Source organism: Lygodium microphyllum, chromosome 21, assembly GCF_053477565.2.
Source record: "Lygodium microphyllum isolate KBCC chromosome 21, Lygodium_microphyllum_v1.1.10, whole genome shotgun sequence".
In the NCBI taxonomy this organism is placed as follows: Eukaryota; Viridiplantae; Streptophyta; class Polypodiopsida; order Schizaeales; family Lygodiaceae; genus Lygodium; species Lygodium microphyllum.
The window spans coordinates 99665013-99809191 of NC_141155.1; the positions used below are offsets into that span (position 1 = coordinate 99665013).

Consider the following 144179-nt stretch of genomic DNA (forward strand, 5'->3'; position numbering starts at 1 on the left):
TCTTACATTAGGTTATGTACTCGTGCAAAAGGAGCATCCCATCACCCATTCCTCATGGAAGTTGAAGAGTCATGAACGGAACTATGCTACTCATGACTTAGGAGTTGTTAGTCATAATCCATGCTCTCAAGCTATGGAGACATTATCTGCATGGTAAGAAATTCACCTTAGTTATAAATCATAAAAATCTCAAATGGATATTTATCTAGCAAGATCTAAACATGAGGCAATGAAGGTGGATTGAAGTCTTACAAGAATATGATTTTGAAATAAAATATAGGCCAGCAAAGAACATGTAGTTGTGGATGCTTTAAGCTACAAGGTGTTCCTTAATATTCTCATTACACAAGAATCCTCGAGTAGAATCATTAGGTGATATAATATCAATGCCAAGTAACCCCATCATTTAAATGGTAAAGAAAGAAGTTGTGAAGGATCCTAAGTATCAACAACTCAGGAAAAAAGTGCGCTTAATGGATCAAAATCCTAAATCACAACTCAAGTGCCAAGATTTCTATGTTCAGGAAGAACTTATATGCATTCCTTCTAGCCATGATCCAAAAAAGAAAATACTGTAGGAAGTGCATGATTCTTCATTTTCAGTATATCCTAGCTACAAAGACTCTCAATGTAGCAAGAAAGAGCTATCATTGGGAGAAATTAAGAGGTGATGTACTAAAGTATGTCACTAAATGCATGAGCTTTCAAAAAGTGAAAGCAACACATGTTAAAATGCGAGGTAAAATTCAACCTCTCGATATCTCTCAGATGATGTGGGAATTCATTAGTATGGATTTTATAGTAGGGTTACCCTCAATTCAATGAGGATACAACTCTAGCATGGTGATTGTAGACATACTAACAAAGGTTCTCACCTTATTCTAGTCAAGATAAACTATAAGGCTTGTGATTTTGCAAGGTTCTTTATCAAGGAAATATTTTGACTTCATGGTCTACCAAAAAGAATCGTCAGTGTGATCGAGATTCTCTCTTTTCTTCTCTTAATTAAAGCTATTAGCAAACAACTATGCTTTAGTATGGCATATCACCCACAAACTAATGGCCAAATAGAGTAAGTCAATCAAGTCATAAAGGATATTCTAAGGGCATATTGTTGCAAAGAACCTAAGAGATGGATGCAATATCTACCCCTAGTAAAATCTACCTACAATACCTCTTATCACTAAAGCATTAGGATGACTACATTCTAGGCCTTGTATAGACAAGTCTATCTTACTTTGCTCAACTTCTTTGATCTAACACGATAGATAAAACCCTCCAAGAATATGTTGGAGAAAATGGATGAGCAAGTTAAAGCCATAAGACAATATATCTAAGCTGCTAAGGATCTGTTGAGAGTGGAAAAAGACTGAATTTTTGGCTGACTTTTGTTGTTTTTGAGGTCTGAATGGTTGATTTTTAATGGATTTAGAGTGATGTATGGTCTTTAATGGAAATGTTTGAGTGTTTTGGATTATATTGATTATGTTTTGAAAGTTCATGATGATTTTTAGTGAAAATATGAAGCTCCGTGAGGTTCTGATTGGTTCTGATACCTTCTATATAGCTTCTATTTTATTCTGATTTTCTTTTGTATGAAGCATGGATTGATGATTGATGAAGGTTGAAATCTTTTGAAAGTTTATTGAATAGTTTTTTATAGTTTTGAATGTTTTTAGTATGAGTTATAAGGAGGGGGGACCCGACGACCTCAAATGCCCAAAAAAGCAGTGGAAAAGCCTTGAAGAGTTTATCTGTAGAATATAGAGTGCTTTACTCGCACACCAAATCTCACAACAATCTCAGATTTTCACTCTATCGTCTTGCTTCCAGTGTTTCCATAGGCATTATCCAAGAAAAAGAGTGGAAGAATGGGAGAGCTTCTTACCAGTTGCTTGCTTGCTCAAATCTTTGCTTCTTCTCCTTCGCTTCAGCCTTCAAAACCAATCTCTCTTAGTGGCACCGCTCTAATACCATGTCAAGAATCGTGTGGTGGGGGAACTTGCTTGAGTTGCTATGCCAAACACACACCATACACATGAGAGGAAGCTCACTCAAGAACACAAGAAGAGAGATGGATGCCAAAATGTTTTTTTATTGGTTTTTTCTTCTTCTCTCACACATAATACAATGTACACAAAGTGTAGATAAGATACAATATAAAGAAAAGTGGCCTACTAAGTCAAATAATGTATAATTGACTATACTAATTGATTGGTACTATAACTATTCCAACTGTAAGTAGATGCAACAATCTAAATATAATAAGTGTGATAAGTTAGTGGCATGTGAGAATCATAATGACCACATATATACTAAGTGTAGACATGCAGATCCATCTAGTTAGACATTCCATCATCAATGTCCACATGTGTTAAGCTTGCCATCTCAAGATAAAGCCCACACATATGGCCTACAATCAAAACCTCCTCAGCTCCAAAAATTAGCTTCTGGCTTGAAGAGTCAAGTGTATCTCTTCCAAACAAGCCAAGTTTTTTTCATAATCACTAATATGGTCTACAAAAAACTATCTACACCCATGAGCATCCAACTCATCATTCCTCTCATCCACTAAATATCCCTTTATCGAAATATCATCCAAGAAGGACATAGTAAGCTCTACAAAATAAAATCCCTAAGCATCTTGTTCATAGCATTCATCATGTGTATAACTTAGTTTGTTACACCTTATGGAAGAGTACACATCCATATTAATCATAAGTGTATCTTCATTGTCATGATAACTTTGCTTTCAATAGCTAGATGAAATTGATCATAACCAAAGTATAAGTCACCCAAAGAATAAATTGCTCTACCTATAAATGCCTCTATAAATTCCTCTGCTATAAGATCTACACCCACATTTCTTATTGTCACTTTATTGATATGTTGCATATCTTGAATGAACATCAACACTTCATTTTTATTGGATACTATAAACTAGCAAAATAAGAGTATAATGCTAAAGATGGTTCCAACATCTTTATGCATATATTTCCATTCAAGGGTTCCATCAATTTAGGCAAATGAGCTCTAGGTACCAAAATGGGACTTAGATTCCATGGCACATGTGGCACTATGAAAATCACCATTGAAGACACTATATTTAAGTCCACATAGTCTATTTTAGTCAACTCAAATGCAAATGCTTTCCCATATTTAGCTAACATTTGTATGAAACATTCCCTTTCAACAAGAAAAGAAAAAAAGAAATAATGATCTATGAGATAGTATACCCTTGTTTTTTATCCACAAAGAAAAATTATTTTTAATCTCCAAAAATTTTATGATATTTAATTTCAATGAAGATAATACATTTTCTATTTTATTTTTTAGAATTTTACACTAATTTGTATTCATCACATAGTAGTGACTTGTTAAACGTGTATATATGTAACACTCATTGGGTCGAGTATATAAGCAATGAATAAATGTGTTTCGTGTTTATAAATGAGCAAACTATAACTAGTCGAAGTGATTAAAAATGCAATCATTTTCATATATACCAATGGAGCACCTTTGGTACATGGGAAGATTTTTTTTTGCTATTATTAATGGATTTATTTGTGTGCTTATACCAAGATTATTTATTATTGTTGAACCTTTATATGATGGACTTAGAACAAGAAAATTATTTTTGTAGAATTAGAAATATGTTTTACATCTTAGAAATAATTAGATATGCGTTAGAAACTATTAATAAACATAAGTCATTCAAGCAAGGAAAACAAAATATGCAAAAGAATAGTCTTCATGATTTTTTAACATAAAAAGCAAAAAAAAAAAAAACAAATCATTAGATACACTCATGAGAGAGGTGCTCACTCATGCACGAGAGGAGATTGTACCCATTCTCTTCTTGTGCACTATTGTCTCAATTTTTTTATTGCTCTTTTGTATTGTCTTGATTTGTGGTTACTTGTTTATTAAAGTAAAGTGAAGGTGGATAAGATGTATGGATCATCTAGCAGTAGTGACAAACCCTATCACCTCCAAGAATCATTAACATTGGTTTTTATCTTTATTTATTCAATATTGTTTTAGCTTTTACCTATTCAATCGTATCCATATATATCTAATGCGTGTTGCACGGTAATGCTCAATGATACCTTCCATACAACATGCAATGTTTTCAATGGCCTTTTGCTTTTTTTAATGATGTGTTTAAACTCGTACTATTTTAGTTTCCTTCTCTAATCTTTTTCTACTTTAACTATCTAGTTTTTCTTTTTATTTACCTTCCTTTCTATCCTCCAAAGATGAATCTTTGATGCTTACTTGACTTAAGGTATAAAGCTTTGGAAGCTCCTCTTTCTTTTAGATGTCATTGATTTGTCCTCCCATGCTCCTATGAGTGAAAGAGATAGAACAATAGAACATGGAAGGCTCATGCTATGTACAATTATCATATCCATGGGAAAGTGATAAGGTGTTAGTTACATTGGTTTAGCCTCAAAATGTAGTTGCAAGAAATAATGAATGAAATAAGATAAGAGAGAGAAGACCCTTTGACTTAGAGCAATCACAATGTTTCTAAACTTATTGGTGATCATATTTCATACTAAAAACCATTGCATTCTCTACTTAGTCTTCTATAAAGGGCAAGCAATAAAAACACAACCTCTAGAAGTATATCTAGTGGATTGAGACCTCCAGAAGCAAGACAATAGTTCTCTCTCTGGAGTTGGAAGGTGAAGATACGAGACTATAAGTTCATAAAGCTTTCACACATAAGAATGAGCTATTCCATTCATCTTTAACTTTTATTTATAAGGTTATATAAGTGGATGAACTCAACACTTTTCTTTCGTGTCCTACCCATTACAGTGCCTGTAGGACTTCACTAGCTTGTCTATATCGGATTCAAATTAGAGTGTATAATTGTACCAAAATTAGGAGACTTAGCCACAAGTTTAGACAAAGTATACAAACTTGTATTTTAAACACAATTGATTTTACGCAAAGATTTATACAATTTACATGGGACTAAGTATGGTGCTTTATTTTACATAGGATATTATATGCATACTACAATAGATTTTAAAAGAACTATCGACGAGGTTTACTTAGTATTGCAATTGCCTACTGTTAGCAAAACTTTTTAATGCATTTGGCCTATACATACTTATTCAACAAATGGAGTTACAATTGCACATGCATTCAATATTGAGGTTATTGCTACAACATCAAGTTCTATCACAAGAGCTCCATTAAATCTCCCTACTTTGAAAGAAATTAATGATTGATGGTTGTGCTTACAATGAGGATATGTAAGTTGAAACCCCAATGATTTTCTTAGTCTTCAAATCTTTGAAAGATATTGAAGATCAACAGGTGTACTTGTTATATATCAAGGGAGCTTTAATGGAGCTCTTGTGATAGAGCTTGATGCAACAACAACAACCTCAATACATTTCTTAATTGTGAGGAAGTGTTAGTAGAGTTCTTTTGGTGTAGCTTGATGTAGTATTAATGATGTTTGACAAAGTGCACCTCGATAGCAGTCCTTTCACTTTTCATTCCGCATCATTTGATGATGGGTGCATTGATATAAGAGAGGGATTTCCTTGATCAAGAGATGGGAGGTATTAATGATTAAACTCAACATTTTAGGAAAAAGAAAGAAACCTTAAATAAGACGGGGGGCGGGGGGGGGGGGGGGGGGGGGGGGGGGGGGGGGGAAAGGTGCAATGTTAAAAATCTAGAGACAATTGAAATCATGAGCTCAAATAACATACTATTAGGCAATAAAAACTCCTTAATGTTGATAACTATGAGAATTTGGCATACACAGAAAATTGTCCTATAGAACTTGGCCCATACTTTTGGTCAAGAAGACGGTCATTTTAGCTTGTATAATGAAAATTTGTTTTATGAAAGATTTGCATTTAGAATTGTGTCTGGGCCGTTGAAGCATAACTACACTCATTGTCTTTTCTTGGTACTGAGTGGCATAGATATCTTGCTTTATTAGTACATATCTTACTTTATGAATACATGAAAATATTCTTTTTTGTCCATGTGAATCAAGGCCTTCAATGAACACCATCTCTACCTAAAATAAGTTTATGGGGCAAGGCATGATAAGTTGTTACAATATCTTCTTGTTCAAGGTGGTGTAATTAAGTATATCCCCAATATATAGTTAGTAGATGCTGACACATTTTCCTCCCAAAAGCCCCTAGAGCTAGCAATTGTACATAGGCAAGTTGTACGATTGAAATTAGAATGGGCCAAAAATAGGGAATGGACTAATAGGGTATGAGCTAAACCACATAATGGTAGAGAGAGTTAGTCAATTTGTTGGTGTGCTTTTCATAAGATTAAGAAGTTGTTATCATGGGTAGACCAATACGGTAAATATTTTAAGGGTAAAATTATTGATCAAACATTTAACCTATTCTTGTATGTGTGTGTGTGTGTGTGTGTGTGTGTGTGTGTGAGGAAACGATATGATATTTAATGTTTACAAAAGGCCAAAATAACCTATGAGACCAATGAGTTACAACCATCTATGTGATGACACAACTATTTGGAACGAAATGAATAGTAGAAGAAAGTTATAAGCTATAAGCTAATGATAAAAGAAAGAAACCCTAGCTAATAAAGTCCATACCTAATGTACAAAATCTTAGACTAGGAGTATCACGAAGGTGTGTAAGGTCTAGCTCTAGTCCAAGAAATGATCTCATGTATCTGCATATGCATGTGCCATTGACATCTATGTCAAAGTCTAGGATGTCTAGATCGACCAAGCTAGAAGGCTCGAACAATCAATGTCCCTCCTATAAATATAGATTGTGGTAGTGTCAAGGTCCCCTCAATGACCCTCCCATGTGTAGACTAAGAGTGGGACTGCTTTGGGGTCTCTTGAATCTCCCTAGTAAAGAAATCTATAAGCTGCCTCTAGATAGGCCCTCAGTGTCCTAGGGTTGTACTCTTGAGGAGCGCCTCTCTAAGCCATCCTATCTTAAGGAGGAAGAGGCCAAGGTATCACTCATCAATTAATCCATGACTCTTAGTAGTGCCCAAACCCGTCTTTGAACATACAATGAAAAGGGTCTTAAATCTCACAATGGCAAATGTAATGCTCCTTTGTCTCTAGCTCTAGCCAATATATCTAACAAATCTAGACATCTAGTGGTACGGATCTATATCTGCTAGTCTCAATCTCTAATTGATGTGAGGAGGTGCACAGTTGGCCAATAACACATTGAATCCCATGTGAAAGATGGGCATCCATGTATCTCAAGCAAAATCTCTTAGCAACTCAAAGTAAGGATGGCACCATCAAGGGAGTACTAAAAAAGGGGTAGTCTATCCGTGTTAAAGCCATGCAACTCAAACCAAGCTGACATCTATGCAAACTGACATGAGGCATCCCCCTCTAGGCTCTCTTGTCGGGAGGACTCAAGAGCCAGCAGTCATGCGGATCTATGTCAAAGTAGATCGCATAAGTCATGTATCTATGCATTGATTGGCTAATGGCCTCTACTACAATCGATGTAGTCTCTCATGCGAATTGAGGCCTTACATCTGATCATCCTAGAGATCATGGAAACAAAGGGTCTCTCCATCAATCTCCATCCATCATAAGTGCAACCTAAACAGCTGTGGTGATCAAGGCTTGGCCCCCATATTTGCACTCCAAAGGGTAATGTGGATGTGACAAGCGTATCAAAGAGGCACAACTTAGTGCAGTCCTAGAACAGTACCTATAAGAACATCCTCTCCAAAACCTAGTGTTGCGTGAGTCCTCATGTCAATCTGGTGTATGCTGCCTCTCTCATAGAGAAAGTGGGGCATGTAAATAAGACCCCCACATGTATAAGAATCCACATACTCCATCTCCTCCTGCCCATAGGTGAACTTAGGTGTTGATCTCTTAGCCCACTATGGTGTGATATTAAACACCATGACCTTGGTTTTACCAAGATTCAGTGAAAGCCCACAGTCCAATGCACAGGGGTGTAATGCATCCAAACATCTTTGTAGTCCCAATGGAGAATCAGCTATCAATTACAATGTCATATGTATATAGTAAGAGGGGTTAAGTACCATCTAGTGGAGCCCCTCTATCTCCTCCTTGAAAGATAGCGTCATAGATCCAATCAATGTATAGGCCATATGGTATCGGAGAAAGGAAATGCCCTTGCTTCACCCCCACAGTGGAGTAAATGGGCGCTGAAAGGCCTTCACATGACCATACTCTGCCAACGACCTTCTCATATAGTGCCAAAATCCCCCAAATACGTTTTTTAGGCACTCCCATATCATATAGTCTGTGCAGCAGCCTGCCTCTCAACAATGTATCAAAGGCTTTGCAGAAATCCACAAAGCAACATTAGATCCATCAGCCATGAGCTCTGCCCTCCTCAATAATGCTTTGAGTGTTGAGATGTGATTCAATGTAAAAGAGCCTCTCCGAAACCATGTGTATCCCTGTGCTCTGAGGCCCCATCTCTCTACCCAACTACTCAGCTCATGCTTAAGAATGGAGGCATATAGCTTGGTAAATATGTGTGGGGATAACATGTGAAGGCACCTAATAGGGGGTATCTAACTAAGCCATTGAATATGGCTAGTCCATGTGTTGAGGCCATCAACACAAGATACCTCCCATACTCCGTGAATTCCCACATGCCCTGTGAGGTCCTCTCCATCTATAGCTCTGACACATCCTTCTCCTGTAACATCTCGTCAAATGCATCAAAGGAAGACATCTGATGGCAGGCTGTTAGATTGACATCCCCCTCCATCCAAAACTCCCATATATCCTCAAAGCTATGTATGGTGATTGCCCACCCTACACTCTCAACCACGTATACTTGGCCTACTCAAGAAAGAGAGTAGTCCCACAACTTTTGTTATTACTCAAGTTAGTTGCGTAAGCTAAAAATGTATCCAGAAGACAGGAAACTTTGGGTTTCACACCATCATCCAGATTAGTTCAGTCCTGACAGGCTCAAAGAATCACATGAGCTTGAAGGGCTCATGTCTACTGATTAACAAGTTCCTGAAGAACTAAAAGCGTGCATTTCTAGAGGTGCTTAAAGTAAGAGAGCTGCAGTGGGGTCTGGCTAGGTTTAATTTTCCTTTTTAGTTTATAGCAGCTCAGGAGTTATTCATTTTAAAAGAAGATTGTTCCTTCTATTTAGCTTCTGTTCTCAAGCCAGACACATCATAATGCATCTAACAATGAATGATTGCTGTGTTCTTCAGAATGACTAATGAGCTAGCTACACAGGTTTCAGTCTTGGGTGCACCTGTTAGCACATGGACCTGCAAAATGTGTTACTGCAAACCTGGCCAACTGAGAACCTCAAACTATAAAGTTGGGACCACTTCACTCCATGGTGGACTTTGAGCAGCAAAATAAGGAAGTTGTTGTTAGTCAGCACCAATGCAAGTCACCTGCTTGTTGAACAAGCAAAGACTATCGAAATGAATGGAATCGATCAGGAGCTCAAGGCATCAGCCACGACAAAATTGTTTTGTACATTTACAGCCTGTACCTGCTACATTTACTGTGGACCTGCTATTTAAATCTTGGCTGGATGCATGTGCTTCCCACTACATCAACAGGTCCTGTTTTATTTGCCCAAGGTTAAGCTCAAACTAGTCAAAAACTATGTCAATTTTATAGTCACGCTGAATCTGTATCAGCAGATATACTTACAAATCAAAGGAGGAGCCTCAAACAAGTTTCTTGCAAGGCCCTACAATCGGATTGCATAAATGATCCATGCCCTTCACCATATAACCTGCAGAGTGCTAGGGAACAGCAACATCACAAAATTTCCTTGTTTCATTCTGCATATCGTGCGTATGGGCTGGCAGCTTCAATTTCTGGTCTATGAACATTTTCACCAGAGCCATCTGCAGAAAATTTTAGAAAACATGACTTCATCAAAGTATTGGATTCTTTGATCATTCTTTTCAGCTGCATATGAAAGAATTAATTACATAAACTGCAGCTCACCACTACTGGGAGCTTCTATTGCCCGCCTCACTCGAACCCTGATGTTTTTTCCTTTGAAGTTGTAGTACTTCCATCTGGGAGGGTACTTCTTACTGATCTCCTCTTGCTTTTCTGGCATGCCTAAGAATGTATATGCTTCGATAATCAGACGCAGTGTGTCTGGATCTGGCCTCACATTTAACGTCTCCATCTGATCAAAGACCTTTCACATAAAATATATAAATTTATTAAGTTGGACAAATGTCCTAAAGCATGGAAGTCTGAAATTACCCCTTTTCAACTTAAAAATGACAGCAATGAATGCAGTGGGTACACAATCATGAGAAAACAGATTTATTCACCCACCAAACAAATAAGTGTTTTCAGTTCATGTCGCTGAAAATAACCATGCAAACAAAGTGAATTTTGCAGACTAAAAATACCATTGGCTTCAAGGTTTTGGTTTTTTTTCTCTTTAGGAAAATCTGTAACTGCGTGATCCTTTGCCAAAGCAGACATAACAAAGATTGCATCTCTCCATGTCACTAGGCCAGAGGAGGCATGTGTCACAAAGTCTGGAGTAGATGAAATGACTCAAGATGACTACATGATCCTGGTGATCAAGAGGCAGCACCTATGGAAGGAGAATGGTATATGGAGGGAATGAAGACACAATAATCTGGGCAAGGAGATGCTGAAGAGACTCCTGGTGAAGATGAATAGTAAAGGGAGAAATTTTCAATCCTTCATAGCTGTAGGTGATGACAAAGATGAAGAAGAATGACCTCTAGAGGCAAGTAGCAAAAACACAAGTGTATGCTGATGGAATGAACAGGTAGCAGCAAAATGCAGTTGTCTACTATCAGATATGACCTCCAAAAAGTAAGGCAGCTGCTGTAGCTGATGTGTCACTGACTTTAGCTGCATAAAACATAAATCCAACCCGGTGGAGAAGCTGGTGACTGCCTAGAAGGCTGGAAAACCTGTTATTGCTGGGAATGGTTGCCAGTATGCAGGACCCAATAACCAGTAAAACACAGAGGTACCCTGCTGTAAATGAGGTTGTGGACAGCTGCAATAACCCGGTGACTGCTGAATATGGTCCTAACATACACAATGCAGAAGGTAGCTAACGGGAGATGATGATGACAGTTGCAATGATAACCAAGAAGGCTGTTGTACACGGGTCACAGCCTGCTCTAGGTCCAGGAACACAAAACGCAGCTGCTGGAGAAGATATGGACCTCCGAATGCAATGCACTAGTGGGAAACAGATCACCAAACACGGGCAGCTGGTGGACGACAGCCAAGCAGAGATGGCAGCAGCTCTAGGATGCTCCAAATAGGGCAGCAGCAACCTTTTTGTGATTGCATCCACTAGGCATCAGTAGGAGGAGGGCAGCAGCACTCCGAGAAGAGGGAGAAAGGCTGGAAGAATGACTTGAAGTGGCCGTGGTCTGAGGGCAACAGTGGGATGCCCACAACATGCCCTTTTATAGGGGACTTTTGGGCATTTGTCCTACTCTGCAAATAGAAGCCTTTTCAATATCAATAAGCCTTTTTGAGGGTGAATTAAGGTGCAAAAAAAGGTGTAAATGCATGGCAATTAAGTGTTAATGCTAGCCTTGGTTTTGTGGCTCACACGCACTAGACTCCAAGGGCAATGAAGGCTGATGGCAAGGAGAGATATGATGGCCACGGCAATCTGGCAAGGAAAGTTATGCAGTGTGGGATAAGAAGTGACCTGCCCATAATCCCCTTTTAATAGAACTTTTTGAGCTACTTGTCCTGCCAAAAATTAGCTTTTTGTAAACAATTTTCAAATTTGTAATTCTTTTTTATGCTATACGAGAGCTAATGATTTGGCCACTTAAATGTGGCTTAATGTGAGGTATTTTAGCATAGCCATCATCAACCAGAGCTAGAAAATACATATAAACAGACCCGTGGATACATGCAAGATAGAATGCTACATACATGTGACTTACTCTACTATGTAATGAGCCCATCATTTCAGGACCAATATCAAGAACAAACTCTACTCTGGCTCATAGAGTACAAATAAACACTTGCATGCATTGAATAAATATGATTTAATCCATACCTTTTTTAAAACCTCCATATTACATAAATAAAAAACTAGTAGGTTTCTTATTGAGAACTTCTGGTGCTAACATATTTTGCCTTCGGAAAGTTAAGTTTCTTTTCCTTCTATTTAAGAAACAGTCCACACTTGGTTGCAAGGAAGTAAGTTGCAAGTTCAAGCATGTACTCCAAATATGATTGTTGGTTATTCTACAAGAACTGGTTGTGTGTGTTGAAGAATAACCACGCATGTGTAATGCAAGCAGCAAGCCACTTTCATTTGCCCAATCAGTTTAGTTTTCAGTGACACTCATTGGAATCATCATTTTACTGGTAGTTATTTTTGAACCTGTATGAAGTCTCCTTGATCACAAGGTGACCTTAAATTCTATTCCAAGTCAATTCATTGTATTCCAAGCCAATTCATTGCACAAATTGGGTCCTAACTTAGCCTCAACCACACACAAACTCACTCTGTCTAATTTGACCTTCACCTAAAGATTCTCATTGCTATTCAGTTCTAGCTCAATTCCATCGTTTTGGCTTACTTGCACCTCAAGTCTTGGCTCAAACCACTTAACACAAGAACTCCGTCTAGCTAATTTAACCCCAGAGCTTGAGGTTCTGATTCTTCTGCATCTCCAGTTCAATCATATCCAAACCCAAGCTCTGGCCTCATGATAGCTCAATACAGGATCAAGTGTAAGCCATCCACTCTGATTTTAATTCAAGAATTCATTTTATCTTACTACATTTGAGCTTGGGTATCAACTCCACTTCCTATTTAAGCTTAATCACTTGAGTCACAGATTGATAATCTACGTACTAAAAGAGCTGGTGACAGTTAAAGCTTCTATACCAGTGAACTATGACAAAGACGTTCTGCAAAGAAATCGGATCCCCAAACTTGGATTTGGACTGCATTTATGCATGTATGTGTACCTTCAGGCAATGCTCAAAGTTATCAAAGACACATAGATATCACCACTTCCATTGTGACTCAATCTTCCTCTATTTTAATTCTGTATTTTCTAAAAGAAGTAACACCCCATGTCTTAATCTTAATTGTCAGATATTGAAGCATCATCCCCTCTAGAATAGTTGCAATCAAACACAACTTTCTTGACTAGAGTTTATACGTCCTTGGAGTAACATCATTAAACAAAATCCGCAACTACAGGTAATCAAGCAACAACTTTGAAAGGTGTGGATTACCTTCAAAACCTTATCTGACATCCTATTCCGTTTATATATTCTCATCATGTGTGAGAACATGCTCTTGGGTATGGACCTTGTATACAATGCTACAAGTTTTTCCCATAATTCCTCAGCATCCTCCAATCGTGTATCCATGTCATATGCCTTCAGCATAAGATCATATGTCCCAAACGTCTGACCTTGTCCTTTACTTAGCATCCACTTTGAGACCTACGTGCAGACAGTTCCCACATATTGATGGCCCTACCAAAAACCTCATTCACTGAGCATAACATAAATTAAGATGCCATCTTTTATAGCACAAATCTAACATTGGTTTCTGAAAGAACCTGGATAATCCTTTGCCATTGCTCCTGTTGCTTCAGTCTTTCCAAAGCTTTTCTCACAGTTAAAACAGGAAATTCAAGCTCAAATGCAACCCATTCATCTAGAGCTGCATAGATTTCCTCCTTAACATTTGAAAGTGGTATAACCTGTCTCAAATGTGATGAAATCATCCTGTTGTGAATTAATCTTCCATTAAGGAAGGAATGGAAATGACAACGGCAATACATTGATATTTGAAGAGAAAAAACTGCAATCATGGCACATACAATATTAACCAAAGATTTTGCCTTGGTCCCTGAAGCAGATATGGCAGTTCGCTTATATAGATGAAAGTGCCGATTGAGCTGTACTGCAGGCTGCTTTTTTTGTTGTTTTTCTGCCTTCTTGCAAACAATCTGTGTATAGAAACATCTTGATGTAAAGAATCAATGGATCAAAAGTAGTGACAAGGCATTATGTTAACAATAATAAGCAAGTGAAAGGTTCATTAACCAACACGAGAGCCGAGTACCAGGTGAACATGTAGTCGGCGTGCAACTTCATAAGTCTGGCTCCATGGCTTTTGTCTCAATGTAGGGGGGTTGTATTGTTCTAGTTGGCGCATGAAATTCAATGATCTGAACATAGAAAATTATTAAAATCGATGAAGGCTTCAAAAGAAGAAATATAAAGAAGCACATCATTAAGTTGGGTTATAGTGCCAAGATTGGACAGCACATGAAACCAACCTTCCTTTCGTGGATGGGTGGTAATTCCTTGATTACAACTCAATTACAGCAGCAATATTTATTACAATTTTGAGAAATGAAAATTAACTTATAATCTTGGACAATGAACACCCTGTTGGCCCCAAAACTCGTGCCCCTTTTGGTATTTCTTTAACTTAATTGAAAAAAAAGTTGATGTACAATGGGATTATCCCAATCTTTTTTGGTATTCCAACACCCCTTGCTATCCAAAATGACCAGCAAGTCTTCAATCTGATTTGCCACTTGATTCGGCAATCAATTGGCCTTCACCCACTTTGATGGGGATGGAAAATACCCCAAATTCATTGATTTGCTAGTCCCTCCACTTGAATTTGAATGAAAACAGCTTCAGCCCTATTGAATCCAAGTCTTGGAGCTTCCAATTTCTAGCACACTTTCCAAGGCTGCTGCTAAATCCTAATTTCTACTTGCATATTAGGATTTACAGCAAAGAAATCTGAAATTTCTTTGCCTCTGGTGATCTCAATGTTGTAATCTTCGGAGCAAGGAAAGCAAGGAGATGAGAGAGAATGCTGAGGAGAGAGAAAATTCAGACTTTCTTTGCAAAGAACTAAAGAAAATCAATCATTTACTACTATTGCCATGTCTCAACAGTCTATAGATGTTGTCTTCTGCTGTTGATTGGTTTTCTCCTACCCCTAACTACCTCAAAAGGTCCTCCAATGGCTACAAATCAAACCAACAACATCTCCTCCCTCTCTCTTGCAAGCTGAATGCACAATGCCTCTCTCCAACCTCTAAAGGCGTTTTTCAAACTTGCATGGGCAGTTTTGAGAAGTAGCAACATTTCCAAATGGTTTTTTCAGCATTATCCACAATTAAATATTAATTTTCAGTTTTTAAATATTGAAAATTAATCTAATAATTATTTCGATGCCCAAAAAAATAATTTGACTGGCCAATAATTAAATTGGCTGGGCAACTTCCATTCCCGAGTGTCTCTACATCATCTTTGACCATCAAATTGGCATTAGATACAATTAAACGCCACTTCTCTCGTGTCACCAACTAACACTTATGGCCAAATGAATAGCCTAGACCAACAATTGGCACTGGATACCAACAAAAAGTTATGCGGTATAACTTATAGAAACTTTTGCTGTTGACATCCCGTGATTTCCTTGTGTCTCGGGCTCGTAAATTTTCTCTAATCCCAGTTACACCTCACATATGCAACATTCACTTAACCATGTGATTAAAAATTAATCCACATGTTAAGTGAGGTTTCAAAATGCATGTCCTCATGACAATCCTCCCCCTTATAATCCTTGCAATCATCCTCAATTGCATTGCCAAATACATCAAAAGAAAAATAGTGAATTGGAATTTCCACAAGGCATCATAGTTAACACAACATTGTGCACTGTTGTTTAACCATACCATATGCCTAGCACATGCTGAAAATTACCAATCAATCATAACATAACATAAAACACACAAAGAATCTTAAAAAGCATTGCCAGATTATCATGTGGCATGTCTATTTTTCATGAGCTCAACTCATCTAGCAAAACCAAACCATAGCATAGCAAAACCAAGCATAAACCATGGCTAAAACATCGATGGCATCATAATATATGCTGTTCTCCATGGAACCAAATGTAAACCATTGAAAACTGAGCATTATCTGATCATAAACTGATTACTTGTTGATCTGAGAACTCATCACAAACTGCTGCAAATGTGACCCCAAATTGATCACAGACTCATTGCAAAAACTGACAAGCAATCAATGCAAAAGTGATTCCAAAAGTGACCATAAACGGTTCTCAAGCTTATCAAAATTTAAGTTGAAACTGATCAAAATTTTTGTCTCAAAATTCAGGCAAAATTCATGCCAAATTGATCATAAGTTGATGCAAAAGTATAGTTCCAGTGCCCGGGTGAAACTCATACTCATCTGTATACATCTCACAATGACTAGTATACTAAGTAGTGACCTCATGGCAAACACACTGTCAGCACAGTACCTAGATGCATGCTGAATATATCCGAGATCCACTACATATGAGAGCTATCCATAACTGGAGGAGTAGAAGTGCTACCTCTCCCTTGAGCATCATGCAATACTCCAAACTCTTTCTCTACTGAACTTGACGGAGCCCAAAATAAAGTCAACTCTAACTGAAAGACATCTAGCTAAAGTTCCAACAACTAAGTATGGTCTATCACGTCATCCTCTTCCATCCATTTGGCACCCATTGGTAAATAATTCTGAAATTTCACCAAGATCTCGGAAACTTTTACCTTTGATCTTTCTTTCCTTATCTCCCAAAATCTGCTTGGGTACCAAAATCTCATCTAGCTCCTCAACCTCAGGCTGAATTTCAGCTAACATATCCTCTCACACATCACCATAAAAAGACCTCAACAAGCTGACATGGAAGGCATTGGGTATCCACCAATGTGGAGGTAATTTCAACCGATATGCCACATCACTGATTTTTTCAACACCTGGAAGGGCCCATAGTATCTCATACTCAACTTCGGATACAATCTTTCTTTTCCTTTTATCTTTTTCAGCCTTGCCTTTTCAAAACACAGCAATACATAATCACCTTATGCAAACTGCAAAGCACATCTATGGCGATCGGCTATCCTCTTTTGCTTCTCTTGCAATCTTTGAAGTGCATACTTTATCTTTACATGGGCTACATCCAAGTTTTCCACATAACAATTAGCCTCAAAGTTCTTATCCTTAGTTTGTAGAATAGGTGGTATCTTCTTGCCACCCTCAACCACCTCAAATGGAGCTTTGCCATGGAACTATGCACTGTGTTGTGTAAGAAAACTCAACCAAGAACAAATGATATTGTGGAATTTCCTTCCTCAGATTGACCATCTGTCTGTGAATGAAAGGATAATGAGAATTTCAGTATGGTATCCATATTCTCAAACAACCCCTTCCAAATTAAACTGGTTATCCGAGGGTCTCAATCACTAATGATCAGCTCTAGCATACCATAATACTAGAAAATGTGTTGCAAAAACAATCGTGCCATATGATCAGCCTTTATTTTCTTTCTCACCCAAATAAAATGAGCTTGTTTGCTAAACCTCCAAATGGTAGTCCATATCCCATCATTTCCTATAGGTGTCCTAGGAAGCTAAAAAATAAAGTCTATTGCAATGCTCTGCGAAGGCCTATCTGAAATAGACAAGGGCTGCAACAAAACCAGCATCTTTTGTCTATCATGCTTTACCTTCTGACATATGATGCATATCCTAACAAACTGTTCGATATCATGCCTCAAAGTTGGCAAATAAAAGAAATGCTCCACTGCCTTGACCATAGCATCAATACCTCTATGTCCTACATACGGAGAAGCATGACTTTTAATGATAACTCTCAGCCTTAACTACTTTGTGATATACAGTCGTCCATGCATGATGAGAAATCCATCTCTTAGCACAAACGGTTCATGCCTTCGGCCATTGCAAAGCTGATCATAAACATTAGAAAATTCCGAATCAACAACATATTACTCTTTCATGGCATCCAAATCAATGTGATAAACCATGCTAACAACTGAAATTTGTGACTTACATAGCAGTACATCAATCACAATATTTTTTTTACCATCAATATATACAATCTGAAAGTGAAACATAGAGAGAAAATTTATCTATTTCATATGCTTCTCTAACAACTTTGTCTATGTTAAAAAGTACCTCAAAGTTTGATGGTCTGACTGCACTGTAAAATCAGCCCCCAACAAATAATGTTTCCACGTAGACAGTGCATGAATTACAGCCAAGAGCTCTTTCTTATAAACCTACAAATTTTTTTCTACACTGTAAAGAATTCGGCTCTCATAAACCACAACTCAACATCTTGCATAAGAACAGCCCCAATGCTGTTACCACATGCATCACACTGAACTACGAATGACTTCCTTAGATTGGGCTCTTTTCCTTCAACTTTTTAAATGCTGAAATTTCCACTACTATCCATCTAAATGGCACATCCTTCTTCTGCAAAGCATGCAATGTCTATGCAATTTCAGCAAACCCGCGTATATACTTCCTGTAGTAAAAACATAACCCAAGAAGCTGCAGATCTCATGCACATTTCTCAAAGGTGGCCACGATCGTATTGCCTCAACCTTTGCAAGGTCCATGCGAATACCATCAGCCAATACAATATGCCCCAAAAAGTGGATTTCATTCAAGAAGAATTCACTTTTCTTGTCATTTATAATCAACCTATATTCACGCAGCATTGAACACAATGTCCAAGTGTCTTTTATGCTATGCCTCGTTCTTTAAATGGACAATCATGTCATCAAAGAAAGTGTCCATAAATCCTCTATATGGCGTAAAGATACAATCCATCATCTAATTAAAAATGATAGGAGCATTCATAAGTCCAAAAGGCATAACAAAAAACTCATACAATCCAAAAGATGTCCTAAAAGCTATCTTAGATGCATCTTCGGATCTAATGTATATCTGATGATATCCGCTTTTCAAATCTATATGGCTAAATATGGTTGCCCCTTGCAATCTATCCATAACATCATCGATCCGAGTAATCGAAAAGTGATTCTTTATCGTGATATTGTTCAAAGTACGATAATCAATGCACATATACCATGAATCATCCTTTTTCTACACCAAAAGCATTGGAGAGAACAAAAAGAAGATGAGTTGGGCTGAATCGACCCTTTTTTTAATAGCTCATTCACCTAACTCATAATCTCCTCCTATTGGCTTGTATTGACTCTGTAGGATGGTTTATTAAGTAGGCTACTTCTAGGGATAAGATATATACCATGATCTTCTAGCCTTTCAGGTAATAGCTACCCTGGAAGTGACTAAGAGGACCAATCAACATACATTTTCAGAAATGACATGCGATCCTTCTCTAGCTTAGACATGTTCTCAACATTCTCACTATCATCTTTATCCTTAGTAAAAACCAAGTATGTTGAAAGATGATTTTTCATTACTTTAGAAATTGCAGCTAAAAATACAACAGGGACAAATTCACCTTTCAACTTTACATCAAGTATGACTACCTTTTCCTTATGCTAATAGTGATCTTGTTTGCACAAGAATCAATCACTGCATGCATACGATAAGACCATGGCATACCAAGCAATACATCACAACCCTCAAGTGGAGCAATGAATAACTCTTCGCTGTCCATATATCCCTATATATGCAACCGAAGCTTTCCAAGGAGGGACAAATTCACCTTTCAACTTTACATCAAGTATGACTACCTTTTCCTTATGCTAATAGTGATCTTGTTTGCACAAGAATCAATCACTGCATGCATACGATAAGACCATGGCATACCAAGCAATACATCACAACCCTCAAGTGGAGCAATGAATAACTCTTCGCTGTCCATATATCCCTATATATGCAACCGAAGCTTTCCAATGAGTAGTGTGATGGGCTCTGCATGGCCTTTACATGCCATTCCAACTTCCCCCATAGGTTCCATCTCATCTTTTTTTATGCCTAGATGGACTACCATGTCAAGAGAGATAAAGTTGACTCATGCACCATTATCAAAGAAAATCAATGCATGTCGATTCCTAATTTTGCCCCATGGTCTGCACAACTTAGTAGCATCATCATTGGGCTCATCACTAACAACATCAAGGACCAATCCCACTGATGTCTTGGACTTCTTTCCTTTAGAATCTCCCTAATTTTCTAATTTTTCAACTTGCTGCCTATTGGGACAATCCCTTGCAATGTGACCCTCCTGTTCACAAATAAAACACTTATTTACAGCCATCAATTCCCTACCTTGTGCCAATGTCTTTTAGCCCTTTCTTTGTTATTTTGGCCTCTTTTCAGGTTGACTTTCAAATATGCCCCTTTTCTCAGTCTTAAACAACTTTTTATTCAGTTAATCCCCAATCTCTAGGAAGCCTAAATTCTTCCCATGCAGCAAAGCATCGGCTATAGCAAAGCACTAGCTGCAGCAAAGCATTGGTTGTAGCAATAGTCTTTATGAGCTAAGACATGCTAGACATGGTGAATTTAATGCAAAAATCTCTCATTTCTTTGGACACGCCACAAACATATTTTTCCACTTGCTCATAAAGGGATATGGGGTGATAAGATGTAATAGGTACCAACTGTTTTGTTTCATTAGCATCTTTGGGAGCTTCAAATGAAGGGTTTGGCATTATCTTCGATGCATCTTGCTGTCTCAAAGATCTAGAAGACGTCTTCTTCTTCTTACCTTTGCTATCCTTCTTCAAAGCATTCAAAAATCAAGAAATTGAGGATCCTTCGCCAATTCAGCAGAGAGATTTGTTGTTGTCCTCATCCGATTCGTGAACTAGTCATCAAATTCCTCTTCACTTTACTAGTCATCAGTCTCCTTATGCCTTGAAGGCTGTGCATCTTGCCCAACAGCAACATTTTCAGCTTGCTGTCCATGGTCTAAGCCTTGTCCAAGGTCAGGCATTGCATTTTCTTCATTCCCATGTGAATATTCATACTAAGAGGGATCATCACTGCTTGAGTCTATCTCACTGTATGAAGAGGTATTGCTGTAATTTCTAAACTGAGAGTCAAAATCAGCACTAGCATAAAGCTTTGGCTTGCAATCACGTACCTCGAGCCCACCAAATCAAGGGATTGAGTGGTATCCCGGTAATGGAACCATAAAACCAACCTTCCTTTCATGGATGGGTGGTAATTCCTTGGTTACAAATCAGTTACAGCAGCAAAATTTATTACAAATTTGAGAAACGCAAATTAACTTAAATCTTGGACAATGGACACCTTATTGGCCCCAAAACTAGTGCCCCTTTTGGTATTTATTTAACCTAATTGAAGAAGAAGTTGATGTACAATGGAATTCTCCCAATCTTTTTCGGTATTCAAACTCCCCTTGCTATCCAAAATGACTGGCAAGTCTTCAATCTGATTTGCCACTCTTCGGGCAATCAATTGGCCTTCATCCACTTTGATGGAGATGGAAAATACCCCAAATTCATTGATTTGTTGGTCCCTCCACTTGAACTTGACTGAAAATAGATTCAACCCTGTTGAATCCAAGTCTTGGAGCTTCCAATTTCTAGCATGCTTTCCAAGACTGCTGCTAAACCCTAATTTCTACCTGCATGTTAGGATTTATAGCAAAGAAATCCGAAATTTCTCATCCTCTGGTGATCTCAATGTTGTAATCTTCGAAGCAAGGAAGACTAGAAGATGAGAGAGAATACTGAGGAGAGAGAAAATTCAGACTTTCTTCGCAAAAAATTGAAGAAAATCAGTCATTTACTGTTGCTGCCCTATCTCAACAGCATGTAGATGTTGTCTTCTACTATTGATCGGTTTTCTCCTGCCCCTAACTACCTCAAAAGGTCCTCCAATGGCTGCTGATCAGACTAATTATATCCCCTCCCTCTCTCTTATAGACTGAATGCACTAAAATGCCTCTCTATAGCCTCTAAAGACGTTTTTCAATCTTGCTTGGGTATTTTTGACAAGTGACAACCTTTCCAAATGGTTTTTTCAGCATTATCCATAATTAAATATTAATTTTCAATCTTTAAATCTTGAAAATTAATCTAATAACTATTTCTGTGCCCAAAAAAATAAACTAACTAGCCAATAATTAAATTGGCTAGGCAACGTCCATTCTCGAGTGTCTCTGCGCCATCTTTGACCATCAAATTGGTATTAAGTACCATTAAACGTCACTTCTCTAATGTCACCAACTGACATTTATTGTCAAATGAATGGCCTAGACCAACAACTAGCACCATATACCACCAAGTACTTGTGCGGGATACTTTATAGTAACTTTTGCCTTTGACATCCCATGATTTCCTAGAGCCCCAAGCTCGTAAATTTACTCTGACCCTAGATACACCTCACATGTGCAACATTTACTTAACTATATGATTAAAAATTAATCCACATGTTAAGTAAGGTTTCAAAAATACATGTCCTCATGACAACACAAGTGTTACAATTAATTCAATTGGTCTTGAGAAGTACAAGACTGCATTGTAGGGTCAATTAATTGTTTTCAATCAATATACAAGATTATTTTCTATTTCCATGTCAAAGGATACATCATTATTTATCAAATACTGAGTTCAGCATGCTCATCTATCAATGCAGTCATCTGCTATCACAGAGATGGCAGCATCCTTCTGTCCTAGCTGGGACCAAAATGCAACTAGTAGGGCTCACAATATGTTAGAATTTACCAATTCTATAGGCAGTGCCCAATGTTTTAGTTGTTTAGTTTATAGTGTGAACCAAACTAAAGTAATACATTGTGTCACTCTTTTAGAGTTAGACTAGAGTTAGCTGACTCCATTTCAGTTAGGGGTTAGGTCTACCTTAGAACTAAGTTGTACTTTCAGTTTATTACATTTGAGTTCTATTCAGCAAGTACACTCTTACCCTAGCTTCAGCTCACACTGTCTATTGTCTCTTGTTTTACTCTCCTCCATAGCCGGCTGCATTTCGCACATTTGGTATCAAAGCAGATTGTACGCATGGATTCTGAACAGCCACCATCAGCCGGTGCCACTCCTCCAAGGTCTTGCTATGGCCAACCAACTCTCAGCCCGATGGAGGACTTTAGCCGCCAAGGAAGAGGAGGAGGAGCTCCAAGAGCTGCCCACCAGCAGCAAAGCAGCTGCCACCATTCTGCCCTGCCAGCTCCACCTACTGATCTACTACAGTGCCACCTGCAAGAACTCCAGCCTCTACTGCCCTGCCACCTGTGCCACCCTGTTCACAAGCACGCTACCATGCTCCAACTCCCACCACCCCTAATTCCTACATTGATGCCTCAATGGCAAAGTCGCCACCGCCTGTACCTTGTACTTCCAACACCGCCGTCATACTAAGCCACCTCAATAGTAATGCCTATGAGAGGTGAGAATACACAGAGATCAAAGCTCAAGCTCAGTTGAGAGTACACTTGACAGTGAAGAGTGTGTGAGAGTGAAGGCACAACACCCAATGCAATAATCTGAAGAGTGTAAGGTGCAAGTATAAAGTACAACCCTAAAACCTCAGGGTTGCTAGAGTGTGTTCACACCCAAAAGTTCTAAAATACGATAGAGTGCCCAAATTGTGTAACATAGGCACATAAAATAAAAGAGAAAAAATCTAGGGGAAAAAACCTCTTGTAAGGAGAGTAAAAAGTGCCCCAGTGTCCTACCGAGGATCACTGACACTCCTCTATGAGCGTAGGTATGAGTCAAACCCAACAAACCCCCCTGGCCTGAAGAGTGATTAGTATACAAGAGTCATCCACCAAAGGAGATCAAATTTAAAGCATTGTGAAATGCTTCAAATTTGTCATGAGGAAGAGCTTTGGTAAAGATGTCTGCCACATTACTGATGATAGGACAGTAGACAAGGCTGATATCACTAGCATGTAGCCTCTCTCTGACAAAGTGATAGTGGCTCTCAATGTATTTCATGCGTGCAAGAAAATCTGGGTTCCGTGCCACTGCAATGGCACTCTGATTGTCAGTAAACAAGGAGTAGGCTCCGTGACAAATACATCTAAATCAGCCAACAAACGTCTCAGTCATACACATTCAACTGTGGTAGTAAAAGCTACCTTGTATTTAGCTTCACATGACAATGTGGCAACAGTGGAATGTTTCTTGCTAAGCCAAGAGATGCAAGATGAGCCAAGGAAGAAACAATTACCACTAGTAGAGTGGCAAGAATCAAAATCACCATCCCAATCTAAATCATTGTAAGCATGTAGTTGTAGTGGTCCCCCCTTGGCATAAAGCAATCCAAGAGTCCTAGAACACTGCAAGTAATGGAAAACACGCTTGACTGTTTGCCAATGTGACATACGTGGTTGGTGCATATATCTACTCAAGGCTGCTCGAGGCTGAAACTGCAAACTGAATGTCTGGCCTTGTGTTGCATAAGTAAATGAGACATCCAACTGTTGGAGCATACATATGGATATCAAACAAATCACTGTCATCATGCAAGGACAGCTTGAGTCCACTTTCCATTGGTGTACAAACTAGCTTGTAATCCTGTAAGTCAAACCTCTCAAGAAGTCTACCAATGTATCTAGACTATGATAATCCAATGTCTCTAGCATCATGAATGAACCGAATGCCCAAATAATAGTGCAAGGGCCCCAAATCTGGCATCTTAAAAGTTTGCTGCAAATTTTGTTTGAATGCTGAAATCCGATCAGCATGTGTCCCTGTAAGCAGAAGATCATCAACATAAAGACATATGACCAACAAGGATCCCCCCTCTTTACATACATAAAGTGTAGACTCTGATGAGCTGTTTATGAACCCCTCGCTAAGTAAAAAGGAATCAATCTTTGCATGTCAAGCCCGGGGAGCTTGCTTCAAACCATACAAAGCCTTTTTCAACTTGCACACCCAAGTGTTTGCATCCCACAACTGCAAAAACAATGGCTGTTGTACATACACTTCTTCTTAAAGTTTCCCATGTAAAAATGCAATCTTATATCAAGTTGATACACAGTCCATCCATAATGGGCAGCCAAAGCAACCATAGACCGAATGGTAGTCATGTGGGATGTAGGAGCAAATGTCTCCTCATAGTCAATGCCTTTCTTTTGTGCGTAGCCCATGGCCACAAGCCTAGCCATATATTTGTCAATGGATCCATCTACATTTCTTTTCAGCTTATAGACCCACTTTGTACCAATGGCTTTCTTCCTAACAAGCAAGGACACTAGATCCCATGTTTGATTCTTTATGATAGAATCAAACTCAGCCTGCAATACTGCCATCCAATGCACACTATGTTATGCATCGTCAAAACATTCAAGCTCCTTATCATCAAGTGTATTTGCTGCTATAACAAACTCCATTGTATGTGCACCATCATGCATACGAGCTTGCCTTCTAGTACGACCAGCAATAGGAGCATCCAAATGACTATCTTTTATAGCCTGCAAATACCATCTAGGCATTTGCCTGGCTTCTTGACTATGTACTGCTGAACTTCAAAATAAGCATCTTGCTAAATATTCAGATCAATCATAGGCTGATTTTCTACATTACCCAATGGAGCAACTAGCTGGGTATTAAGTTCACTTGTTGAAGCTCCAATTGTATCACCAAAAGAAATGGGCAGCAGCCCTTCAAATACATCATTGGCAGCCTTGTATGTATCAAAATCAACAAGGGATAATTCTGATTTTTCATCCAAAACCACATCCCTACTGACAAATACCTTCTTAGAGACAGGATTATATAATCTATATCCTTTGCTCCCACCATTGTACCTCACAAAAATGCATTTAACAACCTTGCTATCCAACTTCTTTCTGAGTACCTTGGGAATGTGTGCATATGCAAGATACCCAAAAGTACGAAAATGTCCAACAGAAGATTTCCAGATGTTCTAAGCCTCAAAAGGCATGACATTCTTTAATGCCTTTGTAGAGCACCTGTTCAAAACATGGCAAGCACACGTAACTGCTTCCATCCAAAAACTATGTGGCAAGATCTTTGCTTTCAACATACATCCGGCTATCTCCATGAGTGACCGATTCTTCTTCTCTACAACCCCATTCTACTGTGGAGTATAAGTAGTAGTGTACTGATGGACAAATAATTTTGCTTGAAAAAAGAATTCAGCATAGAAGACATGTATTCCCCCCCTTGGTCCGAACAAAAAGTCTTAATCCTACAGCCAAGTTGATTTTCAGCAAGTGCTACAAAAGCCAAAAATGCATCATACACTTCTGACTTTTTCACCGAAGAGACGACCTAGCAAAAGCAAGTAAAGTTATCAATGAAAGTGAAAAAATAGTAAGAACCACCCAATGACTTTGTCTACATATGGCCACCTACATCGGAGTGTACAATCTATAATCTAGTAGTTGCTCTAAAAGCAACATCACAAGAAAACAAAAAGCAATGCATTTTCCCCGAAATACTCCCCACATATATGCTCAAGAGGTCTCTCCAAGAGAGATAAACCATCAAGTATTTGTGTACGCTACATAAGCATCAAGCTACTATAGTTTACATGCCCCATGCGAGCATGCTATAGCTCTGCATGTGACATAGCAGGAGTGAGAGTAGATGCTAGATAGACCAACTGATCAACTAAATAAGCATCCAACTCATATAACCCATGACATAAAGTGTCAGTCAAAACCAAAGTCATGTGTTTTTTATCTCTAACCATACATCTGTCATCATCAAAGGTGACTTGCGAACCACACTTTGCCAAAGAAGAAAAAATAGACAATAAGTTCTTCTTTATGCCTAGCACAAATAATGCATCCTGTAAGCGGAGAATAGAGCCATCAATGGCTGTAAACACAATCTCCCCAATACTTCTAACGATGGCTGTAAACACAATCTCCCCAATACTTCTAACGAGGTATGATGCATTGTTGGCACACTACACAAACTTGCCAATAGGAGCTGCAATAGCAAAGGAAAACAAATCCCTGCGGGATGTGATATACCTAAAAGCACCACTGTCAAAGAACCATGTGCTCACATCCTTAGTAGAGCTAAATGCTCTATCAGCCCAAGAAGAGTTATAACTGCATGTATAGAAACAATAATCATGGTCTGCAACAAAAGACACGGACTCGGTAGCTATAGAAGGTGCATTAGAAACAGACATCTCTAACTCATTATTCTTCTCCTTGGCTATGTGCTTCCTACATTTTGTGATGTAGGGACCTGGCTTCTAAGTTCTTGCAATTGTGGCACTTGCCCTTCTTGGCTTGCATGCCCCTCTATTTCTTGCTACTCTGTGAAATGCCTCAAGTCCCAGAGCTCTATGGAGCATTTTCAGCTTGGCTGCGCTTGCCCTTTTGCCTTGCTATAAAAGCCTGCTCAGAGACTATTACATCCATCCCACTCTTCTTTCTTGTTTGCTCCTCCTCTAAGAGCAAACTAACCAACTGAAGGGAAGTAAGTGGCTGTGGGAAAATCCTCATGGTGAGGTTCAAGGCTGTATGAAAAACCAAATATGAGGGCAGCAATGAATTCAAAGCAATAGAGATCAACTGCACATCTGAGTAATACTCATCTACATTCATAAGCTGCTCACGCAAGTCTTGAATTTTATTTAGACGATCTTGCATAGAATCACCCTCATCCATCTTCACAGTCTCAAGCTCTTTCTTCAAGAAAGAGATACGTGTCTCATTTTTTCCAACAAACATCTGCACCGTTGAACTGCCAATGCAATCAATGAAATGCCTAAGCATCTTGTGTGTCCCATGCCTTTTGTGCTGCTGATCTCTGGGGAAGTGGCTAAGCTGGAGCGAGTTGAGTTGCCCTTTGTCCATGTCCTCAGGTGTAGCAGGAGCCATAACTCCAAGCCAAACTTCTTTACTACTGGCATAATCCCAAAGATTCTTTGCAATCGGCACATTTTTCATCATACAAAACCATAGAGAATAGTTATTGCCATCCAACCTATCCTCCTTGGACATATGTAAATACATCACCTCCCTAATTGGCCATGGTAAGTGTCACTGATCAAGGAGCAAAGAGCAATACTTCAAGCTGGACCAACCTCGAAATCTCAGAATTTTCAAAAATTACAACAAACGCTTTGCTGTAATTAGCAAATCTAATCACACTCTATTAAAAATTTGTCTGAAGTACACGCTATCCAAGGTACAAACAGTGCTCAACAGCACAAAAAATACAAAAGCCCCAAAATTTATTGTCCCAAAATGCACGATTTCGGTCTATTACAGACTGTCGCTAGTGGTGGCTGCCAACATTCAAGACGGGTGGGCATAGGAATGCTGACCAGGGGCAGGCATTTTACAAGAGGCGCAGCAGCTCTCCGCAAAGCTAAAGCAACAACAGTCGCACAACAGCTAGCAAACAAGGTCTGGGTGGGCGCTAGTGGCGTGCCTGTCAGACAAGCACCGTGGTGGTGGCACAGGCCAAAATGGCTGGCACTAGCGAGCTGAGGACAAGCAAGAGCTGCTGCAAACACCTAGGAACTGTGGAGTTCAGGACAACTAAGAGGTGGTGGCTCAGCTGGCAATGGCCACAAGCTGAGACAGCTCTGATACCAAATGTGAGAGGTGAGAGAATGCACAAAGATCGAAGCTCAAGCTCAACTGAGAGTTCAATTGACAGTGAAGAGAGTGTGTGAGAGTAAAGGCATGACACCCAATGCAATAATCTAAAGAGTGTGTGCAAGTACAAAGTACAACCCTTAAACCTTAGGGTTGCTAGAGTGTTTTCACACCCAAAAGATATAAAACACGATAAGTGCCTAAACAATGTAACATAGGCACATAAAATAAAAGAGAATAAATCTGGGGGAAAAACCTGAGTCAAACCCAACAATGTCAGCATTCTCAGCCACCATCACCTAGTCGGCTCTACTCACTCAGCTACTGCCCTTTGGAATTTGAGCGCAGATCTCGACTCCTACCACCCAAAATTTGGGGCTTTTGTCAATTTTCACTCCCGAAGTTCAAATTGACAACCAACTCAAAGAAATTTCTCATCTTCTTTGACCTTCCCGCTGGAAATTTGAAATGCTAATCATTTACAACTTGGGTGATGTTTTCAAAGGCCTAATACCACTTTCTTTGGGGTCCAAGTCTGTTGTAAATGGCCACACAGACTAATTACAGCAAGTTGTTGCTGCACCACATGCTCCCGAACAGCAGGTACTTGATAATGGTATGCCTCCAACAATGGAAAATGTAGTGCAACAAGAAAGGGCTGCTATAAATGTAGCAAAAACAATCCCTAGATGGCTGTTGCAAACTCTCCAAGAGAGTAAAACGGATGCACCCTTACGTCAATGCACTAGAGGGGCTGCTAGATATGCAACACATCATGCACAAGGGGCCCACTTGGTTGATTCTAGAAAAATAGATGATTCTTAATGATGAACATGTGTTCATGAGCTCATTGTTCAATGAAGATGAGCCTACTTCCTTTGGAAGAACCCCAACAGGATGTACATTGGATACAAGCCATGCAAGAAGAGTTGGATTCTATTGCCACCAACAATGATTGGGATCTTGCTAAGTTGCCACCTAGCAAGAAAGTCATTGGTACCAAATGGGATTTTAAACTCAAGTGCAAGGCTGATAGTACTATACACAAGTAAAGGCACATTTGGTAGCAAAAGGCTATGCACAAAGGAAAGGCATAGATTATGAGGAAACAGTTGCTCCTACATCCTGTATGAGTATGGAGTCACTATAGGTTGTTTCTTACTTAGCCATGAAATGCATGAGTGGCCCACAAAGAAACAATGTCCACTAGTACACTGCCTAGTGTCTGAATCACAAACCCAATCTGAATCACTGTAAGCTTTTAGATGAAAGTCTCCCCCCGAGAAATAATAATGCATATGATTGAGTACCTTGCAAATATCAAAAGATTTGCTTAACAACTTGCCGATGTACTATCCATGGGCTGTAAATAAACCTACTCACTTAGGATACTGCAAATTGTGTGTCAAGACGAGTGTTGCAAAGGTAGATAAGACAGCTAACAACTTTGCTGTAAATTGCAACAACAAACATCTCTTCATCATCACACACAGATAGCTTTAGCCTTCGATCCATAGGAGTGCACATAGGTTTGTAATTTTGCATATTAAACCCATGCAAAAGCTTATCCACATACTGTGATTGCAATATGATGATGCCATGCTGATTTTGGTTGAATTGAATCACCAAATAGTAGTATAAGCAGCCCATATCTGACATAGCAAAATCATGTTTCAATTCACATTGAAATCTGCAATTTTATGCTCTTTTGGTCTAGTGAGTAGCATATCATCTACATGGAGAATGATTACTAGCAAGTGTCCCCCCTCATTCTTAATGTAGAGTGTTGAGCAGTTGGACTAGTTGTAAAGCCAATGCTAGACAATCTTAGAATACCATGCACGAGGAGCTTGTTTTAAACCATAAAGAGCTTTATGCAATTTGTAGATCATGTGCTCTTTTCCTTCACCAAAAACCCTAGAGGTTGTAACACATAAATGTCCTCGTGTGACATACAAAATGCATGGGATCATTGGATTCATCTTGCGGAGTTTTGCTACAAAAGCACATACCACATGAGTATAGGCATGTCACCCTTTGAGACTTTATATAGCTACAAGGTTCAAATACCTTCAACATTGTTTCTTGATGAAGTGAGTCCCCTTGCTAAGGAAGAGCTAGAAAAGATGGAGGCCCTAATGAACCAATGTAAGTAAAATATTCTAAAAGCCCAACAAAATATGAGATCCACACCTATACGTCTCTTGTAGAAAACCTTCTTTGGTTGATTCACACTAGACCCAATTTAACTTACTCTATTAGTTTGCTTAGCCAATAGTTCAATGCACCTAGGATATCACATTGGATTGCCTATTTGCATACTTTGAGATATTTGCACTGTATTTATTCTTATAGTCTAACTTATGAATCTAGTTTATGTTTGCACGGGTACAGACTCTGACTCAGCAAGAGATCCTGACACCTAGCATTCCCATAGCGGCTACCTCATTACCTTGGGCACGATACCCATCTCTTGGGCCAATTGTAAGCAAGAGACGGTGGCAACTTCCGTAGTGGAGACTGAGTATCGATCTTTCTTCGATGGTACCATGGAGATCATCTACTTAAGGAGTTTACTAGCGGCACTACACTTATCATGTGGCTCTCCCACCATTGCCTACTGTGATAACCAGAGTGACATTACCCTTGCGGGCAATCGATCATCACCCCATGGAAACAACATATGGGGTTCCACTTTCACTTCACCAGAAAGCAAGTTAAGCTAGGCACCATACACCTAGAGTTTATCTTATTTCGACAATTTTGCAGACATCTTGACCAAGGCAGTCAATCGACCAATGCTGCAATATTTGTTATCCAAGATCAGCTTAAATGCACCCTCCTCTACTTCTTTAGACCAACAGGGAGAGGGTGTTTCCCTCTAGCTTTCCCTTCCAATTTGAGAGGGAGAGGCTTCTTCTCTTGATAGTGACAGTGATAATGCTTACAGTTTTTTTATTCAATCATTGTATTTCCTAAAACATTTTGAACATTGTAACTTCATCCGCACTATCAAGATCACGTGATTGTAAAAGGGCACTTGGGCAAGTGAACAATTTCTCTATCTGGACCATGTCCAAGTGACACCATTGCATAGCATTTTTCTTGAGCATAATCACACCTGCATTGCCTCTTGCATTACTCCAGTGCATTGCCATTTTGTTTTGTAAACATGCATTTGTGCGCATTTATCCCTTTTCAATCTTTCTAAGTGGTCAACTCTCGATCCACCATATTCACAGCTTTGCACATGGTAGTCTCCCTTGCTTGCTTAGCCCTACTAGCTTGCTTTTCACACTTTTTTTTGCCTCTCCACATACTCCCCATATTTGTTGCACATTCCACTAGCCTATTACTTCATCATCGACACCCAGTAGTAGTAGATAGCCTGTTTATTTTATGAAAGCCTTTGGGATTGGATACTTGTCTCCCGTCCGTTACTTAATCGACCACTACCTCCCCTTTTTGAACCAATGAAAAAAAAAGTTCATTGTGATTCCATCCGCTTTACAGGACTTGGCAGGCCAACACCGGTAACAATGGGAGGTTGGGAGACAACTGTAGACCATGTAGCAGCAATCACTAAGGGTTGGATTGCTAGTGGAAGAGGGTTGATGGCTGAAACCTAAAAGACAAGGATAGGGCTGAATGGTGGATAACATGTCTATTTATAGATATGGAATGATCCTCCCAAATTAGCGTTCTGCATGTGGAACATAGAAACTCTCTAGAGCCGCTCCTATTTAATGAAACTTTTGGTAATTTACTGTTTTGGGGCTGTTTTAAAGAGCTAATAAGAGGTACTAAATTTTTAGCTCAACACAGGGCCATCAGGTGTCACAGGCTGAGAGGTGGCCATGAGCAGCAGGGCAGCAACTGATTAATTGACTGCAGCTGTAGCAGCAAAGACAGCTCCTCCAAGTGCAGGCAATGTCCTCCAAAGTCAAGACAACATCCCGGAATGATGGTGGCAGTTCCTGCTCAAGGTGTGGGCAGCAGATGGTGGCACCAGATGATGATGGAGATGGCTAGCTGAAAACATTAGCCTGCCATGTTATTATGTCAGTCTGTCATCTCCTGGTTGTGAACTCCGTCAAAGTCTGACGGACACAAAGGAGATCTGATCATGTTTACCATCCAATTTTGTGTGCATTACTTCCTCCAGTCAGATGTTAGTGTGCATTTCTTGCTTTCGCCAGGCACCTGTCAGCCTATGCAGCCCCTGCAGGCTGCAATCCATCCTCTCAGGCTGTGATTTAATGTTCCAGTCCCCTTGTCAGCATTTTTTGCATGCCACATCAGCATTTTCTGACCTGTTGGCCAGTTTTGATGCAGCCAACTGTATTTATTGCAGCAGTCAGCCAGTTTGCTGCATTTTCTGCTATTTATAGCAGATGGGCTGTCAGAATAACAAGTATGCTCTGATACCATGTCAGAATATGCAACAGACCAAAGAGACAATAGGGTTTGCAGGGAGAAAACAATGTGTACGACAAACACTAAGAGCAGAGAAACTCAGAAAACACAAAAGGACAAGATGATGAAGCACTGAATCATGCTATGTGAAGAAAAGCTGATACAACGGAGCCAAAGCTCAAAAGATGACTCACTATCCTATCTGAATCAAGCGGCAGCTATCACGAGGATGTGAAAATGCTTTGCTTATGTCTAATTGACATTTGATTAAAGGATTAATCAAATATGCAATTAAAAGATGCACATGTGAGCTGCAAGCTACTTTTTCACAGTTAAAGGCCAAAGGACCCTGTGAAAAAGATGGGTGTCAAAGGCAAAAGTTGTAACAAGTTACACTTGTTACACTTATTAGATTCTAGGTGAATTTTGGTGTCAGTTTGCCCCTAGGACCATTAATTGGCCATTAACTGTCAGTGGTGACACTAGCGACTAGGCATTAATTAATGGATTAATGCATGTCGAAGGGTCAATTAATACATGGGACCACTTTGGGTTGCAAATGGCCTAGCCAATTAATTTTTGGATGGGCAAGGTCAATTTTTTGGGCATGGATTAAGGGCTGAATTAATTTTCAGAATTAATTAATTCTAAAAATTAATTAAATGGCTGGAAATTGCTGAAAATGCATTAAGAAATCTGCCACTTGGCAAAACTTTCCCATGCAAGTGGGAGAAAAGCTAAATAGGGCTGAAGGGAGAGGGAAATCTCGTTTTTTCATTTTGAAGCTGTTGGAAAGAGGTATTGGACTGTTGCTGCCAGCTTTTGGGGCCATTTCCCAGCCGTTGGAGACCATTTTGGTGATGGAGATTGCATATTCTTGACCTTGGGAAACTGACAATTGCTGCTAATGCACTTTCTCCTGAAGATCACAGTCTTTGATGCTCCTATTGTTGTTGGTGCATCCGTTTGGGGCTGGTACAGCAGGGCAGCAGCTGATTTTGATCAGTTCTTCGCGACAAATCTCAGAATTCTCTCTCTACAGCATTCTTTTTTTTTTTTCGTAAATCTCTACAGCATTCTCTCATCTCCTTCAGCCTATGCTCAGCCATTCTCAGCAATTCTTAGCCATTTGGAGGAGGTTTCAGCCATTTTTGGTAGGCTGATCTGTAATTTCTGCAGTAAACCCTAATTTACAGCAGAAATTAGGGTTTAGCAGCCACCTTGGGATTCGTGCCAGAGATTGAAGGCTCAAGGGACTAAAATCAGCAGCTGATAATTCAAGATTATCAAGGGATTTCAGGAGCCAGCCCATCCCAAATTGATTTGGGGCAGCATTTGGCCAGCCAAGGTTCAAATTAGAGAAGAAGTCCTGGGTGAATCAAGGGGCAAATGACCCAAAAGGCTTGCTGGTCATTTATGACAACAAGAGCAATTGGTTAGCAGGAGGAGATTGAAGAATCTCGAGTTGTACTCCTTCCAATTGAATGAAAGCTAAAGAAATACCACAAGGGGCACCAATTTTGGGGCGAACAGGGTGTCTACTGTCCAAGAATGTTATGGTAAAGTGTGTATTTCATTTTATGTGCATTTATTTATTGCTGTAATTAACTCTTAGATCGGGTTATCACCACCCATTCCAAGAAGGAAGGCTGGTTTCAACAACACTTATAGGGAATCTGCGTAATGAAGGAAGTGAAACACCGGAAGGTGAAGGACAGCTGTCAAGGGAGCGGAATGCACTCCTTTAATGCCATCAGAGATAAAGAAGATGATCACCAACTATCAAGGGAGTAAAGCGCAATCCTCTAATGCCAAGAAGTGGGAGAGGATACAAACGCAAATGCCTCAGTGTGTGAGCTGCCAAACGCAAGGAGAGTAACCCAGATGCTGACACAAGGTGGTGAATGATGACACCATATGGTAGAAGAAATTACTACTCAAAGCCAGCCATCCCCAAAGAGTAAATGGTGGGTGAAGATTCAAGAACTACATGATGAGTAGATACCCCCTTTAAGGTTGGAGATGTAGGGTCCCTCTCTAAAGTTGAAAAAGAAGTAGAAGCCCTCGCAAAGGACAAAGAAAGAACATCCCCTTTAAATCCCCCTCTGCGAGAGAGAGGGAATCTAAAAACTCATGGATCACGGACTCCGAATCATCTGATGATGAGGAAAGTGCCACGGATCAAGCCGAAGAAGATATCTAGGGTGCCAAAGATATTGAAGAACTCCCAGAGGTGGCCTCTCAAACGTGAGTAGTCAAGGGTGGGGAAAGGAGAGGCTCATGCTGAGCCAAGGGACATTGGACAAAGGGTGCTTGTTGGCTACCTAGCAGCCTACCAAGCCCTACAAAGGTGGATGGAACCACATTGAACTTTTGTTTTTTTGTTTTTGGGTGGCGACCGATTAAGTAACAGTGAGCCACAAGACGGAAATAGGGATGGTACATCCAACACATCACAAAATAATATGAGCTTACCCAACCATACGAGGATATCGATGAGAAAGGAAAGGTAATGAAGTATCATATGAAGAAGAATGGTAGTATAATCCGCTAGTGTGCTTTGCACAATGGGATGCATAGTATGATACATGCTAAAGAATGCTCATACAATAGGTGCCACTTGGACAATGTCCCTTGTGGGGAAATTGTTCGCTTGCCTAAGCACCCTAGTACAAACATGATGAAATCATACAATGCATAGGGAAAGGTACAACAAGGGGGAGAGCCAATGTTGGAGAAAAGTGCCGAAACTTGTAAAATACCAAGAAGAATAGGAACCCCTCTCAACCTGTATGTCAACGTCGAAGAAGGAAGAGAAGCCTAAGGATGTCGGTCTTCGTGAGGTGCCGAGAACCATGTGGATGAAAATGATGAAGCATCCCTATTGGAAGAGCAAGGACAAAAGTCACCGCCATGAGAGCATCAAGAGAGATGCTACATGATCTGCTATAAGTGGGGAAGCCACCATGCTAGTAGAAGAGCAAAACTTCAAGTAGATGGAACCATGAAAGGAATGGCATGCATCTCCAGTCTCAATTCAAGAAAGATGAGTACTGTTTACCGTATTTACCGCAGCACAGAGAAGCGGAAAAATGGAAAAAAGTAAAAAAAGGAAATAGCAAAAAAGGCACAGGATAAAAGAAGGAAAAGATGCCCTGAAAATTTAAATGCTCGGGCGCAATCCCCATAAAGTCTCAGTGTCGCCCCGAGACAGCAAAAGAGTAAAATGCGCACCATTAAATGTGGAAGCGCTCCCGAATCCTTGTAAAAAAACGACAAGCTCGCTCCTGTGCAATGTGTACGCATTAGTTGGGAATATGATAAATTAGAATGGTGGGAAATGGGAAAAAGAGCCTAGGCTACGACCGGCCATGTAAAAAAGAGAAAAGGGGATGACCGCCCAAAAAGGATTTAGGGCTTTGTATATAAAGTTGAAAAGTGAATGAGAAGCTCATTCTTTTTTGTGTGTGGCAAAAGGAGTCTTCTTCTTCCTCTCTTCTTCTCTCCTTCTTGCTTGTGTGTGCTCTTGAGAGAGGGAGTGTGAGAGTCTGCCAGGACCTAGCAATCTTGACGCAACCTCGATAGGGAAGAAAAGCCGCAGGCGAAAGAAGAAGAGATCGGAAGCTAAAGTCGCACTAAAAACCGAGAGTGCTACGACTCTGCCTGCGGAAAAAAAGGTTTCAGACGCAGAGGCAGAGACTTCAGCCCCTAAGACGGCTGAAAAGGGAAGCACTAAGGTAGGGGAATACCCGCATCCGAAGCGGCAGTTAGAGGCCATAGAAAAGGTGAAGGAATGGGTGAAGGAGGCTCAAAAGCATCTCAAGGACGCTGAGCCCATTGTAGAAAACGAGATTGATGACCTCTCCAGCATAAGCACGCCAATATCACCGCCTCAACCTAAGTCGGCAGAAGCAACCGCGCCACAAGCAGTGCCGCTAAGACCAAGCCTTAACGCGACAGAGCCGCAGATCAGCCGCGGCCATTGGCCCGGACAATCTAGGTTAGGGGAGGGACGAGTATCCAACGATCTCCTGACCACACTGGTGACTACCCCTGTAACACTTAGCCTAGGAGATCTGCTTAAGCAGCATCCTACCCTATGGCAAGATCTTAAGCAGTGGGTCGAAGGGTCACAAGAGCCGGTCACGGCAGACCCTCAAGACCATGATGCAGAAACGCAATTACCAAGTTTGACGCTGCACTCCGTGCCTAAATCCTTGCACGTCAATGCCTTTTGGGAAGGCTCTGAGATGCACGTGGTCTTACCGGTTCTAACCCTAGGCGACACAACAAGAAAGGGAATCGTAGATACAGGAGCTAGGGTTAGTGTGCTTAGCCACGCAGTACTTCAGACTTAGGGAAACCCACCTATCGAAATTGCTAGGTTCACTGTCACGTTAGCAAACGGTATGAGAGTGAAACCATTCGGGATACTTAAGAATTGGCCAATGAAGATCGCGGGTGTCCAGTTCTCTGTTGACTTTATAGTCATGAGAGGAGTGGACTACGATATCTTATTAGGCCGACCCTGGATGCACAACGCTAGAGTCATCGAAGATTAAGGTAACGGCTTGATCTTCCTTGGCAATAGAACAGATGCTGTAAAGATAGAGATGGACGCTTGGAAGACCTCACCAGTCGACCTAGATGCCATCTCTGCTATGCTCAAGGGTAACACTCAGGTCAAGAAGTCTTATGGGCCCTTGACCAAGTATATCCCATGCCCAGAGGATGAGCAGGATTGGATGCACGTTCTCGCTACAATCGACCTGCCATTCTCAGATCATAAGGCGTATGAGCAAGCCATCAAAACGATCGGCAAGCCTAACGAAGCACTCTCTATACCAATCTGCATGATGGCAAGAAGCCTCCGTGGAAAGCCTAAGCCTGTCACCTCCCAAGTACCATCCAACAAAAGGAAACTCCAAGGGATACTGGAATACCTAACGGACAAGCTAGCTGGCAATCCAGCTGCAAACTTCAAACCACTCCAAGATCTCTTAGAGGAATCCAAGTGGCAATGGACCAGGGTGCATGATTTAAACCTCATGTATAACTAGGCCCTACTCTCGAACCAACGGCAAGAAGTGTACCAAGCCCTAGGAAATAACGAGCAGTCTGATGAAGGGGATTCTAATGACGAATACGAAGACTGCCAATCCTTAAGTGATGAGAGCAAGGGTGAAGTAGATACCGTAGAATACAACACTGAAGGACAAGAAATTGAGCAGATACGAGCAAACGCCAAGCCGCAGAAAATGCAGACCTTTAGAGTAGAGCGAGGAGTCATGCGCATGGAATGTGATCGCGCTTGGTTCGAACGCGTAGGAGCCATAGACCTTGAGCAAGCAGGCCTAGCCCAGCCAGGAATGACATCGATACTTAGGACTAAATCACCATCTGAACTGCGGCCACCAGGGGAAACCACCTCTTCTAGTGAAGACGGAGGGTTTGACTCTGAATCGGAAGTTAGTTCGGATAGTGATCCAGAGATCCCTAGGCTGCCCACGACCAGACGTACCAAGGGGGACCTACCCATCCACCTGAGGCGCAGACAGTTAAGGCAGGAAAAGGCACAGCAACCCAAGAATACACGAACAGAAGAACAGGGAAAGCCGCAGAACCTCCCTAAACGCTTCACGAAATTCAAAAAAGGGGTTAGGGTAGTAGTTATGTTAGGTGCCAAACGTCAAGGACAGACGAGCGAACCAATCGAGGGACCAGCCAAAGTCAAGGAGGTAGACTTAGCCCAGGAAGGGGAAACACCCTGACCGGTATTCATTGCCGACAACTTGACTGGTGAAGAAGAAGCGAGTCTTGTCGCTCTCTTGCGAGAGTATATAGACGTATTTGCATGGTCCTTAGAGGAGCTTCAAGGGGTAGATCCGAGTGTCGTGACTCACAACATATCCATGACGCCGGACGCAATGCCGGTCAAGCAGTGACCGTACCCTATGAATCCAAAATGCACTGTCAAAGAGGAAATTGACAAGCTGATGAGAGCTCGATTCATTTACGAAATTAAGCACACAGACTGAGTATCACACACAGTCATTGTGATGAAGAAGAATGGAAAAATCCGAGTGTGCGTCAATTACAAGAAGGTGAACGTTGCTACGAAGAGAGACAACTATCCATTGCCGTACACCAAGCACATGCTTGAGAGGGTGGCAAGCAAGAAAGCCTATAGTTTTCTGGACGGCTTCTCAGGGTACAACCAGGTGCAAGTACATCCTGCGGACAGGCACAAGACCGCCTTTGCCACTGAGTGGGGCGTCTTTGCATACATAGTCATGCCGTTTGGGTTGACCAATGCCCCTGCCACTTTCCAACGTCTCATGTGCACCATCTTTAAGGACATGCTTCGCAAAGAATTAGAGGTCTTTGTCGACGACCTGTGTGTCCATTTGACCTAGCTCGAACACTTAGACAAACTCTGCGCAGTCTTTGAACGGTGTCGCTTATATCGTCTCTCCTTGAACCCCTTGAAGTGCCAGTCTTGGGTAAAGCACGGATGCATCTTAGGATACATGGTGTCGAAGAACGGCATTGCCACTGACTTCTCAAAGGTCAGGGTTATTGTTGACCTTCCACCCCCAATTAATTACAAGGGAGTTCAATGCTTCTTAGGCCATACAGGATACTATCGGCGGTTTATACTGAACTATGCGTTGATCGCCAGACCATTGTACAAGCCGCTGATTGTCTTCGAGTGGACCGAGGCATGCCAACAAGCGTACGAAGAATTGAAAAAGACTCTAACAACAGCACCAATTCTACGAGCCCCAGATTTGACCATTACCTTCCACGTGCACATCCATGCTTCTAAGTTCGCCGTGGGGGCAGTGTTGTGCCAACCTGGTAAGCACAACTTAGATTATCCAGTGAGCTTTGCTAGCAGACAACTCACTGAGACGGAGATGAACTACTCGACAACAGAAAGAGAGGGATTAGCCATGGTGTTCGCTGTGAAAAAATTCCAGCATTATCTATTGGCCACACCCTTCATCTTTTTTGTGGACCATCAAGCCCTGCTCTATTTAGTAAATAAACCTTGTGCTACAGGGCTCATAGCTCGATGGCTCCTCCTGCTTCTAGAGTTCAATTTCTCCGTGGTAGTACGGAAGGGAAAGCAGCATTACATGGCTGATCACATGTCACACATCCCCACGGGAGAAGCCGCTAGACAGGGCATCGTTGATGAGTTACCCGACGCCTACCTATTCCACATGTCCAGCGAGAGAGATTTATTTAAGGCTGATCTAACGCCATATTGGGCGGACGACATAGTCCAAGTGCTGGAGCACAGACTACCTGAGCGACCAATAGAAAAAGCCCAACTTAGGCGCTTGATCCTGAAAATCCAGCCCTACCAGCTGATTGCAGGCCAACTCTATAGGCTGGGGCAAGACAGATTGCTGCGTAGATGCGTGTGTGAGCATGAGATGCACGATGTGCTCTCGAAGGCCCACAGCGGCATTGCGCGAGGACACTTTAGTGAAGACACAACAGCACGGAAGGTGCTGCAGTCTCAACCATGGTGGCCCACACTTTTCCGCGACACCAAGAGATTCGTCAAGCATTGTGACGAGTACCAACGGACAAAAGTACCGATTCGCAAGGATCAAATGGAGTTGACCCCAATTATTGCTCGCCAATCCTTCGAAAAATGGGGAATCGACTTCATAGGGCCCATCAATCCTACGGCGCAATACTCACAAGCCAAGTACATCGTTGTGGCCACGGATTACCTCACAAAATGGGCAAAGGCAAGAGCCACACGAAAAAACGACACTAGGATGACTGCCTTCACTTTCAACGTCTTGATCGACGAGAGAGTACACTTCAATGTCTTAACCCACAGTCATTGGATCCAACTTGGCAAACCATTACTTCAACCCACAAACTGCCAAATTAAACCCATATGGGGCCCACTCATACGCACTTCTCGGCGAGTGCAGGGTTGCCGTTTCTATCGAGTCTGAGATTGTTCCAATGGTTTTTTACGTATTGCCAAGCACTACAGGCGCAGGCACGGAGTCATTGCTGGGGCGAACCTTCAAAAAGCAGACTCACTGCAATGTTGATTATGAGTCGCAGCGCATCCACCTGGCAATAGGCAACGTGCGCACTATCACAGCTTTCAGCAAGGGCTGCGCGACACCGTCACCGTTCGCAAAGCCACCGGTAGAAACATCCATAGGCAAGACTAAGGAGGGGGGTAATGCGCGGCCGCCACTCCCTGACTTCCATAAACCGCAACCCACGGCAACCAAAGCTAAGGCCCCACAACCTCGCCTTCAATGGGTGCCTAAACAGCCGCAACCACCGCCTAGGAGTCGACGCTCCTACTCTCATAAGACCCAGAACTCTAAACCTAGGAGGCCAAGACGCAATCACAGGAAGCGCCACGTGATCAAGCAAAGATGGGTCCCTAAAGCCCTCTTGCATGCGCAAGGCTACTACAAGGGAATTACCTGGCTGTGGATCCCTAAGGCCCCCACTGCCAGAGGCACTATTCATACGCCACCCTCAAACTTGATCAGCCCACGCCCCATAACACCTCAAAACCATAAGCCGCAGTGCTCTCCAGAGCCCCAACCATCCGACTCATCTACGCTTCGGCACAAGAGGGTCGCACAGACCTATCAACCCAAGCAACAACCACCGTCACAAGAGGCATCTTCCAACCAAGTCACTCCGACTCCCCAAAGCAAACCTGGATGCAACAGTCCATCTGTTGTGGCTGACCTTAATCCACCCATATTCCAAACAGCCCCACCACAGGCTCAAGGAAACTCCCACCCGCAACTCGGTATTGTCAAGGCCTCTAGTTCTAGCAAACCTTGATCACCCGTCGGCCTTACACCCTCATATGAACGCAAGTTCTTTTTAGCGCTGGCCGCCGACCTCGCTGAGGACACCGGGGATGACGTGGTGGAATGCATCAAACGACTCGATGCTACCTTCGTGGCGCTAGCCCTCAGTTACGACCGCTTGGACTTATGTCTATTAGAAGAACCCTTTACAAAGTGCGCAATATGCCTTGCTCTTGGGAAACCTTTGAATTCGCATTTGCAAAAGCTTCTCGCTCTGCTGAGTTGCTCAATAGCGAAATCTCCAAAGAGCAAGCCATTAAACAACGTCTCATCGCATCCTACGATCAGTGAACCACTTCCGCTATCACTAATCAGGAAATCACAGAGTTATCCAAGCTTGCTGATACTGACTCCACGTTTTTAAAGCATTGGTACACTCTTAGGCTGCAATGGAAAGTTGAGGGGTGCCGCATAATGACCAACACTGAGCAGCGCCGCGTAATCAAAACAACAAAGTACGATCCCACTTATGTCGCGCCAACCTCGTATCGAGTATTAACCACTCTTCGTGGCAAACCCATGGAATAGCACACCAAGGGGCATCCCTATCTTGACCGCCTCTTAACAGAGGAAGAACTCCACATTGCTAGTCGTGTCGATTCTGGCAACCTCCTAACCGATGTGCTGACATACATCACACACGTGGGTATCCGTCCGGTCGAATTAGACCGTGAAGCTCAGCTAGAGTACAACCCCGACTTCTATGCTAGGCTCCTGCGCAAATAGACCGACGCTCTTTATGCTAAATGCCCTTGTCCTCTCAATCTCCAATCCTGGGCCGGATTCTTCTCGTTCCAAAGGGGGAGGGGGTAAGGTGGAATTTAAAAAAGTGAACCAAGCATGAAATATCAATGAAAATTGAAATGCAGTGGTAAAATATAATGGTAATAGTCGGAAAAAAAGTTTAGGCTATACTCAAAATATTTCAGATCAATAAAATCTGCTAACCTTTTCTTCTTTCAGCAAGTTACTTGTCAAAAAGCACTAATAGTGGAAATGGCTAAACTTGCAGGCATCGATCATGGCAAGCCAGGACAAGGCTGGCAAGCTCCCCTTCTCCGAGGAGGAGCAAGCGAAGTATGGCCTCACGGTGGAGACTAGAGCCTTTAACCAGTTGAAGTTCCGTCACATCTTCAACCTTGAAGACGTGGCCATCGAAGAGCCAGTAGTGCGCCAAATTATAGACCAGTGCCATCTGCAAAAATACCTAGACGCAGTGGGCCAAAGGGTGGACTACACCCAGTGCGCCGACTTTTTGCGCACCTTTAACAGAAACAGAGGCACCATCACGGTGCGCGAGAATGAAGCCACCCGGCCAGTACAGATTGAGCTGACCCCGGAATTGGTGGAAAGGGCACTAGGGCTGCCAAATAAAGTGGAAAGAAAGCCGAAGAGGGACGTCTACGCCATGTTGGGAATGGACAAGGTGAAGGTCCATACCAACAGTGGGATTAGCTTGGCAGACATCCCAAACCCAGATATCCAGCTGCAAGCAAAAATGGTGCACACTTTGTTCTCGAGCCAGAGGTACAACAGCATAATGAGCCGGATCAATGTACCTTTGCTCGACAGCATTGAGGGACAATCACTGGACGAGGTAAACCTGAATGGGTTTGTGAGGAGAACCATAGAGGCTTCGGCTAAGGCTCTAGCAACGAGAGGAAGAGCCGCTAGAGGAGAATCCCCATCGTCTAGATCAACACGCAAGGCATCGTCCTCCAAAGCCTCAACCATAGGGTTTGGAGGCGTCCTTACTGCCATAATCCAAGAAGCACTAGGGCAAGGACGGGAAGAAGAAGATAAGAAGGGAGGCGAAGAAGGAAGTGACGAGTCACCGTCACAATCCCCACCTCACACAGAAGAACAGCATAGGTCTTCAGATGAAACAGAGACTGACGAAGATGAAGAGGAAGAGTTCCAGGGCAGCCCACAGAGGCACGCAGAACAAAGAACAAAAGCCCTATATGGAAAGAGGGAAGAAGAGCGTAAGAAAAAAGAAAAAGAAGATCTGGAGAGGGCTCGGAGGGAGTCACTCAAGGATGAGGAGGAGAGAAAAAAGAAGACTGAAGAGGAGTTGAGAAGAAAGGAAGAGGAAGAAATAGCGTTGGCCACCCGTCGCTCCATTGAGGAGCAGCACAAAAGAGACGAGGAAGGCGCAAAGAGCCCACACAAAACAGAAGCACCTGGTTCCAGTACCAGTGTACCGGAAATCACACCCCCACCCCCAACAGAAGGAAAAGGCAAAGAACCAATGACACCAACTTCCCCTCTCTTCGTACCTACCACACCAGCCACTCTCATCATGACAACGCCCACTACCACCGCCACCCAAGGCTCCACTCCAAAGGTCGATGAGAGCAATATGGTCACTTGGCTGCAGTTCCTGGTGGAAAGGGAGTTGACAAGAGAAGCGGGCGTGGCCACCCCAGCGTCAGGAGTGAAGAGGGGAGCCACGGCTGATGTGGAGCTAAGGCCAGAGCTTAAAAGACAGAAGACAGAAGCCACCATCACCGCCGCCACCCTGTCCTATCCCCTCCCTCCAGCAGGCCAATACGATGAATACGTTAAGGAGCTGCAAAAGGGCCAAGGAAGAAAAGAGAACTGCCATGGAAGAGTTGGCAACACAGCGAGAGTCAAGAGCCGCTCTCTAGCTGGAGAAAACTAAGTAGATCGCAGAGTACCAAAGGGAGATTGCTGTGCTAAAGAAAGAAGCCAGCAATAAAGATGCAGAAGAATCAAAAGCCCTGAAGGAACGTGATGCTGCTTGGGAGGGAAGAAGAAAAATCTTAACGGATCGCCTCAATGGAGAGAGGGAGACCAATGCTCACCTGCGGCGCAAGAACGACCAGCTCGCTGCAGTCAACCTGGAGGCACAAAACCAGCTTGAGAAGATCAGACAGGAGACTGCAGAGCTAGACCAACTAAGAGGAGAGCAGGTGCGAAGGATGCAGGTGAAGCTGGACCAGCTCAACGCACAGATCGCCAATGAACACCAGGAGCAGTCCCGCCTACACCCCGAGCTCGAGGACCAGGAGCAACGACTCATGGCTATGACCCTCCATCAAGGGGAGAGCCTGGAAGATATGGAAAAGAGAGCGAAAGAATGGGCTGACCACAACGAAAGGAGAGTACGAGACCTGGCACGCCGACTGGCCAAAGCAGAAGAAGATAGAGTGTTGGCTGAGAATCAGGCAGAGGCTGCCCAACTCTCTATGATAGCCCAGTAGCACACGCTGCTCCACTCCACCAAAACGGAGGAAAACGAGACCAATGATCAGCTGCAGAAGAAGCTAGCCATTGCACGCAGAGCCCTAATAATAGGCCTGCACGTACCACTACAGCTAGGAGGCCCACCGCAGAGCCTGGAGAAGCAAAGAAGATATCTTACACAGATAGGCCTGACGATGCAAGAAATCGACGAACTCGGCTTTACAGAAGAGAACGCGCAAGAAGACGAGCAAGCAAAAGGGGGTGAACGAGAGTTTGATCTGGGACCTCAGGAGGACTATGTCCCACCACTCTCTCCTCCACGACAAGATGAAGTGTAACCCACTGACACATCCGCTGGGAGGAGAGCAGCCCTAGCTAAGCGCAGAGGAGAAATGGTGGAGAAGGCAAGGAAGAAGCTGAACGTTAGACCTGTCCCAAGACAACCTGCCCCTCTCCCATCGCGCCCTGAGGACCTCCCCGCTGGATCCCATGCAGAACTGATCATTTGGAAATAGTAGGAGTGTGTCCGCAATCCCTTCGACTTGAGCTTTGAGCTTCCCACTACACTGAATAGAGTAATGCCCATTGAACTTGTAAGCAATGTAATCGCTATGGGTGCAAGGCTCAAGGACAAGTGGCTGGCGGAGCGAGAGGCCAACCCAACTGCTTGGGGAGCCGAGGACCGTGACTTTTGGCATGATAGAGTCCTCCAGGTGCCTAGATCAGTGGAGGACTATAATTGCCAACCCATCTGGAGAAGACACATTTTTTATGTCAACCCTGACGCTTGGATGGCATTTTGTAACACTCTCTCTTCTGAGAGAAACGACCCCATTTTCATGCCGTATCCTCGAAGGGTAGGCGTGGATTTTAATCCATCCATCCACGGTAGGTTCGACTTCCCCATCATCTATAACGCCAATAGCACCTCCTATAAGGATGCCCTTGTATTTACCCTTCCTAATTTGTACAGTTCTATAGATAGATTCCTTAGTGAGTTCACCTCCTGTCCTGACCCCGCCTTCATAACAACTTGTAATTATCTTAGACTAATTAGGGTCCTAGTCCACCAAGAGCCTGCACCTCAAGAACGCCACCTCCCACCCCTTTACTTCGACCCCAACGCCATAGATAGCAGCATCATGACTCGCCTCATGATACGAGCTACTCTTTTGCCATCCTTCTGTGTTGCACTGCTTGAGGATATGAGCGATAGCAAATTCACACAATGCAACCACCCTTTCCTTTCCACCACCACTCTCAAAACCCGCCTCAATCTCAAGGGCTACTTGCTGAGTCGCAGATTCCTTCACAAGGCCCTCCGCCTTCCACAATCCCCTACCCGCCACTCGGATGACGAGGATTAAACTCCCGTCATGCCCTTGTATCACATGCATCTATGTATAAGCCTCTATGTTTTTTTTTTTTTTTTTTTTTTTTTTAAAAGAGCCACAAGGCAACAAAAGAAAAGCGTGAACTGGAAAGAAGAGACAACAGCAAAGAATAGCAAAGCCAAGGGATGAATCTACTATTAAGCAAAGATAAGAGAGAGAACTTCGCAAGATGCGCTTGCAACTCCCCTTCGCCTCGTCGTGCACCACAGTCACTGCACCTAGGGTTCTCCCTAGCCCCTTCCCCACTTCACGCTTAGGGCACATCAAAGGCAGGACTTTTAGACCTATCACCCTAAGACTTGCACCGCACCTCCAACGAGATACGAACTGGGTCCTCGAGTGTGGGACATTACCAAGGGCTTGCCCAAGGTTAGACCCATCTCCCAGTTCCACTGCCACGGGCACCACGCACTACACGGAGAGGCAGACATACCCCTTAGGGAGTGCACAACTTTTCTTGCAGGTTATATTCGAGTTTCAAGAACGGGCTGCTCCGCTGAAAAAGATCACCCCCGACATCCTTTAATGACCAAAACTTTTTCCATGTGCCGGACATGACACCATTGCCGATATTTCAGGAGCTTTTCTGCATTGGGGTGGAAGGACCAACATGCTTCATGTCACCAACCATCTGCCTGCTAATGGCTACCATGATTGAACCAAATCAAGCAAAAGGAGTACTCAGTAACAAATTTGCCATTGGCATAGATCTTGGAACCTCATCTTCCAAAGATGCATGCCTAACGCCTCAAGATCTACGGATCGCTTATTGATTCCACAAGCCTGCAAATTTTCAATACAAGGTTAAAGATCTTCAACGCAGCTCTGAAGACCTTCAACTCAAAGACAAAGATCTTCAAATCAAAGACACTGATTTTCAATGTGAAGACAAAGCATATCTTTGTCAAGGCACAGCTCGGGGGGCCTTCTCCAGGATAAATCCCTCCAATACCAGCCTCCTAAGGGATTGCTTATTGATCAAGCGTTTCTGATGCTCAAGGGACAACCAGCTGCATATTTTCCACCAGCCACCTAGAACCCGTCGCAGAATGGAAGCCACAACTGTGTGAGAAATGCCGAGCATCTTCATGAAGCTTAAAGCACGCCGGAATCTCTCCGGGTCATCGTCACTCAACTCCATCATCTCTCATTCACACCCTCACCTTTGAAGCTGTATCATCTACCCACCAATTCCGCTTAGCAACGACCCAATTAACCCACTACTTCCCACTGCACTGCCATGGGACTGGCACTTGGCTAGGAGGAGGGTAATGTTTACCGTATTTACCGCAACACAGAGGAGCGGGAAAATGGAAAAAAGTAAAAAAAAGAAATAGCAAAAAAGGCGCAGGATAAAAGAAGAAAAAGGCGCCCTGAAAATTTAAATGCTCGGGCACGACCCCCGAAAAGTCTCAGTGTCGCCCCGAGATAGCAAAAGAGTAAAAGTCGCACCATTAAATGTGGAAGCGCTTCCGAATCCTTGTAAAAAAGTGCCAGGATCGCTCCTGTGCAAAGTGTACGCATTAGTTGGGAATATGATAAATTAGAATGGTGGGAAATGGGAAAAAGGGCCTAGGCTACGGCCGGCCATGTAAAAAAGAGAAAAGGGGATGACCGCCCAAAAAGGATTTAGGGCTTTGTATATAAAGTTGAAAAGTGAATGAGAAGCTCATTCTTTTTTGTGTGTGGCAAAAGGAGTCTTCTTCTTCCTCTCTTCTTCTCTCCTTCTTGCTTGTGTGTGCTCTTGAGAGAGGGAGTGTGAGAGTATGAGGAAGTGAGTGTGTGGGAGTGAGGGATCAAGAGGGTGAAGCTCTTCACCATCTTCTCTTCTCTTCTTCTCTTCTCTTCTCTTCTCTTGCGCGCACGGCTATGGAGGATGGAGCTTGGAGATGGAGGAGGATTGAGGATGCTTGAGCTAGCATCAAGAATCGTGGAGCTACCGGAGTGCAAGAGAGAGGAGGGTACTCGATCAAGCATCAAGGTAAGCTCACTACACTCATAGGATCTCGGCTAGGTGAGAGAGAGCCATTAGAGCTCGCTTTGAACGCTTGAAACAATAAGCGGTCCGTGGGTCTTGGCGGTTGAGCGAAAGCTCCCACAAGTGCAAACTTGCATGTGAGCCTTGCACTAAAATATGAAACCTTGCAAAAGAGATCAAAATCTACAAGCACGGAGATGAGTAGTGAGATGCTCCAAAAAACAAAACTAAAAATAAAAGAAAACAAAGCTAAGTGCAATGCAATGAGTATATAGGTATGCAATGGAAGTCTAAAAAGGGAAAGGCTAAGTGTGTGCCCATCATCGCATACAACGAGGTGGAAAAGTGGTCCTAAAAGGTGCAGTGGATGCCCTGGGAATGGATGCACAAAAGTGCAACAGGCAAGTCACTAGCAGACCAATCAAGAAATCCTTTAGGAGTAGTGAAGGAGACAAGCTACTAAGACTGTCCACATGCCAGGAGATGGTGTAGGAGAGGCAAGGGTAGCCCCACTCGACTGACCAACTGGAGTGGAGGCAATCACAGTAGTCTGTGGTGGTCTTCTAGGAGGAAGACCTTAGGCCTTGGTACGACACTCCTTATCCACATGGCCTCACCTCTGGCAATGTGTGTAAAACCTTTTTCTCTTAGGAATTTCTTGCCAAAGGAATCGTGTTTTTTTAGTTCCCTCGAAGAAAGTGGTATCACCCTTGTTTTGGCTTGTCTTCGCATCTTGCAAGTTCTTGCCATTGTTGCTTTCTCCTTCTGAAGAAGAGGCAACCAACCCTCATGCCTTTGAATGGATATGCATGGAGGACTTCTTGTGGACTTGATCGTGCAGCCTTACGTAATGCAAAAACTGGCACTCAAACACGTAGAAGGTCGGCAATCTAGGGAGTGAGATAATGTGCTAGATAAAATTAAAGTATTTTTCAGACAACTTGTTCAAGAATAACATGGCCTCTACTCATCATCTGACACCGAGAAGCCAATAGTGACAAACTCGACGAGTAACCGTCGATATTCAACCAACTTGACTTTCAAATCATCTCCTTTATGAAAAGTCCTTAAAGGAAAAATCTTGAAGCTCAAAATCGAGATTGATATGTCGAGTGCAATCTCAAGCAGATAGTGATCAATGAGATAACTCCAACGCTTAGATGAAAAGGAAAAATGTTGTAATTAAGAGTGGAACTCAAAAAGCAAACCCCGCAGTAACTCAACATTAGTTGTAGTATTGCGGGCTCTCCATTGAGGAGCATGATCAAGGTGAGCTAAATCAAGAGTCCAACATAGGCTTCAATATCAATGATGAGGTCCCAAAGTCCTTGAGATTCAAGTACTTGTTGCATGAAATTCGACCCATTAAAATGAGTCTTATCCATAAAGACATTTTTGGTCGTTGCAACAAGAGTGGTAGTGCTAGAAGATGGAGAAGGTGTGTAATGGGGGTAGGATGAATAGGTGGGATAAGGTGGGGGAGTGGAGTACAGTTGGAAAGCAATCCTAGAGTGCCCACCATGCATAGGAGAAGTGTGCATAGCAGATTCAAAGATGGGCAAGGGCGGACTAGGTATTGGCATGGTAACTGCCTATGGAGCACAAAGATATGCAAGGGCAGCACCACCTGTGGAGCCCAAGGTGGAGAGATAGGGACACGGGGAGCAAAGGATGGAAATCCTTGCCTAGGAGTGACCCACGGGATGTGTGATGACAAGCAGAGAATGGATATCCTTGCGCCTGAAAGGTCATGTGAGGGATTTGCGAGTGTCTAGGGGTAGTGAGGGGGATGCCCATCATAGCCATTCCAGAGTGGAAGGATGTAGTAAAGTGGGGGTATGTGGAAGGTACAGTGTTAAAGGGTGGCATTCCCCTAACGATGCACCAAGAGATGAAGTGAATAAAGGGTAGGTAGATGGTTGGATGGAGAAAGAGAAAGTGTTAGGAGTGGAGATGAAAGATCCAACCCCTACCTAGTGTGCTTTGAGCAGAAGTGGAATGTAATCCCAAGTTTTGGAATGAAAATGTGAGTAGATCAAAAAGTGGAGAAGATAGTGGTGGGATGAGAGGGAGTTCAAAAGTATGGTTTACTTGCTCAAATGAAACAAATAGTAGAGATATACCTAATAAAGGGTATCTGCTTCAAGAGCCTCCTCTATTGAAGTTAACATACTGAAAATCATCCACATCCTCCACAACAAAAGAAGAAACACGAAAGGGTTTTGGCTCATACGACTCAAAAGGGTTATATGAACCTAACATAAGGCCTAGCTGAGATAAAGGAGATGGATCGCCAAACGCACCGAATGCCATGATACCTATAAGATCGAGGAGAGAGCTAGTCTCACCAATTGGTCCAAACAAAGTAGTAGCACTCGTTGGAGAGTGTAAACATAAGTGTATGTGATGCACAAGTACTCCTCAAACTCTTCATCCGTAAGATGACCAAAACGAGAAGAAGAAAATGGTAAAGGTGAAGGTTTGTCTACCTCCTCCTTGAGACCATAATACCTTCTTAGAGCCTTGAATGATGGAGAACCGTGATAGGGCGTCACATAGGATCCCTAGAAGAAGATGCCTGAGACATTATGAGTCAAAATCGAGTTGCGTATGAGTCTTGCCCAAAAACTAGCCTCCATAATCACCGCAAGATACTCTTTAGAAGAGTACCAGCTCTGACACCATATGAAGATATGCTAGGGTTTGCACTGAGAAAACACACCATATACAACCAAGACTGAAACACAAAGACTCAGACAGAGACAAGCAAAACTGAAACCCTAAATGCAAAACGCAAAACACAAAAACTCAAAACTCAAATGCAGAGACAAACCCAAGGGCAGAGCAATGTAGTGTCAAAGAGTGATGTCCACCACAGACAGATCCCAAGTGTACTAACCACCAGTCGGAGATGAGAAAGTATCGAGGTAAAGAACTATCAAGTGACAACAGTGACAAGAGAGATGTTTGCTGATGTAGACAACTTGCTACGCAACAAAAACGCAGATACTGCAGCAATCCCCCTGTAATGGGAGAGATGGCAACAACATATTCTTAACACCAGATGCTAAAGACGTAGGCTGATCAGGTGCTATGATGACACAGCAAATGGAGATCTCCAAATAGCAGGGTGATGACTGAAAATAGGCAGCCTATGTGGTGGTCTACGTGCGATGAAGGTTCAATGTTCAACAATGGCACAAAGAGAGAGAGAGAGAGAGAGAGAGAGAGAGAGAGTGTGTGTGTGTGTGTGTGTGAGTGAGTGAGCAGTAGAGAGAGTGAGTGAGTGAGATGCACAATATGTGGGTACAAAAAGTTGTACCTCTCTTAGGTTTTTGTGATAGTTATATGTAAAGCACTAAAGTGCAAGTGCTAAGGATGTGTTCACACCCGAGTATGTATAAAAGGCACGGTGGCCCTTTATTCCCAACAACCTCCCAGCTAAAGGCAATGTGCCTGAAGGTTGAGAAAAAAAAATATCTAAGTCTAAGTATATACAAAGTTGAAATACATATACTATTCAACTCCCATCATCTCTCGACAATGAGCAAACCACTCTACAAGAAAACCCTTTGTGTGAGAAGATCTACAGGATTATCATTTGTATGTACCTTGACAAGCTCAATGATTTTGTTGTCAAAAAAAGTACATCCCTGATAAAGTGATACTTCATGTATGTGCTTCGTCTTTGCATGAAAGACAGGATCACATGCTAGCATGATAGCACTCTGACTATCACAATGGAGGACAGGAGTCTCAGTAATGCCAAGCTCTCCTACCAGACGTGAAAGCCATAAAGCCTCCTTGCGTGTCTTAATGGCAGCCACATACTCTACCTCTGTAGTAGACAATGCAACACACTTCTGTAGCCTAGAGATCCAGGAGATTGCTCCCCCTATTAAGTGCATACATATCCTAAAGTAGACTTCCTGCAGTCAGTGTGACCAGCATAATTTGCATCCATAAAGCCAATGACAAATGCTTTCTACTTTCCAAAGCAAATGCACAAATCCTTTATGCCCTTAAGATATCTAATGATACCTTTCAAGATATCGCAAATGTTATGTCAGGATGTATGGCAACCATAGCATACATCAAGCTACCCACAACTGAAGCATACAGGATCTTGGCCATTTTAGCCTTTTCATCATCACATGTAGATCTATCCTCTGTACTGAGTTTCACATATAGAGGCAATGGTACACCAATTGCTTTCCCCCGCTCCATATTGAAACGTTGCAAAATCTTGGATACAAACTCTTGCTGTGACAAATAAAGATGACCTTTCAATCTGTCCCTAAGTATACACATGCCAAGAATATGATTTGCTTCACCAAGATCATTTATATCAAAGCTACTATGTAGATTCTACTTCAATGCGTCTAACGCATAAACATCCCTACCACCAATCAGCATGTCATCCACATATAAAATCACTATAATAAGGCTACCATCTGTCGCCTTCTTGGTATACAAGCAACGATCCACTTGACTTCTCTTAAATCCTTGAGATCGCATGAATGCATAAAACTTATGATACTATTCATGCGGTGCCTATTTCAGTCCATAAAAACTTTTGTTGAGTTTACATACCATCTTTTCTTACCCCTTAGCCACAAAACCTTCTGGCTATTGCATATATATGTCCTCGTGCAGATCATCATGTAAGAAAGCAATCTTTACATCCATCTGTATGAGTTCCATATCCTCACAGGCAACCAAGCCCGATACGGTTCTCAGAGTAGCCATTTGACTACAAGAGAAAAGATCTAATTGAAATCAACTCCATGTTTCTACTTGTACCCTTTGAGGCAACAAGCCCTGCTTTGTACTTTGGCAAGGAACCAGTGGTGACCTTCATCTTATCAATTCATTTGCATGATAGGATTTTCTATCCCTTACGCAAATGCACCAAATCCCAAGTACCATTTTTCTTTCAAGATTTCATCTCTAACAGCACATCTTTATGCCATTTCTTATTGTCCTCACAGTCCATTGCTTCCTTAAAGCATAATGATTTATCACAATCTGTCAACATGACATAATCAGCAACATAATTTGCACCATGAACAAACCTATCTAGCTGTTTGATATTTCTCGTTGATCTATGAACCCAATGATCAGTGTTTGCTGGTGGTTCATCTTGCAAATCTGCATAAACAGCTTGCTGCTCAAAAGGTTTAGCACGTTGTCCTCCCTGTTCTGGTTGTTCCAATGGCACAATTTCTCGCTGAAACTGTGGTATATCATGGGCATGCTGATCAATTTCAATATCGTTCCCTACATTTACAGGGTCATTTACAGCAAGCATTTGTTGATGTACAGCAGGCACTCTTTGCTATCCTATAGGTATTTCTTCTTAAAGCACAATCCTTCTCACTCTCTCTATCTTTTCGAACTACTTATGCATGCTATCTTCCCAGAAGATTACATCATTGCTACATAGAATTTTCCTTCTTTCAGGATCTTGTAACTTATACCCCATTTCTTCCTCGTCACCATATCCTAGGAAAATGCATTTACAGGACTTCGGCTTCAATTTGTTGCATTGTTCTTTGCATATGTGCACAAATGCCTCATAACGAAACACTCTCAAGTGTATATACAAAGGTGGCTTGCTCGACCACACTTCTTGAGAGACTCTCCCTCCCTAAAGACCTGTTTGGTGATTGATTTATCAAATATACTGCTGTCATAACAGCTCTCCTAAATAGTTCTATTCATACACTTTGCGACACCATTTTGGGGTGGATTATAAGGGGCAATGAGCTCCCTTTTTATCCCTTTGCTGTTACAAAAGACCTGAAAGGCTTAGGACACATATTTCCCACCATTGTCTGAGTGAATACACTTTAATGTCTTGCTGGTCATATTTTCACCAAGTGCTAGGAATTTTTTGAACTTATCCAAAGCCTCGACTTTACAACAGATCGGATAAACCCATATTTTGGGTGTGGCATCATCAATAAAAGTGATAAAATATTTATTTCCCCCTAGAGACAACCCTAACATCTCACATACATTTGAATGTACCAACTCTTAAGGATGAAAATTTTAATAAAAGAGACTTTCTATGTGATGTTTGAGTATGCTTGCCAAAAATACAATGATCACAATGGTCAAAATCAGCATACCTTAAACATGACAAATAACCCAAACAAGAAAGCACTTTCATTCCAGTTTGACTCATGTGCCCCAACAGGCTATGCCACAAAGGCACACTTGGCTCCTCAGGTATAGCGACAACATGATCACCCACACTAGCTACACGTAATGGATACAAAGTATCACTTTCAGAGCCTTTAGCAACAATCCTAGAGCCCTTACATATCTTCCATTTACTATCCCCAAAAGTGGTATATGATAGCCTTCATCATCTAGCTGCCATATACTTATCAAGCTCTTCTTCAGCTGGGGTACATGCCTCACATTATGCAAAGTGAACATTGAACCATGCTGAAATACCAATTGTACACTGCCAACCCCTACAATGTCACATACATAATTGTCCCCCAAGTAAACAACACCATGTCTACCACCATTGTAGTCAGAGAGCCACTCATGATGTGGTGTTACATGGAATGAGGCACTTGAATCAAGAATCCAGGTGTGCATGTCTTCATCAAGATATGCAATAAATGACTGTGCACTAAAAGAGGAAGCAAGAAGTACATCAGTGCCACTGTCACTCTCATGATTGACTACATTGACTTCCTCTATTTTCACACTACTCTTCTTTGCATGTTGGCTGTCCTTTTTCTCATCTTTGTTATCATCAATGTTTTTGCCTTTGCCCTTTTCTTTCTTCCACTTAGAGCAATCCTAGTCGAAGTGTCCTTTCTTGCCACAATGATGCCAATCCACATTTTTACCACAAGACTTGTTGCATGCTTTGTTGTCAGAGTTTCCCTTCTGCTCGAATCTGCATCTAGTATGCAGTGCATTGGAAGACTTGTTTGCTAAAATATTTTGCATATTTAGCTCCTCCATGGGTAAAGAGTTCTCCACATCTGAATAGAGCAGCATAGCATTAGAATTACTCATTGTTGTTCTCAAAGTGTCCCAACATTTAGGCAAAGTGCATAGCAAAAAGGTTGGCTTGAAATCCTCATCAATGTGAAATTCCAAAGCAATCAGCTGGCTGAAAATAGAGTTAAACTCATTCAAATGTACAAACATGGCTGTACCTTCCTTCATATGAAGGTCCAATTTTTTTCAACCAATAAACCTTGTTGGCTGCACTTTTCTGAGCATATAACTCCTCAAGTCATTGCCACATATCATAAGCACACTTCAATTTCTCTATGTTGAAGAGCAAAGTGTCTGACACTGAAAGCTCTATGGTAGAGCGTGCAAGCTCATCTAGCTCATCCCACTCATCTAGATCCATGGTTGCTGGTTTTACCTCTTTTGTCTTTATAGGCTTCACTTGTTTCTTCTGCAAAAAGACATTATAGCACTACTTTTGCCATATAGCAAAGTTGCCCGCGCCCTCAAGCTTCTTAATGTGCAAAAGATTGCTTATCACTGCAGCCAGCCATGATTTACAGCCCAAAAGTGACTCAAAAGTCAACAAATGTGAGCCCAATTGTCACACAAATGAGCAAGGTACAAAGCAAGTACCAACCAGCAATGAAAATTCAAGTAATTGTAGAAATTTCAGATCTGCAAATCAATTTTCAGAGGTATAAAATGAATGCTACAACACACCATAAGCAATTGCAGCTGTATCACGAGCTAATGCATCAATTTCATGAGAAAGCCCCAATTTTTAGCTACCATTTCTGCTCCAAATCCATCCATGGGAAAAGTTTGACTTCCACGGTCGAATGCCCCAAAATTTCTCACTCAAACTGCTCAAATGACATCAAACATAGCTCCCGAATGGATTGCACAAGCCAATTTTGCCAAAATTTTGCAAAAGCCCCAAATTGCAGGGGGTCCAATGTATCAAAATTTCAAGAATTATACCTGCCCCGCTGCAATTTCTGCACATACATGAAAAGCCCCAATTTTTGAGACCCGAGCGTGTGCAAGAATCTACAAATTTTACTCAACCGAGTAAAATCTTCATGCATACGCCAAAATCCCCGAATTCCAGGAGTAGATGCATGCCCAAACTTTGAGATTTTTTGAGTTGTGCTTATGTGCGCGTGATAGTCCGTAGAGCACCAAGGAAAGAAGGAAAGAAGAAAAAACAATTTCGGTTTGTTTTTAAAAGACATGTGGGTAGGTCAGGTAGCATGCAACTTGCGTGTCTCCTCCCTGCGTCACCTACCTGTATCGCCTATCCCCTGCACGCCCCTTGCGCTGACACCGCCTACCTACACCTGCCTAATGCCTACGCTGCCCAAATCGCCTATCTGCACCTCAATCCTCCACCGATGCCACCTGCTTGCAACCTACTCCTAACTGTTGAACAGTCACGTGACCTGATGTGTCACAGCTCGAACAAGCTCCAAAAGCTCAGTTGGGATAGCCTTTGGCTCTGATACCAGTTTGTGGTGGCCTACGCATAGCAAAGCTTCAATATTCAGCAATGGCAATGGCAATGGCAATGGCGGAGAGAGAGAGTGGGCAACAGTAGAGAGTGAGAGTGAGATGCACGATGTGTGAGTACAAAAAGTTGTACCTCTCCTAGGTTTTTGTGATAGTTATATGTAAAGTACTAAAGTACAAGTGCTAAGGGTGTATTCACACCCGAGCACATAGAAAAGGCACGATGGCCCTTTATTCCCAATAGCCTAGAATTGGATAGTGATAGGCTGCAATCGGTGATGGCCGGGTAGCAATGGTAGGTGGCCGATGGCCGAAATCTGCACGATAGAGTAAGAAACTTGCACCAAAGGATGAGGCTAAATGCTAGGCAGCTTGTCTATTTATAGATATTAAAGGGTGCCCCAAAATAATTAGGGTTTTGGGGGACCACTAAAACTCTCTCGAACCACACACCAAATTTGTGTTTTTCATTAATTAAGTGTGTTTTAGGGCTATTTAAAAATGGTAATCAGCTGTAAAGCGTGTTTTAGCTCAAGATGGGTTGCAAACACAAATGCATGGGAATGTGTGGATGATGCTAGATGTGTGTGGAGATTGACCCCAAGATGGAGGATGCTAACACCAAGTTGGAGATGATGACACCACACTAGGAGGCCTCCCGACTGCCAAACGCAAATAATGAGTGACACCTAAAGGGAGAGGGATCTGACACCAATGTTGTGTGCTGATGCCAGGCTAAGAAAGTTCCAAGTGCAAAACTTGAAGGTGTAGAACACGGTGTTTGGAGGAGAGGATGAACATAGCGTAAGCCAACCACAAACCTCGAAATGCAATGTCCTCCAAAAGGGGGTGTGAGCAACAAGGGAGAGTCTGGAGAGAGATATGAAGGGTGTCTAATGACAAAAGAAGAGTGGTAAAGAGTGTGGGTGGTCATGTATAAATGACAGGAGAGGTGGCCTATATATAGGCCCAATCTAGGGTGACACACCACATTGTGGGTGCCCACCAAAATGAGGGTGCCAACCCTTTTTGGGGCTGTCATTATGAAACCCTAACTAAAGTAAATAAACTGAAGAAGTGATTTCTCAATGAGCCTAGGCAAATCATCTTTTTCATTCTTCTACAGGTGCACACTCCGACTTCAGCGTTCTCCTCGGTCTCTTGCAGGGGTTGCTAGCTACACACTCCTCTCCGACTCCATCACCATCTTCATCTCTGTCTCCAGTGCTATCATCATTTTCTAGCCTAACCCAATGCCCTCACTGATGCTCTAGGTTGCATGCAAGGACTAATCAGTCCATCATTGTATTCAGCATTCTTTCTAAGTTCAATGCAGATATCTTTGTCATTCCTACTATCTTTTCTCTGTGTTCGTGTTCATCTTCCATTGCGCACTCACATGGTATCATCACCTAAGTGAGGACATAGAGGTTTCCTTTAGAGAACACCACCCTACTCCTGAAAACGCAAATTTTCAGTCTACTATTTGCTACAGAAAGCGTAGATCTTTTGTGTTTCTTTCAACAAAGGCGGGACATCTACAATTGTTTTCTTGCAAGTGTAGCTGATTATTCTCTCCATTTGGGCTTTTCTACAGCCAAACACAACAGATTTAGTGTGTTTGCATGTCTAGACTCTAGAGACATATAATATCACCAGTTCCAAGGTTTTATGACTCAAATGAGGAGTCTATTCATACTTCCTCTAATAGGCAATAAGATCATTGCAAAGATCAGAGGCCAAGGGCCTTGTTTCCGAACCAGTTCTGAATAGGAACCCTCTCTTGACAGGTCACATAGATCAGAGCAGCCATCTAATCCTCTTCATGTCTCCTATAGAGCCCATCCTTTTGGCCCTAGGATGCCTATGATGGCACCTTCTGTGTAAGTGACCGTTCTTCCTTTTCTACCCAAAGAATATCATTTAGATGGATCAAGCTACTCCCTTTGGTCTTGCAAAGTGGAGTGTATTCTTGATACCTTTGATCTTTGACTCTCGAGCTCGGCCCATTCTCATTATGAGCCTCTAGGATTCTTTCCTTGTTTGTGTGCCCAAGTTAAAGACGGCAACAAAACTATGAACAAAGCTTTTTTCTCTCTACTATTAGAAGACATTTGCCCATTTGTGCAACGGAAGAGAAACATGAACACAGAGAGAAGCACAAAGAGAGAGAGAGAGAGAGAGAGAGAGAGAGAGGAAGCAGAAGATGAAGGAAGAGTACTGCACTAACTGAAGAAGAATGTTGATATAATAATGATGGTCTAATTGTCCCTGCACACAGCCCAAAGCGTCAGTGAGGGCACCAAATCAAGCTGATGACAATAGCAGCACCAAGCACAGAGAGTTGGAGTATCGGAGTGTACAGCTACAAAGGGAAGATTGAAGACTGAAGAGTGTGTGTGTCTACCAAGTGGGGAAGGAGCTGGCTATAAATAGTCATAAATGCCCAAATCTGGCCGACCTGCATGAGTAGGTGCCAAAAAAGCTGGCCAACCACCATTTAATGCTGGTCATTGAAGAAAAATGCCAGACAAAATAGGGGAGACCCCGAAAAAATTCTTGATGACAATGACAATGTCTAGCAGATGTAGACAGACTATGGAAAGCAAAAAATGGCCTAGGAATGCATACACGAAGCCAACAAATAAAGAAAATGCACCTAAACTCTGCCAAAGCTCCTATGTCTCCATCAAACTCTAACACAAGCTGACAACCAAGAGATGACAGACTGACATAACTAACATAGGCAGGCTAACACCCCCTCTCAAATCCTGGGAGTGTCTAACAATTCAACTACCTCATGTGATAAAGCATAGAAGCCTAGGGCAAAGGCTTCGTAAAGAAATCAGTTGTGTTGTCCTCTGTGGGATAGTAAACCACCACTAACTCGAAATCCACGATCCACTCTCGAACATAGTGATATTGAACCTCGATGTGCTTCGTGCCAACAAGAAACGCAAGGTTCTTTGCCAGAGCAAGAGCACTCCAGTTGTCGACACGCAACTGCGTAGGTCCAAGTTGAGAAAGGCCAATCTCCGACAACTTGCGGCAAAGTCAAACCGCCTCCATAGCTATGGAACATAATGCACGATACTCTACCTCTGTAGAAGAAAGGGCCATAGTAGACTACTGCTTGCTGCTTCACGAGATAACTCCCTATCCAAGGGAGAAGGCATAACCTCTAGTGGACCGGCGCGAATCCACATCACTTACCCAGTCAAAATTACTTCAACCAAAGAGAGTAACCCCCTCTCCATATAGCATCCCATACAATTTAGTCCCCTATAAATAACAAAGAATGCGCAAGGCCGCTCTCCAATCCTCCTGAGTGGGAGTCTTCATGAAAGAGGACAACAATGCCACAACAAAAGAAACATCCGGCCAAGTGTCAATAAACGAGATGAGGAAGCCAACAAGACACCTACAACGGGTGGCATCTGTAAGGGGAGCTCCGGCTACCAAAAGCTTGGACTCTAGGTCCATGGGGCAAGAAATGGGCCAAAAATCAGCCATACCAAACTCCAAGAGAAGTTCAGTAATATACCTATGCTGCAAAATAAAAACGCCCTATGCCATTCTGATAAATCTCCAATCCAAGGAAGAAGTGTAGGATCCCAAGATCTGTCATGTCAAACTCCTGTCGTAGAATCTCTGGAGTGCGATCAACCTCTTGAGCAAAGCTCCCTGTAGTAATAAGATCGTCCACGTACAACATGAGAAAAACACACCTATCACCCTCAACCTTGAAGTATAGGTTGGGGTCTTGAGCAAAGCAATGGAAGCCACTCTATAGAAAGAAGCAATCAATCCTCCAATACCAAGCACGAGGAACCTGCTTCAAGTCATAGAGGGCCTTCTGCAATCTATAGACATGATCCTCCTTCCCTTGCACAAGAAAACCTAGAGACTGCGAAATATAAATCTCCTCCTCAAGGACACCATTCAAGAAGGCAAACTTTACATCCAGCTGATAAATAGACCAGCAATAGTGGACTCCAAGAGCTAAAATAAGTCAAATAGTAGACATCCAAGTCATAGGTGCAAAAGTTTCAAAATAGTCCAAACCCGCTCTCTGAGCAAAACCCTTGGCTACAAGCATAGCCTTGCACTTATTCAAGGAACCATTTGCAAGGTACTTGGTCTTATAGACCCACTTCACACCTATCACCTTCCGCTTCGAGGGACACAGAACCAACTCCCAAGTCTAATTACACTCAATAGAATTGAGCTTCTCCTACATGGCCTAATGCCAAATATTCTATGCAAGAGCCTCCTCAACTATAGTAGGCTCACTGGCATTAAGAATCTGTGACATAAGAGTATAGCTCACACATAGTGAACTAGTCTCTTGGGCCTGTAAGCGAGTTTATCTATATGGACTTATAGGAGAAGCAAGAAAGTGAGAAACACATGAATCCTGCATGAGTTGTCAATACCATCGAGGAATCCAAATAGGCTCATTTGATTGTGAGGGAGACTGGGTAGCCTCCAGTACCTACAATGCACCTGACTATGAAAGAGACTCCCCCTCACCGAGGGAAGATAAATCCTCCTCATCTAAAGAAGGCTTCTCCTCTGACGACCGATCAGCCCTAGAAGACTCCAGAGGGGAGGTTGAGGGAGTGGAAGTATGCGACGAACAAGAAGTAATAGTCGCATCTATCAAAAATGGTAGGAAAGCTGGAATAGAGACTAGAGAAGGAGGAGGGGGAGGGGGAGGAGCCAAAGACAAAGAAGGGCTGCTAAGAGGCAACTGTCAGAGTGCAGCGGTGCGGAAGCGTAGGACTGAGAGTGAGAGAACGCAGAGAGAGAAGGGAGACACGCAGTCCAGCGCACTGCGCCCGTGTATATCTTTGTATTCAGCATTCTTTATACAGCAGATTTTCAGTGTACACTGTCTCTTTCTCTCCCTTCTCTCTCTGCGTTCTCTCACTCTCAGTCCTACGCTTCCGCACCGCTGCACTCTGACATGGTATCAGAGCAGTGTTTGAGGGCTGACTGAGCGCAGAATCAACCTGAAGTGGAGTTTCCATCGCGACACAAATTTGCGTTTTTTGCGTTTAAGGGCAGACAGGAGGGCTGCGCCTTGGAACAAGGCTGAAACGAGTGTGGGCGCACAGGAAAGGAGTACAGGTGGTGGATTTGCTGCTGTTTACTGCTGTTTGTCGCGGAGAAAGTTTGAGTTTTCAACCTAAAAGTGCAGGATTTGCTTTTTCATCGCCTCCGGCGGGTGAAGGAGCTTCGGGACGCTGAAGAGCCTTAGCAGGCTGAGTCTACTCAGTCAGAGGGGGCTGCTTTTGCGTTTGAGAAGGCATTGCAGGTGAAGATGTCTACAGAGATGGACTTGGAGTTCCAGGCGATTATGGACCGGAAGGTGCCTGTCCTACCGGCTCTTCCTACAGATCAGAAGCTCGACGGCGACAACTACCGCATTTGGCGCGTTATGATGTTGGCCATTCTGGAGTCCTATGATTTGGCAGAGTTGGTTCAGGAAGATATTGACCGGCCCTCGGTAAGAGATGAGTCCAAACTCTCTTCCGATGCTCGTGCGGAGTTGGCCAGGGCCCAGTCTCATTGGGACAAACTGAATGCCCGGATTCGATCCTTTCTCTTTCTATCATGCACTACAGCCGTGATCGCTCACATCGAGCACTTGACGGTGGCTCGTGAGATATGGCTGGAGCTTGATCAAATGTACAATCGGATGACCCTGATGAAGAGGGTTTCTTTGGAGGTACAGATGCGGACTTTGTCCGTCAATAAGTCTTCTTCGCTAAGGGAACACATTAATAAGCTAAGGCAGCTACAGATGCAGGTTCAGAATGAGGGGAAGCCGATCTCCTCCGAAGACATGGCGATTACACTCTTGTCCCAGTTGCCGCCACGATTCGGTACATTTTACTCTGCCCTTATTGCTTCAGGGCGAGAGTCTACTCTTCGGTGGGAGGAGTTGGTTCCTATGGTCTTGGACCAAGAGGAACAGTTAAAGGGACAGAATGCTTCCAAGACGGAGGCGTTGACAGGTCAAGCCTCTCAGAAGAAGGGGAAGGACCAAAAGAAGAAGAAGGGGGATAACAAGTCCAAGAAGGACAAGGAGAAGGACAAGGACAAAGACTCCACATGCCATATTTGTGGAAAGACTGGCCATTGGAAGAAGGATTGCCCTGACAAAGACTCGAAGGACACCAAGAAGAAGGAAACCAAGGATTCTGGAGCGGTGGCTGCACCCTCATCAGCTGCATTTCTACATCTAGTTGTCATTGAGGACGCTTCACCGAATGCTTCTGATGCTGCGATGGCGGCCTCCCAATCTCGAGAGTGGATTATTGATAGTGGTGCCTCACGGCACATGACTCCTTCATCAGATGGTGTTGCCCAGCTGCGCCCGTCGCGTGGGCAGGTTCTCATTGGAGACAGCTCTTCAGTTTCTATTGCAGGTCGGGGTAAGATGCAGCTCATTCCGGATGGACGAGGTGGCACCCATACTTCAGAGGTTTTGCATGTACCAGGCTTGGGGTACCATCTCCTTTCAGTTCATAAGATTTGTTCCCTTGGTCTTCTGGTGGAGTTTGACAGTTCTACAGTGCGAGTCCTTGATCGTGAATCGAGGAAGGTTCTATCATCTGGATATGAGGAGAACGGCATTTACAAACTGAAGTCTTCCACTGCCCTCTCTACTCTTCTTCTTACCTCACAGTCACAGTCTGAATTATGGCATGCTAGGTATGGTCACCTGAACTATGACTATCTTCGGAAGGCGTCACGGGGACAGCTTGTTCGAGGGTTGCCGGACATAGTGGTGAGCCAGCAGCCATGTGTCTCCTGCATAAGGGGGAAGCAGCATAGAGATGCCATTCCCCACACCGCTTCGCGGCGGTCTACTTCACCGATGGAGTTAGTATCTACGGATCTATGTGGCCCTATGAGGAATGAGTCCCTGCGTGGGAGCTCGTACTTCATGCTGATCGTGGATGACTATAGCAGGATGACATGGGCCTACTTTTTGGCACTAAAATCAGAAGCTTTCTCGCACTTCAAGGATTGGCTTCTCTTTGAGGAGAACCGATCAGGCCGGAAGTTGAAGACCTTGCGATCCGACAAGGGAGGTGAATTTGTCTCTAATGAATTTGCTCGGTTTTGTGCAGATAGAGGAATTCACCAGGAGTTTGCCAATACGAATACTCCACAAGAAAATGGTATTCTCGAACGGAAGAACCGTAGTGTGATCGAGATGGCGCGCACCATGATGGAGCACCGACAGACCCCCCAGGTTCTGTGGGCCGAGGCTGTGGCTACTGCAGTCCACATTCTTAACCGATCTCCTACTTCGGCCGTGGAAGGGATGACTCCATTTGAGGCGTATTTTGGAACGAAGCCAGATGTTTCTTACTTTCGGGTCTTTGGGTGTGATGCCTATGTTCACATTTCCAAAGCTCACCGTGACAAATTCGAAGCGGCTTCCCGCAAACAGGTATTTGTTGGCTACAGCTCCCAGTCCCAAGGCTACCGACTGTATGATCCCGTCAAACGGGATGTATATACTAGCCGTGATGTGCGGTTTGTGGAGGTTCCGGCTTCTTCAACGGGTGAGGAGCATCCCGTTCTTGGAGATCCAGGGGAGAGTTTGGCTCCTTCTACAGTTCCACTGGAGCCTGTGCCGTTTGATTATGATTCTGTTTCTGACACAGAGTCTACAGTTTCACCGGATCCTTCTGAGGAGTTACCACCGGTGGACATTCCAGAGTCTTCTACTGATGGAGAATGACGAGGGGAGGTTCGGCCTCCTCCTCGCTGGGCCCGTGACACACTCCGTGATTCAGGGATCGAGGGGGTTCCTGAGGAGTGGGGACCGCAGGATGGTCCGCGGCGGTCACGGAGGCACCAGGCGCATTCTTCGGAGCTTGTGTGCTCCAATTATTGTTTGATGTCCCGAGTTATGCAGGATCGAGAGCCCACCTCCGTGAAGGAGGCTTTACAGTCCGCCCCATGGAAGAAAGCTATGGAAGCTGAGTTGGAGGCTATTGAGAGGAATGGCACTTGGTCACTTGTGCCACGCCCCCCGAAGAAGAAGGTGATTGGAGTCAAGTGGGTCTTTAAGACCAAATATCTCAGTGATGGTACTTTGGATAAGCACAAGGCTCGCCTTGTTGCTAAGGGTTTTGCCCAGCGCCCAGGGATTGACTGTCATGACACCTTTGCCCCTACAGCTCGTATGGCAACCATTAGAGCTGTTCTTGCTTTGGCTGGCCATAGGAGATGGCCTGTTTATCAGCTGGATGTGAAGTCGGCCTTCCTGAATGGTGATTTGAAGGAGGAGATCTACGTTGAGCAGCCTCCTGGCTTTGGTTCTTCAGATGGGAAAGTCTACAGGTTGAAGAAGGCCCTGTATGGTCTCAAGCAGGCCCCGCGAGCTTGGAACGAGAAGATTGATTCGTTCCTCCAATCTCAGTTGGGATATCGGCGGTCCAAGGCCGATCCGCAGCTGTATGTTCACACTTCCGAGGATGGTTGTGTGCTGTTTGTATTATATGTTGATGATTTGATTGTCACAGGTGATGATGCACAGCAGGTCCAGGAGACAAAGTCAGCTTTACATCGGACGTTCGAGATGACGGATTTGGGGCTACTCCATTTCTTTTTAGGACATGAGATTTTTCAGTCTCAGAGGGGGATCTTTCTCTCCCAACAGAGATATGTTCAGGAGCTCTTGGTGTCTTTTGAGATGGAAGATTGTCGGGCCCTCTCTACTCCTATGGATCCGAACTGGAAGGCCACTTCCCACTCAGCTTCTCCTTTGGCGGATGCTTCCCGCTATCGACAGTTGATAGGGTCTTTGATTTGGCTTCTCAACACCAGGGTTGATCTATGTTTTGCTGTTGGGCTCTTGGCAGGGTTCATGAGTGAACCTAAGACGGTGCATTGGCAGGCTGCTCAGAGGATACTTCGGTATCTGAGGGGGACGTCTGATTTGGGGATTCATTACCCCGCAGGGACAGATGGGTCAGATCTTGTACTTGCAGGTTGGAGCGACTCGGATTGGGCCGGTGACGTGGACCACAGGCGGTCTACAACAGGTTACTGCTTTACTTTGGGTGCAGGAGTTATTTCATGGAGTAGCAAGAAGCAGCCCACGGTAGCCCTTTCGTCTACTGAGGCGGAGTATCGGGCCGCGTCTTCCACCACATGCGAGGTTGTGTGGCTTCGGAGACTGTTGGAGGAGCTTGGGTGCCCCCAGACTCGTCCTACATTGCTGCGATGTGACAATGAGAGTTGCATTGCCTTGGCGAGGAATCCTGTTTTTCATGCCCGAACGAAGCACATTGAGATCCAGTACCACTTCATCCGAGAAAAGCTTTTGGATGAGACCATCACTGTGGAGTATTGCAAGACGGAGGATAATCTTGCGGATTTGTTTACGAAGGCGCTTCCTCAGGCTCTACTTCGGCAACATTCCAGATCCCTCAGGCTTCTGCCCTGTCCAGGCTCTGAGAGGGGGTGTTAGACAGATCATAGCCTGCACAGTCAGTCGGACTGCCACGTGGCAGTCCGACTGTCAGCAGCCCAGTCGGCTGCATTTAATGCAGCCGACTTATTCAGGCTGCGCCCTATTTTCTGGCGCCCCATTTCAGGCAGTTTTTCGACTATTTATAGTCGATGTTTCCAGCAGTCTGGTCACTATTCATTCTCTGTCGCAGATTACAGACCGGTGCCGTGCAGATCTCTGTCTCTGTTCGCAGATTTCAGACAGCAGACAGTGCAGACTGCAGCAGACTTCGAGGTGGACAGCAGGTCGCATCGTCGAGGTGGAGACACGCAGTCCAGCGCACTGCGCCCGTGTATATCTTTGTATTCAGCATTCTTTATACAGCAGATTTTCAGTGTACACTGTCTCTTTCTCTCCCTTCTCTCTCTGCGTTCTCTCACTCTCAGTCCTACGCTTCCGCACCGCTGCACTCTGACAGCAACTTGGAAGGAAGTAGAGGAATTGAGGGTGGATGCCACGAGGATGTGAAATTTTGAGATTCTTTAATCTTGCTGATAACATTTGATTAAGTTATTAATCAAATGTGCAAGGTTATTTAGCAATGTGATGCATATGGCAGTTATTTCATGGTAAAAGGCCAAGGAACCTCAAGATGCAGTGGGTGTCAAAGACAAAAGTTGTGATAAGTTATGTCAAGATTAAATGTGCAATGTTATTTAGCACATGTGATGCACATGGCAGTTATTTCATGGTAACCGGCCAAGGAACCCAAGGATGCAGTGGGTGTCAAAGACAAAAGTTGTGATAAGTTATGCCAACTAGGCTTTGTGATAAGTTGAGCTTGTCTTAAAAATTAATTAAATGGCTAAATAATGCTGAAAAATGGATTTAGAAGGTTGCCACTTGGCAAAAACGCCCATGCAAACTGAGAAAACGTTTTTGGGGATTGGATCTCAGTCATTTAGTTAGTTTACAGCTTGGGAGAGGGAGAGAGGGTTGTTGGTCCATTTTCTGATAAAAGAACAGCAATTTGCTGCAGATGACAACCATATAAGGGCCTCAACAGGCAGGTGACAGCAAGGAGTCACCTTCCAAGGACTGGCAACAACATTAATGATCAAGTGACTGCATTTTGGAGGTGTCTGGCAATAGGTGACTGCATTGAATGCAGCTAGAGCAGGCAGTAGGCAAAATTTAGGGTTTCCTCGCGAAGAAAATCGGATTTCTCTCTCATCTTTGCTTTCTTTCGCCTTCTCCAACCCATTCTCAAGCAATCTGAGCATTTCTTAGCCGTTTATGGAGCGTCATGGTCATTGCCCCATTTCGTAGATGAATAAATTAATGGATTTTGTGTATAAATTGTCGATGCACCTAAATTTCTACACAAATTAGAGTTTGACAACCACCTTGGGACCCATGCCAATTGATGAAGGCATTATAAACTGAATTCAGCACCTGAAATTTGTGTGATTGTCATGCCAACCCATTCATTGTAATAGCATTTGGCCAGTTGGTGGTTCCAATTGTGCAAGTCTAGGTGAAAAATCAAGGAGCAATTGGCCCGAATTGATTGCTAATTGTTGTTGCAACAAAGGAGATTGTAAAACTCAAGCTTATACTCATTCTATTAGCAATCAACTTATCAAGTTAAAGAAATACCGAAAGGGGCGCCAGTTTTGGGGCCAAAAGGATGTCCAATGTCCAAGATTATTAAGGTAATTTGTGCATTTCAAGTTATATTCATTTGCTGATTGCTGTAGTTAAGTGCTTAACCAAGAAATTACCACCCTTTCCAAGAAGGAAGGCTGGTTTCAATGGGGGAGGATCAGTAGACGACGAAGAATCGCCTATAATAGAACCATCAATAGGATCCTCAGAGACTAAAGTCTCCTCGAAGATCACATCCCTGCTCACCTCAATCTTCCATGTCGTTAGGTCGTAGAGTCAATAGCTCTTCATGGTAGTGTTGTAGCCCATGAAAATGAGCTTCCTGGACTTGGAGTCAAGCTTCATCTTTCTCTTCTTCTTGTCCATATGGACAAATGCATCACATCCAAAGATGCAGAAGTGAGACATGGATGGCTTTCGACCAAAGAAAGCCTCATAGGAAGTCGTGTCCTGTAATGCAAAAGTCAAGGAATGATTGCGGATGTGAACCATAGTAGCCACCGCCTCACCCCAAAGGATATAAGGAAGACCCTGATGCTCCAACATCAAATGGGCCATCTCTAGCATTGTCCGATTCACACGCTCCACCACACCATTCTCTGAAGGTGTGTTCAGATGGGTATACTCCACCCAAATGCCATAATCCCTACAAAACTGAAAAAAGAGGTTAGAAATAAACTCTCCATTGTGATCTACTCGTACGCCAAGAACTTTGAGGTAGTCTATCTCTCCACAAACACCTTCCACTCGCAGAAACAAGAGTATGCCTCGCTCCTATATTCCAAAAAATAAGGCCACACATAATGAATGAAGTCATCTATAAGCAACATCAAACACTTGGCCTTCCCAAGGAAGGCAGTGCCCATAGGTCCGCAGAGATGAGCATGAACCAACTCAAGCGGAGTAGAAGCTCTTCAAGTGGCAACCTCGGATAAGGCTGCCTACGTTGCTTGCCCCAAACAGCTAGGGCACAAAGTGTGAACAGGAGGGAAATCAAGAAGTCCCTCAACCATCTTCTTCCGAGAAGCCCGTCGTATAGTATCAAAATTGAGATGACCATAACGAGCATGCCAAAGCAGCCCAAGCTCGTGGAAAGACCTCGTGGCTAAGGCTATGAGCGTGTAAAGCCCACCCTCTTAGGATCCTATCCAACGAGCGGCACCTGTTAAAGCATCCTCCACTGTCACCACATCTTGCATAAATACCACGTGGGTACCAAGCCATGTAAGACCATGGACAAACAATAGGTTAAAACCTAAATCTAGTACATAGAAAACTTTGGCCAAAGAAGACTGCTTGTCTGGCAGTAAAGAAATAGTTTCCACATCTCAAATAGGAACGATAGAGTTGTCACCAATGGTGATTGTGCCCTCTCTAGCACTCAAATCCTAAAGCCAATCTTGCTTGTAGGTCATGTTAGAAGAGGTCTCATTGTTAACAATCCAAGGCTTTGTTGAGCTAAAATATGCATTACTTGCTAATTAGCCTCTTAAACAGCCCTAAAACACACTAAAAATGATCTTTTAGAGTAAAAACCCTAAAACGGGGAGCGGTTCGAGAGAGTTCAATGGAAACCCTAATTTTTGGGGCTCCCTTCCACATCTATAAGTAGATAGGCTGCCCCCATTCAGCCTCATTCCGTCTGTGCAGGTTTCTCACTCCACGTGCAAATTTCAGCCATCAGCCTCCTCCCACGTGGCTGTCTAGCCCTCGAGACTGCTGCCACTCCATCCATGTTTGCTCCTGCTGCTGGCACCTTCATCCATGCTAATGTCAGCTGTTGGTGACATCATCATCTATTGCGATCTGATCATCCAATCATCACTAGCCACATTAGACATTGTTTCAGCCTATTGTTTACAGCAGACTGTGCGCAGTTTCCAGCCTCCGATCGGTGGTACACTATTGTGTTTACCAGTTTCCAGCCTCCAGACTGCTGTGTTTTGGTGACCAGCCTGCTGCCATTCACTATTCAGCACTCCTACACTCCGACTGGTGGTCACATACTTGGGATCCGTCTCCAATGGACATCACACTCCGACCTTGCTTTGCCCTTGAGCACACTGTACACTCTTACATTTATTTACAGCATTCATTCACTTCAGAGTTGTGTTCTCTCTCTCCCTTCTTCTATTTGTGTTTGAGTTTTGAGTTTTGCGTTTAGGGTTTGAGTTTTGCCCTCTGTGTCTGTGTCTATCTCTTTGTGTTTCTATCGTGGTCGTACACTCTGTGTCCTTAGTGCAAACCCTAGCAGTTTTCTTCACAGGCTTCTCCTAAGCAAAAGAAGCAAGAGATGTATCCTCCTCGACAAATACATGTACAAAGACAGACTCTATCATCACCAAGGCAGCCTTCATATCCTTCGAACCTTCTCCTTGGGCTTCAAATGGGGGTACTTTTGCCAACACTTCTCTTTGGAATGAGTGCCCTTCCCATAGTATAGGCACTTGAGCTTCTTCTCCTTCTTCTCATTCTTTTTGTCCTCTTGCTTCTTGTCCTTGGCTTGCGCCTTTTTCCCTCCACCTGTACCTTCAATAAATGCCTTGGTGGAACTAGAACCACTAGCCCCAACCTCTCTGAGTCGTGTGTCATGCTCTAAGACAAGCGGTGAAAGTTTCTCCCATAAGTGTCTCTCAAGTCCTCAATGTAATAAGGTTGGTGTAGAAAACATCGAACCAAGGTGATGGCAGCTGACTCAGAAGGATCATAGCCATGTCTTCAGAGAATATCATCCGACCAAGAGAGGCTAGAAGTCCCATCTGTTGGATCCTTCGTAGGTTGAGGGATGGAATCTAAAACAAGAGCCCAAAGATCAAAGGTGTTGAGTATGCACTCCACCTTGCATGGCCACAATGAATAGTTCGAACCATCAAGTTTATCTTCTTTGGGTAATGAAGGTAAGACTGGCACCTACACTGAGGGTATCAAGGATGGCACCTTCACTTCAAACGGAGCCTTCTATGATAGATGAATAGAAGGGGGACAGGTGCAAATGGGGGACTTCTCTTGCTAACTATAATCACCATAATCGTGTCTTTGCTCAGAAGAGTGTTTGGAAAGAAGCTCCTCCTCTGTGTCATCAAAGTTCATGAACTGGTAAGACATCTTTGATCCTCCAATCACCTAGAAAGTTATGTTTATCAAAGGAAGGTTGTTGCCTACGCCAAAGAGCTACTGCCTGTACCAGGAAGCTACCACTGTTAAAACGCAAATTTGTGTTTGCTGCAAAATGCAGAAAGCTAGAGTCGCCAGATGACTGAACAAGGCCGTCTAGTTCTGGAGGATGTCGCTTGGTCTCCGAAAGGTCGACAGGGATTTGGACAACTTGTGTGGGCTGTAAATACAATAAATGCAGGCTGAAAATCTGTGTTTTAAAGATCTAGGCTGCTCCTCCACAGTGAAAACCTGCTCTTCTACAAGTATCAAGCGTAGGGTCGTTAATGACCACAAGAAAAAAGACTTCATCAAAGTCAACACCATGTTCTTGCTTGAAACCCTGCCCTTGGGCTACTGCATATAAATTTCATCACGTAAGTCCCCCATGTAGAAAAGCCGTCTTTACATCCATATGATAAAGGTCTAGATCTAGCTGAGTAACCAATGCAAGTATCAAGCATAGGGTCATCACTTTGACCACAAGAAAAAAAACTTCATCAAAGTCAACACCATGCTCTTGCTTAAAACCCTTAGCCACCAATTTGGCCTTACAAGTGGGCTTAGGTCGTCCATCGACACTTTTTAAATTATATACCCACTTGCATAGCAATATCTTCTTACCACTAGGCAAAGGAACCAAATCCCACGTATGGTTACTCTGTAAAAAGGAGTCAAAATCTGATTGCACAGCCTTGTACCATGAGTGACTATCATCTCTATGCATGGCCTCATCATAAGAGAGAGACTCACCTACATCTGTCATCATCACATATCCATGGAGGGCATAAAGCACTCAGGCTGATGTCTAGCTCTAGTAGAGTGTCTCAAAACAAGTTGATCATGCACAATAGGGGGATCCTAGGCCACTGGAGTATCAATTGTTGCACGCTGTCTAGCTAGCTATACATGAGCAAGAGGCTCCTAAAAGATCACTCGGCATACCTCAACCACCTACTCAGGCTACTTATGTATCTTTTTCTCATGAAAAACTACATTATGGCTGCAAATAACCCAGTGAGCTTGCAAATCCCATAGGTGATAGCCCATCTCACCTATATCCCCATAACCAAGAAAGATGCATTTCACAGACTTAGGATCCAACTTATTGCGCTTGTCCTTAGGAGCATGGCAAGAGTACCTTACAACCAAAGACGCGCAAATGAGCTTATATAATGGAGATTTTCTAGTTTATATCTCCTCTGTAACCTAGCAATTAGTAGCAATGCAAGGGAACGTCTTAATCAAGTGTACGGCAGTAGTAACTACCTCAACCCAAAAGTGTTGCAGTAAGCCTACTTGGCTAAGCATACTACAGACTCTCCTAAATCGTCCTATTTATGCATTCGGTAACACCATTCTGGGAAGGGATGTAAAGGGCGATCAATTGACATACTCACCCTCATCGCAAAATTGCTCAAAAGCTTTCAAGGCATACTCACCCTTATTATTGGGCCTTAGGCATTTCAGCCTATACCAAGACTAGTTTTCAACAAGAGTAAGCTAACATTGAAAGGTAGACAAGACATCTGATTTTTGCTTAATAAAGTAACCCCAAACCTTATGTGAGTAATCATCAATAAAGGTGACAAAGTACTTTGCACCACCTAGCGATTGATTGATAGGGTATAGGACCACATACATCTAAATGAACAAGAGCCAAAGGCTCACCCATGTGCTTCATGCCAAACTTCTTATATGTATTACATATCTGCTTGCCATATAAACAATGATCACAAGACTCAAAACACTTATAGTCTAGGGACAAAAGATATTACAAACTAGTAAGCACTTTTGTTCCTTTTACCCAAGGCGACAATGTCAAAGAGATACATGTGGAACTACAGCCACAACCAAAACATGGTCACCTGACCCAAATACAAACAAGGGATAGAGAGCACTAGACTCGGCACCACATGCAATAACAAGATTCCCACATGTAATCTTCTATCATAAGGACATGTATTTTTGAAACCTCACTTAATATGTGGATTAATTTTCAATCACATGGTTAAGTGAATGTTGTACGTGTGAGATGTAACTGGGGTTAGAGTAAATTTATGAGTCTGAGACCCAAGGAAATCACGAGATGTCAAATGTAAAAGTTACTATAACGCACAGGTAATTGGTAGTATATGGTGCCAATTGTAGCCTAGGTCATTCATTTGGCCATAAGTGTCAATTATTAGTAACGTTAGAGAAGTGGTATTTAATAGTACCTAACGCCAATCTGATGGTCAAAGATGACGTGAAGATACTCGAGAATGGAAGTTGCCTAGCCTATTTAATTATTGGCCAGTTGGATTATTTTTCAAGGCATTGAATTAATTATTAGATTAATTTTCAGTATTTAATGCTGAAAAAACCATTTGGAAAGGTTGCCACTTGTCAAACATACCCATGCAAAACTAGAAAACGTCTCTAGAGGCTGGAGAGAGGCATTTGAGTGTATTTTAGCCTGCAAGAGAGAGAGAGAGAAGATGCTGTTGGTTTGATTTGTAACCATTGGAGAACCTTCTGAGATAACCAAGGGTAGGAGAAAACCAATCAATAGTAGGTAACAGCATCTTCAGGCTTTTGAGATAGGGTAGCATTAATAAATGACTAATTTTCTTCAATTCTTTGTATCTACAAGCTATTGAGACAGGGTAGCAACAATAAATGACAGATTTTCTTTAGTTCTTCGCAAAGAAAGTCTGAATTTTCTCTCTTCTTAGCATTCTCTCTCATCCCCCAGCCTTGCTCCGAATATTACAACATTAAGATCACTAGAGACTGAGAAATTTCAGATTTATCTACTGTAAACCCTAATCTACAAAGCAAAAATTAGGATTTTGCAACATCCTCATGAAGCATATCAAAAATTGGAAGCTCCAAAACTTGGATTCAATAGGGCTGAAGTTGTTTTCGGTCAAATTCAGATGGAGAGACCAGCAAATCAATGAATTTGGGGCATTTTCCATCTCCATCAAAGTGGGTGAAGGCAATTGACTGCTCGAATCAAGGGGCAAATTAAATTGAAGACTTGCTGATCATTTTGGACAAGGGGAGTTGGAATACCGAAAGGGATTGGGAGAATCCCATTGTACATCAACTTCTTCTTTAGTTAAGTTAAATAAATACCGAAAGGGGTGTCAGTTTTGGGGCCAACAGGGTGTCCAATGTGCAAGATTATATAGTAGAGTGTGCATTTCAGTTTTGTGAATTAGTTAATTGCTGTAAATAGTCCTTAATTAGGTTATTTACCACCCTATCCGAGGAGGAAGGTTGGTTTCATCTTCCATGAGAAATCACCAAAAGAGACAAAATAACCTGCATCATCCAAGGTGCCAACAGAGATAAGGCTCTTTGTGAAAGTCGATACATGACGTATATCATGAAGAGTGAACATGCTACGTAAACCAAAACTGCAAGTGGACATCAGTAATACCAACTATCTTCAATGCCATGTTATTCCCCAAACGAATAAATCTAGTCATACTACAATAAAAGTGAAACCACTCTCTATGAGGTCACATGAAAGAAAACCCTTGAATCTATCAACCAACACTGAGTATATCCTAACAAAGCATCAACCAACTGTGAAGCATCCAAGGAACAAGCTGCCAGTATGAAATCATCAGACACATCAAGCTACACCACATTAATCTCCTCAATCTTAACGCTAAACTTGCTAGATACAATGTTGCGATCATCATTCTTTTCTTGCACATTACCCTTTCTCTTTTCCTTACACTTTTCTCGCATTTTATGGCACTATGGCCGAATATGACTTGCTTTCCCACAATAATGATGAGTAAGATTGGACTTATAGCCACAGGACTTATTGCAGGACTATCCACATGTCCTAGACTAAGACCTTTGAGAGTCTCTACCACGGCCATTTCCATACTTCCAACCTCTCACAATCAATGCATGTGACGTACGGGAAGCATCCATATTCTTTCTGTTCACCTCTTTTGTCAAGAGGGCACTCTCAACATCTTGCAATTTCAGCCCATCCTTAAGGTGTTAGCACATAGAGCCGTATGGAATGTGTCCCACGACTCAGGTATAGTACCAAGCAAAAATAAAGGATGCAAAGAATCCTTGAACTCGATCTTCTATGAAGCTAGATGGTTAATGATGGAGTAAAACTCATTCAAATGTGCAAACATAGAAGTCCCTTCCTTCATATAAAGGTCCATCAAATATTTCAGCCAATACATTTGAGATGCAGAACTCTACTTGTTATAAAGATTCTTAATCTGTGTCCAAAGCTGATATACAATCTAATTTTCAGTCACAACATTGTAGTGAACCTACTTAGAGAGGGACAAAATGATTGTGGACTTGCACAGCTCACCTAGTTCAGGCCAATCCTCAACCTCAATGTTTTCGAGTTTAGCACCCTCATTTTTTAGTAGTCTAACCTGCAATTTCTGCATTAAAACCTACCATATTTGTGTCTTCCAATAGCTATAGTTGGTCCCATCCAATTTTTCAATATTGAAGATAGCACTATTGTGAAAACCACCAACCATAATGAGACCAAGCAACTGCATAGAAAGGCAAAACATGCTATTGTAATTTCTTGTAAATCAGCTCCAAAACCACTGTCAAATCAAGCTGTAAACAAGAAACACTGCCAAGGTAATGAGCTGTCCACAAACTACAATCAAGAAACTATCAAGTACAAGTGCGTACTATCATAAAGAATGCACAAATCAGAAATGATAAGCTGCTATGATAAACTGCAGCAATAGGTTAACAACCTATCTGAGTAATCAAGAGGAAAAAGCCAAAAACAACTGGTACTGAAGACTATCACAACTGCAATGTGTCAGTAACCATACATGCACAGGAGGCATAGACATCACGCACAAGGTAGGTCTCAAGGGTAAATGAAAAGGACTACCAAATGCATAATCCACTAAGCAAAGATCAATACATAACCCAAAAGCATACAAATACCATTGGCAATACCCTAACAAACATAAGTGCCAGATCCAAGCAAAGAGATCAAATCAAGCCACAATAGGATAACTATATCTAATACATATCGAGAGAGCATCTACATGTCACAATGAGTCCCACTGTCTCACTTTAATACACTCAAGCTCAACTACAAATATCAAGTGCTTGATGTAACATCCAAGTGTCAAGTAGTGGCTCCCAGTGAAACAAAAGTCAAATGCTGGACAAGCATAAGAAGCCCAACACATCATGTGTGTAACATCTAGACATCCAATATCCATATGACAAACATCCGAAAGCATGGAGCCCAAGTAGTCTGCAAAGCTCTTACTATGGCATCTGAGTAACATCCATAACAGTGGAATGACAGCCAATATCAATAAAGTCAAGCTCCAATCTCGGCTCAATAGTATGTCATGAGCACAACCAAGTATGTAACATCAATGGTATACACCAGTGTAACATCCAAAGTGACTAGGAAGTATCCAATGGCAATAGGCATATAAGATCACTCATAAAAGAGTATGCTGCCCTATTATTCCAGCAGGGAGATCTCTAAGAAAACTAAGCTAAATGAAATGTGTGCTCAAACCACTTCAATAGCATCCATATCAATGCCATATCATCCCCCAAGTATCTGACAGCAATACATGTGCATATGCACATCCCGAAAAGCATATACAAACTCCAAACAATGAAGTGAAGCCTTCATAGACCTGTAAGCAGCAGGTCTACTGCAGTATACAACAATGAGCTGAAGTCTATGAGCTCAAATCTCATGTTCAATGCTCAATGCCAATGCCCATGAGTGTGCCAAAGGTTACCCCAAGTGGCCAAGAGTGCCAAATGCCACACGGGAGTTGGAGAGGATGATCAAGCTAATTAGGAATGGGAGTCGATAAACACGCACAAATCATGTTGATTTGCTGATGTTGTATGTTGCTATTGCTAGGCCAAATGAGGCACAAGGGAAGCTCCAATAAGTCTTAGGGAAGCCCTGGAACAAGCCTCAAGTAATGGGAGGAAGTCGAGTAAAAGATGGAGCTCAATGCACACCTTGGAGTGAATGATCCATGGCTGCCTTGAAATGAACTGCTATAAGTATTCACGAGCTGAAGCAAACTAAAGGGGAAGAGCTTCTCGATCTAAGCTTTAATACTAGTTGAAGGGAGTGAGCCCAAAGTGGAAGCCTGCGAGCGAAAGAAAGAGCTATGTTAGAAGGAGCGAGAGAGACCAAATGTGAAAACTCCAACAATCACAATACATGACCAACTTTCCCTTATTCAAATGTCATTGAAAGAATAAAAATTAAGTGACAATGATGGGTACCCACCACCTACAATATATAGGTGTGCGGGTACCATCAATGTAACTAATACACGGGCGACTAAGTGCAGGTGCCTTTACCCCCAACACATAATAGTTAAGAGAGGTAGTCCCCAAATGATAGCATAATTTCTCCACCTATTGGTACCTAAGTTCATCTAGTGACTTGCCACTAGTGATGTGGATTCTAAACCACCCCTTTAGTGCCTTATGCCTTGTCTAAGTAGTTCATGGCTTATTTGACAAGTTTGAACCTCACCCTTTAGACTAGATTCTTAGGATCCCTAGGCTAATTTAGAATCTTTAGGCTAATGAGGTTTAGGCCGTTTAGGCTAAGGTAGGATAGTCTTTCTCCAAGCCGGTCTGACTAGATATTTAGGATAATTTTCCTTGTAGACCTCTTTAGACTAAGATAGGTTATTCCATCTTTAGGCTAGTCATTTCTTTGTTACACTTGTCGTGTTCCTCTTGGTGGTTCTGTTCAAAGCAATTTCTCATACAAGAGTAATTGTTACCTTCATACTAGAAAACGTTTTTTTTTTCCAAAATTTAACTACGCTACTCTTGGTGGGGTACTTTGATAGCTTAGAGATGTTGTCTATTTACACTTCCACTCATTATCAAGCGGAATCTCTCTCTCTTTTTTTTCGTAAACGGAATCTCTCTCTCTCTCTCTCTCTCTCTCTCTCTCTCTCTCTCTCTCTCTGTGCGTAACTTACAGTCCTTAGGATTGTAACCATCAGCATAGTTAATTGGTTTTCATTTTCATTATTGTTCTCAAGTCGAGACAATATGGTGAGAAGCACTCAATCCAACAGAGGAATCAAAGCAAGAGCATGTACATGTTTTCGTGCATTGAAGAAGCTCGTGCTGCCATAGCGTTCCCATTCAGCAGCAGCATCTCTCTTTTTCTCTGCAGCACAGCCTGCAAGTGCAAAGAGACAAGGAGCTCAGTCTACAAGAAGAGAGAGGAAGTAGAAAAGAAGAAGAAGAAGAAGAAGAAGAAGAAGAAGAGGAAGGAGAAGACGAAGACCAAGAAGTCGACGTGCAGCAGCAAGGGGGTCTTGGGGTCTTCTTGCAGTCGCACACGCAGCCGGCAATTCGAAAGGGGAGGAGGTTTCAGCCCAAAAGCTCGCAGCTGACGGTCTCTCTCTCTCTCTCTCTCTCCGTTTTAGAAGATGGGGCACGTCGAGCGACCTCGGCTCTCGGCTCTCGGCTCTCTCCTACGCGCACTCGCTCACGTGAATTCTTTCTCGCTTTACCCCCTTAATTATCACTAATTCGTCCCTAATCCAGGTTAATCTCACTTATCAAGTCCTTGCTTTTCACATGCATTAAATTTTCGATAAATTTTCTCTTCGATTTCCTATCAATGTGTAGTCAAAGATTCTAAGTATTTGGCTCCAAAGTCTTGGGGATGTCTTCCCATACATTAGCTCGATAGCTTGCCCCAAATCAAGCATCACTAGTGGTGCCACATCACACCATCACCCTAAAATTGTAATTTTGGATAGCAATCTAATTTTGATGATTTGATTGCCCTCAAATAGTCTTGTTCAACTATTTGATCATTCCATGAACTACCTCATTTTGGATTAGGCATGGCTATGCAATTGCAACATGCATCTTTCAATGGTGGAGAATCAATTGTTAATGGCAGTTCATCATGCTCAACAACTATTATTTCCCCCACCCCTAAACATCAAATTTGGTCTCATTTGAGATGGGATGGAAAGGATGCACATGCACATATATTGATTTCCCTATCATGCAAGCAATAGGTCATTCTTCAAATTTGAATGTGTCCTACAGTTAAGTAAGGTTGGGATGTACTTGCATCATTAAACTAGGTGCACAATGAAGCGCATGTTACAGACTTGCAAAATCAATTGAAGTTTGACCACATAAATGATGGAAACCCCATGGAGTCCTATATCACACTAAACAACTAATGAATATAGATGAGATGATCTTAGATGCGTCATTTGTTACCATAGTTTTGGGTAGCCTACCAAATTATTTTTAAAGATTTCCCACTATCATTCAACTACTTCCTAAGGGGGCTAGACCAACTTGTACTCTTTTGATGAGTTCGTGCTTTATTGTTACACAAGGAATTGTCACGTGAGTGAACCACTCAAGCATGGTAATGTGTGTCAAGCATTTGTAGCATGAGAGACTCCTAGAAGTCTCATTCTAGTCACATGGAAAGTCTTGTCGTAAGTCATGCGGCCATAAATCTACATTGACTTATCATTATTGTAGAAAGCCAAGTCATATTTAGCCACAATGCCATTAAACGTGTGATGATAAGTATAAAGAAAAGGAAAATGGCAAAGTGTATGAAAAGAATGATGATCACAACATTGTCTCTAGTAAGTCCAGCATCAAGAATGAATATATTAATATAGTGCAAACTAATTCAGATGATGATTACAAACTTGCAACTTCCTCTCTTGATGTTTCACAGTTGGTTGATGCCTTGTCGACTTATGCTCAGTGTGCTGGTTGATTAATTCAAGGGCTTCATTTCATATGATTCCTCATTACGAGTTGTTCTACTCCTATTGCAACATGATAGTATATGTTAGATTGGGTAATGACTTGGTATTGGATATCATTGGTATTGAAGATGTATGGCTGTAATTTGCTCCAGGTAGCATCTTTAATTTGCATGATATATACCATGTTCAACTTTGACCAAAAGTCCACTCTTTGCTAGACACTTGAATGATGCAGGTTACTTTGTATCTTTTGGTGATTCTTCATAAAAGATTATCTATGGGAATATTGTCCTTGCATGAGGTGTCAGAGATGGCACTCTTTATCCCTTACTTGTATCTAGGTCTATTGACCATATTTTGGTTATGGTTGTAGTACCACATGTATCATTATGGCATCATTGTCTTGGGCACATGCTATTAAAGGGAATGAAAATATTTACATGTTTATAGTATCTTTTGCCATCTTGGATGTTGAGATGACAAGCTCAATACATACGGATGGACCGCTTGGTTAGATGGGTCCACACGTCTACACTTAGCACGTCAATGGTCATTATGACTCTCACATGGCCACTGACTCATTACTTATTATATTCAGGTTGTTACACCTATTTACAGCTAGCATAGTTATAGCGTCAGTCGACTAGTATAGTCGATTATGCATTGTTTGACTTAGTAGGCAACTTTCCTTTATGTTGTATCTTATCTATACTTTGTGTACATTGTAAAGCGTGTGGAAGAAGAAGAAGAAACCAGCAAGAAAACGTTTTGGTCTCCATCTCTCTTCCTGTCTCTTGAGTAAGCTTCTCCTTGTGCATTCTGTGTGTGTTCGGTGTAGCATCTTGAGCAAGTCCTCCCACCACACAATTCTTGACATGGTATCAGAGCCACGCCACTGAGAGAGGCTGATTTCGAAGGCTGAAGTGAAGGAGAAGAAGCAAGGTTCGAGCAAGCAAGCCACGGGTGAGAAGCTCTCCCATTCTTCCACTCTTTCTCTTGGACAGTACCTGTGGAGATACCAGAAGCAGGGCAGAGCAAAAATCTTAGATTGCACTGAGATTTGGTGTGCGCGAAGAGCATTGTGTATTCTACAGATAAGCCCTTTAAGGCTTGGTTGCTGCTATTTTGGCTATCCGAGGTCATTTCAGGTCTCGTTTTAGAGTCGTAAGGTTGCGAACAGTAGTTTGAGATACCCTGCAATTTCAGTTGTGTCTATCGTATACAGGTGCACAGGTTACAGATTTCAGATCTGTAAGTTCAAAGGTGTTTACCAGCGAATAAACACAAGGTTTATCTGCAAACTGGTTGCAGATTGCATGTATTGTTGAGCAGATTGTGAAAAAGGCTGTTTGATGTATTGCTATGCACTACAGGTCGAGCATTGCAGAAAATTTGCTTGCTATTTGATATTAGTTTTGTGATAATGGCAAAGAACAGTGGAAACCCCATCATTGAGACGCTCGACAAGAACAACTACCCTTCATGGAAGTTCCGTGCCACGAACTTCCTTATTAGAAAAGGCCTCTACGAGTTTGTTTCAGGTGAAGAAAAGGAGCCGGAGATAAGTGATCCTTCAACTGCAGAAGAGACAAAGGCACGAAAGGAATGGAATGCAAAAGACAAAAATGTCATGTATTGGCTGTCTGCAGTAATTGACAATAATATGCTGGGACATATTAGAAATGTAGAGAATTAATATGCAGCTTGGACCATACTTGAAAGTATGTTTCCCATAAATACAAAGGCACGAAAGATTCAACTCAAGCAAAAGTTGAATACATTGAAGAAATGGAAGATGTCTATCAATGAGTATGCACTGAAGGTAATGAGCATTGCAGATGCCTTGGCAGCGATTGATGCAATGCCCGATGATGATAATTTGGTATCGTCTACCTTGGGTAGACTTAACAATGAAAAGGCTTGGAAATCTTTTGTAACTTCTATATATGTCAAAAAGCCATTTCTAGATTTCGATGAGTTGGTTTCTCTTATGATCACTGAAGAGATCAACATGCAGAGTGAGACATTTGAAAGAAGTGGTGAACAGGTCCAAGCTTTCTACTCTAGTTTAGGAAGGGGATGTGGCAGGTTCTCTTCAAGAGACCATGGTACAGGACGTGGTAGTAACAACCAGCAAAATAGATTGAATCAGCAATTTGGCGATATGCAGGTTTCAGGAGGTCGTGGTAACTTTAGAGGCATGGGGAGCTTTAGAGGAAGAGGTGGATGGCAAAACAGAGATTCTAACAACTCTGGTATTGTGTGTCACTATTATGGCAAAACAGGTCATATTGCAGCCAAATATTATGCTAAGAAAGATGATATTCATAGTGGTAAGTTGCAGCAAGGAAACTATGCATCATCTTCACAACAGAATGAAGACAAAAATGAACGTCTGTTTGCTATGCACCATATGCTAAATGTTGTTACAGGAAAGGAAACACATGATGATGTTTGGTATGTTGATTCAGGTGCATCTAATCATATGACCAGCCATGCAGAATGGTTTTGAGAGATGTAGGATTTGCAAAATGCAGGTTATGTGTAGACGGGTGATGATTCATGCCACCCAATTTCACACATTGGAAAAGTTTCCTTGTCCTTGCATGATAGTAAGACAAAGAGTCTTTCAGATGTATTACATGTGCCATTTATTACAAAGAACTTGGTGTCAGTCGGTCAAATGATAGAGCAAGGATTGCAAGTCAAATTTAATGCAAAGGGCTGCTTTGTAGAAGACTTCAATGACAAGTACATGTTGATTGCAAAGGAAAGTAGAGTTGGACGTATGTTTACTCTGGATGCTGGAATTCCTACTATGAATGCTGCTTTGTATGCTAAAGGAAAAGGTGTTGTTGTAGATATTGAAATTTGACACAAACACATTGGACATGCAAATGTTCAAAGGCTGAAATTAATGCAGTCCAAAGGGTTGGTTACAGGTTTGCCTACATTTAGGGTTACAGAATTTCATAAGGTATGCGAAGCATGTCAGTTTGGTAAGCAGACAAAATAACCCTTTTCACATGACAGAGATGTAAGCAGAAATATCCTTGATGTTGTGCATACAGATATTTGGAGGCCTACACAAAATGTATCTCTTGGATGCAGTTCATACTTTGTCACATTCATTGATGATTGTTCTAGAAATCTGTGGGTATATTTTATGAAGGAAAAGAGTGAAGCATTTGAGCACTTTAGAACTTTCAAGGCTGCAGTTGAAAGAGAAATAGACTTGAAAGTAAAGTGCTTGAGGTCAGATGGAGGGGGAGAGTACCTCTCAAATGAGTTCAGTGATTTTATGAGGTCTCATGGGATAAAGAGACAGTTCACATGCAGATATATCCCACAGCAAAATGGGGTTGCAGAAAGGAAAAACATGCATATTGCAGAAGTTGCATGCACCTTGATGTGGCTGAAAAGAATATGCCTAAGCATTTTTTGTCTGAGCCTATTCATACTACTGTTTATATTATGAACAGAACTCCCACAATTGCAGTTTATGGTATGACTCCTGAAGAATGCTTTACTGGAAAGAAGCCTGATGTATTGCACTTGAATGTATTTGGCTGTGTTGCATACATTCATGTGCCAAATGAGCTACGGAAGAAGCTTGATCCAAAGGCAAAAAAATGTGTTTTTATTGGATACTCTTTAGAGCAGAAAGGGTATCGTTGTTATAACCCTATCACATGTAAGTTCAGAGTGAGCAAGGATGTTATCTTTGATTAAATGAGCAATTGGTATGCATCTAGTGGTGATGCATTGGATGATGATGATGATCATGACACTCATGTGCAAGCTGAAAAGCAAGAATCACGGACTCTTAGTGGACCAGAGACATCATCTAGTAGTCCTTGGTCTGGGAGATTAAGGAGTAGCTCTACATCTTCAGGTGCATCTAGTAGCACTACAACTAAAGACAAAGGAAAGAATAAAGTGTCAGATGGCATTGATGAAGCTCTTGATGGAGACTCCAGTGGCTCAGAGAGCTTGGATGATGAGCTTGGCATTCCTTCTGTCAAGACACCAAGTGTATAGAAAGCTCATAGTAATGTAAAGGCTCCATTGAGTGATCCGGTGGTATGCAGATCTAGCAGGGTCAGATACCCTATTAAAAGATTTGCGTTTGAAGGTTATGCAGCTCACCATTATGCTTATATGGTGAAACTAGTTGAGGATATTGAGCCCACTTGTTTTGAGGATGCTGTTGGTCATACTCATTGGGATGTAGCAATGGATGAGGAGATGGCTGCATTAGAGGCCAATAAGACTTGGGATCTAATATCATTACCGAAGGGCAAGAAAGCTATTGGATGTAAGTGGGTTTATAAGATTAAGCACAATGCAGATGGTTCTATTAGTAGGTACAAAGCTAGGCTGGTTGCAAAAGGCTATGCCCAGACATATAGCATAGATTATGAAGAAACCTTCAGTCCAGTTGCTAGGATGGAAATTGTCAAATGTGTGATTTCTTTGGCAGCAGCCAAAGGTTGGAGATTGCAGCAAATGGATGTGAAGAATGCCTTCTTGCATGGTGATTTACAGGAAGAATAGTATATGGATCAGCCAGTAGGTTATGAAGATTTAGAGCATCCCACGTATGTGTACATGTTGAAGAAGAAGACATTCTATGGGCTTAAGCAAGTACCTAGAGCATGGTCTGACAAGATCAGAGAGTATCTTGTCAATATTGGCTTTTATGTTTTTGATGCTGATCACTCACTTTATGTGAGAAAGGGAGATGCAGGTTTGGTCATCATAGTCATCTATGTGGATGACTTGATTATTACAGGTGATAGTGATAGTGGGATTGCTGAAGTCAAGGATTTTTTAAAGAAGAAGTTTGAGATGAAGGATTTAGGTGAGCTAAGGTACTTCCTTGGCATTGAAGTGATCAGATGTGATGATGGTATATGGTTATCCCAAAGACATTATGGCTTGGATATGTTGTCCAAGTATGGTATGACAGCATGTAAACCACTTTTAGTCCCGTTGGAGTAGAATGTAAAGTTGAGTGCTGATGTTGGGGATGAGATAGAAGACCCTACTATGTTCAAGAGGATAGTGGGGAGTTTGATCTACATGACCATTACAAGGCCAGACTTGAGCTACACTGTTGGTCTTGTAAGTCAGTTTATGCAAGTACCTAGGAAGCCACATTTGGATGCAGTCAGAAGCATATTGAGATATGTGAAGTCCACATTACATTATGGACTTTTCTATGAGGCAGGTACAGATGTATAGGTGTTTGGATACGCAGATGAAGATTGGGCTGGTAGTATGTTTGATAGAAGATCTACCAGCGGATACATGTTCTCTCTTAGTAGTGCACCAGTTACTTGGAGCAGTAAAAAGCAATCTACAGTTGCTTTGTCGAGTACAGAGGCTGAGTATAGAGGTGTTGTTGTTGCAGCATGTGAGGTAGTATGGCTGCAAAAGTTATTGACTGATTTAGATGTGTAGGTGGAAGGTCCAGTTGTCATTTATTGTGACAACATGAGTAATATACAGTTGGCTAGGAACCTTGTGTTCCATGCCAGGACAAAACATATTGAGGTATACTACCACTTTGTGAGAGAAAAAGTACTAGCATGTGAGATTGACTTGGTGTATGTCAGCACACAGGATCAGATAGCTAACATCTTCACGAAGGCATTGGATACAAAGAAGCTTCAAAAGTTTTGAAGCTTACTTAGAGTTGTAGAGATGCAGTTGAGCTTGAGGGGGAGTGTTGAGATGACAAGCTCAACACATGCGGACATTAATGATGGACCGCCTGGTTAGATGGGTCCACATGTCTACACTTAGCATGTCGGTGGTTATTATGACTCTCACATGGCCACTGACTCATTACTTATTATATTCAGGTTGTTACACCTATTTACAACTGGCATAATTATAGCGCCAGTCGACTAGTGTAGTTAGTTATGCATTGTTTGACTTAGTAGGCCACTTTCCTTTATGTTGTATCTTATCTATACTTTGTGTACATTGTAAAGTGTGTGAAAGAAGAAGAAGAAACCAGCAAGAAAACGTTTTGGCCTCCATCTCTCTTCTTGTCTCTTGAATGAGCTTCTCCTTGTGCATTCTGTGTGTGTTCGGCGTAGCATCTTGAGCAAGTCCTCCCACCACGCAATTCTTGACATTGGACACATGTTATTAAAGGAAATGGAAATGCTTACATTATCTTTTGTCCCTTAACTATAAATATTTTGATTTTTGTGATCATTGTCTTTACAGTAGGTAAATATATAGTTCACATAAGAAGTCTAATATTATGTGTATGGGCGAGCCTTTAGCTCTTGTTTATTCTAATGTTTGTGGACCTATGGCCTATCAATCATTAGGTGGCACGCAGTATCTTTCTACTTTCATTGATGATTACTCCCATAAGGTTTGGGCATACCCCATAAAGTAGAAATCAGAAGAATTCGCTACGCTTCAACATTGGCTTACTCTTGTTGGAAACTAGTTTGGGTATAGGCTGAAATACCTACGATTTAACAATGGAGCTGAGAATGTATCTAAGGTCTTTGAGTAGTTTTGTGATGAGAAGGCTATTAAGCGTTAGTTGACCACCCCATATATTCCACCCCAGAATGGTATGGCTGAGTGCATAAACAAGATGATTCAAGAGAGAGAAGCTCTTCCTCAGTAAGGTCTCAGCCGATGTACAGATGTAGCATCATATTATCTTCTACCACATGTTTACAAGTGAGAGCAAGTATACCTAAAAGGATGTGGGGGCAACATAGGTAGGATCATACTTTGGTGTTTTAATGGCACGTCGTTGCTCTATGTCGGTCATGATTTGACATTCCTCTCTTTCCCATTGCGCTCGTAGACTAAACCACTACTACAAAAACAAGGAATCGCTTTGTGTAAAGCAATTGAGATTGGCTAGTTGATCGGGCATGAGCTCAACACAACTTTGTTTGAAGGAGGTGATTAACCTTTCTTTCAGGGCTTGCTCTTGTGAAACCTAAGTTGCAATAATAAGGTCCTTGACAATTGAAGTAGCCTTGGTGAAGATGAGTTCATATTCTTACCATGAGCATGGTAGAGATCTCACATTGTCTGTAGTGTTTTCATCAAGGAGACCTAAGTCAAGCCATTTGTAGCTCTAGTTGTGAATAGAGTGAAAGTGCTATTGAGTCATCAAATACATGTGACGATGTTGTTGCTAGTATATGTAGCCATGTTGGCAACTAGTGTTAGAGATCACAGCCTGATCAGGAGCAGCAGGTGCAGTCGGACAGTTTTTGTCCGTGTGCAGTCGGACTGCACAGTCGAACTGCCACATGGCAGTCCAACCTGTTCAGACAGTCGGCTACATTTAATGCAGCTGACAGGCTATTTCTGGCGCCCTGGTTTTCGCCTAGATTCTGGCTATAAATAGCCAAGTTCTCCAGCAGTCTCCAACACTTCTCTGCTCGCAGATTACAGACCGGTGGCACGCGTAAATTCCATCTTTGTTCGCAGATTTCAGACAGGAGACAGTGCAGACTGCAGCGGACTTCGAGGTGAACAGCAGGTTGCATCGTCGAGGTGGAGACACGTAGTCCAGCGCACTCCGCCCGTGTATATATCTACATATCTTTGTATTCAGCACACTTTATACAGCAGATCTTCATCTTCCACTGTCTCTTTCTCTCTTCTTCTCTCTCTCTCAGTCCTACGCTTCTGCACCGCTGCACTCTGACATGGTATCAGAGCAGTGTTAGAGGGCTGACTGAGCGCAGAACCAACCTGAAGAGGAGTTTCTATCGCGACACAAATTTGTGTTTTCAGCGTTTGAGAGCAGACAGGAGGGCTGCACCTTGGAACAAGGCTGAAGCGAGTGTGGGCGCGCAGAAAAGGAGTCCAGGTGGTGGATTTGCTGCTGTCAACTGCTGTTTGACGCGGAGGAAGTTTGAGTTTTCAGCTTTTAAGTGCAGATTTTGCTTTTTCATCGCCTCCAACGGGTGAAGAAGTTTTAGGACGCGGAAGAGCCTTAGTAGGCTGAGTTTTCACAGTCAAAGGGGGCTGCTTTTGCGTTTGTGAAGGCATTACAGGTGAAGATGTCTACAGAGATTGACTTGGAGTTCCAGACAATTATGGACCAAGCCGGCTCTTCCCGCAGATTAGAAGCTCGGTGGCGATAACTACCGCATTTGGCGCGTCATGATGTTGGCCATCCTTGAGTCCTATGATTTAGCGGAGCTTGTACAGGAGGAGATCGACTGGCCGTGCGGTAAGAGATGAGTCCAATCTCTCTTCCGATGCTCGTGCGGAGTTGGCCAAGGCTCAGTCTCACTGGGACAAACTGAATGCCAGGATTCGTTCCTTTCTTTTTCTATCTTGTACTACAGCCGTGATAGCTCACATCGAGCACTTGACGGTGGCTTGGGAGATATGGCTGGAGCTTGATCAGATGTACAATCGGATGACCCTTATGAAGAGGGTTTCTTTGGAGGTTCAGATGCGGACTCTATCCGTAAACAAGTCTTCTTCGCTGCGAGAGCACATAAACAAGCTAAGGCAGCTTCAGAATGCGGGGAAGCCGATTTCCTCCGAAGACATGGCGATCACACTATTGTCCCAGTTGCCGCCACGATTCAGTACATTCTACTCTGCCCTTATTGCTTCGGGGCGAGAGTCTACTCTTCGGTGGGAAGAGTTGGTTCCTATGGTCTTGGACCAAGAGGAACAGCTAAAGGGACAGAATGCTTCCAAGTCGGAGGCGCTGACAGGTCAAGCCTCTCAGAAGAAGGGGAAGGACCAAAAGAAGAAGAAGGGGGATAACAAGTCAAAGAAGGACAAGGACAAGAACAAGGACAAAGAATCCACATGTCATATTTGTGGCAAGACTGGCCATTGGAAGAAGGATTGCCGTGACAAAGACAAGAAGGACACCAACAAGAAGGACACTAAGGATTCTGGAGCGGTGGCTGCACCCTCATCAGCTGCATTTCTTCATCTAGCTGTCATTGAGGACTCTTCACCGAATGCTTCTAATGTTGCGATGACGGCTCCCCAGGCTCGAGAGTGGATCGTTGATAGTGGTGCCTCTTAGCACATGACTCCTTCATTAGATGGTGTTGCCCAGTTGCGGCCCTCGCGAGGGCAGATTCTCATTGGAGATAGCTCTTCAGTATCTATTGGCAGGACGGGGTAAGATGCAGCTTATTCCAGATAGACGAGGTGGTACCTATACCTCAGAAGTCTTGCATGTACCAGGTTTAGGGTATCATCTCCTGTCAGTTCATAAGATTTGCTCCCTTGGACTTTTGGTGGAGTTTGACAGTAATTCGGTGCAAGTCCTTGATCGTGGGTCAAGGAAGGTTCTATCATCTGGATATGAGGAGAACGGCATCTATAAATTGAAGTCTTTCACCGCCCTCTCTACTCTTCTTCTTACCTCTCAGTCACAATCAGAGTTATGGCATGCTCGGTTTGGTCACCTCAACTATGATTATCTTCGGAGGGCGTCACGCGGACAGCTTGTTCGAGGGTTGTCGGATATAGTGGTGAGCCAGCAGCCATGTGTCTCCTGCATTTGTGGGAAGCAGCATAGGGATGCCATTCCCCACATAGCTTTGCGGCGGTCTACTTCACCAATGGAGCTTGTATCTATGGATCTATGTGGCCCTATGAGGAACGAGTCCTTGCGTGGGAGCTCGTACTTCATGTTGATTGTAGATGACTACAGCAGGATGACATGGGCCTATTTCTTGGCGTTGAAGTCAGAAGCTTTCTCCCACTTCAAGGATTGGCTTCTCTTTGAGGAGAACCGATCGGGCCGGAAGTTGACGACCTTGCGATCCGACAAGGGTGGTGAATTTGTTTCTAATGAGTTTGCTCGGTTTTGTGGAGATAAAGGTATTCACCAGGAGTTTGCTAATACCCACACTCCTCAAGAAAATGGCATTCTTGAATGGAAAAACCGCAGTGTGATCGAGATGGCACGCACCATGATGGAGCACTGACAGACCCCTCAGGTTCTGTGGGCCGAGGCTATGGGCACTGCAATCCACATCCTTAATCGATCCCCCACTTCGGCCGTTGATGGGATGACCCCTTTTGAGGCTTAGTTGGGACTAAGCCCGATGTTTCTTACTTTAGGGTCTTTGGGTGTGATGCCTATGTTCACATTCCCAAGGCTCAACGTGATAAATTTGAAGCAGCTTTCCGAAGACAGGTATTTGTTGGCTACAGCTCCCAGTCCCAAGGCTATCGATTGTATGATCCCGTCAAGCGGGATGTGTACACTAGTCGAGATGTGCGGTTTGTGGATGTTCCGGCTATATCAACGGGTGAGGAGCATCCCATTCTTGGAGATCCAGGGGAGAGTTGGGCTCCTGCTACAATTCCATTGGAGCCCGTGCTTTTTGATTATGATTCTGTTTCTGACACAAAGTCTACTGTTCCACCGGTCACCCCTGAGGAGTTACCACCAGTGGATATTTCAGAGTCTTCAGCTGATGGAGAGAGACGAGGGGAGGTTCGGCCTCCTCCTCGATGGGCCCGTGGCACACTCCGTGATTCAGGGATCGAGGGGGTTCCTGAGGAGTGGGGACTGCAGGATGGTCCGCGGCGGTCACGGCGGCACCAGGCACATTCTACGGAGCTTGATTGCTCTAAATATTGTTTGATGACCCGTGTTATGCAGGATCAAGAGCCCACCTCCGTGAAGGAGGCTTTACAGTCCGCACCATGGAAGAAAGCTATGGAAGCCGAGTTGGAGGCTATTGAGAGGAATGGCACTTGGTCACTCGTGCCTCGCCCCCTGAATAAGAAGGTGATTGGCGTCAAATGGGTCTTCAAGACCAAATACCTTAGCGATGGTTCTTTGGATAAGCACAAGGCTCGCCTTGTTGCTAAAGGTTTTGCACAGCGCCCAGGGATTGATTGTCATGATACTTTTTCCCCCACTACTCGTATGGCGATCATTAGAGCTGTTCTTGCCTTGGCTAGCCATAGGAGATGGCCTGTTTACCAGTTGGATGTGAAGTTGGCCTTCCTCAATGGTGATTTGAAGGAGGAGATCTATGTTGAGCAGCCTCCTGGCTTTGGATCTTCCGATGGGAAAGTCTACAGGTTAAAGAAGGCCTTGTATGGCCTCAAGCAGGCTCCGCGTGCATGGAACGAGAAGATTGATTCGTTCCTTCAGTCTCAGTTGGGATATCGTCATTCTAAGGCTGATCCGCAGCTTTATGTTCACACTTCCGAGGATGGTTGTGTGCTTTTTGTGTTGTATGTTGATGACTTGATTGTCACAGGTGATCATGCATAGCAGGTCCAAGAGACGAAGTCAGCTTTACATCGGATGTTCGAGATGACGGACTTGGGTCTACTCCATTTCTTTTTGGGCCATGAGATTTATCAGCCTCTATTAACCCCAACACGAAGAAAGCAAAAGGAAGTGGAAAAGACACAGGGCAAAGGTGGAAAAAAAGGTAGCCCGACTGAAGAAAGAAAATGAGAAAAGGCCAAAAGCGCAAGGGCAACCTTAAAAGTCCAAGGCAAAGGCAAAAGGGAAAAGGCGCATTTTAAAATAAAAAGGTGCACCCTGAAATCTTGTAAAAGAGTGCCGGGCTCTCACTCGTGCAATTTGTAAATGTAGATGGGCAGTGGAAAGGAAGCTAGGAAGATAGAAGGACAATGGGAAAAAGGGCCTAGGCTACGGCCGGCCATGTAAAAAGGGAAAAAGGGGATGACCGCCCAAAAGGGATTTAGGGTTTTGTATATAAAGTTGAAAAGTGAATGAGAAGCTCATTCTTGTGTGTGGCCAAAAGTAGCTCTCCTCTTCTTCTTCTTCTTCTTCTTCTTGCTTGCTTGAGCTTGTGCTTGAGAGAGGGAGTGTGAGAGTGTGAGGGAGTGAGTGGGTGAGGGTGAGGAACCGAGGAGGAGAAGCTCTCCATCTTCTCCTCTCTTTTTCTCTTCTCTTCTCTTCTCTTGTCTTGCTCGCGGCAATGGAGCTTGGAGCGTGGAGCTTGAGGATGGAGCTTGCTTGAAGCTTGCACTTGGATCATGGAGCTACCGGAGTGCGCGGGAGAGAAGGTAACTTGAACGGCATCAAGGTAAGCTCACTACACCCGTAGATATGGATTGTGCGTCGGCTATGTGAGAGGTAGCCATTAGTGCTTGGCTTGGAACGCTTGAATCAATAAGCGGTCCGTGGGTCTTGGCGGTTGAGTGAAAGCTCCCACATTTTGGTTCCGTTGCCGGGACCAACGGATTCAAGCCTTGAGCGCTTGCGCGCTTCGAATCGAGCATTGGAGTAGGGTTTTCCCCGAACCGGTGCTTGAGGTAGATAGGTAGGAAGCGAGGGGATTGAAGATGGTATTCGATATCCTTGGAAAGTAGGTGTTTTGCTTTCTTGAGATTTATGTTGTGAAATGAAGTAGTGTAGGAATTTACTTTGTGATTGGATGCATTAGGATAGGAAAAAACAAAGAAAAAGAAACAAACAGTAGGGTTCTCTATTGCTGTATAACAGGCTAAAACAGGGAAATAGGGGCACAGATCCTTGGAGTGCCATTCGATTCGAGCACCACAGTGGTTCCAGATATGTCTGGCATTCCCTTGTAGTGTCTTGCACCTATTTGGAAGGCGCTGGACGATTCGGTGTAGTAGACGTCAGCCTAGAGACATCACGTACAACTCGCAGGCCGTCGTCCGCGCCGTCGGATCAGGCCGTCCAAGTCCCAGAATCGGACGTCCGATTTTAAGAATCGGACGTTCGGACAACCGTCCGATCGGACCAACCCGTTCGATTTTGAGAATCGGACGCTCGGACCATCTTGTCCGATCGGACCACTTGGACTAACCTGTCAGACTCGGACACTTGGACACTCGGACCACCCAGAATCGAACCAGACACTCGGACCACCCAGAATCGGACCAATCAGGAATCGGACCACCCTGTTCGATCCGATTCCCAGAATCGGACCACTTTTTCGATCCGACTCCCAGAATCGGACGTGACCAAAATCGGACCACTGGGCCGATCGGACCAACCCAAAATCGGACGTCCGATTCTGATAATCGGACTCCTGAAAATTGGACATCTGAGAATCGGACAAAAAAGTGTCAAAATCGGACAGGTATCTAGAATACAAATTTTGACACATCTAAACCCTGAAATTAATCCCAAAGGCTACTTAGAGCTAAAGGCACATCACAGATCCATAACCGGGCTAAAATTTAGAGCATGTAGTTCAAAATTTGGCTATAAACGGTCCTCCAAATTGCATATGGTGTCTACCGTAACGGCCCTACGGGCCGCGGGGGACTACCCCTTGGACCTCCGCAGAGGGGGTTGCCCCCTCCGCACCTCCCCCGAGTAGGTTGGAGAGAAAATGCGCGTTGTGACAGGTCCTTCAAATTGGACCCTAGTGTAGTAATGGCTCTACACGAGCATGGATTCTCACTTGCAAAAGAGCAACCAAAAGGCCATACCCGAATAGAGACAAACAGAGACCCTAGAACCTCAATGGGCCAATCTAGCCATCAAGGGCAAAAAGGCCACACCACGAGAACACAAAGACATTGTGTTCATACCATGTCTAGTTAGAGCGAAATGCAACATCAGCAAGCTGCAAATGCGAAGATGACTAGACATGACACTCTTGACGAGAGATGTACCTTGAATAGCACTGCACTGACGATCCAAGATAGCAGTGGAGAATCCACATCTGGTCGTGTAGTCGAGAACTCAAGGGCATCTGTCAGAAGGCTTAAATTTACAAGCCAAGACCCGGAAGATGAAGACATAGTACCACCTGCTTATCTTAGGGTCAACTCACCGCGAAAAGAGAGCATACTATCGATGCTCTAATTAATGAAGGAGCAAATTTTAACATCTTGACCTATGAATCATGGACCCTGCTAGGCCAACCAGAGCTCACACCGACTAGTGCAACTCTTAGCCCTTATGGGGGACACCCACAAGCACTCATAGGGAAGTGCAAAATCCTTGCGACAATTGAAACAGAAAGCTTGCCTATCCTATTTCATGTTCCTCCAAATGGTGCTAGCTGCGGGAAAGAAACCCTCCTAGGAAGACCCTTCAAAAGGGCGACCAAGTGTGAGGCTGACTATGCAGCACAGAGGATACACCTGACACTACTGGGTGTGAGGATAGTCACAACCTTTAGCAAGGGTGACCTCATCAAACCTCGAGGAAAAGGCAAGGAAGGTGCTGACGTAACAGTCAAGCCTACTAACGAGGGCAAAGACTTGTTGGAAGAGTTGATACAAGCACAGGTCGAACAACGAGGACCAGGGAGTAAGGCCATGCTTGAAACAAAAAGGTCAAGAGACAATGCCAAGGACGGGCTTTGGACTTACAAATATCGTAGAAGACCCCAAAAGAAGCCCAAGCCTTATAGACGGAGGCGTCGATGGAGAGCCAGCACAACGCCACGATGGATATCCAAGGCGTTGCTTCGGGCTCAAGGGTATTATGCAGGCAACCGATGGATTTGGGTGCCAAAACCCCTTGCTAAACCTCCTTGGTCGACTGAAGGCCAGAGTGCATCAACAGCAACGAAGCACAGGAGGAAATCTAAGAGAAACTCTAGGTCTCGAGGCAAAAAACCAGACATGAGTGTTCGAAAGAAAAAGCCTCAACATAGCATGCTTAATAAGCAGATGTCATATGTAACCATTGAGCGTGCACAAAGGCCATTAGTGCCCAATGATCCTTTGATTTCCCAAGGGGAGAACAAACATCATAGGCACAACATTGCTCATGGCAAGGCTACTCGCTTAACAAGGCAAATGGCACAATCATCTAATAGCCTTGAGAAAATCAGTCAGCTAGTGCCACATCCACCTAGGAGTCCTAGATCTCCTACGCCCTCTTCTCCCAAACAGACACAGGAAGCACTACAGCAGTTGTCAAGGGCGACTGCTCAATTCCAATCTCTATCTCCATCTAAGCTTTCAACCGTCAAGGAGGTGGGACATGATGCCATCGGTAGCTCTCGACCCAAGGATATGCCTGAGCCACCTAATGTGACTAGATCAACTCATGTTCGATCTATACAGATGAGTGCTCAAAGGCCAACAAAAGACATGACTACTTCTGATCACCCTAGGGACTTGACACCGCAATCCACCAAGGATAGCCAGCCCAATGAACTAGTTGCTACTACTTCCAATCAGGGATCATAGCACTCACAGCCCTTGGCCGTGACAATGCCCCTTGTGGAACGTGTCCTTAGTAGTTCACCTGTGGAGGAGGTGTCGCAGCCAAATCCCTCGACAACTCCAACACTTTCAAAGTGCCTAAAGCCTAGGACGGAGGAGTTAAACGCAAGGGAGTTGGTTGAAAAGCTAGACTCTCCGAAAAGAGCGGCAGTTGTGCCCTCACAACCGGGCAAGGCTATTCAGCAAACCACGGCTATGTCCCATAGGGACACACTAGAGAAGGGAAATGCTGAGGCCCGACCAAGCACATCAACGGTCGATATAACCCAGGGTCCTGAGTTGTTGAAAGAGGCACCTTCATTGGCCAAGAAAAAGAGGAGAAAGCAGAGAAAACAGCAACAGATGCAGGTGGTTGTGGACCCAAAGAACATTGCGACGAAGGGCGCTGGAGAGCTGATGAATAAAGCATCGAGTCCATCCACCAATGAACCCACTGATGCCTCTTCTAATAGCGGTGAAACCCCAGACACATCCGTGTGTTCTGAGAAACCAAATCAATCGTTGCCATCAACAGTTGCTTGCAAAACTCTATCCACTGACAATAGAACTCACATTGATCAATCAAGAGTGGATACAATGCTGTCACAACAGGGTGACAAATCTATACCAGTCACATCCGAGAAGAACCATGACGAAATAATAGCAAAACCTCAGGAGAAACCTGAGAACCCCAAGAGCATAAGAGAACCTAGCGTGGACCAATCTTGCTAATCCAGGCCTGAGCCCCCAGCCATGCTAAAGCCTAAGGAAACTCTTAGAACTTTGAATGAGATAGCAACCGAGCAAGCCCTCGTTGAACATAGAAGTGTCACAGAATGCTTAACTGAGTTGGAGGCTAAGCTCAAAGTGGTCGCGCGTGTCTACGTCCTTGCGGACGTGGGCACGATCCCCAAGGAGCAGCTTGGAGATTACTTGACCTTTCCTCTATCATGGGAAGAACAAGAACATCTTAACGGGCACTACGATAGGCTCCTGCATGAACATATGCGACTCATCCCTGATGAGGAGGCTGACGAGCTACGCTTAACTGTCACGTTCAATGAAGTGATCTGCCGGCCGAATCTCGTAGACATAGAGCTGCTAAAGCGACTGTCAGCAGGCCAGAGTCAATTTGAGCAGTGTTGGTGCGAAAGCCGCATTGTAATGGCCGAACTAGGGGCTTAGGTCATGACGGTCTCAGAAGAGCGATTGGCCAAATGGCGATCTCAAAGAGACCCAACCTACGTGGCACCAACTTCCCTTCGAGTGCTCACTGACATTCGGGGTGCAGACTTGGTTGGGACTAGGCTACAGGGCCCTTTGATTGATAAGGTTCTCACCGAGGAGGAGTTACATATTGCCAGTAAACTCGATCAAGGTTCCATGCTACTCGACGTGGCAAAATATCTATCAGTATTAAGTCAGCTGCCACGAATACTAGATGCGTGTGCCACGCTCCGGTACAACCTCGAGTTCTACACTTGGTTCTTATCCTCGTGATGTGACATGGATTCATAGATATGTATATAAATAAACATTGATTTTTGTGTCACCGTGTATAAACAATATCAACACACACAAGCAATGATAGTCAAGCGCAGGGAGAAGAGTCGGGTTTGACAGGCTAAGCTCCTCAGGTCCTCCTCACATCACACTTTTACAAGTCGGGTGACCAGCCCCACCTCCAAGTGAAGGGCATGCAACCCATATTTCCGCCATAGGAGGCCTTGACCAACAACTCTGATGGTGTAGACAGGATGTAGTCCCTTCCTATACACCTTCTTCCCTTTTTGGTCTATCCTCTCGAGGATGTACCCTGTCCCACTCCACGACAACCAGTCCATGCAACTTAGCATAAACTAATATCCGCTAATGACTGGAGGCAACGCGAACATCAGCATGGGGACTATTCCCCTACAACAAACACCGCATGCCTCAACCCTCCCCTTCTTGTCATATGCGCTTGATAAACCACACTAAAATCCCTTCCATGCGAACAACTGTATCCTGTATCAAGGTCTAACCCTTGGTTCGCACCTTGCAGGTTTCCTTTTTTGGCGGAACGCATGGAGAATCATGGAGAGTTGGCTTGCAAAGACGCTCTTCGCAGAAGGCGGGAGCATGTGGCATGCGCCTCTCCACCAAAGCGCTATGTGCCCACCATCAAGAGGTATGCCAAGAAGCGGGGCCCTAAGCGACATTGCCCAGGGCGAAGGCCGAAGAACCCTCGAGTCAAGAAAGTCGAGACTCGAAACTTGCAACAGGCCGCAGCACTAGTGGTACGCACTCCCAGCTCCCGCTCGGGCCCCAGACTCTCAAAGGCAAAAAGGGCAGCTCGGGAACGAGAAGAATTTAATGAATTATTTAAAGAAATTCTGGAGACGGTAGCGAGTCGGGATTACACCATTCATATCCCGGCCGACATGTTCCCTGCTCACCCCCACGGGAGTCCCACACCAGCAAAGTCCCAATCACTCGAGCATCCAGACTCGCCCCGCCTCGTACAAATCGAGTAGCCCATAATGCATAAGGGGCTTATCAAATGATAACTGGCGAGGACTTTTTGTTTTTAAATGGTTGAGTGTTCCCGACTTGTTAAGTGTTGACATGTTCCTGACTTGTATGAACTTATCATATCTGCATTTAATATATGCTACGCTTTTAGCAAAAGGAAAAGCTAATCAAGCGCAGGTGATAAATGTCTAGTCAACACCATAGAATTCAAATAAGTGATGTCTCCTTGCATTGCACTGGTTTATTATAGTTGCGGTATACACAATGCATATGCTCTCATGAAGCGACAAGTGGATGCAGGATAATACAGGTCCTTGTGTGAAAATGTTCAATGCCCAATCACCGCAACACCCACAACCCCACAACGAGCCGTGGCAAAGCCACACTGCCGAAAGCACCCTTGCCAACCGCCCACATTGCATGGCCCACAAAACATTCCTGGGCCATGCCCCCTTTCTGGGTCAAGCTCTATAGTTGGCTCACGGCAGTCGTTACCTCAATTGTACCCACATCGCAGGTGCCGCAAGGAGGGTTGCCATATCTCTGGTGTATCTCCCCCTTTTGCCAACTACTTCTCTAACAACGAGGCTAGGGCACAATCATCATTGTACTATCCATTTTCTGAGCCTTCGAAGCTTGACATTTTCCAACCCATTGAAAGGCTGATAGCCTCAACAATATTGTAATGGTTATACTCAGGCAAAAAAAAAAAGAGAAAAAGAAAAGAAAAAGAAATGAATGGAAAAATAAGAAGCACCCACGATCACAGCACAGCACCTAGGGGTCCTCAAATTAGGTACGTTTGGTGACCTTGGTCGACTGGCTTCGTCCCTAATCTCCTAGCCCCTTACACTCACCCACAATTGTTCAGGGCACATCAAGGGCAGGACATACCTGGGGAGCTTGTCTCGCCTAGGGTTAGACCTGTCACCCTGACCCACTTGCACATTTTCTTTTGCACTCTGCCTACGTACCATTGCAATCAGTGGTGATAAGCACCGCACGATTGGCCATGAAAAGTACACCGTACTCATCAAGCAAGTCCAATGGTTTCCAGCTACTAAAAGTGCAATGTCCTTGTATTCCATTATGCTACATCATGCAGTCACAATGCAAAAGATGTCTCATATGCCTTCACGCGTACTCCTTCTCCACATGGACAACTTTGCTTCATCCACGAATTGTTATGAGAAACTAGCCATGGTCTTCTAACTATGTAATATCTAAGTATGCACGAGCACTCACATAATATTTGCACCGAAGTATATCCACAGTTTGGGTCCTCAAATGCAGGACAATACTCTAAGCTTGCTTAGAGTTTGACCTGTCTCCCAAACTAATCAAATATGTCTTGTGCACGATAAGAAGACTAGCACTACCCCTTAGGAAGAGATCACACGAGAGGTTTTCAAACTGCAGGTATTGAAGCCTCCAACGAAATTCCAATCGCTCCTTATCAACACTCAACTTTGAAGGCTTGTCCCTCACCATCCGACAAGCCCGCAAGGAATCGTCATGCGCAGAATCCCCAACAAACCAACACTTGTGCTGGCCATCAATGCAATCCCCAACACAACATAGCCCTACCACCCACTCCAACAACCTTCCACCAGCCACCTTGGGCACCAACAGGCCCCCAAGACCTTCTGCCACACCACCACCAACACTCCTCCATGGCAACCACAGGCGTCCTTGTCACCCACGACTTCGGTGCATGCTACAGCCTACTACCTACGACGGTGAGTGCCATGGGACTGGCACTCGTCTAGGAGGGGGGTAATGTTAACCCCAACACGAAGAAAGCAAAAGGAAGTGGAAAAGACACATGGCAAAGGTGGAAAAAAAGGTAGCCCGACTGAAGAAAGAAAATGAGAAAAGGCCAAAAGCACAAGGGCAACCTTAAAAGTCCAAGGCAAAGGCAAAAGGGGAAAGGCGCATTTTAAAATAAAAAGGTGCACCCTGAAATCTTGTAAAAGAGCGCCGGGCTCTCACCTGTGCAATTTGTAAATGTAGATGGGCGGTGGAAAGGAAGCTAGAAAGATAGAAGGACAATGGGAAAAAGGGCCTAGGCTACGACCGGCCATGTAAAAAGGGAAAAAGGGGATGACCGCCCAAAAGGGATTTAGGGTTTTGTATATAAAGTTGAAAAGTGAATGAGAAGCTCATTCTTGTGTGTGGCCAAAAGTAGCTCTCCTCTTCTTCTTCTTCTTCTTGTTCTTGCTTGCTTGAGCTTGTGCTTGAGAGAGGGAGTGTGAGAGTGTGAGGGAGTGAGTGGGTGAGGGTGAGGAACCGAGGAGGAGAAGCTCTCCATCTTCTCCTCTATTCTTCTCTTCTCTTGTCTTGCTCGCGGCAATGGAGCTTGGAGCGTGGAGCTTGAGGACGGAGCTTGCTTGAAGCTTGCACTTGGATCGTGGAGCTACCGGAGTGCGCGGGAGAGGAGGTAACTCGAACGGCATCAAGGTAAGCTCACTACACCCGTAGATATGGATTGCGTGTTGGCTATGTGAGAGGTAGCCATTAGTGCTTGGCTTGGAACGCTTGAATCAATAAGCGGTCCGTGGGTCTTGGCAATCGAGTGAAAGCTCCCACAGCCTCAGAGGGGGATCTTCATCTCTCAGCAGAGATATGTACAGGAGCTCTTGGTGTCTTTTGCGATGAAGGATTGGAACCCTTTCTTCTCCTATGGATCCGAACTGGAAGGCCACTTCCCATTCTGCTTCTCCGATGGCGGATGCTTCCCGCTATCGTCAGTTGATTGGATCCTTGATTTGGCTTCTCAACACTCGGGTTGATCTTTGTTTTGCTGTTGGACTCTTGGCAGGGTTCATGGATGAACCTAAGACGGTGCATTGGCAGGCTGCTCAGAGGATACTTTGGTATTTGAGGGGGACATCTGATTTAGGGATTCATTGTCCCACAGGGACAGATGGTTCAGATCTTGTACTTGCATGTTGGAGCGACTCGGATTGGGCTGGTGATGTGGACCACAGGCGGTGTACTACAGGTTACTATTTTACCTTGGGTGCAGGTGTTATCTCATGGAGTAGCAAGAAGCAGCCCACGGTAGCCCTTTCGTCCTACTGAGACGGAGTATCGGGCCGCGTCTTCCACCACATGTGAGGCTGTGTGGCTTCGGCGATTGTTGGAGGAGCTTGGCTGCCCCCAGACTCATCCTACTTTGCTACAATGTGACAATGAGAGTTGTATTGCCTTGGCACGAAATCCTATTTTTCATGCTCGGACGAAGCACATAGAGATCCAGTACCACTTCATCAGAGAGAAGCTTTTGGATGAGACCATCACTCTGGAGTCCTGCAAGACGGAGGACAATCTTGCAGATTTGTTTACGAAGGCACTTCCCCAGGCTCTACTTCGGAGACATTCCAGATCCCTTAGGCTTCTGCCCCGCCCAGGCTCTGAGAGGGGGTGTTAGAGATCACAGCCTGATTAGGAGCAGCAGGTGCAGTCGGATAGTTTCTGTCCATGTGCAGTCGGACTGCACAATTGGACTGCCACGTGGCAGTCCGACCTGTTCAGATAGTCGGCTACATTTAATGCAGCCGACAGGCTATTTCTGGCGCCCTGGTTTTGGCCCAGAAATTGGCTATAAATAGCCGAGTTCTCCAACAGTCTCCAACACTTCTCTGCTCGCAGATTACAGACCGGTATCACACGCAGATTCCGTCTTTGTTCGCAGATTTCAGATAGGAGACTGTGCAGACTGCAGCGGACTTCGAGGTGAACAGCAGATTGCATAGTCGAGGTGGAGACACGTAGTCTAGCGCACTGCGCCCGTGTATATATCTACATATCTTTGTATTCAGCGCACTTTATACAGCAAATCTTCATCTTCCACTGTCTCTCTCTCTTCTTCTCTCTCTGCGTTCTCTCTCTCTCAGTCCTACGATTCCGCACCGCTGCACTCTGACAACTAGTTCCAAGAGAGATTCTCTCTCATAAGAAGGTCTGAGGTCGAGAGGGGCATTTGGCTTTTTGTGGCTAATTTGATCAAGTGATGTGACTGCTTGCCTTTGGCTTATCATAGGCATTGAATTGAGGGTACTTTTAGGCATAGATGGGATTCTACCATCTAGTGAGTGGTTTTGTTTGGTGAATGAGATTGGGGCACAATTCAAGCAGTCTTCGGTGTTTCCTCGCGGTAGGGGATAGTCAATGGATGGGGTTCTAGCAACTCATTGGGATGTGATCCTTTGCAAGGTAGTTGTTGAGGTTTAGAGGTGGGGCTCTATATAGGGTCGACTTGAGGAGTGTGATTGGGTAAAGGTCATCATGGCACTTGGTTGCTTGGTTGTGGGGGCTTGCTATCCCAAGATTTTATGTATGAGGATATCATGGTAGTATTGTGCATGAGCTTTGGCAACTAAATGAGCTTGTTGCCAGCGTAGAACTAGGTGGCGGCATCCTGAATAGAATCTTCTCTCTTTTCCTTCTACTCTATGTCTTCCCTCATTAAAACTACGATTTGCTTTTTCCTTGGTCTTATCTTTCATCTACTCTTCTGTCTATTATTGTAATGTCAAAAATCTTCACAAATGCGAAGGCTACAGGGTCACCTAGCCCAACTGCCAAGTATAAAGGAGTTTTTCTACCTTTGGTCTGCCTTCCCTTCAACGGCTCTACTAATTCTTCTTCCGTAACAGCTTGCCCTGCCTTTCGCAGACTGGAAAAACTTGGCCAGGAGTTTCCGCGGCTCTTTATAATTCCGACGAGCAACGACATGATGTGCAGGTATAGTGATATTTGGAAATTGAATGTATCATGGAGTAAATGTCTTGCTAGGGTTACCATATTATATGCACAAGCAAGTCATTCACTCTTGAAGAATCGTTTATCCATGTAGTTCATGGCTTATTTGACGAGTTTGAACCTCACCCTTTAGACTAGATTCTTAGGATCCCTAGGCTAATTTAGAATCTTTAGGCTAATGAGGTTTAGGCCGTTTAGGCTAAGGTAGGATAGTCTTTCTCCAAGCTAGTCTAACTAGATATTTAGGATAATTTTCCTTGTAGACCTCTTTAGACTAAGATAGGTTATTTCATCTTTAGGCTAGTCATTCCTTTGTTACACTTGTCGTGTTCCTCTTGGTGGTTCTCTTGAAAGCAATTTCTCATACAAGAGTAATTGTTACCTTCAGACTAGAAAACGTTTTTTTTTTCCAAAATTTAACGACGCTACTCTTTTTTTTTTGTAATGCGCTTTCCATTTCTCAAAGGTAAAAAAAAAAAATTTACAGCACCATTTCAAGGGGGGGTGCAGCTGGCTACAGCCAAGAAACAAAAGAGCTCAAGACATAGTTTCTACTTTCTTACAGCACAGTTTGAAAACCCAATGAGTGGATTTCAATGTTCTGAGAACTAGAGAAACCTCTGCCTTTAGCTGGTCTTCAGTCAGGAGCCGATGAGCCTTCTGAAAAACAGTGTTGTTCCTTTCTTGCCAAATGATTTTCAAAATCACAGTAGACAAAAGTATAACCAGTCGCCAGGTAACATCGTCCAATGATCCATGGTCTCCAAAAAAGACAGTAGCAAAGCCAAAGTCAAATCTGAGATTGAATCCTTTCAGCCATTTCTTCATTCTGTGCCACAGTGGCTGAATTGCAGGGCATTCCTAGAAAAGATGCTTCTCATCCTCTTCATGTCTCTTGCAGAGGGGACATAGAGGGGAAACACAGAATCTCTTAGTCAACCTTGATCTAAGTGGCAATTTTCTGAGTAATAGTCTCCATTTGAAGCAGTTCAGACGATATGATGGTGTGATGTGCCAAACCTTGAGGATCCTTCTTTGCCAGGTGCAGAGTGATGCATGTGGATGATGTTTCTGCCATTTTTCACTCAAAGTTAGAGCAATTGTCGGGGATAGAGGAGCATGATCCTTCCTGTCATGGCATTTTATCAGTTGTTTGTCAGCAGAGCTTGTTAATGCCAGCAGTGGAGGGCAGGAGCAGACAAATGAAGACGTGGGCCAATCCTGTCTCAGACAGGTAAATAGTCTGCTCAACCATAAAATCTCATTCTCCAAGAGCCCAAATTTGATCCTCCAATGTAAGCCATCTGTTTTGATCAGGCAGCCATAGTTGAGCCCAGTATTTGAGACCTTTAATTGACATTGACTTGGCGAGCGTACGATTGACTAAAATGGGGGTAGCTGGGGGGTCAAATGCGAAGGGGTTATACCAGATTGATGAGGCTAGGGAATAGTCACCTTTTCGACTAAATTTAGTGGACCAAGAGGCTTGCGAAGCTATTGATTGCTAGCTCTTGACTAGTGCTTGGGCTGTAGGGGACTGAGGAAGCTTGATAGGGTCCTGGTAGCAGCACACAATATCTTGCCAGGCTACCCCAGCCTGAACCTTCTATCCATGTGGCAAGAATGATAGACCACGGTTGCCCTTGATTCATCCTGAGAATCAGTTTGAAAGTGAGTCTGTTGGCTTTATCCATTAAAGGCTCAATCCCTGCACAACCTTCATCTCTCCTGGTGGTAATATAATCCCAACCAATCTGGGATATGCTGGTACCATTAGGCTTTCTCCAAAGAAATTGTCTTAACAGCTTCTTGATTAGGCCCCAAGATGCTTTGCTGAAGGAAAACAAGGATGCCATATAAACTGTCAGAGAAGAAAGAACATTCTTGATGATGACCATGAGCTTTCCAGCCAATGTGAGGGGGGCACTGAACCACTTAGAGACCTTCTCATGTATTTTGCCCCCATACCATTGGGATCTTTGCCGTGTTGTCAGACCAACACCAATCGGAGCTCCTAAATACCTTACCACTTCACCAGGTCTGATAACCTTGAAGCCATACCCAAGCATCCACTCCTGGGGTCCCTCCAAGTTAAGAGGGAGAAACTCAGTCTTGCTCCTGTTTATGATGGATGAAGACAGTAGAGCAAACTCATTGAAGGTGTCCATAAGGGCATCAACTGACTCTTTCTCCGTGGCCACTAGGGATGAGCTATCATCTGCAAAAAACTGTGAAGGTGAGCAAGTGCCATCTGGCAATGGCATGCCTTTAATAACCCCTTCCTGGACTTTCTTATCAATTGCATGGAGCAATGGATCTGTGATTAATGCAAACAGAAGTGGGGCGATCGGACAACCTTGCCTAATAGATCTCTTAAGAGGAAAAGGTGTGGTTAAGTTACCATTGATGCTGATGGCTGCTGTAGCATTCATGAAGAGTGCTGTAATCATCCTGATAAAGGTTGGCCCGAATTTAAAGGCTTCAAGAACCTTCATGATGAATACCCAATTGACTCTGTCGTAGGCTTTGTCTAAGTCAATGTTGACTAAGGCAAAATCTGAGCTATGAGCAAGGGCCATGTCAATTGAAAGTACTAAATTTAATACAGCATCTTGTATTTTCCTGCCACTCACAAATCCATATTGTCTGACATGGACAATTCTTCCCAAAAGGCCCTTGATCCTAAGAGCCAGTGTTTTAGACATCACCTTATAGGTGAAATTCAACATGGATAATGGTTTCCAGTTGGAGGGTTTAGTGCGAGAAGGCAACTTGGGGATCGGTTTGATTAACCCCTGGTTGGCCTCTCTGAGCATACAGCCAATCTTCCTGATGTAGTTCATCATATTCACCATATCTTGCCCACAGATTTCCCATATTTTTTGGAAAAGTTCAGTTGGCAGACCATCAGGTCCCGGTGCCTTCCCAGTTTTCATGCAGGATACTACAAGGTGAACTTCCTCTTGCGTAAAGGGACGGTCCAGCAGTAAAGCTTCTTCAGCAGAGATAGGAGAAATTGTTCCTTCTAGAAAGCTGCTTACCTTTGCATCATAGTCACTCGGCAAATCAGGCTCTGTGCCAACAATGGAGGCTAGATACTTTTCAAGAATTCTTGCTATTGTGTGCTCATCTGTATGCATGTTCCCTTCTTCATCTTCCATAGCAACGATCACCTCCTTTCTTTGTTTGGCTTTGAGATAACTGAAGAAAAAAGAGTTGGGGGCATCTCCATATACCTCCCATTGACCCCTCAGGAGCACCTTCGCAGTCTGCACTACATACTGTTCTTGAGCCTTCAAGTATATCTCTACTTCTTTCAGCAGAGTTTGAGCAAAGGAGTCGTTAGGGCAGTTGGTTATTACATTGACAAGCTGTTCCCATACCTTAACAGCCCTTTCACCTTCTCGCCTCCTCCTAGATGCCAGTCTCCTCCTGTGGTCTTTTGCCACCTTAGTCACAGCAGACAGACATCTTTGCCATCTGAAATCTGGGGGCAGATCCAGGTCTCTTGCCCTGGTCCAAGCCTGCTCCACTTTCTGCATGAAATATTTATCCTCCAGGAAGGATACATTGAGGCGAAATGGAGGAGGGCCCCCTTGCGTCCTCCCTATGATGACAACACGACATGCAATTAGAATGGGCAAATGATCTGATGAAGTAATTTCCATAATTGTGTGGTAGGTAATTCTCCCACACATCCACCAGGCGCCCTGAGACACATAGAACTGGTCAAGCTGACTCGCTCGCCACGTATCACCCGTATGTCGGTTATGCCATGTGTACGGGATGCAGGTAGTGCCTAGCGCCAGACAGGTGACATCCTTTAATTCACAGCTGAGCTCGAACATTTCCCACACACGATCTCTTCCTGAAGCATGCATCTTGAATCATGTGAGCGGTCTATAGGAAGACAGGTCATGTTCCAGTCTCCTGCAATCAATGCAGGGTGTGCATTCAAAAGATCTTTGAGCATACACCAGATTTTGGCTCTTTGTGCCGAGATATTGGCTGCATATACAGAAATAAGTAGGATATCTTCACCCCAACAATCCACCTGGGCCGCTACAGCCGAACCATCTCCCACCTTCCATGCAAAGCGTTTGATTGACACCTTACCAGAGTTCTTGACTGCATTGCTCTTTTTCCCCTGAGTTTTGGTTGGTATGTTCTCCTTGTCGCTTGGCGGGCTGCCCTGGTTGCTCTTCTGGGCTTGAGCACTTGGTGCATTTGCCTTCTCCTTTGGACTCCCCTTGTTCGTTTGCAAGGTTTGTGCAGAATCAGATTCGTTCTGTTTGCCTTTTTCTTCTGCCACCCTAATGTTTCCTTCAGTAGAACCTGATGCGGGCTGTTGAGAGCTTTCAGCAGAAGTATTATGAGTTTCTTTTTTCCCTTCGACATCTTTCCCACCTTCCATCCGCTGCGGACATGTCTTTGCAAAGTGTCCACTAGCATGACACAAATAACAAGAGTCAGGAAATGGGGAGAATTTGAGGCGGAGAGCAATCTCCATGCCTGAAGTATCCTGTAGCTGCAAGTATTCAGGGGGGTCAATACGGCGATCCCATAACACACAAAAACGATGATCATTGCGTAGCAACCCCCATGCATTGGTGACGGTTGGGGTATAGAGAACTTTGCCAAGGGTTGATGAGATCGTTGCAAGTTCACCGTCCAGCCAAGGCGGTAAATCCAGCACAGAAACCCAAACCGGGCACTCGTGGAGCAAGACTCCTTCAGGAGAGAAAGTTGAGGACCAAGGAATAGTATAAACCAAGTTACCGCAATAGCCCACTGAGGAGGCCAGAAGCCAATTGTGTTCAGTCTTTGAGGCAAGAATAACAAGGTAAAAGCCTTTTCCCACAAAACGGAACTGCAGCAATGTTGCTTTACCTTGATATGTACCTTCAAACCAGCGTGCAAATTCCTATTCCACTGGTGGGAGACCCAGAAAATACAGGTAGGCAGCTGTAGTAAGCAGGTCAGCGTACCTCTGCCGTACCTTGTCAAGTGGGAGGGTGATGGCCGATTTGTGAATTCTGGCGCCTTCTTGAATCTGGGCTTTGCATTCAGCGCTACGCCATGACTGATCCAGACGGAGAGACCTCTCTACTTCAGCCATGTCCAAGGCATTCGATTTCAGAGCCTGTCAATAGTCAGGCTTCAGTTGTGTGTGCTCAACCTGCATGTCCTCTGTTCTCTTCCTCTTGGCTGAAGTCTCCTGCATGCATGTCAGGGGCGCACGTGTCTCATCAATGAGCCACCGTCTCATTAGAAGTATTATAATGAAAGGCCAGCTCTAGTACGTTCTCTCGTCAATCCCTCTTCCTCTTCCACGAATCCGAGTCGAACCATCTCTAACTACGCTACTCTTGGTGGGGTACTTTGATAGCTTAGAGATGTTGTCTATTTACACTTCCACTCATTATCAAGCGGAATCTCTCTCTCTCTCTCTCTCTCTCTCTCTCTGCGTAACCTGCAGTCCTTAGGATTGCAACCATCAGCATAGTTAATTGGTTTTCATTTGCATTATTGTTCTCCAGTCGAGACAATATGGTGAGAAGCACTCAATCCAACAGAGGAATCAAAGCAAGAGCATGTACATGTTTTCGTGCATTGAAGAAGCTCGTGCTGCCATAGCGTTCCCATTCAGCAGCAGCATCTCTCTTTTTCTCTGCAGCACAGCCTGCAAGTACAACGAGAGAAGGAGCTCAGTCTACAAGAAGAGAGAGGAAGTAGAAAAGGAGAAGAAGAAGAGGAAGGAAAAGACGAAGACCAAGAAGTCGACGTGCAGCAGCAAGGGGGTCTTGGTAGCTTCAGATGATACAATGTCTGCTATTTCCTAGATCCACGACTCTCCTCTAGCATTACACTTTCCTCACCTCCATTGTAGATGCTGAACATTTGCCATCATCTGTCAAGAAGAACATCCAGCTATTTAGCCTTGATAGTGCCGGTCATGGCTCGTAATGCATCCCAGAATGAGGTTCTTGTAAATCAGCCTGCTTTGGGAGTTCACTTTCCTCCAACGTCACATCCTGCTGCTCACAAGAAGGAATTGCCATCTAGACATGTTGCTGATGCATCCGGTGTGGTGAAGATGAAAACAATCGCTGATTATATGACAAGTTGAATATGATTATGAACGACTGGTTGACCAGTTTAGCGATGACCGTCTTTGTGGGAATTCCACATTGCAAACCATTATGGTTTCCTCGGTAGTCCCACTAGCCTTTATCCATCATATCTTTTATTCTCCTAATGCAATAGTGATCACACCAAGGCCAAACTACAAAGATCCTTTGTCCCATTCTATATTAGTGTGTTAATAACTGCCCATCTCCACTCCCAAGTAAGTCAGCAATTGCTATGAAAACATCTTTGCCCTTGAAGAACAATAACAACATCTAAGTTTTGCTTGTGACATCGAATAATTGCGAATGTAACATTTGACACATCACAAAACTCAAATATATGATTCAACGCTATCTTTGCCTTTCCATTTCCTATGCTAGTTGGAATAACACCAAAAAGGATTTTAGTCGCCCTCCTCTCCCAATCCGACCTTCCTAAAGCCCATTAAGAACCTTCACAAGCATACCATCACCACTTCCACAAACAATAGTATCATATCTGCTAAGATCTAGTGACTTTGCCACTTCCTTGACATGGTACTTGATATTGAGTCTCTTGACTCCACAATAACTTTCCACAACTATTTCAAGGGTCTCAAGCTAGTTGAGATAACGTCATGCTAACCTCAACTTGCTAAATAAGGTTCTAAACTCACTTTGAGTTTGACAAATATTTCTAATAGTATCAGATTGCCTTGCAAAATATTATCGATGTACGTACTAGGACTAGCCTTAGTATTCCATCATGACTATGTTGATCTTCTTGATTTAATTCTGGTTAATTGAAACCCAATTCAATTTTTTTAAAAATCTTGCTTTTGATTTGATGCAATGTGTTCTATCAAATATATGCTTTGAAAATGAACTTCGTGCTCAACCGTTTGTATGATTTGAAGAAGAGGTGCAAAGTCAAATCCATGCTATGCAATCATCCAAACAATGCTCCACACGAACATATGAATGCATTGAGAGATTAGTGCCTAGCCTATCTATATGTGTATATGTGTCATGTCAGATGCAAACACAATTGTTTGATTAAATTAGATCCTTAACCTCACCTCTTAATACTCAGGAAAATAAATACTATACTTCACTCCATACTCCCAAAATCTCACTCACTCAAGAAAATAATGGTCCTCATGATGTTAACAAAAAAAACAACCCATCTCACAATTGGTGGTGTCCTTCACGACCCTCAAACTCACCCAACCACCTTTCCCACTCAAGTAGAGATTCCTAATTTGGTGTTAAAAATCCCAACTCTCATATGTGCAAGAAACTGTGCATATTCAATGAATGTGCTCTCTCACAAGTGCGTGTGCATCTAAGATTTACTGCATTTAGCTGCAGCAAGGCTCATGCCATGCTAGTGCTCAACGATGGTGCAAGTGTGCATAAACCCAACCCTTGGCATTGACGTATTTGATAAGATTAGGAGACGACCCTAGAGTGCAATATATTCAACATGTACAACGTGAAGTGCTGGTGAACCCATAATCTCCATGATGTTCAAGAGTCTTGATAAGAAATTATACTTGTTCCAAAAAGTTTGGCACCTTTAAGCAAATTCTAGCTCCAACCTCTCCAAAAGAAACCAATGTCAACCAAGCTATCAAGTTTCCACACTAAAAAACCAATCAAAATGACAAAAACATTTTCTAAGCTAAACAAACACCAAAAATCCAACTATGAAATGACAAAACAAACAATAGCGCATACAATTGAGCTAACAAAAAACCTTCCTAACTAAAGTTTTTAAAGGGGTTTTTAGCTTTCGTAACAATAAACACTTGACAACGGTTGCCCAATTTCTAGCTAGTCATCATATGTCATGATGTTACAATCAGCACTATTGTTGTGAATTAGGGAAGTGATGTAGCGAGATGTCTTTGCAGTTAGGGTGATACTCAAATAAGCCATAGGTATAGGGATTTCATCTTCAAGTTCTAGTTCGTGATTCTAATTACTTGTATAGCAATGGATGGTAGTGCCATTGGGGCTTCATACAAAGGGTGTGCTGGGGGATAATATTTCTTGATTCAACTCATGAAAAAAGCCTAAACCTTTGTTGTTAAGCATCTTTGTTGTTAAGCATCTTGAGTTCAACATTGTTGGCTTTGCTAATGGCCTGCAAGTAGAATGGACCTAGACCTCTGAATTTCATTTTTTTCTTGTGCCCCTTAAATGGAATACAATAACACAAGGTCACCCTTGTCAAAGTCTCATTGCTTGACATGTTTGTCAGATGGGGCCTTCTAACACGCTTTTTTGCAAATGAGTGCATAGGTAGCTAGTAATTTTGTTTTAGAAAGTCACTCTAACTCAAGCAAGCGATTAGTCCACACTGCTCCTCCCTCCCATCTTTCGCGGATAGCTATTCTTAGACTTAGAACAAAGAATTCTACGTGCATGATCACGTCTATGCCATATGTTAGTCTAAAGGGTGTTTGGTTGATCGTTGTTTTGTAGGGATTCCGGTATGCCCAAAGAGTGGCAACAAGTTTATTGTCCCAATCACTCTGAGAAGTCGATACGATTTTAGTCATGACATTGATCACTATTTTGTTTGTGGACTCTGCCTAGTCATTGGTTTGGGTATAATAAGGGGAATATTTTCTATGAATGATCATAAAGGTGGGCAACAAGTGTGCAATCATCTCATTAATGAAGTGAATACCTTGGTCACTTACTGTCTCAATCGGATAGTTGAATCAAGAGATAACTTATTTCCATTAGAATTTGGATATGGTCCTTGCATCATTCTTTCAGGTAGCTCTAGCTTTTGCCCACTTGGTTAGATAATCTGTGGCAACAATGATGTATCTTGCTTGGGAGTATTGTGATGCAGGGCTTATGGGTCTGCAAAATCAATTCTCAAGTTTCAAAAGGCTACCTTACTATTATTGGGTTAAGATCCATTCTATCCTTTTTGGTCGGAATTTTGGTGTGTTGGTACTCGTCACAATGCTTCGCTGACCTTGTAGTGTCACGAAACAAGGTAGGCTACCACAATTGGCATTGTGAGATTTTTTGAGCAGTGGAATCTCCATTAAAATGGCATCTTGCGATTCCTGTGTGTGCTTCTATTAAGACTTCATGCATCTCATGTTTGCAAACACAACGTCGTAACAACCCATATTGGCCTAAGCGGTACAATTGTCTTACAATTAACTAGTATGGCTATATTTTGATCATGAGGTGACATAGTTGGGCTTTTTCTATCAGTCTATCTAGTATTCCTTTTTCTAATATCTCAACAACATCATCTACCCAGTAAGGAGTGATATTAGCCTTAAAAGGTCTTCATCTTTCGAAATCCCAAACCAATGAGTATCTAGTAAGTCATCCATGATGCCCTCTTCGGTCAGCTCCCCGTTAGAAATTTGAGAAAGATGATTAGCCATGTCATGCTATTTTTTCCTTTCATACAACCACTGAGAAGTGAAATTCAAGGAGAAGCAATAACCATCTAAAGAAAGTATATGGGGTCACTAGTAAATAGTATCAAAACTTTTTCACAGCAAACAACATAGCTAATCCTTCCTCTTAATGGTGGACTAATTCATTTCCCTATCCATGAGTTAGTGACTGGCAAAACTTATTGAATAATCCAAATTATGTTCTCCAAGTTGGCACAAAATGGCTCCCATGGTGAATTTCAAATTGTCAATGTGCATGTGGAAGGTTATGCTCTAGTCTCTGGGGCTTGTAGGATTAGTGTGGTAGTTAAAGCATTTTTTGATTCTTCGTAATGAACACATTAGCATTCCTCAGTCCACTCGAATAGGACCAATAGTTTGTAAAGTGACCGTGCAACGAGTGCATAGTTTGACACGAACCTTCGATGATATCTTGTGTGTCCGAGAAAGCATTCAACTCCCTTATAGTTTGCCGATGGTGGTAGATTGACAAGGACTTAGACTTTTGAAAAGTCAATAGTAGCGATGCCACTCTTTGAAACCACATGCCACTCTTTGAAACCACATGCCCTAAGATGCATTTGTGTTTTATCTAGAATTAGCACTTTAAGGGGATCAAGGAGAGACCGTACTGCCTACAATGTTCAAGGACCACCAAAGTTTTTTGAGATGTTTAGCCTAGTTGGTATGGATGCGAAGATCTTCTATAAATACTTCCAACCATTTGCAAAGCATGCCATTGAATATCGTACACATTAGCCATTGGAAAGTGGCAACATCAAATCCAAATGGCATCACTATATATGCAAATACATCCCATTCATTGGTGAATGCCATTTTATGCTAGTCATTCGGATGGGCTTGCACCTAGTTATAGCCCCAGAATCCATCAAGGAAGCTATAAGCTTCCTTTCCTATGACTTTCTCTAACATGTGCTTAGTGTATAGTAATGGATAGTTATCTCTCTTTCTTGTTGCATTTACTTTCTTGTAATTTACACAAACTCAAAATTTTCCATTTTTCTTCAACACTATCATGATTAATGATACCTAGTTCACGTGCTCTATTTCGTAAATGAATCCATCATTCAATAATTTGTCAATTTCTTCTTTGACAGTGTGTGCATGCTTGGGATTCATAGCGTATGGTTGTTGTTTATCTAATACTAGGGGAATATTATGGGTGACAATGCTAGGGTCTACTCCCTTGAGCTCCTCAAATGACCAAGCAAACACATCATTGAACTCTCATAAGAGGTTTATGAGGTTAGCCTCCTTGTCCTTGTTCTTGTAATTTACACAAACTCAAAATTTTCCATTTTTCTTCAACACTATCATGATTAGTGATACCCAGTTCATGTGCTCTATTTCGTAAATGAATCCATCATTCAATAATTTGTCAATTTCTTCTTTGATAGTATGTGCATGCTTGGGATTCATAGCATATGGTTGTTGTTTATCTAATACTAGGGGAATATTATGGATGACAATCCTAGTAATAATTTCAAGGTCTAGATGTGAAGTTTCATCTCCCAACTCACAATATATATAGGTGCTTTCTGTACCTTCATCAACACTTTTGTTCTTCCCTAGGAGAGCCCAGTTGTAGAGTAGATTTAGGTAATGTACCTTCTTCCAACTCCAACGTTGAGCTTCCAAAATGTCCTCAAGAGGTTTGTTGTAGAGTAGATTTAGGTAATGTACCTTCTTCCAACTCCAACGTTGAGCTTCTAAAATGTCCTCAAGAGGTTTGAGATTTGTACTGGAATTACCGTGTAGCCTTTCCTTGAGGTATTCTAAGATTCTCATTAATTCTAATTTGTTTGTAGACACATGACAAGTCATGTGAGCTCCTAGTTCAACACTTTTAGATATCATGTAGACTAGGATCGATCCCTTACTGCATTGGCGATTCCTTTTTGCTCAGCATGTCTACTTGGAGTAATTGTGGAATGATTATACTTGTCTTCATCATCTGAGGAGAGCAAATTGATCATAGCTAGTATATGCATCCAATCTCCCTCATCGTCAGGGAAAGGGATGTGCTTTGTTAGAATTCCATAACTGGGCATAGTCTTTGCATCCCCTCTAAGTAGTGTAGAGATAGTATCCATGTTGATGGGTGAAGTCTTCTAGGTGTCCATCTCTATTCTAATTGCTTCTGAGCAGTTACCAAACAACATCAACCCATTGCCCCAATCCTCAATCACTTGGGCATTGCGCATCCATGGATGTTCCAAAATATATCATAGTCTACCCATTTCATGACAATGAAGTTCATATAGAATTGGATCCCTATAATCATGAGTGGTCCAATCGTCTTGTTAGCTAATGTGAAATTAAATTGTGCCATTTCTATTGGTTGGTTACCCAAAGCCTAGCAAATTGCATGACTTAGAATACTAACCCTTGCTCATGTGTCAATGATTCCCTTTTGTGTTATATCACTTAATGCAACAATTGGTAGGACTATGTGCATTTTTCTTCCCTCCCAAAAGGCATTAACTTGTAGGGTCCTTGACAGGGGTTTAGAATTAGGCTTGGTATATGTGTGTTTGTATCTTGGCTTGGCAATGTAATTGTCTTTGGTTGATTAGGTCTTTCAATCCATCTTTTTAGAGTTCCCCATAGTGCTAGGCTTTACTTAAGCAACTGTTATAGTAGTAGTGACATGGGGGTTGAGGTGAGTGTGACAAGCAAGTTACTCAGGCATGCTTATTGAGCTAGTGGAAGGTTTCCACCTAGGGCAGTGAGCATATAAGTGTGTCACACTGCATTCGAGGAATCTCAAATCCGCTTTATCATTGTTAGCTTGCTATTTCTTGGGACATCATGATGAAATATGTTGTCTTGGATGAACGCATTTCCCACAGGTGAGTGGCTTTTGGCCTTGGCTTCCTCCTGGACCTCTACCTCATCCCCTACCTAAAGCCATAACCATCACTGGTCTATAATCCATCAAGATCAAGTTATCCTCTTCGTCGTAGGTGATGCAAGGACTTACATGTGTCTCCTCATCCAACAATTCTTCCAAAAAGTGCATTGGGGTGTCACTCTTTGGATGGGTCATGATGGGCCTAAGTGGTCTAGGTATTCCTGTTAGATTAATATCAACCCTAGGGACTACGGGTCTCTGCTCATTAGGTGTTGGTAAGGCTAGTGGAGCTTGTCTCCCAAAATTAAATTGCATGCTCCCAAGATAGAATGGTAGTGGGTGGGGCTATTGATAAGGCAGCCTCCTCAGCAAGCAGCAATGTATTGGTTTAGGCTCATATTTGCCATAGTTTGTGCAAGTGTATAGCCTAGGGTCAAGGCATTTGGGTGGAAGGTGGTTTCCTTTGCAATGGATGCATTGAACATGAGGTCACATAGGTCTTCGGATTGCCTCTTGGAGTTTAGCAAGTTCAAGTTTCACGTCTGCTATTTCTTGTGATTGGTCAATACTCTTTCCTTTGCCCTGAGCATCAAGGATAGTTTTCATTCACCTCCTACATGTTCTAGTGGAGAGAGGGAGTCAGTGTTGGTGCCTTCACAACGGTGACTCACGTTGGATCTAAACTATCTCATATCTTGGTATATAGATTTCGTTTTTCGAGAATCTCTTTATTTCTGAGTTATTTTTGCAATGTTCTTGTCTTTTGTAGTGTTTTTCTTTTCCTTTGTCTCTTTGTTTAGTAGTCTATTACATGAGTTTTCCATGCTTTGATCATTGCATCCACTTTTGATATAGTATCAAATTTTAGGATTAGGATTTGTGGTACTATTTTATGCTAGTGTATATTTGCATTTTGACTTTTTGTTTGCTACTTAAACTCGTTCTTGGCTATTGCGAATGACTACTCTTCAGCTTGGGTGACCATCTTTTACTAATTTTTGGCCAATTTCCATCAGTGTTTTGTTATGTGCCATCTGTGTTTACAGTTTCTTGGGTTGTTTCAAGGTTGGAGACCTATTATTGACCCTTCCACATCAGCATTTTGGGAAGAGTAGGCTGAGGTGAAATGTCTTTATGTAGGGTAACTGCATATATTATAGTTACTAAATGCATTTTGTCATTAGCATCTGTGTTTTGCTCTTTTGCTTCTATGCAGGGCAAGGCAATAGTATTTCAGGTTGGTTCTGGTTGTGTTTGGTCCATCTTTTCACTTTGTGGTACATTTCTTAGAGAGGGTGGATGTGCATCCGATTGTCATGTTCTCATTACTACATTTTGGTTACTATTGATCTTTTCTCTATGTGCTTTCTTTATTGCTTTGAACTTATGAAATCCTTGAGTCTATATTTTTTGTGGAGCCCAACTGACCCTCACTGGTAGCAAGCTTACTAGCCAAAGTGACCATCTCCGCAAGGGCAGAATTCTTCTCAAGCATCAAAGATGCATTCTCCTCCTCTAGTGTAACAACCTTGGCTTCTAGCTCCTGAATAGTGACCTTCTGTGAATCCGTTAAGGCTATGGAAGTAGTCATCTGATTGTGGATATCACTAAGGGTAGCCCTTTTTGAAGACAGATCCTCCAGCGCTTTACTCAATTGACTAGTGAGGGAATCCACCTTGTCTTGCATGGAAGTGTAAACACTGGTGTACAATGTCTGAAGACAGGAAGTAAGAGAAGTTTCTAGAGTAGACTGGACATTGGAAACCATCTATGGAAGCATGGGTCCAGCTAAAATGGTTTGTAATGATGAAAGGATCTGTGAATCTAATTTTCCTTCCTTTTGAGCGGCAAATAGATTGGTACAGGAAAGGAATGAAGGAAGGGCACTGCTAGACACAGCAGGAGTGGATGTTTGCACCAGTGGATCTTGGACAGAAGGATTGGAATGTCCCTTTGTGCGAAGGCGTTTCTTTCTAGAAAAAATAATAGGCGACTCCTCATCTTCTGAATTAAGCTGCATGGGCCTACGACAAGAAACTGATACTGTAGGGAGTGCACTAGTAAAGGAGCTGGATCTGGCACTGGAACACCACCAGGAGGAGGTGCAAAAGTAAGGATCCTCTGTAGGAAGGCAGCATAAGAAACAGTACTATTTTGACCCTTCCTGACACGTTGGAAATGCTGATCCATCTTAGATAATAGGAAACTTGCCGAGTTGAATTTAACGCCCTCCAGAATCTTCACAGAAGCTGTGAATAATTCTTTTGACAGGTATTTGGATGCATACTTTCCTGACATGAACCGGTCCTGGAGGAATTGGCATAACTGCTTCCAGACTGGAGAAGAAATGTGGGCAACAGACACCCCTGAGCTATTAATGAGTTGGTTAAGGAGCAAGAGGGTGGAAGTTTCCTTCTTCATCAGTGTGACTATCTCCTCAACCGTCAGTCTGGTTACCACTGGGCACAAAGGAAGTAGATAAGGGCAAACATAATGCTTCACTGATATTGGCTACTAATAAACAGAATGTCCGTTGTAAGCCAGGCCAGACTGGTTTTTGTAAGAAGCGAGGAAAGAATAACACAACTTCTCATCCACAGGTGGGAAAGTGAGAGCCACAAATGGGCGAAGGCCAGCTTGTCGAATACAATCTGCCTCTAAACAGAAGAGAATAGTCATGGACTGCAAGAGGAACATGCTGGACCACAATTGGAGGCATAGAAAGAGGTGTCATTCAGACTATGGTAAAAAAAACCCACACACACAACAAGAAAACTTGGCCCGTGTGGCAGATAGTTGAAATCGATTGTCGATGTCGCGCAATGTGTCTCAGGCAGCGGCAGGAGGCACCAAAGCTCGCTCTGCAACAACAGACGTGCCCAGCATGGCAGGGACCATGTAATAGCACCCAGGGAGGTAGCTAATGGATGAATCTCGTTGGGTCGGTGTCGCTGACGAAGGATAGTCGCTCAGCTTATAGCACTCAGATGGGATGAGAGAACAGTCACTCGCCCCATTACGAACATCACTCAATGAATAATGATTGAAACCCATATCTCACACCCGGTTTAGGAATTGACAAGGGGGATGATGCAGAGGAGTACGCCAAGATGCACAGTTGATGGTGCATCAGTGCGTCCAACCCGGCTGGCATAGGTGTAAGGAGGAAGGCAAGGGAGCCTTGTAGTGTAGTCTACAGAACGGGGGGACATGTCCTGTGATGAGACGGCAGAGACTCACCCTGTGGGTGCATAGGGAAACGGAAACGTACGTGACTCCAAAGGTTGTAACGTTCCTCAATCCTCACCTCTCGGTAATTGATTGAAGAAATTCCAGTCACACTCAGCCCACCCTCTGTCTCACGCTCTATTGAAAGATACAGAGGGCAGCCATGTCCTGAAACCCGTTGATGTAATCCTCACGGTCACTTGTGCAGAGGTTGTATGCCTTGTGCGCATTTGATGGTGCAATGGTGCATCCCACCATGTGCCGGCATATAGTGCGAAAAGGAAGGCCAGGGAGCCTTGTAGTGCAGTGTACAAGGATAGATCGTGCTTTGTGCATTGAGAGGCCCATCCCGTGCGTGCAACACTCCATTCACATAACTCACCTCTCATTAGATTTGAAGGGAAAGACTGGTCACTCACCCCACCCTCTGTCTCACTCTCTGCTAGATACAGAGGGTAGCCCATACTCACGTCCCCATCCTGTTAGGATGAAAGCTCGCGTCACTCGATTGTTTGTCGATGAAGATCGCGTCGTCAGTTTGTTGAAGAGGTGTACCCAGGGAGGTAGCCATCAGATCGAACGTTGTGTTAGATAGGAACATGGCGACTGTTAGAGGATTGTCAAATGCTTTGTAGAAAGGCACACGACACAGCGTACCAAGGGAGGCAGCTTCGGAACTGGATCCTAGAGATGTCAACTAATGAATCCACTTTCTGGACTACTGGGTGTTGCCACCTTTTCCATAGCCAGCTTTCCGCCCAAGGGTGTTGACCACCTTTCTTGGAACGAGGCCTGCTATGACAAGGAATTTCTTCCTTTTCTCCCATAACTGTTTTTTTTTTCTTCTTGTTTTTTTTTTCTCGTATTCATGAGGGTGTCTCCACCTTTTCTCGAAGAATAGGTCGGCATGACAGGGACCGAAGTCCTATTCTCCCATGACCGATATGTATATTTTTTTCCTTTTCAAATTAAGCAAGGGAATGGCAGAAATACCATTTGTCAGAACCATCCTTGCCACTGTCGCTAGTGGAAAATAGAGGATAAGAGAGTAGGGGCGGGAGGTGGGGCTAAGGGGACAAAGGGTTGCGTCCACCTCATCAGGAGTGGCTGAAGAATGGCTATCAGAAGTAGCATCATAAGAGTTACAGTGCCACGCCAATGGGGGAAAGGGTCAGGTGACTGTGATTGTCAAGATCCCCAAGGAGGGAAGTACTTCTTGAGGCGATAGCCATTAATAAGGAAGGGATCATCAGAGCCATCAACGGTCTGCACTTGGACAGAGCCATTAGGGTTCACAGCAAGTACCTTATATGGGCCCATCCACCGCTGTTGAAGCTTGCCAGGAAACTTGCCGTGAATCATAGGCTAGGACCAAATCACCTTCTTTGAACTCCTTGTGCTTGATGAAGCTATCATGGTAGGCCTTCCGTCGAGCTTGCGTGGCTTCCATGCACTGTAGAGCCATCTTGCGAGTTTCGTCCAAACATTCCAAGTGCAGGAGACGACGTTGCAGTGAATCATCATCCCCCATATGCTCTTTGATAGCCACTCGCAAAGAGGGCAATTCCAGTTCAACAGGAAAAACAGCTTCTGTACCATACACCAGCTGGAAGGGTGTTTGTCCTGTTGCTACTTTATGGGAGGTTTTGTACGCCCATCATCCCAATCACGACGATGTGTGGCAATCATTCTTGTCAGAATTGAGCAAAGGATGCAATTGGTGACTTCGACTTGGCCATTGACTCTGGGATAATAAGGAGTGGACTTGCGATGGTGGATCTTATACAGCTCTGTTAACTCTTCCATGACTTTATTAATGAAATGAGTGCCTCTGTCACTTACAAGCTCTAGGGGACTGCCAAAACAGGTGATAATATTCTCGTACAGGAAAAGGGCCACGCTATTGCCATCATCCCACTTCAGAGCTTTAGCTTCACACCACTTAGTAACATAATCCGTACATACCAGGATGTATCTGTTCTGTTTTCTTCTGGTGGGAGGATCGATTGGGCCTACAAAGTCAATGCCCCACTTCTTGAACGGCTTCAAAGGAAGGATAGGTTGCAGCGGCATAGCGCTGGTCTTGGTGGGTTTCCCCATCCTCTGACAGGCATCACATCGCTTGCAGTAGTCATAGGCATCCTTATGAATGGTCGGCCACACCAGTAACCTCCTAGCAGAGCCTTCCTGGATGTAGCTTCTCCTGCAAAATGGCCTCCACATGGCAAGCCTTCAAAACAATCCCAATCTCATCTCCTGCAACACATCTTCTGAGCACTTCATCTTTGCCTTTCATATACAGTGCACCGCCTAACAGGGTGTAGGGGGCTGGTTCTAACATTAGCTTCTTCCTTTCCTGACTAGAAATGCCAGGAGGGTACTATTGGGTTGCCAGCAGATTGGCAATGTTTGCATACTAGGGGGTTACAGTTTCTACCAGGAATAGGGAAGCATCAGGGAGGTCTAGATCATCCTGCTTCTCATCTGCAGTCTGCGGGATATGCGACAGATGATCAGCCAGAACATGGGAATGACCAGGTTTGGCAATTACCTCAAAATCGAACTCTTGGAATAGAAGGAGCCATCTCATCATTCGTCCTTTCACGTCTACTTTGTTCATTAGGAAGGACAGGGCCTCATGATCCACATAAAATTTAAAGTGGGTAGACAGTAGGTAGTGGCGAAACTTCTCTAGGGCAAACACCATTACCAAGCACTCAAGCTTTGTCTCACTGTATAGTTCTGTTCCCTATCAGTGACCTTTTGGCTTGCATAATATATCGGTTGATCTAATTTCGAGGGGCCCTTTTGACATAGGATAGCACCTAAGCCTTTAATTGATGCATCAGTGTATACATGAAACTCCTTCGTCCAATCAGGAGGTTGCAGGATGGGTGCCTCAATCAGACACTGCTTCGGAGTGTTGAAGGCTTTGTCACATTCTTCCGTCCAAATAAACTCTACATCTTTCCTCAGAAGCTTGTGCAAGGGGGTTTCCTTTGTTGCAAAATGGGTTATGAACCTTCTGTAGTAACCCACATAGCCTAGGAATCCCCTCAACTGTTTGAGGTTGGTGGGTGTTGTCAGAGTTGCGATCTTCTCGATCTTTGCAGGGTCTGTTGATATCCCTTGTGCAGAGACAATGTGGCCCAACAGAACTCCAGAAGAGACTCCAAAGATGCATTTGTCGGGGTTGAGGGAGATCCCATACTCCCGAGCATTGTTCCAAATGTCCCCAGTGTTTAAGAATCAGACTGTAAACACAGAAGTCATCCAAATATACCTCAATAAAGTCGTGCAGATGATTTTGGAATGCTGCCATCATGACTCGCTGGAAGGTAGCAGGGGCATTGCAGAGCCCAAACCGCATCACTCAGTAAGCGTAGGTCCCCCATTCAGTGGTGAAGGTTATTTTGGATTGATCTTCTTCTGCTATCTGGACCTGGTTGTATCCACTGAAGCCATCTAACAAGGAGTAAAGCTCATGTCCTGCCACTGTGTCCAACAACTGGTCTGTAAAAGGGATAGGAAAGTGATCCTTCTTCGTCGTGGAATTCAACTTGTAGAAATCCACACATATACGAAGCTTGCCATTCTTTTTGGGTACAACCACAATGGGTGGAGACCATTCACTGTTGGCCACTGGATAGATGAACTCCGCTTCCAAAAGCTTCAGCAGCTCTGCTTTCACCAGTGTTGAATAATTTGGGTTCATTTGCCTTTGTTGTTCCCGTACTGGCTTGGCATCAGGCTCCAAGTCAATATGATGTTGACATATTGTGGGATCAATCCCCTTTAGGTCTTTGTAGGACCATGCAAACACGTCCAAATTCTCTTTCAACAAGTTGTACAAGGTTGACAACTCCTCTTCTGGTAGGCTGCTACCCACCTTCAAGTGGCGTTCAGTGCCATCTGCATCCACAAATGTTAATTGCCTTTCACCTTCTACTTCACGGATGAAGGTCCCACATACTGCTTCTGGGTACAGATCCGACTCCTTCAAGGGGGTGGCGTCCTCTTCTGATGTCCCACTAGACTCAACGTCTTCTTTCAGTAAGGACTTAGATTGCTCCTTGAAATGCTGAAATGGGATCAGCGCTGTCTCTGTTTTGGTTTGAATGTTAATTACCTTAGAGCTTGAGGACTCCTCTTCAGAGGATGCATCCAGGAATGTTACATAACAGGGGCTCTGGGAATTCTGGTGTGGCCTTGGGACTGGTACTTGTTGACAAGGAGTATCATCATCATCCTTTCTTGACAAGTGTGGATGGGTGCGACAAGAACCATTGATAAAAGACGGCTTATTTTGCTTGATCCACTTCTTATATAGGCTTTGCCTATGGAAAAATCCATTTACCAATCCAAAGAGTACCATTGCCATTCTGTCCCACAGCATGGAGTCTTCTGCTTTTGAAGCTTCTGGAACTCCCTCCTCATCTATGTCTTCTGTGGGTGGAGTGATTTCTTCTATCTCGCTTTCAAAGTCTCCTTCTTCAAATTCATCATCATCCTCTTCAGACTCTGGCTCTACCTCTGTAGGCGCTCTGTAAGAGAAGAACAGGTCCTCTGCTTCGCCTTTTGCCTCTGTCTTTGGCTCTATTATGGCCATGTAATAGGGAGAGCAGTACATCCATGCTTCTATCTCACTGTCAGAAGTGATTTCGGAAATTGTTCCTAGTTCATGTAGGAAGTATTCACCCATTGATAATGGCTTTGCATCTTTTGGGAGTTGGCTTACAGTACCCACTGTTAGGGAATGTGCCTCTGTTTTCTTGGAAAGGATCTGTTTGACAACATCTTCTTCTATTGATGTTCCATCTGTAGCCTCATTGGGGGAGTCAGAAGATAATTCCAAGGAGGTGGATCCATGTCCTTTTTGAGCACCATATAGCTTCAGCACCACTTTATTGGGTCCTCTACCCAAGGTCAAGGTTTCTTTGAACCAATCCGTCCTTGCTCTGGCTTCAAAAAGCCATGGTCTGCCTAGTAACGGGGGGTAGGATGTACCATAAGAGTTTGGCTTCACCACCAGATAGGTTAGCCAATAATCTTTTCCAGCCATTGTAGTCTTCACATATGGGAGAATGCCCAAAGGCTTGATTCTGCTCTGATCTGCCAGTCTGATGAGCCATTGAGTTGGTTGCACACCTTGTAGGCCTAGATCCTTCATTGTCACATCCGTCATAATGTTCACTGATGAGCCACCATCAATCAATGCATTTGCAATAAAGCAGCCTTCTATCCACACGCCAGTCTCTGGGGTACTAGGATCTAAGAAGGCGTTAGTCACATCCACTTCTTTTACAGGCTCTAGAGCTTTGTTGGACTTTGTTGCTGTTGAGGGAGCAATCCTTAAGCCATGTCTTCTTGTCAGTATACTTTTGAACCTTTTTCGGCAACTGGGAGACAACATCAACAATTGTCGGAATGTGAGGTTTGGTTTAAAGGTATCTAGATCTCTGACCAGATCGTATTCCTTAATAGGATCCACTGGCTTCTCCAACCGGTTAGGGAATGGGGCGACACCCATTTTCATTTTCCTTTTTCCTTCCAACAGGGGCATCATGGGGACTTCTTCTGCCACTTGTGGCACTTCCTCCTCTTCTATCTCTTGGACCTCTGGTCCTGTCTCTGGAACTGTCTCTGTGACTCTCTGTGGCACTATAGTGCTCTGTACGCCACTGTCAAGCTCTGTTCTGTTCTATTCTTCTATTGGAAGATTGAACTTCACTGTTCTGGCAGGAAGATTATTTTCTTTCTGGACAGGTGATTCCTTCTTCTTTGCACGGGTGATAGCAAAAACTTCCAATTCCACTAAATTGGAGGTAGGCTCTTGGGCCTTGGACGGATTATCAATAGCACTGTTTTTCACTGGAGCTGGGCTTGGACAGTCCTTTGTAGTGTGGCCTTCTCCTTTGCATCGACTGTATAAGGGCTTGTAATCCACCGACCTTCTGGGATTTGGACAATTTGGTGAAATGTGTCTCTTTTCTCCACATCTGTAACACTCCACTTCTGATCTTTGACCACCGCCAGACTCTGTCTTCCTCTGTAACTTTGGGATGGAAATCTTCTGGGTTCAAAATTAGGACCAAACTCTCTAGGCTTGGGTCCAATATCTTGGGTTGTCATTTTGGATTCCAGCAAGTTGAATCTTGCATCTTCATCCTTCTGTCTTCGCTCATGCATCTCTTTCAGAGAGCAAATATCCTCTGTATGGTTCTTCCGCAAACAGTAGGAACAGAAGGCTTCAGGGATGGTTGGTTTTTGGGTACATTCAGTGGCTAAATGCCCCGCTTGATGACACTTTCCACACCATGTATTAGAGAGCATCACATCTCTTCCAGCTCCCGCAGGAGTGGATATATTGGCGGTATTCACCTTCAACGTCTGTAGCTGCTCTGTTATCACATCCATCAACTCCTTTTTGATATTTGCAACTGAGTTGGATAAATAATCCTTCAAGCTTTCTCCTCCTGAGGCACTGGCAGGAGGGTTTTGAGGAGTCTCTGTAGTCACTGCATAAACAGGTTGGGCTGGTGCAGAAGGGTGTCTGTTCTGATTCTGATTCAGAGCTCATGTTTGAACTGTTGGCTGTTGACTCTAGTTGGTAGGGTTCTACTGTTGTTGCTGATTTGGCATTGGGGGAATTGTTTGGGACCATTGTTGTTGTGGTTGAACCATCATTTGAGGCATTGATTGTGGCCGCTGTGGATTTGGTGCACTATACTGTGATACTGGGGGCATCTGTTGGTAGGGGTAGGGGACAGTCCCTGGGATTGTATTTGGTGGGCACATCATTCCTAGCATCAGAGGAGGTGGGACTCCTCTTCTTGGATTCATCGCCAATCTAGCTTCCACTTCATCGTACAGTCTTGCACCTTCTGTTGTAGCTTGCAGTGTGGCTGGTCTTTGCAGCTCCACAAACTTACGGACTTCTGGTTGTAATCCTCTAAGGAAGACTCCTTTCTGAATGCCATCATCTAGATTATGGTCGGTCCATCTCTTCAAGATGGATTCCATTCGCGAGACATAAGCTTCCACTCGTTCTCCAACAGATTGACTCTAGTTCATGAATTCTTCTCGCATCCGCTCTTCAAAACCTTCACGCCTGAATTTAGTGAGGAAGGACAACTTCAGGTCTCGTTTCATGTGCCAAAAGTTCTTGCTGCTTGTCTCTCATACCACTGAAACGCCGCGCCCTTGAAAGTGGCGGGAAATATTGCCAACCAATGCTCAGGGGTTCTAGCATTGTTAGCCACACATGCTACCATAAACTTTGCTACATGAAGATCGGGGTCTTCATTGTACTCTCCCTTAAAAATTGGCAACGGGACTACATTCGCTGGCCTGTCATCAATATTTCCAGGACGGATCTGGCTTGGAAGTGGACCTCCACCAGGAGGAGGAAGGGCTTGATGTGCCATTGGGACTTCTATAAAGAGTTCCGCAAGGGCGTCAAAGGCGGCTTCTACTGCGAGCTCGTTCTCGACTTTGATTCTTGCTTTCTCTCTTCTCACGTACCTCTGAAGTCGTTCTAGTGCTTGTCTCCGGATGGCGTCATTCATGAGGGGGTTGGCTCCACTATGTTGTTAGTGCTCCACAGAGGGATAACATAAGGCTTCAGACTCTGGAGGACTCTCTTGCCAACATTTCTTCTACTTCTTCCTTTTCAACGTCTCTGAATTCTGCTTTCATGCCACTACATAGAGGAAGGTATTCGGTTCTGAAGGTGTCAAAATGCATACGTCTAAGCATTGTGGTGGTGCCATCATCATAGTAATGCCGGCTTCTGATGGTTTCAATAGTGTATGTTGTAAAGAACACTCTGTCTAACAACTTTCACTGGGTTGCCAATTGGACAAACAAAATATTGTCAGAACACCAAGTATCCCATGTATCTTGCTGTTGGGCATCTACGAATAAGTCCCAGCTCTGTTCCTTCTTATTTTTGTGAACCTCCACAGACCACGACTCCTGAAGCTTCTTGACTATTTCCCACTTGATGATGTCTAGAAATTATTCAATGAAGGCCAAATCCTCCATGGATACTCATTCTCTTTGTCTACTCTTCAGTTTTGTGGGAGGAACTTTACAACAGTGATGCAACTTTCTACAGCTTCAGAGGGTAGTGAAAACAGACCGTCACAGAGGGACTTCATCAGAATGGCATTGTGCTTTCTCCATTGGGGAATGAATCTTTTGTAGAATGTTTCCTTGGCAATGAAGGCTTGCAATTCTTCAACAGTGGCAGGAACTCTACTATTCATTGATTTACTTATTTTTCCATAGTGCCACTTCTTCCATTTTCAGCCTCTGCTTGTGCTTGTTGATGGCAGTTTCCCCGGCTGCGCACCAAAAACATGGAGCCCCAAGAGAGACACCAAGGAAATAGGGTTTCTACTACAAGAAAATCTATATTTTCATCATCAACAAGCTTTTTTATTAGGTTTTATATGATCACAATGAAGAAAAGAACACCAGGCACAACAAATCTTTATGCAGCATCATGTAGATCTCCCACGGATTTGATAGAATCAACCATAATCTTCATGATCTTCATAATCTCCATCAAAAGAACAATGAACACAAAAGAATACACCATCTTTGAATGGAAATCAATCACATATTATTCATCTTCAATGTCTTCATAGTTCTCTCTCTCAATCTTTCACATACAATTACACTGTTTTGATAGAATTGACTATCTCTGACTCTCTCTCTCTCTCTCTCTCTCCATATATCATATCCTCACTACAATAATCAATAATCACTCTCAATAACCCTTCTTAGGTCATGGATACACCTCCCAAAAGGTATGTCTGGTATGAAGAGGCACCAGAAACTTCATAATGTCCTGTGAAATCTGTCTTCTGTCACTGTCTTCTGTAATCTTTTGTAAATCTTCAGCAGTTACTTCTTCACTTCAATTAGCTTGGATAGAGCTTCCATTCATCCTTTCCTAAGACAAAAACACTTCCCAAAATATCCACACATCCATCATAACACTCAACAGAAACAACAGAATAGAACCACAAAGCAACAGAAGTACAGAACAATAGAGCTACAGAAGCTTAAGAACTTCACAGAAGATCAACAGAACCCATAAAAATCATAAAAACCAAAACAAAACCAATTCAATCTTTCATAAACCTCTTCACACAACTTAAATCATCTCTCAAAACATTCATTCAACCATCTCTACTACCAAAACAGAAACAAAATAGAAGAAAACAGAAGAAAATCAGACCTTACAGAACCAAACATCCCCATAAAAAACCATCAAAAACCCTTCAAACTTATCCAAACCTTTCCAAACACTTCAAAATAAACAACCATTTATCACCAAAAACAACAAAAAAATCAGCCCAAAAACCAACATATTTCACACTCAACATTTTGGCATACTTTTCTCCCTAAAGATCCATTGCCTTTCTTCATATTCTTTGTATCTCCCTCATCATGGCTCCTCACATCTCCTACTAAAAACTGATGGTTATGTTGACACTCTTTCCTTATCTACGAGTGTTATATTGGATACTTATTGTATTGAGCTTCAGGTTTTAGTGTAGATGGTATACCTTAGCATTTCAGATGTTCTAGTTTCAGACAGGGGTGATATATAGATGAAGAAGAAGAAATCTCAATGCTATTATTGTGGTTAGAAGGGACACCTTTGAAAGGACTATAGGACATTAGCAGCTTTATGGAAGGAGTAGGTGCAAACTATGACATAGGGTGACAACTTTCTTAAAGAGTCTTCATTCTGTATATGTCCAGGTTTAGGCTCTACCTTGGCAATTGTGGGAGTGGCTACTAGGGCCTCCATTCCAAGTTGCTAGTATAGGTGATGTATGACATCCCTCATAACTCTCTAGTGGTAGAGGGGGAGTGTGAGAGGGTGATGAGATGGGGTCAGTGAACCTCATCTATATAGGTATACAAGTGCATAGGTTTTAAAGAGGGATTTCCTTGATGCATTGCTGGTAGGTTCAAATCCTAGAGTTGGGATTGACATCTAGGTTCATGATGGGTTGGCCTTGATAGAGAGTGGCTTGGTGAGCTCACATGAGGGGCCACTTTGGTGGTCTAACCAAAGGCGGGGAATCCGTGGTCACATATGTTTAGAGGCATTTTTGACATGATGGTTTTGTATGCTACTATGATATATTGTTGATAGATATTGAGAGCTACTATGATTCTTCTCTATTTTTAGGAATTGGTACAATTGACTTTGACATCAAACTTTCCTCAAGAGGCATCTTGGTGGTGGGTTGGCCACTACCTACCTATATATCCATGGTCCTCTTTTGATGGTTATTGTATGGATTTTGATGGGTTCTTATCATTGTATCATTCTATTGTACCAGATCACCCATGATCTAAGAGAGGGTATTAGTGGATACGTTAATTCATGTGTGCGTCTATGCATGCCAGAGAGGGCCGGGCACATCTTAGATATTTTAGGCATTTTATATTTGCCATTTTCATGGTGTTTGTGGCATTTGTTGTTGGACAATCTAACATCTTGTATGGCATAGATTTATCCTTTTTATTCTAGTCACTCCCTCCTCTACTATGTCATTCACCTCCTAAGGTTCTAGTGGAGAGAGGGAGCCAATGTTGGTGCCTGCACAGTTAGTGACATTTGTACTATCTCATATCTTGGTACATGGATTTCTTTGTGTGGTATTCTTGTCTTTTGTAGTGTTTCTCTTTTCCTTTGTCTATTGTACTTATAGTCTATTATAATAGTTTTCCATGCTTCCATCACTGCATCCACTTCTGACATAGCCCCTACTATAACTTAGATATTGTATGCAATCTCTATTTAGATAATGATGAGATCTTGCTCACAGATTTGATTGCTTGAGTTATGATCCATGCTTTCAAGATTTCCCTTAGTTTGGTTGGCACAATTTTTCCTAATGTACATGAGTTGGTTCTTTTAAAGCTTTTCCTTAGTCTAACAACATGATTCTTTGTTATGTAAATGCATTGAGGAACATGAAAGGTCTAGATTATTTCACCATTTATGAATGGGATTTTAGAAAAAAGAAAGGTCTTGCATATTTTCACCATCTACTACATTTTGGGTCACTACTCGTCAAGATGCCATGTAGGCAATTAGTGTTGCTTGTGTTTTGCAATAAGATTGTTAGGGTTATACGTCTCTTGTTTAATATTATCTAGTGAAGCATTTGAAATGTCACATTGGAGACCTTGATTGGAATCCAAAGTGTTTTCTAGTACATTGTAAGAAAGTAGTTGTTATTGGTTGTTGGATTTTATGGTTTGGAGCAAAGTGATGCTCTGAGATCATGTCACGAATCGCATGGTGGAGGGACTTGCTTGAGATATTGTGCCGAACATATACCATATACACGAGATGAAGCCCACTCAAGAACACAAGAAAAGAGATGGACGCCAAAATATTTTATTGCTTGTTTTCTTCTTCTTTCTTTTCATAGAATACAATATACACAAAGTATAAATAAGGTACAATATAAATTATAGTGGCCTAGTAAGTCGAATAGTGCATAATTGACTATACTAATCGATTTAGTGCTACAACTGAGCCAACTATAGGTAGGTGTAACAATCCAAATATTATAAGTGATACGTCAATGGCCATGTGATGGTCATAATGGCCATCGATGTGCTAAGTATAGACATGCGGATCCATCCATTGACTAAGTGGTCCATTATCAATGTCTACACATGTTGAGCTTGCCATCTCAACATAGGCTAGTCCTAGAACACCCAAGGAATTATGACCAAAGCCCCCCAGCCTATGATGACTCCCTATGGAGAGACCTCTCATGTATAGAGCCGGTTGTAGCAAATCTAGAGCAATAAACTAGCTCCCTTGGTCTAGAGCTAGCACAATTGTCCTTGGGAAGATCTAGTGTACTCAACCATAAGTTCAACCTTTATCTAAGTATTCTTTTTTAGAAATCACAAGAATTTTCAAGCATTCTTTTTGATGCAATAAGAAAAATGACAAATGCTCTTGTGCATAAGTACCCATATAGATCTTGAGTTTAAAATATATATTTCGTAGTCTCAAGTCATGACTTTTGGGTCCCTTGCTAGGTTAACCTGCTTTTAAGCAACAGTGATGCCTCTATTCAAGCATCAATGTTTACTTCTAGATGATCAATTCTTATGTTTTAACCCTAGCTTGTTAACATCTACTCTAGTGAAATCAAGTTAATGTCTTTCTTAATTCCTTGAATGAGGTGGCTAGGTTTAGGTTTAAATATATTACAAAGTGTTTGTTTTTCTACTCAACAACGTGAGTATCCATAAAGATCCCGATCTATCTAGTAGTTTGATTTTATCAAGGTTACTTAACAAGATTTTTCTTCTATCCTTATTTTAATAAGACCACTACAAAAATACGAAGGAATAACTTGGATTTGGGGTTGTGGAATGAGAGCATCGCTCATGCACACTACCTCACATTTGGCTCTAGTACTTCTTTGCTTAGGGGCCATCTTTGTTGGCATGTTCCTTGCTTCCTTCTTATTTGGCCTTTGATGAAGTTGAGCCTCAAATCAGGGGTTGTTAAAGTAGGAGAATAAGTACAAAGGAAGTGTAGGAGGGGTTTAAGTAGTGGAAAATTAGGCTTAGGGGGATGGGCTTAGTGATGAGATTATAACGGATTTTCAAAAGGGTTGTAGATGTATTCCGTAGATAGAGAATAAGGGAAAATGATGAGAGCAAGGTGATGACGATAGAGAATAGAGAGGAAGTGGTATGGGTTTGCTTTAGAGTAGGTAGATGTGGATAAAGAGAGTGGCAATGTAATTTGAGTACGATGAGGGCTCTCCAAAACTACGAGTGTGAACTAGCATACCCTCAAGTATAAATCAAATGCATAACCCAAATTCTCACTCTCAATATGCCTTACTACTCCTCTCTTTCTCACTAACTTCCCCTCTCTTTGTCTTATCTCTTTCTCTCTCTCTCTCTCTCTCTCTCTCTCTCTCCCCACTATCTCCTCTCTCTCCTCCTCTCTCTCACTATTTCTCCCTCTCTACTTAACTCTCTCTCTCTCTCTCTCTCTCTCTCTATCTATCTATCTCATTCTTTACCTCCCTATTTGTTTTCTATGTTTTTCTCTATCTCCTTTTTGCTTACTCTCTCTACCTCTTTGTCCCTCTCTCTCCCTTTCTTCTACTGCCCTTCTAACTCTCTCATTATCTCTAGCTCCTTCTCTCACTATCCCTCTCCTCTCTCTCTCTCTCTCTCTCTCTCTCTCTCCCCCTCTCTCTCTCTGTCTATTTTCTCAAGAGTGCAACGCTCTAAAAGAACATCCCTCCAAGCCTTGTAGTTTAAGGCTTTATATAACCTTTCAACTCGATGAGTGATTGATTTTTGTGACAAGCTTTAATGATAGGTTATCATGCTTTTCATAATAATTATGGGGATGAGGATGGTGATGATACTTTTAGCTAGCCTTATTGAATGCATTCTTGTACTTTGCACCATAGATTCCATTAACGATTGGATTTGCATGATGATTTGGACCTCTTATAGTTAGTAGCTAAGATGATATGTCGAGTGATATGATGTTCACATAGCATGATGACAACAAGTAGAATGATGTCGTTGATGTTGATGACCATTTAAATTAAAAAATGTACAAATATTATTACATATTCTCCCTCTTAGAGGAATCAAGATATCCTCATCTCTAGAGAAACTAGGGATATTATTTACTTAGAGCTTTCTTGTCAATCCATGTGGCATCCTCGTCAAGATAATCCTTCCACTAGATTAGATACTCCTTTAAATTTCTACTCTTGAGGACTTTCTCCTTTACATCAAGGATTCTCTTAGGTTGAAGCTTAAGGACTCCTTGGCTTGGCATTACAATTTTTTGATCATCTTATACATGATCAAGATTGGGTACATAAGCCTTTAGTAGGCTAATATGGAAGACATTGTGGATCTTTAAGTGCTTGGGAAGTTGTAACTTGTATACATTAGTCCCTAGGAACTTAAGTATCTCATAAGGTCCCTAAAATATCAAGATTAGCTCCTTGAATTCACCCAATGATAATGAGATCTTCAACACAAAGAAACACCATGTCTCCTTCTTTGAAGATTCATTCTTGTCTTCCAAGGTTAGCATATGCTTTTTTATGATCCTAGAGCCCCAATAGAGACACCAAGGAAAAGGGGATTCTACTGCAAGAAAATCTATCTTGTAACATCAACAAGCTTTTATTTCATTCTTTTGATGACCAAAACAAAGAAAACAACAAATCTTCACGCAGCATCATAGTAGATATCTCCCACGGATATGATAGAATCAACCATAATCTTTAACATCTTCATAGGATCCTTCAATAGAACAAGGAACATAAAAGAATACACCATTTTTGAATGGAAAACAATCACACAGTATTAATCTTCAATGTCTTCATAGTTTTCTCTCTCAATCTCTCATATACAAATACACTGTTTTGATAGAATTTGCCATCTTTGGCTCTCTCTCTCTCTCTCTCTCTCTCTCTCTCTCTCTCTCTCTCAATGGTACATCATCTCCTCACTACAATACTCAATAATGACTCAATAATCCTTCTTAGGTCGTGGATGCACCTCCCAAGAGGTATGTCTGATGTGAAGAGGCACCAGAGCTACTACAGTGTCTTTTCATAGCTCACTACTGTCACTGTCTCTCCAATCTTCTCTTTAGTCTTCAGCAGAGCTGCTTCTTCCATTTGTTTTAGCTCTTTTGAACTTAGATTCATCCTTTCCAAGAGTTATAAAAATTTTCCAAAGTCACACATACATTCTACAGAACACTTACAGAAGAACTACAGAATAGATACAGAACAGGAACATAGCAGAGACAGAGGCTCTACAGAAGGTTTACAGAAGGTCATCGCAGAACAGTTTCCTAACAAAAAAACTATTATATCTCCCCTCCATCATTCATATATATATAAAACTATGTATTGAGGGAAGTTAAGATTTCTTTCTTGGCTGGGAAGGGGGTTCCTGACAAGAAAACATTCTCATAACCCTCCTCCATCAGCTCTTTGAGGGGAGTTGTGAAATTTTTATTATTGAGAAGGGGTTTCCAACAAACCCTTCTCTTCTTAGCAAGATAAAGAAAATCATAGCTCCCCTTGATCATCATCTCTCTCTCACACTCTCTCTAACTGTGCATTGAGGGGAGTCATAAAATTCTTTTTTGTGGGAAGGGGTTGTTGGCAATCTGAGAAGGCAACCCCTTCCTAGTGAAAAAAAGTTTCATAACTTCCCTCCTTCATCTCTTTATTAAGAGAAGTTATGAAAGTTCTTTTCCATGGAAGGGGGTTGCAATGATGGAGGGGAATTATTATTATTTCATTGAGAAGGAGGTTGCCAATAACCCCTTTGCTTCAAAAAAAAGTTCATAGCTCCTCTATATCATCTCTTTGAGGGGGGGGGGGTATGAATTTTTTTTCGTCGAGTAGGGGGTTGTCGATAACCCCTTTGTTGGAAAAAAAATTCATGACTGCTCTCTATCATCTCTTTAAGGGGAATTATGAATTCTTTTTTGTAGCAAAGGGTGGCAATCCCCTCGTGTGGCGAAAAAAAATCATAACTCTTCTCGATTATCTCTTTAAGGGTAGTGATGAACTTTTTTCACTAGGATGGGGGCTACTTGCAACCCCTTCCTTGTTAAAAAAGAAAAATCCCTCTTTCTATTTGAGGGGACATATATAATTTTTCTCATCGGGAAGGGGATTGCTAACAACCCTACACACACACACACACACACACACACACACACACACACACACACACACACACACACACACACACACACACAGACTCACATCCGTCGTCTTCTCTCTCTCTCTCATACTAAGTGATTGTAACTAGTATTAGTGTCAGAGAGAGAACCAGGGAGAGAGAAGATTGTAAAGGAGAGAGAAAGACTGCAAGAAGAGAGAGAATAAGAGTGACGAGGAGAGAGAAAGACTAGATTTAGAGAGAGAAAGACAAGAAAGAAGGGGAAGCCATAGAAGCTGTGAGCAAGAAGGAAGAGAAAGTCTGTAATTGTATTAATGTGTCAAAAATGATGTGAAAAATTACATCTTCTCTCCTTTTATACCAATGTCAGTGTGACATGGCATAATATCAACATTATTAACACTTATTTGCTATTCCCAGCTTCTTACAATCCATCCCTTCCCAAAAGTTTTTGTCCTAAAAAACAAACCTAGAAACTACTAGAGAGGAGATGGATAGAACAGAGTATACTCTGTTTTACAGCTTTACAAATGGAAAATGAATGAAGAATGACCATTACAAGAGCTGAATTTGAAGAACGGAAGTAAGGTCCAACTATATACATGATTTGAAGTACTTCAAAAGCAAATGGAGCCATAAAGTCTTCAACAAATAGTCCCAGAACAAAGTAGACAGCTTGCTGAATAAACAGTCCTTGCTGGACCAAATCTGCCAAAACTTATGATAGAAGTGTCCAAATGAGATGTACCATATATCAAAACAAAGCTCTTGAAGAGTACTTTAAGCCCATGTAGATAGCTTAATTCTAAAAATTAGGTACGATAAAAACTGTTCTAAAACAGTGTGCTATCCTGAACCAATCTGCATCAATACTAGCTCCATAAGCAATAGGCTTCAGCCACCCAATGTCTCCCTCAAGTATGGATACTCATCCAATATAGAATCAAGTCTCCAAGAAGCCTCTTCAGTAGGTAAACCTCTCCATTTGATCAAATATTCCACAATAGAATGTGATCGAAGCTTCTTTTCGCACTGACCTATAACAGCCTCTGGGATGTACTGAACAAGACCATCTTCATCAATAGGTGGCAGCTCATCAACTATATCCACTGGATCACCATAATAGGGCTTGAACTTGCCATAATAGTGCAATCCTGTAGTACCCCCTGTCAAAAAATGGCTATAACTTTTGCTAGGGAACTCCGATTTCAAAATTTTTTAGTTCAAATCGAAGCCAAGAATGCCCTCTTCGAGATGAACTGTAGCATGCTATAACAAATTTAGGAAAGAAAATTTTGTAACTCAATTTCTGAGTCTGAACTATCCATGCCTGCATCCTGTTTTAACCTGTAAGTGCCCTGTTTTGATTATGTAAGGTAAAATAGTAACCCCAAATGGTTACCAAACCCTGTAGAAGACTGAGTAGGACCTGTGGGTACCCTGTAGTACCTACACCTGTACTTTAGTAATGAAGGGTGTACCTGTAACAACCTATAAATGCCCTGTAGTGCCCTGTAAAATCTCTGTTTTATCATGTTTTGATCCTGAAGATACTTGAGCCTTTGAAAACTCTTGAATCTTCAATTTTCCACTCGTTGTACCTATGTGAGGGATAAAATAGCATGACAATCTCCCTACATGGGCTCCGAATCACTGGAAGGTGGGCAAAGTTCCGCCCAGGTCGGTTGGTTGCACCCCTTCGGGATCTTTGATAGTGAGGGAGGGTCACCTCTCTTTTGTCCCACTATCTCCCCCGGCATCCACCTTTTTCCTCGGTGGGTATATCAACATGGTAGTAGCTTGTTAATCTAATCAATCAGCATGAAATGCATTTTTGAAATATTCATTAAGCCCCTTTCATGAGATGCAATTGAATGAAATCTTGAAAGTTTAGATAGGGAAAGGGTCTTACCAATGCAATTCACTGACTCATTGATTGCTTTAGTACTTACCCTTGTACAATATTTCAGCTTCTTGTGCAAAAGAATTCAACCAAAACAAGTCAAGGTTATGTATCAAACTTGGCAAATGATATCTATGATGAAGTAATGATTGAATCAAGACTGAAATTCAATGGAATAGCCTGAGATTAATGAGGAATAACACTAATCTTTGATCTATTGATCAATTCAGAGAATTAATCGATCAATAATCTCCCATTAATAAGTGAAAAAGCATTAGCAAGTGGATTATTGAGAGATTTCAGAGATTAAGTAAAAGAAATACCTCGATTAAACTTGAAGAAGATGATAGATGTCAGCTCCAATCCCATTGATGGAAGAATTCTTCAAAATCCACCATAAATCCATCATAAAGCTTGAAATGTCCATAGAATCAGTTCATACATGCTCCAATATGATCAAATTCATGAAGAATCAATGCCTCGGGCTTGCTTGAACACTTGAATACCAAAGATTCAAGCCTCTTGAAGAAAAGCCTCAAAATAATCCTTCAATTTGAGCTCCAATGTCCTCCACGAGCTGAAATCTCTACAATGTCTTCAATCTTGAAGTCTATCTGACTTGTACATAGTACTAGAGAAGCCTTGGAGGTCGGAGAAGTCCAAATTTTGAAGAAATTTGAGCTTCCAGGTCTATGGCTATGGCTGCCCTGCTGTGTTTTAGGGTTTTGAACAAAGGAGATGAAGATTAGAGTTCCCCTCCAGCTAGAAGTTGCTGAAATAATGCCTGATGAAGTGCTTCAAAGCATGCAACCAATTTGTAGAAGATCTAGAGCAGATCAAGAAGAGGTTTAGAGAAGGAAAATCACATTTTTCTATGCAAATTTCGGGCTGCATGCTACTCCATCTTCTGCATCAACCACCTGACCAAGATACTCAACTTGAAGCTCAGATGATAAGGAATCATTGCCCCATGGTTTGGCTGTGAGAAAGAATCAGTAGAGAGGGGACTTGAAGGATTTCTTGGCAGCCACCATTGAAGCTTCAGCCAAAAGCTTGGAAGAGAGAGAAGAGAAGCTCCCTTTTGAAAAGTAACTGGAGTTTAACCCCAAACTAAGCCCGGTTAACTCTCCTTTACCCTAGTTACCTCCAATTTTGCATGAAATTTGATGACGACCTACCACTTTAGCCATCCTCTACCATATCTGACCTTGGATATCTCCAGATGTAGTCTCTTACTAATTGTAGATGGTCTGCAGCACTCCACTAGTCACTGTCTTTTACAATACTTATCTGAAATTGATTTTGATGGAAGAAAATAAGACTGAAAAATAGAAGGAAAAATGGATCAAAGACCAATGCTCTGATACCACTTGTCAGAAAGAGAACTAAAGAGAGAGAAAGAGGAGAGAGAAGATTGCAGAAGAGAGAGAAAGACAGCAAGAAGAGGGAGTGATGAGGAGAGAGAAAGACTAGATTTGGAGAGAGAAAGATAGGAAAGAGAGAGAAGCCATGGAAGTTGTGAGCAAGATGGGAGAGAATGACAGTAATTGTATTAATGTGTCAAAAAGACGTGAAAAATTACATGTCCTCTCCTTTTATACCAATGTCAGTGTGACATGGCATAATATCAATATTATTTTACACTAAGTCCTTATTCCCAGCTTCTTACAGGAAGTATAGATACAATTAGCATATTTTTTCATAGCTTAATACAACCATAATCAATTTCCAAATTTTCAATAATCATTCCTTTTCAACAAGGATTAAACCAAACTTTCACAAAAAATTTGGTAAATTTGAAACTTTTTTATGGAATTTTTTCTATGATTTTTTCTCATTCACTAAGAATCCATCTCACAAAATTGACCTTAATCTTGCACGAGTGAATGTGCTTTAACATACCAAGCACATGAACACACTTTATCATTTGTGCAGTAAATGCACTTTAACATTCCATGTGTATAAATGTGCTTTAATATCTCATAGGTGAAAAGGCACTTTGATAGAATAACAAAGGGCCTACATTAATTCTATTTTATTTTACACCCACATGATATATACATATTTTCATGAGCGAACCCTGAGAGGGTCTTCTTAAGGATTCAATCCAAGAAGAGTTCCTTATCTCTTAGAAAATTCAAGAAACAGAGTCGTAGATATTGTAAGCCATACAAAACCTTGGAATACACGCATATAAACTAGCTCTACTTCTTCATTTAAAAATCCATAATGTATTCCATATAAGCCTACTAAAATCTTATGTTTCAATTCTCGAGCATATTCTTAATGATGAGCAAGTTGCAATGCCAATCTAAGGGATCCTTGAGGTCTGACTTAAGAGAATTTTAAAATTTAGAAAAAGAAAACCTTTGAAAAATCCCACCTTACATAAATATCTAATCCAATGAAAGGACTTCCTCAAAGGACATGTAACCTAGATTGAGGAATCCATTCTCTAGAGAAATCACTCCAAGTTTCTCTTGACATGAGAACATCTTAATTTCTTTAAGAGGAAGAGAATATAACATACCCAATTTTCCTAGTCAAGTATATGTAAATTGAGCCTATTTTCATCCTTGATTACTTGTCCATGAATATTTTACATCTTTTTATACTCATGTCCCCTCGTAGTAGCTTGAATTATTTTAAAATGTATTTAATTAGTCCAAAAAAACTCACAATTTAATTGTAAAATTTTCTTAAAATTTTTAAGTTGTTCTAATTTTTAAGATTTATTTTAATTTTTTAAAATTAAAATGATTTATTATTAATTTCTCTAATGATCTCTAATAATTAGTAACTTTTTCAAATTATGCTTAATTTTTTAGACTTGTTTTAATTTATTAGTAATTTTTTATTTTTTATTTATATTTTAAATTATTGAGAATCACACCTTTTTTAAAAATAAATTTTACCAAATTTTTTGTGCCTCCCAAACCATTAATGTATTGAGAATTTCATCCATTTTTTATAAATTTTAATTAAATTGTCTCAATTTTAAACTTATAAAACTCAATTTGCTACACACACACACACACACACACACACACACACATATGCACATATATATATGTATATGTGTATGCGTATGTGTATGTGTATGTGTATGTGTATGTGTATGTGTATGTGTATGTGCCTACGCATGTGCATGCGCATATGTATATGTGTATGTGTATGTGTATGTATGTATAAAGAAAATAGAAAAATATTTTTAAAAACTAAAAAAGAAAAAGAGAGACTTGAGGGGGGAGTTAAGGGTAAGGGGAGGCCCAAGGGCCATGCAAAGGTGGCGCCCCCACTTCCATGGTCAATGGGGGCCCCCTCTAACTGCACTGTATGCGCGCAATAACCTCCCTTCCTCCCTTCCTCCCCGCCTCCCCCCCCCCTCTCATTATTAGATAATAGGTGACTCCTCATCCTCCATTAGGAAAAAAATGAACTCACAAATGGGCCCTTAAAAATAATATAGTTTAAGATGTGGGCCTTTTGGATTGTCCAATAGGAAGGCTAGATGTTAACATCCATGGAGGGTGAATCTTCTCTCTCCAAATCTTGGGTTTTCTATTTAAAAAAGGGATAGTGGGGGATTAAAAAAAGGTTCTCTCACCTCGTATTTTCCCCCTTTTTTGGATAATTTTAAATTTTAGTTTCTTTCCCTCACAAAATCAAATTGACCCAAAAGTTGAGCAATAGACCACTTTCCCTCTCTTCTCTATACTCGTGAATTTTTGTCTCCATTGAAGCTCCCTACTGAGAGTAATTAGGGTTTTGAGCATTCTGCTTACCTCTGCACTTTCTTCTCCATGCAACTCCAATTTTTGGGCAAAACACAAGTGCCCATCTCTCTTTGCATTTTCTCTTGTTTACTATTTTTTCAATAGGGTTTGATGTTATTTCTTACTGTTATTGTTGTTTTATTGCAGAGGTTGTTTGGGGCAAGAGATAGAGGTGCTCATATCTCTCTCTCTCTCTCTCTCTCTCTCTCTCTATGTGTGTGTGTGTGTTGTTTCTCTTTTACGTTGTTTTTTCCATAGAATTTAATGTTGGTTCTAATTGTTGTTTTCTTGCAGAGCTTATTTGGAGCAAGAGGCAAAGTGTTAATCTCTCTCTCTATTTCGTCTTTTTTTTTGCTGATATCTTTTAAATATAACATTATGTTAGTTCTAACCCTTGTTGTTGCTTTATTGTAGAGATCTTTTTGGGTGACATTGCATAAGTGCTCATCTCTCTCTCCCTCTCTCTTTCTCGCTCTGTGTTTCATCTTTTCTATTGTTTTTTCAGTATACCTTCATGTAAATACTAACTCTTACTATTGTCTTTTGCAGAGATCAATTTGGGCAAGATTGGATAGGTGCTCATTTCTTTCTCTCTCCCGCGTACTCACACACACTCTCTTTCTTCCTCTCTGCATTATCCCTTTTCTATTATCTTTACAATAGGGTTTGATGCTAGTTCTAACTTAAGGATCAATTGTTGTTCCAGCACTTAACACAAGGTAGAGCAGAGATTTTATAGCTCAATTTATAGGTAAATTTGCCATATTTTGTGGTACCAAAATTTATTCATTTAATTAGCGACTTTTATGTTTGATGGGATTGATGTTTTCTTATGTCCATCATTTGCAATGGGTTTTGATTGGCAATGATTCAATCTTATCTTCAGCAGATCAGCTTATAGGTAAATTGGCCATGTCTTGTATTGCTTCTATTCATGCAGTTATCTAGATAATTTTTGCTAAAAGGGATTCATGCAAGTATTTTTGTTAAAAGGGATTCATACATGTGTTTTTTTGTACATGCAGGTATTGTACAAGGTTTAGGTGAAGCATATAATTCTCGATTGACTATTTTGATGTGGTGAGTGATTCCTTTGTGCTGGATGATATGGATTTGCTCTGGAAGTCGATGGTTCAAAAATCCTTTACTTTATTGGTCATATGTGTCCATTTGGATCTCCATGCCAATTGGCAATGATCCATGAAACTCTTGTATCATATCATCCATATAACACACAATGTGTTGAGTCTTAGAATATCTCAGGTGTCAATTCAATGTGCCTATTAAGATTTGCATGCCATGTGGCTGCTATCCTTGTAACAACTACTCTATAATACCCACATTTCATACAATGTATTGAGTCAAATCAGACTCCTCTTTATTATAATAAAATTTATTTTGGTAAAATTCTCTGAGTATTCTTGTGCTATTCTTTTCATTGTATTTCATGTAAATGGTATGATTAAAGTGATGCCTTGAAATTAAATCTATACTTTGTGTTGATGTATATTCTTGTGCTATTCTTTTCATTGTATTTCATGTAAATGGTATGATTAAAGTGATGCCTTGAAATTAAATCTATACTTTGTGTTGATGTATATTCTTGTGCTATTCTTTTCATTGTATTTCATGTAAATGGTATGATTAAAGTGATGCCTTGAAATTAAATCTATACTTTGTGTTGATGTATATTCTTGTGCTATTCTTTTCATTGTATTTCATGTAAATGGTATGATTAAAGTGATGCCTTGAAATTAAATCTATACTTTGTGTTGATGTATATATCCACATGTGTTTCGATATCGATGTTTATGTTTGTTTACAAAAGTGTAAACATCTCTTAATGCCATGTTGATTTGTATAGCATATTGGTGATTATTGGACAGACTTAAAATGCTTATTATTTAGGGGTTAATACATACTTCTTTACATCTAACGCATAGGTTATAATGCCTAAGAGAAGAACAAGCATTCTCTCGATAGAATTACATAACCGAAAATATGAAGAAGGGAATTGGATCACTAATACGTATCATTGCTCGTCTTGGGTACATATGTGTCCAAGTATGAAGGGAGCTTTCAGGGTGAAAGCATCTACAATTGCAGATGTATCAAAGCACTAGAAGGGTAAAATTTTAGCTCTAAGACAAAGGAATGTTGATTCTCACCTTATAATAGAGGCGTTTGTACAACATGTATTCATGCAAAAACAAATACATATTGCGCCCATTGTGCCCTTTCAACGAAACATTGCAAACAGTAAGTATTTGCAACTCATTGAGAATGAGAAATTTCATGATACATATATAGCAACTTGTCTCGTATTTACAAAAGTATACGCTTCGGATTGCTGTGAGTGGCAAAATGTTGAGAGTTTCACTAGTTCTTTTAAGTGTTACCACCTCGAAATTGGTAGATTGCTCTTTGAGGGGCGTACAGCTAAGCAACTCGCAGAGGACCTTGTTTTTTTCTATGACTCCAAGTACATATTGCCCAAGGGGAGTTGAGAATATGGAACCCTTGAGTCTATGAACATATCAAATCTCAATAGCATAGAATGGCCATTGTGAAGTAGCGACATTTTGCACATGTGTAGCACAAAAATTTCAACAGACATATTGAATTCTATGAAGCCAAGCACCGGCTCAAAGAATGTACATCTAAGCTGGTTCATACCGATTGCAATTTTTACACACGTGTTCAAGGAATGTAAGGATTTGAGACGTATGAAAAGCACGTATGTCATAAAAAATGCATGAGAGGATTATGTAACAAGGATTCTAGGCAAAACTTGGACATAAAAAATAACTCACAGTCCTGACAGAGTGGAGTGTCGAGTCACAACAAGGGATATGGCTTTCAAGTAAAAATTTTCTCTCTTAGTTGACTACTTACTTTGGGATGAATCGGCTAACTTTCCTTTCCAATTACAGGTACTTTGTCACACGACAAACTTTATGCCTAGTGTTCAAGTATCGTAGATGGAGGATGCTCAAGGGTAAATGGTTGTGCCTTGATCAAGACATGCATGAAAGTGCAGTTGTGGATGTTACTGTCATTTGTGAGGGCCGCGAGTCCCAAGTGTTGCAAATGGAGGATGATTGGCCCTTGAGTATAATGCGCCATGAAATTACAATGTTAATGTAGAATCCACATTTTAGCTTCTATTTTAAACTAGATGGTAGGAAAATTTGAAGCCAAGCTGAGGATATTGTTACCAGTGGAAAGTGTGTGGCTCCACATATTTTAGAAATTGTAGAGTCTCCCTAAAAATCCCAACACCACAAGTTGTAATATCCAACACCTATAAATTTTTGGATTTTTTTGGCCAATAGAATATTGTCGCTTACAAACTTGCAATATTTAAAAATTGTGGTATTTATGCAAGATTATACACTTGTTATATACTTTTCACATCAACACATTTACATATGCATGTAAACTTTACAAAGACGTAAGTAAAGCCATAACTAAATATTGTATGCGAACAACCCTTAATGGTTTAAAACTTAAGGTTTTTAAGGTAGAACTAGTTTAGTTCTTGTTTCATTGTTTCATTTCATACTTTCTCTCTTCATCTCTTTATATCCACCACATCCCTCCTACCTGCTATGATGGATGCTCGTACACACTTTGATGAGTGGATCCACGAGACTATCTTTGGCAACCAAGGTGATGAGATATTCCAGGTTTTCTCTAAGAACTTCAACCTTGAAAGAGTGCTCTCATCGCTAGATCCCCCTCTTCAGGTTCTGGAAGACTTCGTGAGCACCATTGCTACATGTACATAATCGATCGAGGGATCCGACATGACTTGGGTGCCTCTAGAACAACTCATGGTATTTCAAGCAGGGAATAATCACCAAAAAGTAGTGAATAGGTGTTTGGCCCATGTAGAGTATGCAATGTTCCCATGGAAAGTGCACTAGGTACATCACCTTTGGATCTCGCGGAGTGCGATTGTTCATTGGCAATTTACCTCCTTACATTGGATACACCCCTAGAGGAGGAGAGCGATGAAGATACAAATCCATAGGTTGTTTCTATCACATACACGGGAGAAGAACCGATTGAAGATCTCATAAATGTTGAAGAGGAACATCGGGTGGTGGCAGAGCAAAGGTTGGCTCTCATGGTGCCATCTTCTTCAGAATAACCACAAGTCGACAAACCCAACCTTGCCTCCTTGACTCCCATTGAAGTAAATGGTGTACAATACTTGCTTCTATCAGATGTGCTCCAATACTTGGAAATGAAGGAAGAAGAGTTATATTCCATCCTAGTTAGGGATTTGATGGAAGACATGATCAATTATGATTACATGGATGCGCATCTGATGATGGCAGAGATTGGAAGATATGATGGCACAAGCTTAGATACTGTGAATGCCATCATAGTAGCACAGGAGCATATTACCTCGATTGAAGAAGATTACCTTGTGCCGGATGCTGAATTTGAAGCACTATAGCATGATTTTTTTGGACCAAGGCCCCAACTTCCTACCAAGGAGTTTGTATATCCCTCTGCCCAAAGAGCTACCTCCTTGACACGAGAAAATGAAGATACAAGATGATTTGGAGAAGCCGAGATTTCTAACTACCATATATTTTTATGCAATGAAACTTGACGGTAGGGTGTGTCGAGTCCCTCGGAGTCCACCGGTCAAATCTTGGCAAAAAATGATGCATGCAGCTACCTTGTCCGAAGTTTGGAATCTGGGGCCACTTTCTGGGCTTGGCAAAAAATGATGCCTACACTGCCCCGTTC

At 42.6% G+C, this 144179-nt stretch overlaps 1 protein-coding gene across 4 annotated transcripts; it reads right to left on the bottom strand.

The window, feature by feature from the left end:
* Positions 1-9165: 9165 nt before the first annotated feature.
* On the bottom strand, positions 9166-78612 carry LOC148018351 (pentatricopeptide repeat-containing protein At4g18975, chloroplastic-like). 4 transcript variants are annotated; one of them, XR_015687766.1, is made up of 10 exons: positions 78390-78612; positions 78199-78281; positions 14103-14208; positions 13858-13986; positions 13594-13737; positions 13262-13474; positions 9983-10184; positions 9680-9879; positions 9516-9588; positions 9167-9414 (listed from the first exon to the last, which is right to left on the bottom strand). XR_015687766.1 is itself a non-coding variant. In XM_087662239.1 (8 exons), exons 2-8 carry the CDS (start codon positions 78255-78257, stop codon positions 9809-9811), a joined length of 924 nt encoding a protein of 307 aa, XP_087518365.1. In that variant the 5' UTR covers positions 78258-78281; positions 78390-78612; the 3' UTR covers positions 9168-9808. The 4 variants fall into 4 exon arrangements, 1 of the variants encoding a protein (XP_087518365.1); XR_015687765.1 differs by having other exon boundaries at positions 9166-9588; XR_015687764.1 differs by having other exon boundaries at positions 9168-9414; positions 9516-9879.
* Between the last annotated feature and the right edge of the window lie 65567 nt (positions 78613-144179).

Coding starts and splice junctions, on each gene's coding strand:
- LOC148018351 (XM_087662239.1), bottom strand. CDS start 78,257: ATGCTGCTGCTGAATGGGAACGCTATGGCAGCACGAGCTTCTTCAATG. Junction 13,738..13,857: donor CAAAATCTTTGGTTAATATT/GTATGTGCCATG, acceptor CATTTGAGACAG/GTTATACCACTTTCAAATGT. Junction 13,475..13,593: donor AATGGCAAAGGATTATCCAG/GTTCTTTCAGAA, acceptor GTCTGCACGTAG/GTCTCAAAGTGGATGCTAAG.